The 142,331-nt window shown below is 50.6% G+C and overlaps 1 protein-coding gene, 2 long non-coding RNA genes and 1 pseudogene across 7 annotated transcripts; 2 read left to right on the top strand and 2 right to left on the bottom strand.

Moving 5' to 3' along the window:
• Positions 1–51,850: 51,850 nt before the first annotated feature.
• Positions 51,851–112,732, bottom strand: LOC136792769 (uncharacterized). Its single transcript, XR_010837133.1, has 3 exons — positions 112,025–112,732; positions 54,326–54,482; positions 51,851–53,455 (listed from the first exon to the last, which is right to left on the bottom strand). It is a non-coding gene; the product is annotated as an uncharacterized lncRNA (long non-coding RNA).
• A 1,535-nt stretch (positions 112,733–114,267) lies between these two features.
• Positions 114,268–115,271, top strand: LOC131743410 (glyceraldehyde-3-phosphate dehydrogenase pseudogene; annotated as a pseudogene).
• Positions 115,272–126,303: 11,032 nt separating this feature from the next.
• Positions 126,304–130,125, top strand: GPR12 (G protein-coupled receptor 12). Of its 2 annotated transcripts, none has more exons than XM_067016327.1 (2): positions 126,304–126,479; positions 127,168–130,125. In XM_067016327.1, exon 2 carries the CDS (start codon positions 127,183–127,185, stop codon positions 128,185–128,187), a length of 1,005 nt encoding a protein of 334 aa, XP_066872428.1. In that variant the 5' UTR covers positions 126,304–126,479; positions 127,168–127,182; the 3' UTR covers positions 128,188–130,125. The 2 variants fall into 2 exon arrangements, with proteins under 2 accessions (XP_066872428.1, XP_066872427.1); XM_067016326.1 differs by having other exon boundaries at positions 126,388–126,529.
• Positions 128,628–139,767, bottom strand: LOC136792773 (uncharacterized). 4 transcript variants are annotated; one of them, XR_010837152.1, is made up of 7 exons: positions 136,214–136,298; positions 135,513–135,782; positions 134,888–135,118; positions 134,670–134,769; positions 133,677–133,999; positions 131,752–131,876; positions 128,628–131,573 (listed from the first exon to the last, which is right to left on the bottom strand). It is a non-coding gene; the product is annotated as an uncharacterized lncRNA (long non-coding RNA). The 4 variants fall into 4 exon arrangements; XR_010837150.1 differs by having other exon boundaries at positions 135,513–139,767; XR_010837151.1 differs by lacking the exon at positions 135,513–135,782 and having other exon boundaries at positions 136,214–136,278.
• Positions 139,768–142,331: the final 2,564 nt, after the last annotated feature.

Raw genomic sequence — 142,331 nt, 5'->3', positions numbered from 1 at the left:
TGACTTTCCCCGGTAGCATCTCCCAGCTTTCTTGATGAACATAACTAAGTCCTCAGTAATTAAAGAACGTTGGGGTGAAGGGTCCATCCCAGGGTCATCTGCCCAAGTGACGCCCCCTGAACAAGTCAGGTTTTACAGCAACGCCTGGCCCTGACCAAGTACAAAACCTGCAGTGCCCCCGTCTCACCCATCATCTGGTGCCCGTTAGCCACAGGGGTGCTGCCCGTCTCTGCACCCCACTCCCCGTCTGCTTTCTCACCTCCTCCCCTCATCGGCCGCCTCCTAGACCCTGGCCCTCCAGCCAGTGGCCTTCCCTAGACGGCCCATCTTATTCAGGCCTAAAACACCTTCCCTTCCTCAGAGCTGTCGAGTGGCATCTGTTCCCATCTGCCGTCAGAGACGGGTCTGAACTGGAGTCCACGCTCTGTTCGATCGAGTTGATTGGGTGATCTCTCTGGAGTTCGTGCCCGAGGCTGGGCCTGGGCTCCCCTTTCCTCTGTATCATCCAGGGAGCACCGGGCCCTTCTCCAAACACAGGGACGTCACAGTGGGTGTGTGACACTGGGCTCCCAGCAGCCCTGGACCACATCTGTGTCCCTGGGAGATCTGGCTGGGATTGGGCTTGGTATTAGTGCAGTGCAAGAGGGGACTTGAGATTCAGGGGGAGCCTGGGGCTCGGGCCCTCTGAGACTCACAGCCCTTCCACCGCTGTCAGCCGGGGAGAGGGTGGTGGTGATGGCAGCAGCCTCCCCTAGAGAGGGGCTTAGACGTAGGCTTGAGCGGAAGACCCTTCCGCCTTGCACCCCCGAGGTCGTTTGCAGGCGGACCTCTGGTTTGCGCAGAGCACGGGTACCATTGCGAGGTGGTCACCTGGCCTGGTGAGTGGCCTTCTCTGATGCTGCCTTGTGCCCCCTTCCTCCTGGCCCTCATTTCTGAGTTTGGGCGACGGGAGGATTTCTCACTACGGACGAAGCCTGCTTCCTCCCTTCTGTTACATAGTTGGGAGCATTAGTTTCCTCTGTGATTTATTACCCTCAATTTTTATTAATCCTGTGGCTGCAGGTGATAACGATCTCATAAAATAATAACTGGGTGAACTATTGCTGGGAGGCCCGTTCTGATGAGTTAGATAACGTCTCTTCCCCCCACCACCACCCCCCGGAGTGAGGGGGCTGCTGGACACAGGGCAGAGGCTCATCAACGCGTTAGCATTGCTTCCAGGATTTACGATGATGGATCCTCTCCTGCGACTGGCTTGCCCCGTGCTGAGAGCAGAGAAGTCCTCTCTGAGACCCGTAAACCTCACAGTCGAGGGCTCTGATGCAGGTACAGCCGATGGGAAAGAAACAGAGGAGGTGCAGCCCCAAAGCTGCAGTGCATCCTGGTTTCCCAGGGGGGGAATCTGGACACATTCAGCTGAGGAACTGCGGGGGTCAGTTCGACTAATCGACCGCTCACGACGGCCCGAGAAGGGGAGACAGCGCCTCACTGCGAGGTTAGCTGTCCTACCTGGGAAGCCCCAGGTTTTCCTTAGAACCCACCTTATCCCGTCACTGTCCTTTTATGCGTACAGAACGGCCTTTGCTTTAGCATCCTGCCCGCCACCCCTGGCCTCACCGCCGCCTGCCCGGCAGCCCCAGCGTGTGTCCTTCAGAGGGAAAGAGCATATGAGGGGCACCCCCTGAGCACCGACACCTCATCCCAGCAGCCAGAGCAAGAGCTGAACCTTTTTTTTTTTTTTTTTTTTTTGCGGTACGCGGGCTTCTCACTGCTGAGGCTTCTCCCGTTGCGGAGCACAGGCTCCGGACGCGCAGGCTCGGCGGCCACGGCTCACGGTCCCAGCCGCTCCGCGGCATGTGGGATCTTCCCGGACCGGGGCACGAACCCGCGTCCCCTGCATTGGCAGGCGGACTCTCAACCCCTGCGCCACCAGGGAAGCCCAAGCGCTGAATCTTTCATGCTCCCGTGTAGCTGCTGAGAACAGCGGAGTGGCGGCCCCGGCTGGGGCCCACCTGGCTCTGGCTTCCTCATTGTTTGCGGTTTGATAGGGAGTGGGACTGAGGCATCGGAAACGTGTGGTCGTGGCCTTAGCTGCTTTGGCCGTACTCACAGGCAGCTGTCGCTGGGCCTCTGAACAAGCCGCCCTGGAAGGCCCTTCCGCCCGGCTGCCCTTCTTAAAGTGGCCCCGCAGGTCTCCACTGGGCAGGTGCCGTCAATGTTTCTTTTTTCCTTCCTCTAACCCCCAGCTAACTCCAGATATTACTCAAGGAGAAGTTTTGAAAAGGGGCGCCTTCCTACTGAAGACTTACTGCTTTTTCATTAACGAAGAGTGAGGAGGGCCTCTGGGGAACTTTGCATGGGCTGGGGCAGCCTCCAAGGACCCCACTTCACTCTGGGGATGGACCGATTTCATGCCCACTGGCCACATTCGGTGCTGCAGGGGAGGGAGCTGGCAGCCAGACTCCGTGCAGCTGGGGATCGCTTGGCTTGTCGCCTGGCGGTCAGAGGGCGGTCAGAGGGTGAGGTGGAGGCTCGGGTGGATGCCCGCAGTGGGGAGGTGGGCCTGGACGTGGGGACGTCACTGTCATGCAGCCATGCCCTCTCTGCACCCGGGACGGAGGTCCTAGGGAGGCGCGTGGCCCAGTCCAGCTCAGCAGCACCAGCGCCAGACCCGGACGCTCCTGCACTCACGCTGTTTCTGCCGTGTTTATGACCGACCTGCCGGGAGCTGTGTTATCTCTTTCTCTCCCGCTTTTATACCTACTTTCATTAAAAATCAATGCTCTACAAACATTCCCTTTTCATACTCACGCCTTGCTTGACTTGGACACGAAAAGGACTTGACAGATACCCCCGAGTCCAGCCCATCCCCCAGCTTGGTGTGCACCCAAGAGAAAGGCACGCACGTCCACTGAAAGTGCACGCACGTGTGTTCTCGTCCTGATGGCCCAAACCACGGACAGCCCTGACGTGCACTGACAGGAGGAGGGGCAAGTAGATGCGATACGGTCCACGGTGGGTCCCAGCCCGGGATGAGCGCGAACGAGCCACGGCTGCAGTGACCGCGCGCGGGATGAGCCGCACGTGCGTCGGGTTGACCCAGAGCGAGGCGGATGCGCGGAGGCGGATGCGCGGAGGGCTTGCAGTAAATTCAAGCCTGGGCAAAAGTCTCCCGGGGCGTCTGCAGTCAGGATGGCGGCTACCGCAGGAGGGAAGTGCCTGGCAGGGACCTGGGGGGTTTCCTGGAGCCGGTCGTGCCCTGTTCCTCAGTTTGGATGCAGGGTTACACAGGCAGCTCCCTTGGTGGGAATTCACTGAGCTGGATTCCTGCGACTGTGTGCTTTTCTCTATGTGTGTTTTATTTCAAGAAAAGGGCTTCTGGAAAAAACCTGCCCCCCAGACCTCAAGTTCACACTGGATTTGGTGCCTTGTAGGAGCATGTTATTTTAGCCAGTTATCTGTGGTCTCAGTGGCCCGTTGCCTCAACTCTTCCCGAGGATGAGCACAGGACCGCCGATGAGGTCCATGCCTGCGTCGTTACGTTCATACTTCTTGACATCTGATTCTAACCCAGAGCACTTTGCAGCCCTTATTGGTGTGATTAACAGGAAAGGCTCTGATTTTTATTGTTTGGGGCCGAGGGGCAGGGAACAGACAGCACATGTTGGATCTTCGTGCTGGGGGTGCCGTCCCAGCCAGCCCCTCTGCTGCATGAGGCCACCGCGCCTGACTCTGATGCCGCGTCCTCCCCCAGGGTCCGAGGTCATGCACAGGCCGCCGGGGGCTGGAGGAGCAGGGCCTCTGGGGCAGGCCGAGGGCTGGGACGCTCCCCGGCCTTCACTTTTCAGCGGGTTTGGCCTGAGCACAGGATGAGGCGGCCGGCCCGGAGGAGCTGGAAGAAAGGCGGCGTCACAGCCACATCCCCGCACCTGCCCCGAGGGGTGCTCAGTGGTTACACATTAACAGGGGGCCGGCCATGCGGCGGGCCCAGGGCCGCCGTCGAAAGCCGCGCAGGCATGTTTATAGCCAGCCGCCTTCCAATAAATGACCTCTCCTGCCACACACGCGCCCGCCCCCCTTTTCCTGTCAGCCTTGTCACCAAGCTGAGATGACAGGTGAGCAAACAGCAGGGGCGATGGGCCAGGAAAACCCCTGTGCCTCCGCAGGGCCACAAAGCTCCCTGCACCTGACCTGGGCCGCTTTATCGCCTGGGAACAGTCGGTGCAGATAACGGATCTGCTGGGGGTGGGCTGGTCCTGGAGATGGGGACCCAGGAGGGGACGGAGGAGGGGTGCACTTCATCTCTCCGCCAAGGAGCCTCTGAGTTTCTTTTTTGTTTGTTTTTAAATTTTTTATTGGAGAAGAGTCGATTTACAATGTTGTGTTAGTTTCAGGTGTAGAGCAGAGTGATACATATACAGTTATGAATATCCACACATCCACTCTTTTTTAGATTCTTTGACCACATAGGCCATTACAGAGTAAAGAGTAGAGTTCCCTGTGCTCTACAGTAGGTCCTTACCTGTTTTAGGTATAGTAGTGTGTGTATGTCAATCCTAATCTCCCAGTTCATCCCCCCGCCATCCCCCGGCAACCATAAGTTTGCTTCTACATCCGTGACTCTACTTCTGTTTTGTAACGAAGTTCATTTGTACCCTTTTTTTAGATTCCACATATAAGCGGTATCATACGATATTTGTCTTTCTGTGTATGACTTACTTCACTTAGTGTGACAATCTCTGAGTCCATCCATGTTGCTGCAGACGGCATTATTTTGTTCTTTTTTATGGCTGAGTAACATTCCATTGTATATATATGTACCACATCTTCTTTATCCATTCGTCTGTCGATGGGCATTTAGGTGGCTGCTGTGTCTTGGCTATTGTGAACAGTGCTGCGGTGAACATGGGGGTGCCTGTGTCCTTTTGAATTACGGTTTTCTCTGGGTGTACGTTTGCCCAGGAGTGGTTTCTTGCACTGAGATGCTGAGAGGCACTGGGGAGGAGCGTCCGTAAGGGCCCCGCCAGGGGGACTGTGCTGACAGGGGCCTTGGCGAATCTGAACCTCTGCGGTCGCGTGGATGTTTGCTGTGGACGCTGCCTGAGGGGCAGCTGAGACCGGAGGCTCGTGTCAGAGCATGTCTGGGCCCTCAGATGAACTCCCGGCCCGTCGCCCCAGCCCGCTGCAGTTTCAGAATTTTGGGCAGTGAGGTGAGGGAAGGGCACATATCAAGTCCTAAAACAAACCACGGCAAGTTTGGAGACCCCAGAAGAGCCGCCTTGGTTCTCGGCCATAAATACGCACGAGACACAGAGGTGGAGACGCATCCATGTTTGTCCACGTCTGCCCTCCGTCTGTCCCTTCTGCCTGCTCCTCTACTCCTCTCTCTCCCTCCCTCCTTCCCTGCTACCTTCTCTCGTCCTTTGCACATGTCTCTACTGAGCAGCAGCTGTGTGCAAGGCTTTGCGTGAACAGCAGGGAACTCGGAGAGGAGTGGCCACGGCCCCTGCCTTGGGCGGCTCCCAGCCCAGACGGGCTGCCCCGATCCGCAGGGGCCTGTGGGGTTTGGGGAAGGCGCCCCTCTGGGCAGACACAGCCTGTGGGCACAGGGCTGGGGGGACCAGTGGCACTTCATACCAACCAGGAAAGGACCCCCGCCCCCTTCCTCGGGGCAGCAGCTCCCCTGCCTCGGGCACAAGCAGGGTGCGGGCAGGTGGCTGGGAAAGGTGGCCGGGTGTCCCCTCAGGGAACAGGGAGAGCGTGCTGAGCTTCCTCCCCGGTGTGGACCTCGCAGCCCAGTGTGTCTGAAGGTGTCACGACACCACGTCCAAACTTAAAAGAAATTGTGATAAAATACACATAACGTCAAATTTGCCGTCCTGCCCATTTTAAAGCATACGGTTCAGCAGCGTTAAGTACGTTCACGTTGTTGCGCCACCACCTCCAGAGTCTGTCCGTCGTGTAAAACTGAACCTCTGTCCCCCCTGAACAAGAGCTCCCCACCCCCAGCCCAGCCCCCAGCCCCCAGCCCCCGGCCAGCGGCCCACCGGTCTGCCTTCCGTCTCCGTGAGTCTGACTGCCCAAGGGACCTCCTACCGGTGGAGTTGTCAGTGCTCGCCTTTGGGTCACTGGCTTATTGCACTGAGTATGATGTCACCGTCATCCGTGGTGTAGCCGATGTCGGGCTTCCCTGCCTTTTGCAGGCTGAATGACGTTCCACTGTATGGATGCAGCACGTCCTCTTTGCCCGTTTGTCTGGCGACGGGCACTCGGTCGCTTCTGCCGTTTGGCTACCGTGACTAGTGCTGCCCTGAACCCAGGGGTGCGGATACTCAACATCCAAACCTTTAAACGGTTTGGCAGCTCTCAACGTCTGCTGGGTGAGGGGCTCCCGCACTGGCCTGGAAGGAGGGCTGGGTGCCAGGAGGCTCGGAGGCCGCCCTGGGGTGGGTGACGTCTGGGGGAAGAGGAGAGACAGCACACAGGCGAGCGTGGCCAGCCCTCGCCTGCACCCCGCCGATCTGCACAGAGGAACGTGCCGTAACATCATGGCGAGTTTGCCCACCGTGACCTTGGCCTGGGATTGTTGGGCTGGGGGCTTCGTGGCCGTCAACTAGGATGTCCCTGTGCCCTGGTCTTCCTGGTCTTATAACAGACCCTCCCTCAGTCTCATCCCATCCCTGCCTCTGACCTGCCATCCCCCTCTCTCGGCCTCCCCGCTTCAGCCCCTTCAGTCGGGTCCAAGCAGAGTCAGGCTGGGAGCCTTAGAGACGAGGTTCACACCCACTGGCTGTGCTTGGAAAACCCTGTGTGTTGCCAGACCTCGGTTGCCTTGCCAGTAAAATGGGGCTGATAATCACATCCACTTTATGTGGTTTTGTGTGTGTGTGTGTGTGTGTGAGATAACAAAATAGGCATTACTGTAAGAAAGAGAGTGGGCGGTTTACAAGGCGTTGAGGTGGGAGATGTCAGCGTGGATAAGGGGCAGGAAGTGCCAACCTTCAGGGCAAAACCCAGGCTTCACACAGAATCTCTCGTGGACGTGGAAAGTGCATGAAAATTACAGGCTATGTATGCTGAGCACTAATAGGGAAAAATGCTGGCAACGTCTCAAAATAATAATGACGGCAGCTAACAGTTGTTGAGGGTTTCCAAATGCCACTCTGGCGCCGTCTCATGTGTTCCTCACCGCAATCCAGCGAGAACCCCGATTTCGTCATCCTGATTTCATAGATGAGGAAACGGCACAGAGAGTTTGGTGCCCAAGGTCACAGGAGTCGGAAGTGTGAGAGCTGGGCGTGGAGTCTCAGCGTGTTGGTCGACACGGAGCTTGTACCCTTGACCAGCGTACCGCCCTGCCTCTTGACTTCCGGGAGAGGCTGGGGCCACCTCCCATCCCGGGGAAGCTGGGCCCTGTTCCACGGGGTGGGGCACAGAGCCCCCTCCATCTCTCTCCCACAGCCCTCCTGACGGCCAGCCCCCTCCTCTCCCCGAGGCCACGGTTCAGGGCCCTGGAACGCTGTGACCCGGAGACAGCACATCTGATGGGGTCTCCGGAAAGACTCCTTGGGCTGAACTCTCCATGAAAACCCAGCTCTGCCCTCTTGGTCCAGAAGCATTTGGGGACACTTCAGCTAGGATCCTAAATAACGTGGCCTGTTCACTAACGGGGTCCTGTGTCTTACGGGGCCATCGGTGCATTCTGCCTGCCTCCGTGGGTTTTGGCCAGACCACTGTTGACCGGTGCTGCTGACCAGCACGCTAGGACATCTCAGATGCTGCCGGCTGTGTATCCTTGGTCCCCAGTTACAGCTGAGCCCCATCTCTACTCCTTCTCGTCGCCTAGGCATCCCTAGCCCCAGTGCCTGGAACACTGAGGCCCCCCAGAGCCCACCTGCCTGTGGAGCCCCCCTGCTGGGCGCTGCTCTGGGCACAGAAGCAGGGCACGGGGGTGAGAGGGCCTCCCGGCCCCCGTCCTTTCACGGGACTCCGTGGACCACCACTGCCGTCAGTTCCCGGCGCTTTGTGCTGGGGCAGGTGCGTACAAGATTAGTCAAGGTGGCCTCCACCCTCTGAACACAGAAAACTTGAAAGGAAAACACAGTGGACACACACAACACACCGCTCAGGGGCCCATGTGTGAGGATTTACTTTGTGTTAAGCAATGAGGCAGGTGTGGACAATGAAGAGGTGAGCGCCGGGGAGGAGGATGCAGGGGAGCATCTCTCCCAGCTTGGGAACCTAGGGGAGAGAGGCTTCCGTGCAGGGGTGTGGCTCACCCCCGGGGGCTTTGTTCAGCAGCCCTCCCCGAGGGAGCCGCCTTCTCATTTCTCTTTAGTTGGTCGCCTGGTTGGCTGGGGCAGAAGAGATGAGAGACCTGGAGATCTTCCCCCAATCTGCTCAGTTATCCTTCGGCTGTGCTGCCTTTGGCCATCTTGAAGCAGGTGCTAGACGAAGCTGTTCCTGTTCTTGTCTCTCTCAGCTCACGTGTGCCGCTGGCACTCCTTGGATGCCTGTAGCATCTGCCAGCCTCGCTTCCGTGCACCTGCTCACCCTTCCACAGATGCTCGCGGTGCCTGGCGCCCTCCTGCAGCGCGCAGACAACGCCATGCCTCCTGCCCCGAAGCACATTCGTCTTCCCGGAAGCTTTTCCGGTCCCTCTCGGTGTATCTCCCTCTCTTGCTCTTGGCTGTTCTTTATTTCTAGATTCTTTGAAGACCTCTGGTTTGAGTCACTCACCTGACACCTGCCCAGAAAAGTCAACTAAGAGAATTCCTGGAGAGTGTGGGAGTCCTGAGGGCTCAGTCTACTTTTGCTCAACTCAGAGAACTCAATTTCCCGGAAGATAAAACAGAAGTTAAAATAAATATTAACAAAGTTATATTTTGTGATGTGCCATGAAAATGCTACTCTTCTCTTTTCCAAACTCAATCACAGGATATTAGTTTACTTTGTGGCATCAGATGACTCTCTATTTCTCAGTGACTGAATTTTTATGGTCACCCTGGCCGCTGCCCATATCAGCGCAGAGGATTTCGGGCAGGGGAGAGGAGGTGCTTTGTCCCTTATGGGTAAGGCTCCAAACAAATTCTGCTAATCTCAGGGTTTGGTGAAACTCTTTGCTCAGAAACTTTATGGCCAGTGGGAATTGATGGTTTGTGTTTGCTCTTCAAATAAAGGAACCTTGGAGGCAGAGAAGGGCATTTTCAGCAGAGCTGCTGAGTTTTGAAATCTTGAGCCCTCTCCCTTATCAGGCCTGTTTATTACAGGTTTCATAAATGTTTTATGAGGGGTGGTGAGGCCCTGCTGGCTTGGGGTGGTGGCAGCTGTCTCCAACTCTCTGCATTGTTGACAGGATCAAAGGACAGATCTACCACCTGATAAGATTGAACGGGTAAGATAGGGCAGAAGCCCAAACTGACTTCTTGCCTCCACGCACAAGGCAAACAAATGGGCTTGAAAGGGTACCTTTTTCCTTCCCTGCCTGGAGCCCTTTGCTTCCTGCATCATTTGTGGGACCCACTGTACCTCCCAAGCAATTCCTGCCCCAGTCACTGTTCAAGCCCGAAACTACTTCTCTTTAACATTTTTAGAATTTTTAATAATGTATATTTTAGAGATTGAAAATGATCTGAGTGCTTCCACCCCCACTCTGTGCATATGAGTGACACAAATGTAAAAACATGTACAGGGGAAAAGAGGAAAAATGTGTGCATGGAAGCAATTTGTGGCCAAATAAGTCATCTCTAGTATATTTATATTTTCATGTAGAGGAATTATATTGACTTTGTTTCCAGCCACTGTTGACATTTTACTACAGTTGCCTTGACGATCTTTGAGGATGGTCTTTTCATCTCATTATTCCTGGAAATTGGAAACTTCCTTTGATCACTAGAAATCTTTCTCTCTCTTTTTCTTGAGGCGTGGGGCGGGGGATGGGGGCGGGATTCTTTCCTGCATCAAAAGAAGTTTCTCTGAATTTGCAGAAATGTTCCTCGCCTTCTCTGCAGCTCACCTGGCCCTCTGCTCCTGGCTACGCTTTTGGTGTCGGGCCAGATGGATGGGCCTGAGGCCTCTGCCTATTTCAGGATTGACTCTGAGAACACCAGCAATGTTCCAGTGGTAACACACACCACATCCAGGTAATTCTTCACAGCTGCCAGAATCTGTCCACAGCAGAAGATGAAGGGGCTACTTTATAATCCACGTCGTTCTAGAAAGGTTGGAAAGCAGATCCTGAGATAACCTGTGAAGACAGCTCTGCTCCCCTGGATTGGTGTTTCCGTCCTTCCAAGCTCCCTTTTCCCCAGCCCGAGCGTCCCCCTTTGCCCTGAGCCCCCTGATTTTTCTCTGCCGGGGTGCCCTCCCCTCCCCCGCCCTGACTCCTCCATAGCGCTGCCTCTTCTCCTTTTCTCTCTCTTTCAAATGCACCTGCTGTGTGTCCCGAGGCCTCCTGGAAAGCAAGCCAATGAACGAACCCCCATTAAGGCGAGCTTGCTGGCCGGCCCTCTGGTCTGCCATGCACCGCCCCTCCCTCAGCGTGCAGTTTCGAAGAGCGCTGGGCGCGAGTCGTGACATTTGCTATTTGCACCGTTAGGCTCCGTCCACGTGCCCTCCCGCCCCGGCGCATTAACCCGGACCTTTGCTCCGTAAGCTGCGGCCCTCTTCTGAGCTTCCGAGCCCTGCGGCTCGCCCTCCCGCACCTGGATGCAGGCCCCGGTGCTCCTGCGGACGCCGCTCCAGTGTTGAGAGACGGGCCTTCCCCAGCTCTGGGCACGCGCTCGGCCCAGGGCTCCGTCGACTTCTGAGTTGCCTTTGGGGGGGGGTGGCAGTAAAAGCATACCCGTGTTCCGTAAATGCTTCTCAGGTGGCGTGGGACTGTCGTGGGGACTGAAGGGCCAGCCTTGGGTTGGGTCAGGCCTGAAAAGAGTGAGAGAAGACACCTGGGAAAGGATTTTGGAAAATAAAAAGGAAAGCTGGTTTTAAAAGACCCGTGTGTAAGTTCAGAAGCAGCAGTGTGTGCCTGGAGTAGATTTAATTCACTCTCATGGGGCAGCCTCTTCTCCACAGCCCTGCACTTAAAACTGACCCAGAAAGAAGCCCATCGGAGCCCAGCCCCTTCACCTGTAGCCCAAGCAGCAAAAGAGGCCTCCGGAGACAGTGCTGGGCGCCCCTCCTCTCCTTGGGAACAAGGAGGGGGCACGGCGTATGAGGGTATATATATCTATCTGTTCAAAATGCAGACTCCTGGTCAGCAGGATGCTGAGGTGGCCTTGGAGTCTACATTTGCGCCCCAGGGCCCCGCTGGGCGCTGCGGCAGAATGCGGCCCACCTGGCTCGGCGGACGAGCCCTGAGACGGGAGGGGAGAGAACCAAGACGCCTTCCAGTCACTCCTCCGCCGTGTGACCCTGGACGGGTCTCCCTGCCTGGATGGGTTACAGGGTCCTCCGGCTTCCTCAGCTCCCACCACACGCCGTCCACGCCAGCTGCAAAACTGCGCGAGTCTAGGTTAGCATCTAGGTATTTCGCTTGGCTCAGATCCGGGCGACTTCAGGGCTCTGAAGAGGATCGTATCTCTGTACTTGGACCCAGAAGGCCGTGTTGGCAGAGGGCTGGCTCTGCCCCGTCCCCGTGGTTTCAGATGCCCGTCTGAGCCCGGGGCCCTGCAGCCAGCAGGCCAGTCGGCCACCCTGACCACATGACCGTTACCCGAGCCGTGCAGCTCTACCCTCCCACTGCACGAGCGGCGCCGGGGTTCGGCCCCCTCTCATTCACTGTAGCTGTGGGACCTTCGGTCCCTTCGCCTCTCCTAGCCTCAGTTTCCGCTTCATTTAAATGGGGATAATGGTGACAGTACTTTCCTCGTAGGGTTTTGTCGGGGGGTTATTTAAAGGAGTTAACACGCATGAGATGCCTATCCTGGTGCCTGGCACATAGTGAGTAACTGTTAGGTGACATTGTTGCTGTTGCCATTGTTCTATCACTTTACAGTTTACAAAGAGCTTTCGGAAAAATTACATGTTCGTGTGATTTTCATGAAGACTCTTGCAGGAGGCAGGTGATTCCATGTCGCGACTAAGTTTCGGGAGTTCATTTCCTTGGCCACCACACCAGGGGTGGTCTCTGACTCACGAGGATAATATCGAATTTGTGGTTGGTAGAGGCTGCTGTTTTGAAAGGATTGGGGTTTGTGTTTGTGGAGTGCCGGCGTGGTGCGTCGGGCTGTCCTCGGCAGGCTGGCTGGCGGGGTTGCTGTGTGCTGGGCGACCAACGCCCTCTCCCCTCGCTCTGCCCTCACGTCCCCAGCCGCCATATTCCCCGTTTGCATCAGGACGCGGGCGGACAAGCAGAACCGAGGACCGCGAGGCCTGGCTGTGGGTCTGGAGCACAAACTCCACGCCGGGAACTCAGTGTCCAGAGTCCGGAGCCGGTGCGTCCCCGACCGGAGCTCCAGCCTGGGCCCAGCGGTCAGGGCGCGCCTGGGGCACGGCGTGGAGACCGCCTGGAGAAACAGGTGGCTTCTCAGCACGGTGCGGTGCGGGCGTGAGACAGCCCACCCGCTGCTTCAGGCAGGGGCGCGGGGCCCTGGGGAGGCTCTGGGGGCAGAGAGGTGGGCACAGGCCTTCCCTGCTTTCTGTCCAGAACTGGCCAGCACCTCTGATGCGTGCCATCCGTCCCGTAGAGAGCCTCTGCTTGAGAGCACTGCTGTGTTTGCCTGGTGGCCTCAATTCTCAGCAGGTCAGGCCGGGAAGCACCAAAGGGTGTGATGCCACGTTCTGGACAGAGAAAACCTAAACTGACCACCACTCAGAGGGCCCTGGGGAAACCTGAGCCCGACAGCAAAGCAAGTGAATAAGAATGAGTGACACCAGGCTGCTGGGTGTGGGCAGCCGTCCTTTTGGGGGTGTTGGGTGCATGGGCACCATACTGGCCCGAGAGCCCTCCGGTAGGGCTGTGTCATCGGCTCGAGACAATCCCGGGGGCAGTGTCCAAGGCCGGTGTGCCCGGCTGCTCCGTCCTTCTCGGCCCTGCAAAGTGCAGAGTGCAGGTTCCTGCAAGGGCCTCTAGAAGGCCGTCTCCTTGCCGGAGCCCAAGCGGATGCCGGGAGCCTGTGGGCAGAGCAGTACGGGCCATGGGCCACGGGCCTCCCAGACCTGCCCTCAGCCAAGGAGGCAGCAGTGCCTGCCGATGGCCGGATGGCCTCCACCTCGGCCCCTGTGGCCCCGGCTTTTTATGGTCAAGTCCGAGGAGGAGGCTGGGCTCGGACTGGGGCCGGGGGGGGCGGTTAGAGAGAAGGCAGCTTTTACTATCCGTGCAATTGTTTCCGAAACATCATCAACTCAGATTATTGGCCGCAAATTTTCACCCGAAATCAGAGAGTAATAGGCTTTTACGGTGCAGTAAAAAGCGTATTCGCCAGTTCTAGGGTTGTCTCACTAGCTGTTTACTCCACCGTTTTATCAATATTGCCATAATTTGACACTTGTGAATAGAGGAAGATTGTAAAGTGTCCATAGATCCTGTATACCGTGCTAAATAGAGATTAGTATTACTCCTAAGTTTAAGCCTAGTGAAAGATAATTAAATTGATGGATGTGGCTGTAAATCTCCCTTTTATCAACTGCTTGCTCTCGTGCGGGCCGTCTGGAGCCTTATTATTTTACAGCATCATTAATGCTCCGGCGGAATCAGCACTGGAAGTGGATGCTGCTGGCTGCAGAGTGGGGGGGCCGCTACGGTCCGTGAGATATGCCCCCAAATCTGCACGGCTTCTCCCTCCCTTCCCCTCTCGACGGCAGCCCTGGCCGGGACTCGCGTCCCCCTGCTGGGGCTGCCCGGTGCCAAGGGCCCAGCCCGCGCGCGCCTGGGCACCCCTCCGGACCCGCGCCCCTCTGCTCCTCCGGTTCTTTGGGGATAAGCCCTGGGCATCTCCAACGGCTGCCGTTTCTGGTCCTCTTCCATGCATCACTCTTCTAGAAGCTCCTCTGGGGCCTCTGCCTGCTGCACAGACGGTGTCACATGTGGCCAAACAATGCTGCTTCTGGGGAGGATGAAAACTGCCGAGCCCCGACCCAGCGGGGGCCGCCGAAAGGCAGACATACTGTCAGCGGGTGTCACGCCGAGAGGGGGCCCCTGGGCAGCCTGGGCCTGGACAGCAGCTCAGTCCTAGCCGGCAAGTTCTCTTCACAGAAGGGCCAGTAGAAGTCTTGTCGGCCTTTGTCGAGGCTGCGGTGGCACAGGGGCCGAGCCAAGTGGGTTTGCGCTGAGGCAGCAGGGCCGCAGGGCCGTCCCTCTTGGAAGATGTGTCTCTGGGGCTGCCACGCTAAGGGAGGACAAGCGGGGCTCCCCCATCTCCAGCCCACCCTCTCCCCACTTCCACCAGCTGTTCTGAGCCTCGGCCAAGGCCTGGGCCGAGCCTGTGGGCCCAGGACCTGCTCTGGTCGGGGGGCACGGCTCCCAAACGCGGAGCCTGTGTGTCCGTCGAAGCCGGCCCCTCCTCTGCAGGGCCACTGGGAAGAAGCGGCCCGCGCACCTGCCACCGCACCGCACGGACCGTTGTCGGGTGGGCGTTGTGTCTCTGGCCTCACCCTGGCCTGACTCCGGTCTGGCTGCCACCCTGGGGCTCCAGGTACCACCCAGAGTCACGTGATGGCTTCCTGCGGTGTTAGTCCCCTGGACCTCGCGGTGGCCCAGTCTGGCCTAAAAAGGGCTTTCTGTATATAATGGCGGTCGTTTTTCAGTCCCAGCTGACCAGCACCTCGTTGTTGGTGCAGCAGAGAGCCTGGAGACCAACCGTCTTCTGCGCACCTGCTCTCGACCTTGGCGGTGACCCCGAGTCGGGTAACTGGGTTCAAGGCCTTCCCTGGTGACGGAGCTGTGTTCTCAGGCCACTGGGCGAGCCTCGATCTTTGGCTGGCCTTGACCGGAGAGACTGGGACACAGAGAACAAGGAAATAGTTCTGCAGAAGACTCACCTGGGAGAGACTCTGGCTTGGCCACAGCAGATAAACACAATTTTTTTTTCCCTTTTTATTGCCTAAAGCTAAGATATGTGTACCTTTGTTGGAAGTAGCAGGCTAAAAGTTCAGGAGATAAGGAGCCTCTCCTTGGCATGAGTGATCGACACGACCAGCAGCTGGGGCTCGGTCCAGGGGCCTTGTTGCCTCATGAACCAGGGGCCCGGTTCCCCGTCTGTCTCACAGTCTCAGCAGCAGGCAGCGTGAGCACAGATGCTGGACCTTGTCACCCGGGCTCCACCGCAGTGTACGGTGCGGATGTGATTTTTGATGCCAAGACGGGCTGGGCCACCAGAGGGGTTGCAGGGTCCTGCGGGCTGCCGGGCCTCAGGCCTGCCTTCAGGGAGCTCAGAACCACAGTGAGGCCTAACAGCGACCTTGTAAAGCCCGCCTGCTCGCGTGCCACAGAAAAGTGGCCTCAGGGCAGAGGCATTCTGAGCACTTGGTATCTCCTGGGGCGCTTGTCAACATGCTCTTCCTGGGGCCCCTCCCAGGCGGCTGTGCGGGCGCTCAAGTCGGGGAACCACTGCCCTCGGCCCTGATAGCCCACCCTGGTCTCAGCGTAAAAAAATCACACTTCTCACCCTGCCCAGGGAGGCCGGTGAAGGCACAAGAGCTTATTTCTGTACACAAACAAATGACTGCAGTTGACGAGGGCACCATTGGGGTCCCGTGAAGGAGCAGCTGACCCTTCTCCCCGCCGCGGACGTGTGGGTGTGTTGCTGTGACGTAAGCACACGGCAGTGAAAACGTCCAGTAGAAACGGACACAGGAGCACCAAGTGCGTCGTGTTCACAGAGGTCCTGGACTAGGAAGGTGCGGCTGGGCCTCCTGGGGGAACCGGGCTGAGGCCCCAACCAACACGTGAAAGGATGCTCAGCATCACTAATCATTAGAGAAATGCAGATCAAAACTACACTGAGATACCATCTCACACTGGCCAGAATGGCCATCATCAAAAACTCTAGAAACAATCAATGCTGGAGAGGGTGTGGAGAAGGGGAACCCTGTTGCACTGCTGGTGGGAATGTAAATTGATACAGCCGCTATGGAGAACAGTATGGAGGTTCCTTAAAAAACTAAAAATAGAACTACCATATGACCCCGCAATCCCACTGCTGGGCACATACCCTGAGAAAACCGTAATTCAAAAAGAGTCATGTACCAAAATGTTCACTGCAGCTCTAGTTACGATAGCCAGGACATGGAAGCAACCGAAGTGTCCATTGAGAGATGAATGGATAAAGAAGATGTGGCACATATATACAATGGAATATTACTCAGCCATAAAAAGAAATGAAACTGAGTTATTTGTAGGGAGGTGGATGGACCTGGAGTCTGTCATACAGAGTGAAGTTAAGTCAGAAGGAGAAAAACAAATACCGTATGCTAACACATATATATGGAATCTAAGAAAAAAAAATGTCATGAAGAGCCTAGGGGTAGGACGGGAATAAAACAGACCTATTAGAGCATGGACTTGAGGATACGGGGAAGGGGAAGGGGAAGCTGGGACGAAGTGAGAGAGTGGCATGGACATATACACACTACCAAATGTAGAATAGATATAGCGAGTGGGAAGCTGCCGCATAGCACAGGGAGATCAGCTGGGTGCTTTGTGACCACCTAGAGGGGTGGGATAGGGAGGGTGGGAGGGAGGGAGACACAAGAGGGAGGGGATATGGGGATATATGTATACGTATAGCTGATTCACTTTGTTATACAGCAGAAACTAACAGACCATTGTAAAGCAATTATACTCCAATAAAGATGTTTAAAAAAAAAAGAAGTGGGTGCCACTCGCACAGCAAGTCTGTTCTCAAAATGATTTGTCTGGTTCGGAGTCCACTTATTTACCACGTCATTTTGTAAATGTTTACTAAGTGACTGTGTATCAAGCACTCCTGGGCTCCCAGAGGGTGGAGGAGACGTGGTAGCACGGCACTAAACGCGGCGACAGGCGGCACAGGGCCCCGACCCAGGCCTGCTGTGGTGGGGGTGTGTGTGTGCTGTGCGCGCGCGTATGTGAGCTGCCTGGACACACAAACCCACCAGACTGGCTCCCAGCTCTGGGCTTATCTCTGCACTCCCAGCCTCCTGACCTGAAAGTTCTCCCTTTGGGAAGCTACAACCTTTAATTAGCATCTGACAAACATTTTTTTCTCTTGAAGGCTGTTTTTCAGTTAAATTGAATATATGCCACATTTGATACGATATCTTTAAAAGTGTCACCTTATATTGGGGGACAGGAGAAAGAAAGAACAAAAGGGAACAAAAAAGAAAAAGAAAACAAGAATAATAACAGCAAACAAAAACACCCGTTGCTGTAACCCAAGGAAAACCCTAAGGAGATGAGGGCTGAGCTGCGAACGTTCTTGCTCTCTCTGCTTCTAATAAACCTGCCTATCTTGAAGAGTAAACACCATATTGTTTTGCCAACTATTAGATTTTTACTACTCGCCAATAAAGCGAGCAGTTATTCATTTCAAATAATATTCCACTTATTGTTTCCTAAAGATTAGCAATGGAAAGAGATGTCAACAGTTTTCACTCCTTAAATTAAGTGTGATAGGCTTTTATAGCACAGTATAAAGATATCGCAGGGAAAGGCTGCAAATCCTAGCAGCTCGATTTTTCTTTTATCTGTCGATACAGCCCCAATTTGACACTTGTGACCAGAGGAAGCTTGTAAAGAGCCCGCAGACCCCATAAAGCTGGCAGCACTCGGGTTAGCCTTACAGCTCTCTTAAGGCACCGTAAAGCGATAATTTAATTAACTAACGGGGCTGGAAGCACGGAGCTTTATCTAATTAGTTCTCTTCTCCTGGCCTCCTGGTAATTCCAGTGCTGCTGTGTACAGATTAGCAAGAGCCCGCGAGAAGCATTTTGTACAGGCATCCCCCTGGCCTCCCGTTGGCTTCTGTTCGAAGTGTTTCTGTAGAGTTGTGACATTGCTGTTGTTCCCAGAGAAAAATACAATAGTTTATCGGAGCTAGTTTTGAGTATTTTCATAGAAGCTGCAAACACTTCCTCCTCAGATGTTTAATAGGACGTCCACGCATCGTTTAATAATATAGATTCCCGCTGGCATTGTGTTTGTGTGTGCACGTCTGTGCGCGCGCGCGTGTGTGACGTGCGTGCGTGCGTGCATGTGTGCGCACGTGTGGGTCTTTTGACTCTGCATACGAGCATCACCGCCCCCCTGGCTCCCATGGCTGTGGACAGGCCAGGTGATGGTGGGAGCCCCGGGAACCACGGGGGCGCCTGGGCGGGTTCGGGCTGCTCTCCTGCTCTCGGGACAGCCCTTTGCTAGTAGCCCTGTCACCGGGATTTTAGACACTTGTTTGGAGCCTGTCCTCTGGATCAGCTGTCCTATAGGCCGCCCGTGCAGTGCTGAGCTGCCTCTGCTGGTGGGCAGCTCTGGGGGCTGGGGGTCTTCCAGCAGCTCTGCATTCCTGGGGGCCTCGCCCGGGGTAACTGTGATCACCGCAGAGAAATGTCACCCTGACCTCGGGCCCCAGGGGGCCACCAGGCCTGGAGGCGTCAGTTCACGCTTCTGGGGCTCAGAGGCCATGGGCGGTGAGCTCGGCGAGGGCCGTGGTGTTCAGATGGGTCCCAGGCCAGCCGGAACCATCAGCGTGCTTGGCTGAAGGTGTACCCTCTGAGCTGCCGTGTCACCCCTTGGGAGGTGACGCTGATCTTTATCCAGGGTGCCACTTGCAGTGGCTCATTTCCGGATTTCTGTCCGAGTGGAAGCTTTCACCACCTTTGGTCCCAAAGCCACTCCCCGACTTGGAATTTTGGTGACTCCGGTGCTCAGCCAGCTCTCAGCCTTCTGGCTGCCGGCCTCTGAGCCAGGGGAGGCTGGGCTGGGCCAGCAGAGGGCAGAGAGGAGCAGCGCTAGGAGCTCCAGCCCTCCCGAGCCTGCCCCCGGCTTCCCCTCCCACTCCCGGAGGGGCCCTCCCACTGGGGTCCCCTCTGCATCACTCTCAGGGCAGCTCTTGTTAAGAGACTGCTCCCTGGGCTCTGCTCTCGAAGTGTGACCTTCTGTTGTTCAGGTTCTTTCTTCTTTTTTAATGCTTTTGAAAATTGTAAAAGTAAGCTTTTAAAAAATCGTGGTGAACTCTACATGACATAAAGTTTACATTTTAATCACTTTTAAGTCGGGTGGCATTAAGTACACATACGCTGTTCTACAGCCGTCACCACCGTCCATCTCTTGAATTCTTCTGATCTCACAAAGCTGGATCTCTGTCCCCATTAGACAGTAACTCCCCTTTCCCCTTCCCCTAGCCTCTGGCACCCACCCTTCTCCTTTCAAGTCTCTATGAGTTGACTGCTGCAGGGGCCTCATGTCAGTGGAATCAAACAATATTTGTCCTTTAGTACCTGACTTATTTTGCCCAGCGTGTCTGCAGGGATCATCCGTGTTGTAGCATGTGTCTGAATTTCCTGCCTTTTTAAGGATGAATAATACTCCATTATCCGTCCGTCCCACATTTGTTTATCCATTTAGCTGTTGCTGGACATTTGGGTTGTTTCCATCTTTTGGCTGTTGTGGGTAACGCCGCGGTGAAGATGCGTGTGCAAATACCTCTTTGAGTCCCTGCTTTCAGTCCCGTGTGTGTGTACCTAGAAGTGGAATTGCTGGACCCTGCGGCTTTTCTGTGTGTGACTTAGAGGGACCCACCAGTCTGTCTTCCATGGCAGCTGCTCCGTTTTACGTTCCCACCAGCAACCCTCAAGGATTCCAGTTTCTCCACATCTCCCGCCAACACTTGTTATTTTCTGTTCGTGTGTTTTTTTTATTTGATAATGACCATCCTAATGGATGTGAGGGGATCTCATTAGCATTTTGATTTGCACTGGGAATTAAGAATTTTAAAAATTCTCCAGGAGGTGCCAGTGAGCGCCCAGAATGGAGAACCACCAACTACATGACCATCCGCTACTGAGGACACATTATCTGCCGGGCACTGTTCTAAGTACCCCTTTACACCCCCGCACACAGCGAGACGGGAACTGTTCTCCTTCCTACAGATGAGAAAATCAGGCACACAGAGGTGAGTGAAGACTGCTCAGCTAGTACGTGCTGGGGCCAGGATTCAAGTCCAGATCTGTGGGCCCCGGAGCCCCTGCCCCTTGGAGACTTCGCTGTTTAGCCCAAGGCTATGAGCTGTTCAGGGAGCCGTCCACTTCAGGAAGTGAAAGCATCAGGGGACACTAGGGTAGCTATGATTTGCATGGGGTCCGTCCTGTCTAAAGACAATATCAAAATGAAATCTTTCATTCTTGAAAGGAATATTTTTTTCTCACCACATTTTTCAGTAAGGAGGTTTGATAAAGAAGAATTGTTTAATTTAATTTAATTAAAATTTTTTTTCTTTTGACTGTGCCCCACTGCTTGTTGGATCTTAGTTCCCGGACTGGGGATCGAACCCGGGGCCCCAGCAGTGAAAACACCGAGTTGTAACCACTGGACTGCCAGGGAATTCCCGAGTTGTTTAACTTTAAATAATCATAGTTCTAGTAGTTTAATAGTTACCTGATATTTATTCAAACAAAACTCAAGCCTACGTGTTTTCAGAGGCAGAAATCCAGAATCCACTTCATTTCTATCTCCTGTGCTTATTTATTACCGAGGGCCTGGAACGGGGCCGAGTGTGAGAATTGGAGTGAGACAACACTGCCATCTCGTGGCAGGTTAAAGTTTGGCTGTGGACACCTGTAGCAACTTCAGCCTAAAGCCAGATTCCGAAAGGATTTCTGTACCCAGGACTGTCTAGATCCATTCCTGGTCAAGGAGAGGTAAAAAGCCCTGTGCTATCAAGAGCCGTTCATGCTATCGGGCGCCGAGGTCAGAATCGTGCCCCCGAGTGACAGAGACAACGGCAGATACTCCCGTTGTCACCCTGAGACCCTGCTGTGCAGAGGCGGAGCTGCGGCCGGAGCCGGGCGTTGGCGGGAGGGCTGTTTACCCCTCAGCGGCGCGCCCACCCGACCCACAAGGGCAGGCGGGGAAAGCCTGAGCCTGGGATTCGCGGCCTAGTGTCTAGAATCCAGAATGGGCAGGAGTCTTCCTCCCTCCTTGCACCCTCCTCCTCCTCCTTCATAACCACTTTACTGAAATATAATTCATATACCAAACAATTCACATCTTTCAGTATACAATTCGCTGGCTTTTCCTATATTCACAGAGTTGTGCAACCGTCACCACAGTCAATTTTCGAACATTCTCTAAACCTAACTGTGTATTTACCTTAACGATTGTATTGTATGTTTTCATATATTTTCATGTTATTAATGAGTGTCTTTTCATTTGAGCTTGAAGAACTCCTGTCAGTATTTTTTGCAAGGCAGGTCACAGTGCTGATGAACTGCCTCAGCTTTTGTCTGTCTGGGGAAGTCTTTATTTATCCTTCCTTCCCAAGGGATAACTTGGCCACATATTCTCGGCTGGCAGTTTCCTCTTTCAACACTTTGACTTTATCATTCCTCTTACTCCTGGGCTGTTAAGAATTCCACTGAGAAATCTACTCATAACCTAATGGGCGTTCCTTTGTGTTTACAGCCTTTTTTTCCCTTACTGCTTTTAGGATTCTCTTTGTCTTTGATTTGTGACAGTTTCTTTATAATGTGTCTTTTAAAATAATTAATATTTAATTTTGGCTGCATTGGGTCTTCGTTACTGCCCGCGGGCTTTCTCTAGTTGCGCCGAGCGGGGGCTACTCTTCATTGCGGTGCATGGGCTTCTCGTTGCGGTGGCTTCTCTTGTTGCAGAGCACGGGCTCTAGGTGCACAGGCTTCAGTAGTTGTGGCACGCGGGCTCAGTAGTTGTGGCTCGCAGACTCTGTAGTTGTGACACACAGGCTTAGTTGCTCTGTGGCATGTGGCATCTTCCCGGACCAGGGCTTGAACCTGTGTCACCTGCATTGGCAGGTGGATTCTTAACCACTGCGTCACCAGGGAAGCCCATAATGTGTCATTTTAAAAAAAATTATCTTTTTTTTTTTGGCCGCGTTGGGTCTTCGTTGCTGTGCACGGGCTTTCTTAGTTGCGGCGAGTGGGGGCTACTCTTTGTTGCGGTGTGCAAGCTTCTCATTGCGGTGGCCTCTTGGCACGTGAGCTCAGTAGTTGTGGCGAGTGGGCGCTAGAGCGCAGTCTCAGTAGTTGTGGCGCACAGGCTTAGTTGCTCCGCGGCATGTGGGATCTTCCCGGACCAGGGCTCAAACCCGCGTCCCCTGCATTGGCAGGCGGATTCTTAACCACTGCGTCACCAGGGAAGTCCCTATAATGTGTCTTGAAGAAGATTGTTTTGACTTGAAGTAATGTTGAATCTAGTAGGTTCATGATCGTGGGTGTTCAAATCTTTTCCCAGGTTTGGGATGTCCTCAGCTATTCTTTCTTTAAACAAACTTTTGCCCCCTCCCCCCTGCTCTTCTCCTTCAGAAGCTCCAATAATTCTGATATTTATTCTTCTCATGGTGTCCCATAGATCACTTAGGAGTTTTTCACGCTTTTTCATTCTTTTTCCTTTGTTCTCCTCTGACTCAGTTATTTCAAAGTTCCTATCCTCCAACTCACTGATTCTCTTCTCATGGAGCTGCAGGTGGAAAAAGACAGTAATAGGTTAAGGAGTGACTGGGAGATGAGGAAAAGGAGAAGATACTTCTGTGTTTCAAGGGTGGTGGAAGGCAGGGCCGCTGCAGGGAGTGGCGTGCGTGGTCCGGTAATAGTGCCCACACGTCTGGAACAGCTGCGGAGAGACTGGAGAGAGAGCGGGAGGGAGGGGCTGCTGAGCCGGAGCCCACTGGGAGCGTGGCCACGGGCTGGGGAAACCAAAGGTCTGGAAGGGCCGGCGCCTCGTGCAGTTGAGTGCTCCGTGCCCGCCCGACGGCCCGCTGGCTGGGTCCAGTGTGGCTCTGGCCTTATTATTTGAGGTCCTGTGTGCAGGCGGTGTCCACGAGGGCAGTGAGGGATAGAGGTTCCACATGGTCACTGCTTCTCTGCTTCTGGTGACACAGCCTGCCTCCGGAGCCTTGAGGATCTGTGTGGTGGCCCCCAGATGTGCTATGGCTCAAAAATGGTGCACGTTTACTTCTGACTCAAGAAGTCCAAAGCTGGTGATCCAGATCAGGGTGGATCTCCTCCAGATCAGCGTGATTCCAGGGTGCAGGGTCCTTCTGTCTTGTGGCACCTCCGTCTTCCGCCGTGGCTTCTGTGCTCCTGTGTGTCAGCTGGCCGACACAGTAAAGGCTCGCTGATTGATGCTGCTGCTGTTATTATTATTATTATGACCATAACCCTCTTCCGTGGGTGTCACCCCATCGCCGCTCAGCTCCAGGCTGCCTGTGTGGGCAGCCGATGCTCTGCGGTGACTTTGGTAGGATGGCCGGCTTACCAGTCTTCGGGGATGGAGACGTTGCCCTGAGCTGATGGCAGAGGTTCTAGAAATGGGCCAGCAACTGCCATCACTACCATGCTTCCAAATAATACAATTTCACTAGAAACCCTTGTAAGGTCCCACATGCCTACTGTCCACCCGGCAACACTGAGGCCTTTCTCCTCAACCGTGCGCTGCTCTCAGTTGTTTTACAAAATGGTGGTCAGCAGGGGGCTAGCAGGCCGCCCGTGGTTCTTGGGAAAGAGGCCCATCAGACCACAAAGCTGCACCACCAGCTCTGGAAAATGGCATCCTTGTGTTAAAACGTTCCTTCAGTAGATTCATTCCCCCCTCAAGGCTCAGCAGCTGGGCAGAGAACAGTTACCACGTGTCACCACTAGAGGGTGCTCCAGAGCCGCCTCGTAACGTTGCCCGTACCTGGCAGGGAGGGGACCAAGGCTGGAAGATCTTTCTCCTAGAAAAGTACTTATCCATCCCGATCCGGTTACGCACACTCTAACAGCCTGGAACTGTGTGGCCTCCTTTTCATTCCTTAATTGTTCATATTCTTGCTGTACTTTGCGAGGATTGGGAAATGCTCGAGAAACAATTATTAGGAACAATACTTAATGACTGTATGTCAGGCACTGAGGTAAGCACTTTTTATTCATTAGCTCTAATTCGCACAGTAACCCTGTTGGAGGGAGGCTGTGATGCTCTCCCCCCTTTGTTATTCCTAAGCTTAATTTTTTATTATGAAAAATGGTGAGTATACAGAGAAGTAAGAGAAGTGGTGGGTCTAATGACCATGGCCGTCACTAGAGTGAAACAACTGCTCACGTGTTGGCACATTTGCCATCTGCTGCTTTTTGGAGGAAGTATGTTAAAGTATGGTCTTTACTCACCCCTAAATACTTCAGTGGGTACCTCTAAAAACTACAGACATTTCCCACGTAATCGTGATACCGTGGCCAATGAAGTTAACCATGATTCTCCAATATCACCCAGTATGCAAGCCATATTCACATTTCCTGGTTGTCTCCAACATGTCTTCCACCCTTGCTTTGTTCTGGCAGCAGCCAAACAGGAATGTTCTTGGCCACATCTCTTGGGTCTGTTTTTTTAAAAATTTATTTTATTGAACTGTAGTTGATTTACAGTGTTGTGTTAATTTCTGCTGTACAGCAGAGTGATTCAGTTATATGTATAAATACATTCTTTTTCATATTCTTACAGGATATTGAATACGGTTCCCTGTGCTTTACAGTAGGACCTTGTTGTTTATCCATTCTATAAATAATAGTTTGCATCTGCTGATCCCAAACTCCCAATCCTTCCCTCCCCCACCCCCCTTCCCCTTGGCAACCACAAGTCTGTTCTCTATGACTGTGAGACTGTTTCTGTTTCGTAGGTAAGTTCATTTGTGTCATATTTTAGATTCCACATATAAGTGATATCATATGGTATTTGTCTTTCTCTTTCTGACCTACTCACAATCTCTGGGTCCATCCAGGTTGCTGCAAATGGCATTACTTCATTCTTTTTAATGGCTGAGTAATATTCCATTGTGTGTGTGTGTGTGTGTGTGTGTGTGTGTGTGTGTGTGTGTGTGTATACCACATCTTTTTTTTTTACATTTTTCCTTTTTTAAAAAGAATTATTGAAGTATAGTTGATTTACAATGTGTTAAATTTCTGCTGTACGGCAAAGTGATTCAGATATGTATATATATTCTTTTTCATGTTCTTTTCCATTATGGTTTATCACAGGATATTGAATATAGTTCCCTATGCTATACAATAGGATCTTGTTATTTATCCATTCTCTATATAATATTTTGTATCGGCTGATCCCAAACTCCCAGCTTTCCCTCCCCCACCTTCCTCCCTCTTGGCAACCACACTTCTGTTCTCTATGAGTCTGTTTCTGTTTCATAGATATGTTCGTTTGTGTCATATTAGATTCCACATATAAGTGATATCATATGGTATTTGTCTTTCTCTTTCTGACTTAATTTGCTTAGTATGATCATCTCCAGCTCCATCCATGTTGCTGCAAAGGGTGTTATTTCGTTCTTTTTATGGCTGAGTACTATTCCATCGTGCATATATACCACCTATTTATCCATCTGTCGTTGGACATTCAGGTTGCTTCCATGTCTTGGCTATTGTAAATAGTGCCACTATGAACATAAAGGTGCATTTATCTTTTCTTTTTTGTTTTGTTTTATTTTGTATTTTTATTTTTTTTATTGTGGCAAAATACAGGTAATATCAAATTTACCATTTGAACCATTTTTAAGGGTACAGTTCAGTGGCATTAAGTACATTCACATTGTTGTGCAGCCGTCACCACCATCCATCCCAAGAACTTTTTCATCTTCTCCAACTGAAACCTGTACCGCTCAGTACTAATTCTCCCCGAGCCCCTGGCAACCAACATTCTACTTTGTACCACATCTTCATTATCCGTTCATGTGTCGATGGACAGTTAGGTTGTTTCCATGCCCTGCCTATTGTGACTAGTGCTGCTGTGAAGATAGGGACCCATGTAGCTGCTTGAATTATCGTTTTGTCTGGGTGTATGCCCAGAAGTGGGACTGCTGGGTCATGTGGCACCTCTATTTTCAGTCTTTTGAGGACCCTCCATGCTGTTTTCCACGGTGGTGCACCACCTTACATTCTCTTAGGTCTCTTAATCTAGAGCTGTTCTTACACCTCCCGTCTTCCTCCTTTTTAAAAATGATGTTGACTTTTTTTTTTTTTTTTTCCGTACGTGGGCTTCTCACTGTTGTGGCCTCTCCCGTTGCGGAGCACAGGCTCCGGACGCGCAGGCTCAGTGGCCATGGCTCACGGGCCCAGCTGCTCTGCAGCATGTGGGATCTTCCTGGACCGGGGCACGAACCCATGTCCCCTGCATTGGCAGGTGGACTCTCAATCACTGCGCCACCAGGGAAGCCCAACGTTGACATTTTGAAGAAACTCAGTTGCTTCGTGCAAAGCTGCACGTCAGGTAGTCTGTTTCCTTGTTACGTAGTTAACCTGTCCCTCCATCCTTTGTATTTCCTGTAGGCTGTGTGTTAGATCGTAGACCTGACGAGGTTCAGGTGAATTAAGGTTCGGGGCGACGCTGTGTGTGTCCCATTGCGTCACATGATGTTGGCTGTCCGCTGTGGTGCTTGGTCTAATCACCGGATTAGGGGGACACGGTCAAGCGTCTCTGCTGTAAAGTGACGTTCCCCTTGTGCTAGCACGTAAGCTGGAGGCTGACACTGGGCTCCATGTGGAATCCAGCTCCCCGTCAGCTGTTCGCTGGATGGAGTTAGTACTCAGGACAGCCGTTGCAGTTTACTACAGTAGGGTTTGCAAAATGGCGATTTTTACGTTCTGTCAATCCTTCTGCACTTATCATTAGATGTCATCCGTCTTTAAAGTAGACCTTTTCTTTATTTCCTGGGGCTGTTTGCGTATTCTGAAGTATACAGCTCCTGCCAGAAAAGGCAGTAAGTGTTTAACTCTTTCCCTTTAATTACAAATGTTTAGAAGAAGAAGGTGGTGTAATAGCCACCTCCAATAGTGGCAAATAAGGTTTTGAGGGCTTTTTGGTCTTCATTTCTTTTTGTATCATTGTGAACTCACCTCAATTAATAATAGTCACTATTCTTTTGATATTCATATTGTGCCAACTTTGGCCAATAAGAGCGTCTTCAAACCAGCTCTTGTAAGAAAGGATTGTTTAAGGACTTGAACGTGGGGGGCCATCTATCTCAAGCTGGGAGCAAGCTAGAAGCTAAGAGAAGAGGACACACAGAAGATACATAGAGACTTTGGGATGCAAACTCAAGGAGAAATTAAAACTTAGTTAACTGAGGGTTCTGAGGTCAAGCCAAGGGAAAAGCACTATAGAATGGCCTGAAAGCACAGGACAGGAAAAGGGGGCAGGGAAGTGGACAGCAGGAGGGGGACACATGTACCCTGGGGAGGTCAGTACAGGTGTACTCATTGCTGGACCAGAAACTCAAGGGATAAACCATGGTCCAGACGGAACAGGATCAGCCTTGTCCACAGATTTAAGCAGTACTAATACCTGACCCAGGTTGGGTGGTAGAATAGTTAGAAAATTAAAAGGTCAAGGTTAGAAGGGTCAGGTGAGAGTGTCAGGGAGGGGAAAGTGCTATGACTGACCTCGAGGTGGGACTTTTCGGTGTGATATTTTCTCAATGAAATATCCTGGGGACACAGTACGCAAAGCCAGATGATCCGTGACTAATCGATATCCAGTAATGAAATTACCAATTTTTATTTAATGACCAGCCATGCTCTCTCTCTGGGCATATTGTAGAAACGTGGGAATGACGAGAGGGCTTGTCCTGAGGCTGCCTTATCCAGCTCTGTCCTTCTGGAAGGCTAACAAGGATCTTTTATTTTTAAATGCACCCCAAAAAACTTCCCCTCATAGCTCGTTCTGCTGTCCTATAGCGTTGGGGACGTCTCCCTTGTAACTTCACACTCCCATTTCTATTCCATTTATAGTCTATATTTTTTGCATACTTCTGCTTTCAGATTTTCTTCATCCTTATGTTTAAGCACTGTGTCTTACAAACAACAGTGATCTCTTAATTGGATTCTTTAGTCATTTACATTTATTGTATTTATGTTTAAATCCACCATTTGACTATTTGTTTACTGTCGTTTACATTTATTGTATTTATGTTTAAATCCACCATTTGACTCTTTGTTTACTCCTGTTCTTTGTTCCTGCTTTTTTCCTATCTTGTCTTCTTTTTTTAAAAATTGAGATGTAGGGCTTCCCTGGTGGCGCAGTGGTTGAGAATCCGCCTGCCGATGCAGGAGACACGGGTTCGTGCCCTGGTCCGGGAAGATCCCACATGCCGCGGAGCAACTAAGCCCGTGAGCCATGGCTGCTGAGCCTGTGCGTCCGGAGCCTGTGCTCTGCAACGGGAGAGGCCACAACAGTGAGAGGCCCGCATACCGCAAAAAAAAAAAAAAAAAAAAAAAAAAAAAAAAAAAAAAAAAAATTGAGATGTAATTGACATGTAACATATGACTTTCTGGTGTACAGCATCATGGTTTGACACTTGTATATATTGCAAAATGATCACCACTGATGTCTAGCTAACATCCATCACCACACATAGTTACAGTTTTTTTTTCTTGTGATGAGGGCTTTCAGGGTCTACTCTCAGCAACTCTCAAATACGTGATACAGTGTTATTAACTACAGTCACCACACAGTACACTATCTCCCAGGACTTACTTATTTTGTAACTGGAAGGTTGCACCTTTTGACCCCCGCCCCTTGCCTATCTTGTCTTCTTATTGTTTTTTATTTTACTCCATTGGATACATTAGATGCTTTCTTCCTATATTTTTAGTGGTTCCCTAGAGATCACAGTATGCATTCCTGACTTTTTAACATCTAATATGAATTACTACTTTTGTCACTTCCCAGGACATTTCAGTACCTTAGGACATTTAACATCCTTTCTTCCTGCATTTAGTACTAGTGCTATTATTGCCAAGGAAGTTCTCTGTATATATTTAAAATCTGCAAGACGTTAATACAGTTACTGTTTATATGGTCAGCGTTCATTTAGGTTTTTCTATTGTTCTATTTACTCTTCCCAGGGCACCTCATTCCTTCTTGCATTTCTGTGCTTCTATCTGAGATAATTTTCTTTCTGTCTAAAGATTATTCTTCAGTTTGTATGTGCTGGTTTTGTTGTCTGGAAATATTTTCAGTTCACCTTAATTTCTGAAGAATATTTTTGGTGGATATAGGTTGCTAGGTTGTCAGCTATTTTCTGTCAGCGCTTTGAAGATATGATTTTGTGTCTTTTGGTTTCTAGTGTTTCCGATGAAGGTTAGTGGTCAGTCTTATTGTTGATCCTCTGAAGGCAACATACTTTTCTTCCCCTTCTGGTTTCTTTTAAGATTTTCTCTTTGTCTCTTTGTTTTTTAGTACTTTTACTGTAATATGCCTAAATTTGGTTTTCTTAGTATTTGTACTGCTTGGAGTTCCTAATTCATGGCTCTGTGTCTTTAGTCAGTTTTAAGTATATCTTGAAATATTGCTTTTTTGCGATTAATTCTCCCCTCTTCCTTCTGGGATTCCAGTTACACATATTTTAAATCTTTTTTTTTTCATGTTTAATGTGTCTCTTACGCTCCTTTCTGTGTTTCTTTTTCGATCTCCACGCTTTAGTCTGGCTATTTTATTCTAATCTTCTTGACTGATTTTCTCTTAAAGCTATTTAATCGCTCCTAAACTATCTGCTGAAGTTTTAGTTACAGTTACTGAAAACCGTGCAGTTTACACAACTGTACCGTAAGCTGTATAGATACAGTCATCCTTTTGGTTTTTCTTTTTTATACTTTCCAGTTTCCTGCTAGAACTTACTATCCTAATCATTCAACTCCTTGAACATTTCATCGTGGTTATTTTAGAATGTGTGTCTGATAACCCAGCGTGTGGCTGGCTCTCCAGTGGGTCCATGTCTGTGGTCTGGTTGTGGAGGAGCTCAGCCCGTCCATCTCAGGTTGAGAGCTGCCCTCCAGCCCAGGGCACTAGGCAGCCTTTCTGCTTGTGCTACTTCAGGTCATTTAGGGCTGCACTGATTTCTTCTAATATTATAATCAGATTATTTCCTATTGATTTATAGCTTCGAAACTTTCAGTGTAATGTGTCTTTGCTAAGGACCAAACTGAAGCCCAGAGCATTGGAAGCTTTTTCCCGACAGCACAGAGCAGTCAGTGGCTACAGTGAACATCCATTTCTCCTACAGCGTCTCACAGCCCTTCTTATGTCTGGGAACGGGAGTCAGGGTCTGGGATACAACCCCAGGACAAACACACTCCTGGCAGCAGACGTTGCCACCGGGACTTCGCTTCTGCAGTGAGTGAGGCAGAGATGAAGGGGCTTCAGGCCCCTGTTGGTAGTGGCGGCTGTGATGTAGATTCTGATCCGGCAGCAGCTGCAGTGTCCCTGCCGGCCTGGCCCCGTGGGTGAGCTCGGCTGTCCTCGTCGCCGCCTGGACCTCCTGGTTCGGGCTGCTCTCTGAGACTTCCTTTCCGTTCTGAGTTATCCGATACCCTTTCAATGCAGGCCTGTTCTGCACAGGTGAACCAGAGTGGGATTTCGTTGTTTGCAGCTGCAACTCATGACTATTACACGACCAAGCCGCCGAGAACTCAAGCGGGCTGAGGCTGCTCCGTTCTCTGCAGGAGACCCAGCTGGGAGATGATGGCGTTTCAGACCCGGCAACCCGGGGTGATGCAAGGCTCCTGCCTGCCTGGGAGGTTACAAGGGAAGGCTGCACACGCCCCCATGCACTGAACTAAATGACATGCAGTTTTCCTGGAGAACTAAAATAATAATTTAGGCCCTTTTACAGGCTGCGAAGGACCATGAGGGAGAGAACAATGAGGAACAAATTAGGAGAGAAGGCTGCCCGGCATGTGGTTGACGTGGGTGGAGGCCAGGCTGCCTGCTGGGCCGTGAGCCATGGCCTGAGCAGCCCTGGAGGGAGACCCTTTCTCATCAGGGCCCTCCTCTTGGGAGGCTCCGTGCGCCTTCTCTGATCCCTTTGTGGAGGTCGGTGTTCTCGGGGCAGCCAGGCTCGGGCAGCTCCTCCAGTCAGGGCCCCCCAGCTCCTGACCCTGACCCTGACCCTCAGCTGCATTGCACCGGCCTGGCTGCCCCATAAAGGGTGCTGACCTCAGCCTCCGTTGCTTGGAGGGTCAAGGACCATAGGAGCCTGTGACACGCCTCTAGGACCCGCCTCTCCATCCAGACGTCGAGTTCCAGGAGCAGAGGGCCAAGTCCTGAGCTCTCTTTGTACGCTGTGCACATGGGAGGTTTCAGTACATGCTCTTTGCAAACGATGTGCCTGGCTGGTCTCCCCTTCTCCTGTTGGCTATTAGCTCTTTCTCCCAAATTGCCATGTTGCTGGGTAGGTGGATTCAAGTGGTGAAGTGCAGGGGGGCTCAGAATGTTACCTCCCATCTGAAGTCCTGGGCTTGGGGACAAGAGGGGAGGAGAACTTTGCAGGTAGATGGGTAAATCTTGCCTTTTTCATTTCTAGAAGGCCAGTTCCTGGCTTAAGGCTCCTGCATACACGGCTGCAGTCTACTTGATGGTCTGAAGGTTGATGTATTGGGTTTGAAGATTCTGGCACGTCTTTTCGTCCATTTCTAGGACGTCTCTGCTCCAGTGTCTTCCAGATGGATGCTGGGGGAGTTCTCCCACCTGTGCCCCCATATTTACTTAAGCCTGGGCTTCTCATTCACCTTTTCCATCCAGGTCCCTTTAATGCCGGAGGAGAGTTCACACAGACCAATGTTAGCGTTCTAACTGGTGCCCCGCCTTCGCTTTTGCCCAGGTTGCTTTTTAAAGCATAAATCAGACAAAATAGCTCCACTGTTGAAAGCCGTCCCAAGGCCTCCTATCACATGGGGGCTTTTCCACATGGTCCTTTATAAAAGCCTGCAGAGGTGGCCTCTTTCTACCTCTCTGCTGCCATTTCTTGCCTCTTACCTGCTGGCTTATGACTCTCCAGCCACACTGGCCTCCTTACTACCCTTTGAACACTCCAGACCTCAGGGCCTTTGCACTTGCTGTCCTGTTTGCCTGGGACACCACCCCCGGATCATCCATGTTTTGTTGCTTCTCCTTGTCATTCAGGTCTAAGCTCAAATGTCACCTCCTCTCTGCATCCATCCAGTTAGCCAGCCCTCATCCAATCACTGTCTGTCCCTGGGCTCAGTCTTGTTTTCTTTATAATACTTATCTTCCGAAAACGATCTTCTTTTATTTGTATACCTAGAAGCTCGCCTGGTGCATAGCTGTTGCTTGGCAACATTTTGTGCAATAAATGAGTGAGGGAAATGTTTTCAGTATCTCTAGGCATATTTTTAAAAGTTAACATGAATTTTTCATCCTACTTGAAAATATTTGTTAGTTTATTACCATAAAGCCCCCAAAACCCCCAAAACAAAAAAAAAGCAATAATTTGAATTACCTATGGAGTGAAAATGCTTAGCAGATGACAAATTGAGTCAATTCATTATTCAACATACGAACAAATTCATTACTGAATAAACGAATGAACGAATGAATAAGAAGTTGAGCCCCATTTCTATCCTGTGGCATCTTGTACGGCCTGGTGCAGCGCTGGGTGTACAGACTGGAGAAAGATGCAGTCCTGAGCCTAGGAGGGAATGGGCTGCTCCTTTGGTTTCTCTCCTCCTTCTGCAGCAGGAATAATTTCCAGAATCACAGAGCGCTTCCCAAGCCAAGAGAAGCAAGACCGTCAGATTGTTTTCTCCCCGGGGTGTCGCACCTCTCTGTGGGTTCAGATGGCTGAGAACTGGGGTCCTGATGCTTCTCATCACCAAGCAGACTCCCCACAGGACAAAGCGAGCAGAGCTGGCACCCTGGCAAGGGCATTTCTTGGCTGATCACCCCCTCCCTCCCTGGGCTCTGCCCCCACGGGGCTTCCTGCCAGCTCTCCATCCCCTGCTCTGAATAAGCCTCTTTTTAAACCACTTTCAAGAAAATTACCTTTCACTCAGCAGCCTTTGGGCCGTCCCTGCCCCCCGGGCATGTGCTCCAGACACGCTCTGGATTCTGGGCAGAACGTTAAACAGAGTCAGGCAGAGAAAATGCTGGGAGAAAATCCCAGCTTGTGTCCTCAGTCAGCTGCAAATGCCCCTTATCCTTTTAGTCAGATGCCATCTTCCTCAGTTTACAACTTCTCGTGGATAGGTTTTTATAGCTTCTTGCGAGACAGTTTTCCACGGGTGTCCTGGCATTTCTCTGAGTCTTGTGAGCGGAGGCGACGGTGTTTGTTCTGCATGAGTTTTCGAGGATGTTTGTACATCAGACAACCCTGAAAGATAGAAAAAATGTCTCCCTCTGGGACACGAGGCGGATTTGTTTCCTGGCCAGTGTAATAATGATAATGCCTCCCTCCAGGGCAGAGGCTGGGCAGGTCTGCCGCAGAGGATCGAGGATCGGGGGTTCCAAGCACAGGGCTCCTGAGTTGCGCCTGCTCGCCCCCTAGCGGGGCCGCTCCGCGTCGCCCGTGAGCTGGGGGCAGGGGAACAGGCTTCTCACTGTGCGGGTCGCCATAGAAGTCCCTTGCCTCTGACCCAGGAGTCATCCATGGAACCGTGGTGGCTCACGCTAACTGGGAGCAGGGTGGACTCTCAGACTCTTCTAGACACTCCTCTGGTCTACGTCCTGTAACTCAACTGTAAGCATATAGCGCTAGTATACACGTTATTACACGAAAATGTGTCGAATTTCAAGTAAAGGAGTCTTGTCTCCTCAAGGCCAAGCAGGATGCACTGTCAAATTATCTAATGACAATGGGACACATGGCAAGTCCCCCCCAGCTTCTTGCTGTCATTTCATCCTCTGGGTGGCCTGCAGTCGGGGATGTGCCTCTACTGTGTCCACAAGAACCACCCCTGGCTGTTGACTCGCCGGTGGTGCTGGGCGTCAGTTTACAGGGGTCTCCGCTTTAACCTTAGGCCATTTCCTCCACTGCCAAAAAACAGGATGGTGGTGGCGCCGTTCCTCGCCGCCCGGTGAGCCAGAAAGTGCCGGGAGGCATATGCTCATGAGAGCGCACCCAGAGGAGTCACCTGGGAGCCGGGGGCCTGAGTCCCAGAGGCCTAAATGCTTAGGCACGATGTGCTGGAGAGAAAGCATCACATCGTCCGGGCTTCGCTGGCCGTCCGGTGGTTAAGACTCCGCGCTGCCACTGAAGGGGGCGCGGGTTCGATCCCTGGTCGGGGAATTGCGATCCCACATGCCGCAGGGCGTGTCCAAAACATAAAACAACAGCAACGGCAAATATATATATATAAGGAACAAATTGGGAAGAAATATTTGTAACACATATAATAAAAACTTAAGAAAACAGAAAACCAAACATCAAATGCCAGCCCCAGTCAAAGGGCTCAGTGCCCAGATGCCTGGGAGGCTCTGCTCTGCCTGGGAAGCGGAAGCCCTTCGCCCTGGCTATCGAGAATATCAAGAATAGGAGAACCGGTATCTAAGGCCAAGTCTGCATCAGTTCCAGAGTATCCCTCGGCAGGAGACTCAGTGCTGCAGTGAAACAGAAATGAACCAGCACAAGGAAATCACCAAAACCCGTCTCTGAATAAGGATTTGACAGCTTCTCCCTTTCCGTTGTGTTAGACTCTGTGATGCTATAGATAGAAGACCCCATAATCATGATTTTATTAAAAAAACAAAACCAAAAGCCAACTGCTACCGAGCGCAACTCCTGCGAACAGGGAGAGCCAGGATGGGCCTTGAACTTGGAGCCGGAAGTTACTGAGTGCGGGTCTTGGCTCTGCCCCCTGTGAACAGAGGGAGCCCCATTTCCTCGCCTATAAGAAGGGGGAGCGCAACATGATGCTGATCACTGTGTGTGTGAGAGCGGCTCAGGCACTGGGGCTGCAGAGGCGGGCGTGCTCCCGGGGCTCAGGTGCAGTGGCGGGAGGGGGACGTTACCCTCAGGGGCCACCAGGGGGGCACTGATGGGGTCCCCGCCTGAAAATCCTTCCCCCACGATGAGAGCCATGCTTCAGGCTGTTGAGTCACCGTAATATTAATAGCAAAAGCCATGATTTCCTAGGTGGGTTTGACGAGCCAGTTGTTTCACACATACATGATGTTATTTCTAATCTTGAGTCACTATGACATAATATTTACAGCTCTGAACTGTCCCAAATTCCAAAAGAAGAAATTGGTTCTCAACAGATGGGACGCACGGCCGAGGTCGCGAGAGGGTTCTGGAAGGACGCGGGTCCTGCCCTCAGCAGAGGCGCACCCGACACGGGCGCCACTTTTCCTTAGACTGGAAAGTCCTTTCCACACGTTGTCTGCTTAATCCTTCCGCCACCCTCCGCGGTGGTTTCTTATTTGCACCGTCTACCAGAAGACAGCGTGGCTCACGGTGCACGAGGTGGCACCAGATTCTGCAGCCCAGCAGCTCTGCCACGGGTGGGGAGTCCCTTTATATAACATTCTTGAAACAACAAACTACGGGGATGGAGAGCAGGTTGGAAGAAATCTGTACGGAGCCGGACCGCGAGGGAGCCGGACCGCGAGGGGGCCGGACCGCGAGGGGGCCGTGCGGGGATTGGACAGCCCTGGATGGGGGAGGGCTCACGTGAAGCTGCGCACGTGGTTTCGTTGCAGAGAACCACGCACACGCCCCGGAAGCGCCCGTATAGGGAGAAATCTGAGTAAACTCTGTGAACGGTCCCCACGTCACTTTCCTGGTTTTCACCTTGAGCTGTGGTTGTGCTGGATGTGGTCACTTTAGTGGGGGGCTGGGGAAAAGGTGCGTGGGACATTTCTTTGCCGTTTCCTGTGAATCTGTGATTGTTTCCAAATAAAAAGTTGGAAGACGTCTTGCAGAGTCAGAAAGCAAGGAGGTGCAGAAAAAAAAAAAGCACGTTGATGGGGCATGTCAAAAGCACACGAAACCAACAGAAAGCGCTCCCAGTGGCCAAAGCTGGAACCTCTTGGGCAACAAAATAAACAAAGTCGTGTTGGATTATGACCTGAAGTGTAAAATAAATACCCATGAGTTTATAGTAATATAAGTAAATGAATGAAAACAGTAAGTAAATGGGGGAGAAGAGACAAGTATCCTTTGTAGGAAAATGCTAAATAATTTGTGGAGATCCTCCCCCCTCAGGGAGTTGGAGGGTAATTCTCCACTCCTTTGCTTAGCGTCTTCCTTCCAAAAAGTACAGTGTGGAAAGGGAGAGAAGAGTAACTCGGCAGTGGGGAAACCTGACAAGCACGACCTCAGCCAGGTGGTCGAGGTCCCCGTGGACAGTGAAACCGCATGGATGTAGCCCCGCCTTGATGTGTGGTGAGCGTGTCCCCGGTGGCCTTCACACCGCCACAGCCATAACCCCAGTCTCATTGTGAGAGAAAGCAGACAAATTCTGATAGAGGGACATCTTACAAGACACTGATGCGTACCCCAAAACTGTCAAGGTCGTTGAAAACAAGAAGAGTCTGAGAAACTGTCGCAGCCCAGAGGAACCCAAGGAGACAGGCCAACCAGATGAAATGTGGGATCTTGGAAGAGAAAAAGGACGTTCGGTAAAAACAAAGGAAATCTGAATGAATTCTGGACTTTGGTTAATAATAATATATCCATATTGGTTCGTTAGTTATAACAGATGCGGCGCGCCAGTGTAAGATGTTAATAATAGGGAAAACTCCGAGCTGGGTATACAGGAGCTCTCTGAACTATCTTCTCAGTGTTTTTGTAAATCTAAAGCTGTTCTGAAGAAGAAAGTCTGTTACCAAATAAAAGTCGAAAGCAAGGAGAGTTTTGATGTGAAATATCTGAGCCACTTCTGTGACTCAGGAAGGGTTTTATGGTCGCCGTCGTCCTGACGGTGAGCACGGTGTTACTGGCTGTGTTTTGCTGACGCTTATTCGGCTCGGCTGGGGTGTGGACCCAGGTCTCCTGACGGTTACCCCATAGTTCTTCCCATTACGCGCTCGCAGGGACCCAGAGAAAAGAGGTTATTCGGTTCCAGTGGGGAGACCGGTTAACCAGAGTGCTGCATCCTCAGCCGTTCGTGGCTTCGTCCCCCCTCTAGGGCTCAGCGCAATTCCCTGAACTTTGCATCCACGAGTTCTCTTTGTCACAGCCTTTCAAGGGGGTAGGAATTGTTTGCTTCATGTTAGGGAGGGAGGAACTGAGACTCAGAGAGGTAAAGTAATCTGCTCAAGGTCACTCAGTGGCCAGCGGCGGGTTGGGATTCAAATGCCAAGCTTCCCCCCTACCCCACTGCATCGTGCGCCCCCCCCCCCCCCAATGGCCTGCACGGTCCCACTGAGGAATTTCACATAGTCACAGACGTAGCCATGATCCCTGGTTTTTTTTTTTTTTTTTTTTTCCTCTGGCTGCTCTTTGCTTTGTGGGGACAGTTAGTGAGCAAGGATTCAGTTTCGTCTCCCGAGGAAAGTCTTTGGAATATTTTCATTAAAGGGATGGGGGTTGGTTGCTGCCATCACAGGACACATGATAGAATCTCTACTTATAAACCGGGTCGGCACAATATTATTACCCATCAGCCCCCATGTCCCCATGCCTGCTCCCAGGGCAGACATGACTAATCAGTCTTGAGCTCTTGGCTGCTGAGCCTGGACTCAGCCTCACAGTTGTTCTTGTGAGCTCTCCAGGCAGCCACCATGAATCCTCAAGAGCTGTCGCCGAGATGAAACCCCTCTGCCATCCCAGCTATAGCACAGCCACCCTTTACATTTTTCAGCGTTTGAAACACAGGAGGAGAGCAGGCGTAGGCTGGTTACTGCATTTGCAGCTGGTGCTCTAGTCACAACACAAAATTATTCCTCCGGTCTTTAATTAGGAGGTGCTGTCACGACCACGTTCCTGACGGCTGGGGAGGGGGCAGACGCCATCGAGCTGCTGAGTGTCAGGGTGGCAGTGATGCCATCCCTGTGCTGCCTGGGCAGCGCCACGTGGCAGGGTGCAGGGGGCTGTGCGGGCCAGCCACCGTGGGAAGTGACATTAAGGCTTGTCTTTGGAAGAAGTCCTGGGCAGTTGCCGGAAGGGATGCCTGTGGGATGAGGCTTTATGTTTTGTTCCAGAAAGCAACAGCCTGCCGGCTCAGGAACAAGCTGGAAAATTACCTTGTGACCCCTGTCCACTTGCTGACCATTTCAGGCCCCGGGATCAATAACAGTAAGAAGTCCACGGTGTTAATTGCAGACAGTACACATTATTCTGAAATACGAAGCCAGTTTACCCAAGACTGGCGTTCTTGGGGAGTTGCCATCCCTGATGAAGGCTGAAACAAATCATTAGGTCATAACACTTCTAAGTAGCTCACAAACTGTGCGTTAGCTTACCTCATGTTTACTAACATTTTGGTTTTCGTTTGTAGCCATGTTTCTTCCTTCTGTGAGTTCCCACAGCTCAAAATGGAGGGACCACATGGTCCCACGTAACACAAACACAGGGGCATGCTCTCTGACGAGTTTCACGGACAGACTGGACCAGTTCTGCAGGTGCTAAGCTCAGCTTGTTAATGTTCTAAGAAAGTGAGCATCTCGGGTCACCTTTGACGCTGGGGGTTCAGTGAAAGATACCAGGAACCTGGATGGCAGAGGACATCAGCTCCTGAGCTGTGTGGTCCCTCTGGGCTCCTGCATGTCCCAGAGTGGGGCGCACAGCAGGGAAAGGATGCCACCTGCACTCACCAGGCCTGCCCTCTCGGAGCACACCTGACTTCCACACTTGCCAGAGGTCCGATGTTGCCAGTCTGTCGTCTTCCGACGTGGATCACCCGTTAGGTACCGTTTTGTGCTGGTCTGCCTCAGAGGCCTCATGCTTTTACCACCCAGACATGATTGCCATAGGCTTGGGCACCAATTTCTGATCCATCCATTTATTTATTTCTCCATTCAACAAGTATTTATTGAGCATCTACTATGTGCCGGGTCCTGGAGCTTCACCAACACTGAGACACTGTTTTGCTTGTGCAGAGCTTGGTGTCCCAGTTGGTTGTTGTCGGGGTAGCAGAGGCTACATGTGGTTGACACACGGTGCATACGTATAACTTGGGGTAGAGAGACCACCTGGGCCCACTTTCCTCAAAGGAGACCATGGGCAAGGCAGGGGTTTCAGGTTCATGCATATCTCACCTGCATACCAGGAGGAGTGCTCCGTGCTCCTCTCTCCACCCACTCCAGAAAGCCAGGTGCCGCAGGGGATGGGCTTGGAGTCAGAAAGCCTTGGCCCAAATCCCAGCCCCCCGCTTCCTATCACGGTGCCCCAGGACAAGTCACCTGGCCTCTGGAAGCCTCAGTTTCCTTGTCTGAAAAATGGGGTGATAAGTACAGCTGCCTCATACGGTTGAGGGTTAAATGAATTAATGAAGGCACTGGCAGATAGTAAGAACCCTGTAAATATTAGCTATTGCTCCTCCAGTCAGGGCAAGGGTCCTATGCTCACCCGTTCCTGGACGTGAGCCGTAGGCGCCGTGGAGGAGGGCGGATGGATGTCACAGGAGACGCCTGGAGCGGTTTCCTTCTGTAGAACAGCGTAGGGCTCAGCACGGCCTGGTGCCCTTTCTTGTAGGCAGCTCGATGCCCCCAGGAGACCAGCAGCCAGGGGGCCTCGCACTGTAACTGTGATAACAGCAGAGGAAGTGGACGCAGGAGAAAACACAGATGCTCGGCCTGCGCATATGGGCGCCCAGGCAGGACCCGATGCGTATAAGGAAATGCACAGCCGTCAGCCCACAGGAGCTTGGGGGTTGTGTTTGCTGACGGGTACACTGATTTAATGAACAGCCCTTCCTTAATATTTAGATTTTATTTCTAGATACAGAAATGAAAATAATCAGAATAGCATTTTATAATGGGGGCACAAACAACTCATTTTTATTTTTTGGAAACACCCCACATGCAAAATTAAGACAATTTCCAAGGGATCTTGCGGCCTCTGCTTGTGAGACAGCTCTTCCCGGGCCACACCACAGTGGTCACAGGACATTTTCACACCGTGACACTGAGCCCACACCTGTAGGTCATCGGAAGCCACAAGGGTGGATGCGGCGCGTTTTTCTCTGGCTCTTGGAGCTGTGGCCTGTAGAGTTTTGCCTTTGCTGCCATCTGCCCGTCTGCTGGCGTGTTTGCGTCCCCCTGCTCAGCTCTGAGCCAGGACCCGCGCCCTTGATCTGGTCCAGCGCCCTGAGGACGTTCGCAGGGGCCAGCCACCTCTCTCCCCTCCCCCCTGTCTACTGGCCTGCCCGTGGCTCTCCCTGCACACAGGAGACGGAAGCAGCCACGTCCATGTCGGGGCCTCGTCAGAGAAGGGACGGGCCAGGAGGAGAGCCGAGAAGAAACAGAGTTCCGAAGAACTGGGTCTCTCTCGCCAGCTCTCGCCCTCCTGCGCTATTTCCGCAGCTGGCAAACACAAGAGCACAGTGTGTGAAGTTCAAATGTGTGTCTGCACCGTCAGATCAAGCCTGGGAAGCAGACAGATGAAAGTGCTCTTTTGAGATCCAAGATCAGGCTGAGGAGGAGAGGCCAGGCCACAGCATCACCAGACCCAGGCCCTCTCGGCCAGAGCCTCTGCAGCCTGACTTGTGCCCAGGCAGGCGAGCTGCTTTGGGGCCTGTGCCTGCTCCGCACCCCCGTGCCTGGGAGCACACTTTGAAGTGCAGGCTGCTCTACAAAGCGTCAGGCAAACGCCCCCGGGCTCTCGGGGGGTAACAGCTGGTGTCAGTGTCTACTTACATGACACTGAGGCCAGGCAGGAGGGAGGAGAGCCGGGGCCTAGGAGACCTGGCCAGACACCTGCCCTCAGAAAAGTGGCCCGGGGGGCAGGGGAAGCTCTTACACGTGCTGTGAGATGGCGGCAGGGTTTGTGCCACATCATGTGCCACGTGACGAGCAGGAGGAGGTGCTGAGCTGTGACCATTAAATCCGTGCGATCTTAGACGCCTTTCCGAGATGGGGCTTTCTTCTCTCCGTCTGAGACAGCACGTGAACTTTGCACATGGACTTAAACAGCCCTGACGGGGCTTCCCTGGCGGCGCAATGGTTAAGAATCCGCCTGCCAATGCAGGGGACGTGGGTTCCAGCCCTGGTCCGGGAAGATCCCACATGCCGTGGAGTAACTAAGCGCGTGCACCACAACTACTGAGCCTGCGCTCTAGAGCCCGCGAGCCACAACTACTGAGCCCACGAGCCACAACTACTGAGCCCGCACACGTAGAGCTCGTGCCCCACAATGAGAAGCCACTGCAATGAGAAGCCTGCGCACCGCAATGAAGAGTAGCCCCTGCTCGCTGCAACTAGAGGAAGCCCACGCGCAGCAATGAAGACCCCATGCAGCCAAACATAAATAAATAAATATATTAAAACAACAACAACAAAAAACAGCCGTGATTATCCTGTGACATCACTCCCCGTACTGGATGCCATGCTCTAGACAGGGGACAGTTGCCGGCTGCCCATGTGACAGCCTCAGATACTTTTGCAAGCTGTTTCTTTCTTGGGCACTGACTCAGGGCCCCAAACTGCAGACCAGCGTTTAAATCCCTCCAGCTGAGTCTTTCCCCTCCCCTGAAACACGCAGGCCCGTCCTCCATCTGTTGTCACCCGTCTGCAGGTATAAAGCAGGACCGATCCCCCCTTGGTATTAAAAAGGCTGCCTTGGCTTAGGAGGAGGGAGTAACCAGGTAGTAAAGAAGGTCTTTACCACAGAGAGTGAATAATGAATGTTAGTGCGAAAATGACGGTAATTCTTCACCTGTCAGACGAAAAGGGCCCAGGAAAGAGCAGTTTAAAAATAGGGACGATGCTCAGGGTGTGGTGGGGACAGCTGGCAGCCTGGAAGCCACCGTCTGGCAGGGAGGCGGGAGGGGGGCGGCCAGGGCGTCCTCGGAGGAGCTCCGGAGCTCTTGGCCAGGAGCACCCTGTTAGGATGGGAGAACCGGGCAGGGTGTCTCCTTGACCATGACCTTGGACAAGGTCGTTCTCCCTGACTCCATGGAACCCCGGCCTGCGGCCCATCTCCATTCGCATCCTGTGCAGACACACGCAGAGCGGGCTTCCCCACCCCTGCACTGTGGGGTCTCCGGGTGTCGGCTTCCCTCCAGCTCCGCAGGGACCGTCTGTACGAGGAAGGGGCTGGACGAAGGCGTCGTGAGGCAGCACGAGGAAGACAGCACAGGCTGTGGAGTCGGACGGCCTGGAATCGAGCAACTGTACCAGTTACTTCCTGCGCAGCCCGGACAGTGGGCCAGCCTCTCGGAGCCTCAGCTTCGCTGTGTGTGTCTGAGGATGTGATTCCTTCCCCAAGAGATTTAATGAGATCGTCCACCTGAGTCACCTCTTTGAGGATCGCAGTAAACACAGCTTCTTCCCCCCCTGGCCACAGCTCCGCCCCTGCCTCTGCCCTCCTATCCCTGGTCCTCTGCACACAGGTCCCGTGTTCATGTCCAGCTTTGCTGTCTTCTGCCTTAGACAAATGCCGACCCAAGAGGGTGGTGGATGTTTCTGTTATTTACCACCGTTACCCAGTGAATGGTACTCAGTGTCTAGCTCTCTATTTATTGAATAATCCAGTCCTTCCTAAGTAACTATTGGTTTTATGCATGTTTTTTAAAAGAATTAATTCACTCAGTGCTCAGGTTAGTGGTTGACAGCTGAAAGGGCTTAATTAAAATTCCCGGGGCTTCCCTGGTGGCGCAGTGGTTAAGATCCCGCAGGCCAATGCAGGGGACACGGGTTCGAGCCCTGGTCTGGGAAGATCCCACGTGCCGCGGAGCAACTAAGCCCGTGCGCCTCAACTACCGAGCCTGCACTCTAGAGCCCCTGAGCCACAACTACTGAGCCTGTGAGCCACAACTACTGAAGCTTGTGTGCCTAGAGTGCGCGCTCCACAAGAGAAGCCACCGCAATGAGGCTGCGCGCCACAACGAAGAGTAGCCCCAGCTCGCCGCAACTAGAGAAAGCCCGCGCGCAGCAACGAAGACCCAACGCAGCCAAAAATAAATAAATTAATTAATTTTTTAAAAAAGAAAGAAGCCAAAGGGCGCAACTTCACTAACTGACTGTACAAATGTACTGTTAGTAGAATTGGTCCTAAAGTTTAAAAATAAATAAATAAATTTCTGCCTTAGAATATCCAAAATATACAAAGAACTCATACAACTCAACATCAAAACAAACAACCTGATTAAAAAATGGGCAGAAGGGGAATTCCCTGGGGGTCTAGTGGTTAGGACTCTGCGTTTTCACTGCCGAGGGCCTGGGTTCAATTCCTCGTCGGGGAATTAAGATCCTGCAAGCCATGTGGTGCAGCCCAAAAAAAAAAGTAGAAAAAAATGGGCAGAGTACCTGAATAGACATTTCTCCAAAGAAGACATACAGGTGGCCATACAGATGGCATTCAGACACATGAAAATATATTCAGCATCACCAATCACCAGGGAAATGCAAAGCAAAATCACAAAGATGTACCACCTCACACCTGTCGAACGGCTGTCATCAAAAAGACAACAAATGAGTGTTGGCGAGATTACAGAGAAAAGGGAACCCTTGTGTACTGCCGGTGGGATTATAAGTTGGTGCAGTCACTATGGAAAATAATATAGCCTCCTCAAAAAAATTAAAATTAGAACAGCCATGTGATCCAGCAGTTTCACTTCTGGGTATTTATCGGAAGAAAAGAAAAACACTAATTTGAAAAACAATATGTACCCCCGCCCGTGCTCACTGCGGCTCTATTTACAACAGCTGAGACATGGAAACACCCTAAGTGTCCATCAGTGGATGAACAGATAAGGAAGACGTGGTATGTTATGCAACGGAATAGTAGCCACAGAAAGATGAAATCTTGTCATTTGTGACAACGTGGATGGATCTAGAGGGCACCGTGCGAAGTAAAGTAAGTCAGACAGAGAAAGACCAGTACGGTATGATCTCATTTATATGTGGAATCCAAAAAACAAAACCAACCAACCAACGAACCAACCAACCAAACAAACAAAACAGAAACAGACTCTTGAATACAGGGAGCAAACAGGTGGCTGCCAGAGGGCAGCAGGGTGGGTGGCTGGTAAAATAGGTGTAGGGAATTAAGAGGGAAAAACCCCAGCTGTATAATAAGTCCGTCACAGGGGTGTAATCAGGGAGTATAGTCAATAATATTTTAATAACCCTGTATGGGGACAGGTGGATACTAGACTTTCCATGGTGATAATTTCATAATGTATGCAAACGTCCAGTCATTGTGTAGTACACCTGAAATGAACATAATATTGTACATCGACTATATTTCAGTTTACAGCATCCTACTTTAGTGGACTTTCATAGTTATTCCCTGTCAACAATGACCCTGCTTCCCATACCTGGTCGGACACCTACCCACCCAAGGCCTGCAAACTGCAGGGGCTCTGGACTTCCTTTACAGGTCAGTCCTGTGCCTCCTTTGACACTGCAGTTGAGCTGCGTGGGGAGAACTGACGTGGCTCAGAGGAAGCCACACCCAAACTTCTGACCCTCGAGCCTCCACTGACCCGTCCAGCCTTTCTTCCTTGGTTCTGCTGTTGAGAGCATCCTGTGTCGTATAAATCACCTTGTTGACAACATACCTGGTCACTGTGATGGATTCGAACATTTGAAAATTCTCAAGGGGCTGTTTGTGACTAGATCGCAAATATCCACCTTGGATTGAACAGAACCGGAGCAGAACCCAGAATGTTTATAAAGAGGCCCTGGCTCTGGTCCCCGAGAGGCTCTGCCTGCTTCCAGCTGAAGACCTCGGACATGGGCATCCAGCGCATCATGGATCCCCCACCTCAGAGCCTGCTTGCCAAGCCCTCAGGGGGCCCGGGAGGCAGCGGGATGAGGTTTCTCTCTGACAGGAAGCATCACTGGGGGGCTGCCTGGCTGAGGGGTCAGAGGATCAAGGGCACCCAGCAGAGCCAGGGTGAGAAGTTCCCATCCTGAGAATTCCGGTGTGCTCTCTTTGGGGGAGGGAAGCGTGCAGGGAGGAGAGGTCAGTGCCTGGGAGCTGACGTTGGCAGGTCCCGACGAAAACCAACGCCTCCTGGTGGGGTTAGTGACTGTGACTTCTGCAAATTAAAGCAAATTTGCACCTGCTGTGTCTCAGAGCCGTGTTCCGCTGAGGTGCAGGGAAGAACAGAGGGTGTCTCCCTCCTCCGTGTGCCAGCTACAGCTACCCCTGGGCCTACCCTAGTGCAGTTATGAGATGGACGCATGCCCTTGACCTCCGTGGAGTTGCCGCCACACTCCAGTGGCTGCCATCTCGTCCGGGGCCGATGAGCTTTCAGGGAAAGCAGTTTTCTCCTTGGAACCACAAACACTGACCTGTAACAGAGTAGGAGAAAAAAGTAAAGCAGACGGCCACATTTCCGTCTTTGACATTGTCCTATCAGGACGCCATCAATTCCCTGTTATCAACCATGACGATGACCAGAACATGTCCATTATAAACCAGCTTTCTGTAGCAACCAGCACCGTACAGGCACGGACGGGAACTAAAGACACACACGCGCACACGCACACACACACACACACACACACACACACACACACACAACTGTGGAGATGATGAAAAGGCTGAAGATTTTCAAATCATCTTTCTAAATTTCTTTAAAAAATTGGAGCACAATCTGCTTTCTTTACCCAGTGATGCCTTTATTGCTTTTTCAGCGTCACAACCTGAATTTAGATGGAAAGAAAATTGTAGCTGTGTCCTTCCTTGAGGATAGTCAGTGACATGATGAATCTGTGTATTAAATGAATCTGTTGGAGCTGGGGTGCTGAGACTTCATATTGCTAAAATGGCAATGTTCTCCACATTGATCTACAGACTCAAAATCCCAGATGGGTTTTCTTATAGAGACTCACAAAGCATCCTGAAATTCCTACGGGACCCCAATGAGCAGAAGAACTAATTCCTACACTTCCTAATTTCAAAACCTACTATAAAACAGTAATCACGACAGTGTTGTGCTGGCACAAGGGTAGGCATGTCAATAGACTAGAATTAAGAGTCCAGAAATAAGACCTTCCGTTTATGGCCAACTTATTGATGTCAAGACTATTTATTGGGGAGAAAGAATAGACTTTTCCACAAATTGTGCTGGAACAACTGGATTTAAGAAATTGGGTGGTTTCTTAAAAAGCGTAAGCAACAAAAGAAGAGGTAGATAAATTGGACTTTATCAAAATTGAAAACATTTACACTTCAGACTGTACATTAAGAAAGTGAAAAGACAATCAATAGACTAGGAGAAAATACTTGCAGGTCACCTATCTGATAAGGGACTTGTATCCAAACTATGTAAAGAACACTTATAAGTCAATAACAAGAAGATTAATTTGTGTCTTTGAAAACACACTCCGCTTTAAAAATGGGCAGAGGATATGAACAGACATTTCTCCAAGGATGATACATAAAGAAGGCCCCCAGTACACACATGAAAAGATACATAACGTTATTGATCATCAGAGAAATGCTAATCAAAACCACCGCGAGATACCACTTCACACACACTAGGATGGCTAGAGTCAAAAAGAGACCATGACAAGGGTGTGGAGAGCTTAGAACCCTCATACGTTGCTGGCGGGAATGTAAAGTTGTGCGGCCACTTTGGAAAACAGCAGTTCCCCCAAAAGGTGAACTCCTGTGATGTCATTTTGGGGGTTTCTCAAGTATTCAGCTATTGAATTATTTTAAAATTATGTTATCCTGTGATGTCATTTGGGGGGTTTCTCATGTATTCAGCTATTGATTTTAAAATTGTATTTTAGTAAGAATCAAGCCTATCTCCATTTATTACACATTTTCAGAAACCATCTTTTTAGAGTGTCATTTGACGGTGTGTTATACATAATCTAAAGGTAGTGAGTGGTGGGCTGATTGAGATAGTGATTTCCCGTTATATTCTATTAATTAATTAATTGACTAAGTAGGCCAGCCCCGGGAGTCTTTTGGCACACCGAGTTACAGAAGTTTCCAGAGTTCCTCAGGCCCAGGTCACTTGGCAAAAATTGACAAAGACTGACGCTTAACCAAAATTGTACTTTCTTACGCACCATCCTCCATGAGGCTAAAACATGCATCTTGAGTTTGAAAGATTTCTCTCAAATCTTTGATCTCCTGTTCAAGTTGAATTTTTTTTTTTTTTTTTTTTTTTTTTTGTGTGGTACTCGGGCCTCTCACTGCTGTGGCCCCTCCCATTGCGGAGCACAGGCTCCGGACGCACAGGCTCAGCGGCCATGGCTCACGGGCTTAGTTGCTCCGCGGCATGTGGGATCCTCCCGGACCAGGGCACGAACCCGTGTCTCCTGCATCATCAGGCGGACTCTCAACCACTGCGCCACCAGGGAAGCCCTCAAGTTGAATTTTTTTTCCCCAATTTCATGCAGCCCATTTGTTCACCAGGCTCGTGGCTTCCCTCATTACTGCTGCCATTTCGGTTATCCGGTCAACAGGGGCTTGTCAGACCGTGGAGTGCTGCTCACCGAGCTTTGTCATTGTCCCGAGGTCGCCGTTTTAGGTGTAGCCGTCAGCAGCGCAGGCGTTAGCTCTCAGTTCTGGCTCATATGCCGCAGGGTCTCTAGTGTTCCCCCAGGGATGTGTGAAGCTCTGCGCTCTGGCCAGCCTTCTCGGCTGCTCTCCTGCTGTGCCTTGGCCAATAGCTTGTCTTCGTACGGCTCTTGAATTTCTTCCTGACGCCGCGTCATCACTTGCACTCGCCTGGAAAGCCCTGGTTTGCTCATAAAGAGATTTTGCTGCTTTGTCGTGGTCTCTTGATCTTCCTTTCTTTCCTTTTTTTTTTTTTTTTTTCTTTTTTAATATTGAAGTATAGTTGACGTATAATGTTGTGTTAATTTGTGCTACACAGACAGTGACTCTGTTATACACACATCTACATTCTTTTCAATATTCTTTTGCATTATGGTTTATCCCGGGAGGTTGCATATAGTTCCCTGTGCTGTGCGGTCGGACTTGGTTGTTTAGTGATCTCTCAGCAAGAGTTTTAGGATCGACGCTGCGCTTCTCCACGTACAACCCGTTCTCTGATCCCCGGTCTTCACAGCTGAAATGGCTGGTTGGAGGCCGGCATCCTCTCCTTAACCCTCGACGGAGGGGAGGCCCGCAGCATGGGTCCTTTCAACGAGGGAAAGCGAGGTGCCAAGGGGAGCCGGCTCCCGGGCTCTCACTGGGGTTGGGGACTGGCCACCCGGGCCCCTCCGTTAGCGCTCTCTTCCGCCTCCCTTTAGCCCGACAGACTTGGGTTCAGGAGCGTGCACACCGGGGGCTCTCTCCTGATGCTTAGGGTTCAGTGATTCCCCAGTGAAACAGTGAGAAGAAGCTCTCATCCCTAACTGAAGACAGGAAGACACGGGGACTGTGCTCCCTCCCAGGAGCAGGTGTGTCACCGCGTTTACCTTGGCGTAGACCTGCTCTTCCGTGCGCACACTGGAGCATGAGGACACCCCCCGCTTGGGAGCCTCGGCCCTGATGAGGGAGTGTTCACGGCGTGTCCCCCCGTCATGCAGTGTGCCCCTCAGCTGGGACTTCTGGGCCTTCCCTCTCAGACCACCAGGGCCCCAGGCGAGGCGAGCACAGCCAGCTGCCCCGTGCTCCCCCACCTCCGGTGGAAGGATCTGGAAAGCTCTCGGCAGCTCCCATACGGGGCTGCCTTGAGCCTCGGAGTGTGAAATGCCTCTCGCCAGGCTTAAGCTATGCGTGCGCCGCATCGGTTTGTAACACGTGAGGACGGAGCTGATGGGACGTCCTCAACTCACGGTCAGCACGCGCTTAGCTTGCAGCGCTAGGAATCAATTTCCCCTGTGCCGCTTCCATCGAACCGTGGCTGCTCTTCACAGCGGCTGCTGGCAGGGCGGGTTAGAGAACAGAACACGTTTACCCTCATCCACAGCTCTCCGGTCGGCGTTTCTCAACGTGCGGCCACAGATCGTCTCTGTCGTGCAATTACCTGGGGTCCTTAGTTTGGTAGACACACCTTTTCCAGGCCCCAGCCCAGACTTGCTGCCTTCAGATATCTGGACACGGGGCGGGGTGTGTGTGTGTGTGTGTGGAGTCTGCATTTCAGACAAACTTATTTTGCACTTGAGTTTGAGACCTGTAAGTGCTGGGCTGAATGGAGTCTGATCCCACCATTCCACACCCTGCGGATCCGGCTGTCTGTCGGGTTCCAAGGGAAAGAATGGCAGAGGAATGCAAATCTCGGTACTAAATAAGCCCATCAGGTGATCTTCCACCGCAGGGCTGCCTTAAGGTGTCTGAGGGGCATTTCGATAGGATTTAGTTTGCAAAATCCGACTCCTGTTCTGCGAGCCCGCAGATCGCATCAGGGCAGGCGCTCCTTCCTTGCACGGCTACCATCCATCTTTCCCTTCCTCTCCTGCCCCCAGGCCCCCATCTGAGGCAGACTTAATTACTTTCCTCCTCTCCACCAGCACCAGGGGAGCTGTAGAACACAGCCACGCCCGAGTCACAACACAAACCAACTGCGTGTGAATTTCTGGGGGCAGGGCCCAATATCTGTAAAGCGGTTCAGGTGACTCCAAGGTGCCACCAAAGTTGAAACCGTGGCTCTGCGGGCACATTTAACCCGTTTCTGGTGACTCCCAGCCCATCCGCATTTAGGGCCGCAGTTCTGCCTCTGCGTTCTTCCCCATCTGCTGGGTACACTGTCCCGTGACTCTGTCCGTGCCCTGGGCTCCGACACCCCAGGAAGACCCCGTGCTGCCCCCGAGGGCGGCCTTGCAGACCCCTCCACCAGCCGTGAAGTTGTGCCACGTGGCTCTTTGCGAGGACCTGCCCTTTCTAATGCCCGGCCCGCACAGTCGAGCTGCCCGTTCGCTGCCTGGGCCACCTTCCCTCTCTCTCAGCCTCGCTTCCTGCCCAGCGCAGCTGAGCCACACGGCTCCCCCTGCGAGCCTTGAACGTGAAAACCCACCGCATCATCTGCAGTAGCCACTACGTCAGCTCACCTCGCCGGCCAGCGGCCGAAGTACTGCGGGAAAGGAGTGAGAGGCACGGGGGCCCAGGCTGACGTTCCGTGCTAGAAATGAAGCAACCTGTGCGCAGCCGCCCAGATCCTCTGAGAGGCGGTGACCCCCGGGAGCCCAGAGAAACAAGGGGCTGGTCTTAGCTCCTTGGCGAGCGGCCGGCAAGAGCTCCGCTCCTGTGTATCTTGACCCTGGGAGGCACTTCCAGAACCTTGTTCTTGGCACTTTATAGCTACTGTCCCTATTTTATAGGCAGGAAACTGAGGCCGGCTCACCGGAAGGGGCTGTGCGAGGCTTGGAAGCCAGGCCGGTGGGCCCCCCCCGCGTCCCTCACGCTAACCATCCTGGTCACAAGCCCCCCCACCTCCCCATCCTCACGCCCCCCCCCCCCCCCCCCCGCCCCCGAGCTGCTGGATCCAGGTGGGCATTGCGCTGGCGGCTCCTGGCCGGTTACTCCTGTCCAGAGCGGGGCTCCGTAAGGCTTTGTGGATGGACGACGGGGTCAAGGGACTTGATTTTCCGAGAAGGTGTCTGATTTACAGAAGTGTCGTCTGAACAGAAGAGGCCCAGGGAGAGTTGCGTTGTCCGTGGAAAACTGTGCTCCCGGGAGCCGGGGGCCCACTCTTCACCCTCCACCCTCGGACCCCATCTCTGCCAGGACCTCAGGGCTCGAGCCTGCTGAGCTCACTCTCTTCTTCTCTGCCCATCGTGGGGCATTACGGGCGGAAGAATGTGTTTCTGCCTTTCCTCCTGAGGGGCCATTTAAACGCATTTCTAAGGAGCCCTAGATTCCAGCTCAGCTGACCTACTTCTGTTGCCTTAGCTCTTTGTCTGAGGGCTCCTCAGGCAGAAGAGATGTGGTCTGTCTTCCCTCCTTCCCGAAATAATTCATGAATATACTTAAGATAATTAACATACAGGAGGACATAAACAAATAAAATGTAAATATCCCTGTTCTTACAGTTCTATCTCTGGACTCGTTCTCGGGAAGCTAACACTTTCCCTTTTTATTTTTAAAGCTCTTATGGTGATTACTTATAATTCCGTTTCTTATCTTTCAGAGCAGATTGTCCATAGATGAAGAAGTCGTGACTATGGACAATCTAGGGAATTTGCCTTATACTGCTGCTCTCACCATCTACTCCTCTGCCTTCCCTTTCCCAATTTTTGTTGTAGTATTGTTTTTATTTCTTCTAATAGCTAGTTGCCTTTAGGACTTTAAATAATATACATAAACTCCAATTTTTGGTTCATTCACCTTGGACTGTATCTATGGACTCCCAGCCAAAAGATTAAGAAATGTGTATGCTTCCTTACCCCTACTTTCAGCTAGTTATATCAATTTGACATTGCCTTGGCTTGTAAACTTTACATTCAGTTTTGTGACTAAATATGTCTTTCATACTTCATACTTTGGTTGATTTTCAACATTGAACTTGCATAAACAGATCTATAATATTTTTACAGAAATTATTTTAAGTGAATTATATAAAAATTTTAATATAATTATAAAATTGCATAAATGAGCATGTTATTGAATCTCTAGAAAAGAAAACATAATTTTTGTCCTCAGAATCTTGCCTCTCAAAGGAGAATCATCCAAGCGTAAAGTTAAAATGGTTGTCTTTGATCTATAGCCAACTCAGTGACTGCTTATCTTTCCCACATCCTTCTCCTCCTTTGATTCTTTTTCTGTATTTTGCTGGCGTGGATTCAGGAATAATTTTGTTTGTATAAAGTTTGTGAAAATGCACACCTTTTTCTGAGTCTTTGCAGTCCCTCAAATGTCTTTCTTCCATTTGTGTGACAATTTTTTGTTTTTATTTATTTTGCTAGTTGATGTATAATTTGCATTTGTAAAGAAAACAGATCTTAAGTGTACAGCAGGTTGAATTTTCGTATGTAACCACCACCCATCTTAAGATAAAGAACATCATTTCCATCACCCAGAAAATTCCCTTGTGCCCTTTCTGGGGCAATGGCATGGACACAGAACTACGCGGGCAACTGTTGTGGTCTCTACACCACAGATTCGTTTTGCCTGTTCTAGAACTTCATATAAGTTGAATCACTCAGTTTCTACTCCATATTTGCCTTCTTGTTAACGACAAGATTCTGAGTCATTGTGTGTATCCGTAGTTTGTGCTTTTAAAATTGCTGTGTAGTAAGGCGTTTCTCCACTCTTCTGTTGGTAGGCATTTGGATTGTTTCCAAGTTTTGGCTATTACAGATAAGGTGCTATGAGCATCTTGTACTTGTCTTCTTGTGAACATCTCTTGGATATAGAGGAGACACTGTCACAGAGTCTTCCAAAGAGATCGAGCCATTCACACTCCGACCAGCAAAGGATGAGAGTCGCAGTCAATCGTCAACACTTGTAATTGTCAGCCCTTTGAATTTAGCCATCCTAGTGGGTATCTCACTGTGGGTTTAGTTTGCATTTCTCTGATAAGTAATCATGTTGAATACCTATTCAAGTGTTTATTGACCATTCAGATATCCTTTGGTTGACAGTTTGACGGGAGATACAATTCCAGGTTCAAAATAACTTCCCAGACTTTGAAGGAATTGCTTTGTTGTCATTGACAGGATGGCTGTGGACAGTTTTATTCTTGTCTTTACGGAAGCCACTTGCTTTCCTCCCTCTGACAGTTTTCAAACTCTGTCTCCATTGTTGGAGTCCTGTAGTTTTACCAGGATGAGGTTAGATGTGTGGTTGGTTGGTTGGTTGGTTTCCGTAAAACTGCCTGGTTCTCCCTAGATACGTCATCTGGTCGTGACGGGTTGCCTGCAGAAACCTCCTGCCAGCAGCTTCCTCTTCCCACGTCACTACGTAAGCACTCTGTTAACTCATACATGCTGTAACCTAACTAGCGGGCTATCGGGTGTCAATTTGTTCCTGGACCTTCCTGCCTGGATGGCTCCTCTTCCCAACCAACGCTCCTTGAAGGCAGGGACTCTCGCATTCCTTTTCGGGTTCCTCCGAAGCACAGTGCTGCCTCTACCAAGGGGATGCCAGATATATTTGGGTCTCCCTGGGCTCCTGCAGGTGGGAACGTACCTTATTCTTCTCTGAAACACATACCAACCCGGCCTGGGTCCTAGCAGGCACCCTGTGTGTATCTTGACTGATGGAGAGAATTTTCCATCCAGCTGGACCAGAAGTTCATGCACATACTGTTTTTCTTAAGACCATCTTTCCAACTCTGGGACTCCGTATGGCATAGTTAGTTCAGAGCTAAATTGGCTTTGGGGACAGGAAGGTCGTCCTTCTCTTAATACCTCTGGATCTTCACGCAGCTTTGCCGGCTTGTCTGATCCTCGTGTGGAGCAGATCATTTCCAGTGGAGCCGGGGTGGGGAGGGGGGGTGAGGGGAGTTGAGAGGGTGGGGTTCGGACTGCAGGTGGCCCTTGCTCGGGTAAAAGGAGCTAGAGAAATAGAAGGTCTGTCAGCTGTAGGTCACAGAAGAAAGCCCAGTTCCCTGCCCTCTCCCTTTTCCCCAGCCACAAAAGTCATTGGCCATCAGCGCAGCTACCTTCTCCCTCAGCCCCCTGCACGTGGGTCAGAGGAAAGGGCTTGCTAATAAATTAAATGGAAATGTCTTTAGTGATCAATCTGCAGGGCTTTGCGAAGGAAAGGTTGTTAAAATTTAGAACCTTTCATTCTCTTGTTAATGAGCTCCTTGGGACTGGAGGGGGGTGATCTCCCACCTCTGAATCAACCAGCCACAAAAGAGTTTTTAAAGCTCCTCTCAGTAAGCATTTACGCAGGCTGTACTCTGTGTTCATTCAGGGCTTTCCGTCTCTCATAAGCTACAGTTTTCGTTGCTGCCGGACAGAAGGCTCCAGGGACCAGATGCTGGTCTCCGCCCCACTCGGGACCCGTGTCTAGCCCCCGTCCCCGTGTCAGGGACCAGTGCTGGCCTGTCGTCCACGAGCTCAGCTCCCTCACCCTCTCTGTTCCCTCCCTGCGGGGGACGGAGCCTAAAAGGCAGCCGGAACTGCCGGCCAGGGCTGCACAGCCACCGTTTATATTTCTAACAAGAGCAGGAGCTCCTGTCATTTCAGCTTCTGAGGGAGGCTGGCGGCAGGTGGGAAGGGGGCCTTTTTATTTTTAATTCCCTTCAGTTACAGTGCAGGTGGGAGTTTCCCAAGTGACACATGCAGAGCCACGCAAGCAAGATTTTCCGAGCACGGCCACTGCCAGCTCACTCTCGCGTGCTCCCCACGAATGTTCCACGCTTTCCCCACTCCCTGCCCCCCATCCCCGGCCCCCTCCTTCTCCCCTGCCATCCTCACCTCCCGGTTCACCGAGAAGAGGTGGGGACTCAGAGCCCAGCCTTTCTCTCTCTCCTCCTTCCAGCAGAGGACGCGGACGTTCTCCCAGGAAGGCTGAGACGTAGAAAAGAATGAAAGTTTGCCATTTGCAGCAACGTGCATGGCCTTGGAGGACGTTCTGCAAAGTGAATTAAGTGAAACAGACAAAGACAAATACTGTATGATATTACTTATATATGCAGTCTAAAAAAATACGACAAACTGGTGAACGTAACAGAAAAAGAAGCAGACTCACAGATATAGAGAACAAACTAGTGGCTACCAGCCAGGGGTAGGGAGAAAAAAAAAAAGGTCATGATTGGATTATATGAAATCATGTGTGTGAAACTTTCGAAAACGGTAAAGCACTGTAGAATTTAAAGAATCTTTCACTCAATTAAACAAATAATAAAGTAAAAGAGGGTTGCTTCCCTCGCTGGCTCTGGTTCCCAGCGCCTTGCACTTTCTCAGGGCCCTGGGGTCCTTGACTGAGAGCCCTCCCTTCTGTCTTCTTCCAGAACGTCCTCTCCACCGTTGCCCTCCCCCTGCACTTCCGAAGGCCCAGCCCAGCCTTGAACTGGTGGAGCCCAGTAGTGGCCCTCTGGCTGCCAGCCTAGCCCTTGGCCTGCCCTCTGCAGGCCAGCTGCTCAAAGGAGCCGTCCCTCCCCCAGCTGCGTGCTCGCTGGCCTGGCGGGGGGCGTGGCTAGGGTGGGCTTCCAACCTGTGAAGGTGACTTCACAGATTTCTTGAGTAACATGATCAAGTTCCATAGCTCGGCCAGTTGGCGTACAGGCATTGAAAACGGAACCTGTGAAGTCCTTTTCCTACCTCGAATTATGTTGCATTGATATTATATTTACTTATCGTCTGTCTGTCTTCCCTGCTAGATGCAGCTGAGCCTCACCAGGGCAGGGATTTTGTGTGTCCCCATCACCCACGTGTCTCTGGGACTGGCCCCTGTGGGTTCCTTCTCAATAAACATTTGTTTTAAATTGTTTAAATTACAAATGAACACCAAAATTGCCAGCATTGTCAAGAAACACACAGATTAAACAACGATTTTCTGGATAGCACAGGGAACTATATTCAATATCTTGTAGTAAACTATAATGGAAAAGAATCGAAAAAAAAAGAGTGTAGATATATACATATATATGTACAACTGAATCACTTTGCTGTACACCTGAGACACAATCTTGTAAATCAACTACACTTCAAAAAAAAAAAAAACATAAAAATAAATAAAGTTTTAGGCGATTTAAAAAAAAGAAAGAAAAAGGAACAAGAATTAAAAACCCAGTCCCGGGCTTCCCTGGTGGCGCAGCGGTTGAGAGTCCGCCTGCCGATGCAGGGGACACGGGTTCGTGCCCCGGTCCGGGAAGATCCCACGTGCCGTGGAGCGGCTGGGCCCGTGAGCCGTGACCGCTGAGCCTGCGCGTCCGGAGCCTGTGCTCCACAATGGGAGAGGCCACGGCGGTGAGAGGCCCGCGTACCACAAAAAAAAAAAAAAAAAAAAAAAAAAATTTAAAAAAATTTAAAAAAACAACCCAGTCCCCCATAAAATGCAAAAAATTGGTGAAATTAGGTGAAGGGGATCCAGTTGTTCATCAAACAATTCTATTCATTTTTCTGTAAGCTTGAAATTTTTTTAAAAAGCCAGTGGGAAAAAACCATACTGCCTAAAATAGTGCCTTTCCATTTCGGAGCTATTTTTCATATTGAAATTAATATTCCAGTAAGAGAATTCCACATTCTTCCCTAATTAAAAAAAATCACCTTCATCTTTTTATCCACACTCAAGAACCAAAAAGTGAGCAGCAAAATTAATTTTTCACATCTTATTTCTATTGCGGGAACTCCTTTCTTTTCACAAAGTCGGGGAGCACATGTTCACCATCTTTAGAACTAAAAATCAGGCAGAGCTTCCCCTGCCTGGCACCTTTGGTGGGTGGACAGAGACCCCAAAAGCTGAAGTTCCCAGACGATCCTTGGATAATCTCCAGGAGAGATAGCTTGTCCGTGTCTGATATATTAGGATTCACGTCTGCCCAGATTCCTTTAGAATCCCTCCTCATTGGGCTCACACACTGCAGGGTTCGATCTTGATTTGTTTTAGTCGATTCAGAGAGCTTTGTTAAGTCCAGGTTGGATTACCTCTTTATCAATAAGAATGCGTCCAGCCTGTTTATCATAGCCTACGGTGTGAGATCAGTGTCCCAGAAGGCATGTTCTGATGCGGGGTCTGGGTTTCCTGTGGCTTTCTTGGTTGTATAAAAAGGTGGAATTAAAGTGGGATCCATTAACCACTGGCAAAGCATATTGAATGAGTATAGTTAACAAAGATTACAAAACCCTATGATCTCAGCCACTAAGGAGCCTATAATTTAGAGACCTCTTTCACTCCCCACAATCCGATCCAGGGTCTACAGATGAGGAGGTGTATGCAGACATTCGAGAGAAGGTGCAGGGTAGGGCATAGGTCCAGACAAGTGATCAGGTCTGGAGGCAAGAACTCAGGAGTATGGGAATATAAATGTCAGGTTAAACCTACAGAGAAAGACAAAACATCATATGATATCCCTTGTGCGTGGAGTCTAAAAAAATGATACAACTGAACTTATTTACAGAACAGAAACAGGCTCATAGACATAGAAAGAAACTTAAGGTTACCGAAGGGGAAAGGAGGGGGGAGGAATAAATTAGGAGTTTGGGATTAACAGATACACACTACTATATATGAAATAGATAAACAGCAAGGACCTGCTGTATAGCACAGGGAACTATGTTCCATAGCTTGTAATAACCTATAATGGGAAAAAATATATATACGTATCAGTGTATTGATACGTATATATATATATATATATATATATATATATATATATATATGTAACGGAATCACTTTGCGGTACCCCTGAAACTGTCACTACGTTGTAAATCAACTGTATGTCAAGAAAAAAGAAAGAAAAGAAGCTAAACATAAAAAAAAGAATATAAATGTTAGCTAGAACTCGGTCACCGCATGAAAGTACACAGAGTAAGGAAGCTAAAGGGCCAAAGAAAACATTAGATATTTGCTATTTAAGAGGTAAACAGAGAAAGAGAAACCCATGAGTACTTTCAAGAAGTGGACAGAGAGGTAGCAGGAAAGCTCTAGAAGGGAGAGGCGTCTTGGAAGCCGAGGGGAGAACGACTTTCCAATCGAGGATCTACCCTTGGTGCCAAGTGCAAGGCAAGGGTGTAAAATACCCAGTAAGGAAAGGGGAGGAAGTGTATATGGAAGATGGAAAGCACTGGATAAATTTAGAGGGAGCAACTTCAGGAATGTGGTTTGCAGTGTTAAGAAGAAACTCACTCAAGAATGAATGGAAGCTGGAAGGGGGTTTGGGGACTGAGTGGTTGGGCTTTTCTGAAAGATGGAAGAGGCAGACTGTTTATAAGGCTTTGACAGAAGAGACTTTACGGAGAGAAGATTGCAGCCTCAGAAGACAGCCTAAGACAAGTGCCTTGAGCAGTGTCTTTGAGGAAGCACGAAGCGCGAGCCCCCAGCACAGCTGGGAAGGTGAACTTTAGAGGCAGAAGCACACGCCCACCTGACCCGGCCAGGAGCCAGAAGTGGGGTAAATCTGCCAGACTCCCTGGGCGGGGCTGCTCCGGTGGCCTTGTCTCGTGACAGTCATTTTCTCAACAAAATTGGAGGCCAAAGTTATCTGCCAGAAGTGCAGAGAGGAAGGGCTTGTGGGGGGCGGGGAGGCTGCACCGGAGCCCGGCTGGGCGGCGGCAGCCGTGTGCACGGGGCAACTTCCTCTCCAGCGGCACTCTCCTTTGCCTGCGCAAAGGGCTGAAGGAGCAAATGGCTGGGGGTCCTTAGGTCAGGCGTGATGGGAGGGGGCTGGGGAGAGGAACATCGCAGTGGTGGACATGGGCTCGGGGGGTGACGGGGAAGGGACGGAAGCCAGAACGCCGTGGCTCGTCTAGGATGGCGCGTTGCGATGAGATGGAGGAAGCAGGGTGTCGGCAGCAAGAATGAGAAAAGGCTGGGGAGAGGGGCCGGTGAGAGGATGGGACGCCGGCGAGGCCCGGGGAGCAGGGAACACCGTGGGTGGGGGGCTGGCGTGCAGCCGAAACGTCCGGGGTGGATGACCGAATGGACGAAGAGCCCTCCGAGGGGAGGGCGGACTTGAGGGCAGAGACGGGAGCGAAGAGCAGAGATGTGTGTGGAGGCGAACAGCAAGGCAGCCATGCTCACCTCCCCGTTGTCCGGGATGCTGAGTATCTGTGGGTCCCGGTGAATGACGCGCTCCCTTGAGGTCAGGGGCATTTTTCCTCTCTGTGTCGCTCACAGCATCAGAGGCAGTACTGTCCAAACGTGAACAAAGCGGGAGGTGGGAACGCCGGGCCCAGCCCACCAGGCTGTGCCCTGGACCTCCTGACACCGACCAGAGTGAAACTGCGTCTACATCCCGCTGAGTCTGAGATGAGGATCTGAGCCTGTTTTCTAGGACTGCCTCCCCATCTGTCAGATTTTCTCCCCAGGATGAACGTGCCATGTCCCTGGCCAACCTCCAGGGACGTCTCTGGCTTCCCACTGTCTCCAATTCCCCGGTCCAAGCTCACCTGAGCGCCCACAGGACAGATGTTGTGCACCACTGTACCCGGGTGCTGTAACAGGATCGCCCTTCGGAAACAAAGGCAGAGCCTCCAAGACGTGATGGATCTGCCCTCTTTTCCCAAGACACAATCCTCCTGCCACCACTTGCTCCCAGGAATGAATTTCTTAACTATTTCAGTTGTCCAAAGAGAACATTCTCTGCAGGACTTGGAATTCTCTTTTGGTCCCTTGTTTGAGAAAAGGTTAGAGAGAACCCAGAGGCTCCTGTGACATCAGGGACAGACAGATCTCAGGGAACTGGGACCCCATCACAGAAACCCTCTATTAAAACCAGTCGAGGCTTCCCTGGTGGCGCAGTGGTCGGGCGTCCGCCTGCCGATGCGGGGGACGCGGGTTCGTGCCCCGGTCCGGGAGGATCCCACGTGCCGCGGAGCGGCTGGGCCCGTGAGCCGTGGCCGCTGGGCCTGCGCGTCCGGAGCCTGTGCTCCGCGGCGGGAGAGGCCACGGCGGTGAGGCCCGCGTACCGCAAAGAAAAAAATAATAATAAATAAAATCAGTCGAATGCAGCGGGTGTGTTTGAGACAAAGAGCAGCTAGGATTTATGATGGTGTGGGGTGGGCATATTGGGGCTGGCGAGCGCAGTGGTCTGGTCCCGGCACAGCTGAGCGGGTCTGGGAGTGTGTGATGAGTGTGAAGGGAGCCCCCCCCCCAGCCTGCCTTTTAATGTCAGGGGAGCAGAGGAAACCATCAGTTGGAAAGCCAAGTGCCCCTCGTCGTGGTTTCACCTGCGCTCGCCCGATTTGGAGGCTCCTGTGCACGTCTCCATGACAACAGAGGATTAAAGAAATTCACTCAGTCAGAATTCTGGGCTGACAAGTGCCAGGCAAACATTTCATTCCTGTTTTTTTGTCACGGGGGGGGGGGGGGGTTGGGGAGTGTCGATTTCTGTGCCAAGAGCCAGATTTTGTTCTGGCGAGCTGGGAAGCAGTGGCTGTTTCGTCAGGCAAAAGGCACAGCCCGTTACCCAAGGGGAGTGGAGAATGGTCCTCCTGGGGAGAAGGAAAGATCCAGAAAACCCCATCCCTCTGTCGGGGGAAGCTAAAACGGGAAAGCAGCTTGGTTGGATACATCCGAGGGTATTGTCTGTCTCCGCCGAGCTCAGCTGTGTTTCTGCAAAAGGCACATTCTCCTTCCAGGACCTCACACTGCATCTGCCAGCTGACTTCCTCACCAGCATCCTCCTTCTTTCCCTTCCTGCTCAGCCCCGGCCCCCATAAAAGGGGCCCCTCGTTCCTCCTTGACGTGCAGCGGTGAGTCACAGCAAATAATGTCACATAACGTTTTCCCTGGGAGACTGAAGCTCTGAGGCCTGATTTTATGTGGATGGAGTCATTATGAGTCACACTTCAAAATGTTTCTAAGTCTAATCTCCTCAAGATAAAACAATAAAAGAAAGATGCATATTGGGGAAGAATCCCATCCTTAGGGCCACCAAGTGTTCCCAGGATCTGGGACGCTTGTCACTTGGTCCCCTCACCTCCGGCTACATCGCGCTCAGGAGACTAATTCCTCAGATGTCCCTCCTTTGCCAAAGAATGTCACTGTCGCACCCTGTGCAGAAACTGCACTCACCGGCCTGGAGTGTGCTTGCTGGAAGTTAGCTTATTCCACAGGCTTAGAATTGGGTCATCGGGAGAGCGGCACGGCAAGTCATGTCAATTAACATGCACCAAGATGCGGAAATGTGAGAATACGTTTTTCCACATTTCCTGAAACATAATATCTTGTAAGCGTCTCAGTACGGCCGTTCATGAGTTTGGCAGGTATATTTAGATGGTAACAGCTAAAGTGTACTAAATACCCAGTACGCGCTAGATGTTGTCTCCATACCTAATTTCATTCCATCCGTGCAAAGACCGGTGTTGTCCTCGCTTTTCAGATGATGCACGAGGCTAAGTGGCTGGTCTGAGGTCGGTGGAGGTGGCGGTCTCGGGCTCCCCACCCTGTGCTCTCCCACCTCTGCCCGTCTCAACACAGATGCCCCCCTGACTAGCAAGGGAGACGCTCCAGCAGAAGCTTTGTTTGGCCATGGAAAGGTTTCCCTCGGTGACCCTGCTCTAGAAGCCCAGTAGATGAAAGAGACTGAAAGAGACTCATGGCTGAGTCGTGAGGTTTGACAAAGCCTTTTCATTGTGCTCACGCATTCCTCCCTCTTCAGTGCTCCCTGGGCGCTGTGGACTCTGCTTAAAAACCACCTCCCTACAGCATCCTCTAGGCTGTTTGTTTGGGGTCTGTTGAGATTCCTTCATCGTTCTAGCCCTGACTTTGGTCTTTCAGGACGTACAGAAGTGCAAAGCCCAGCGCGGAATCTGCCAGCCTCCCACCAGGTGGATTGCAACTCTGGTAGTTCTCAGGGCTGCCCCTTCTGCGGTCCTGGGGGAAGGGGTGATGTCAGATGAATGGGCCTGGGCTCCCAGTTGCCCCCCGACTGTTCAAATGCACAGGGCCTCCCACTCACCTCTCTGTAGGGTGAGTCCTCAAACAGCACTGTTAACTATTGCTAACTTTTTAGGTATGATGATCGTGTTGTGGTTATGCTAAATAAAAGAGTATGTCTTTTAGAGTTATGTACCAAAGTACCTACAGACGGAGGGATAAAACTGTTATTTCAGCATTATCCAAGGAGGGTGTATAGGTGGGGTATTAGGTGAAACATTCATTTTCTTGAAGTTGGGTAATGAGTACATTGTTATATCATTCTTTCTACTTTGGACAGGTTTGAAATTTTCCAGAAGTTTAAAATACATAGAGACAGATGGATAGATAGATAGATAGATGGATAGATAGATAGATAAAGGTACAGGCAAAAAAAATTCAGTGTTAGGCCCTTGCTGCAGGACTACCTACTTTCCCTCTCTCAGTTTGTCCATTTGCTGCTCTCTGGCAGAGTCTTGTCCTTTTCCTGGAGTAGGTGAAGCCTTTGGACCTGCTTCCCTGACTTGTCATCCAGGATTCCACCCCTACTTGCAGCTTTGCCTGCACCTTTGATTTTGGCCTCTCCCACAGCTTAGAGTGCAATATATTTCTCCATGAAGGTTTGTGGTAGAAACTTTACCACCCAGTTCACCCTGGGAGATGTGAACCATTACAAATATTTTCCAAAGCTCACATAATTTCATGATCTCCCATTTTACAGATGAGAAAACAGAGGCTTAAGTAAACCACCAAATTCACACAGCCAGAAGGTGGGAGAACCAGGCATGTGAACTCAGGCAGTTTGAGTCCAGAGATGGCCTTTTCACCACTGCCTATTATAGATGCTGTATTTGACAGTTATAAACAAGCCCAGCAGGAGGCAACTCCCAAAACCAGTGGAGCAATTGTCACCGTTTTTTTTAGTATTAAAAAATCAGAAAATAGAGAAAGTAATCCAAAACCCTACCATTCTAACAAAATAGCTAGTCGTTTTTTCTTTCTGCATATATTTTAGATAATTATATTCATGATGACAAAATAATATACATTTTAATGTTCTGATTTTAAAACATTATATCACAAACAATTCTTTGTAATGATTTTCTTCATAATATCATTCCAAATGTGCTATAGTTTTATTACAAATCCTGCTCTTTTAGGAACTCTTTGTTGTTTCCAGTTTTATGCTGTTTGAAATGTCTGAGAACAAATATCTTGAGCTGTTTCTTCTTCTTTATTTTTTCCTTCATGTAAATGCCCAGAGATAAGATTATTGGATCAAAGGCTAAGTAATCTATGGCGCTTGAATCTTACTGCCAATTGAATTTCAAATTAATGGTATTATTTCATATCCTATGGTAGTATTTTTGTTATATCCTCTGAAGCACTGTGTGTCAACAAATAATTTCTACTTTATATACAAAAACGATGAGGTTGGCTTAATTTAAATTTATTTTATTTCTAGTAAGTGGAATATTACGGTGGAGGGTTGTAATTCTTTTGGCACTCAGTGTAGCCCGGTGCTACACATCACTTACACACACGCACACACACACACACAGAAACCACGCTCCACTCATTACAGAGCAGATATTGTTTGCAGAAAGAAGGGATGGGAGGAAACATAGGAGCACCTGGTGTGGACTTGTCTTCTTCACTTTTGCTAAAGTTTTGCCATTTAATAATTCGACAGCAGTTATGCAAATAGCTCTCTAGCTTCCACGAATTTCTTCATAATCCTCTGTAATCGCCGTCTCTCAGTCTGAGAAAAAGTTCTTTCAAGTGACTGAGGCTTGATTATATCTTTTCTCTTAAAAAATCACAAGTTTAGGGCTTCCTTGGTGGCACAGTGGTGGAGAGTCCGCCTGCCGATGCAGGGGACACGGGTTCGTGCCCTGGTCTGGGAAGATCCCACGTGCCGCGGAGCGGCTGGGCCCGTGAGCCATGGCCGCTGAGCCTGCGCGTCCGGAGCCTGTGCTCCGCAACAGGAGAGGCCACAGCGGGAAAAAAAAAAAAAGTAAAGAAAGAAACCACTGATGTGATTTCTTTTCACTGTTGGGCCATTCTTCTCCCTTCTACCTCCCAGCAAAAGGCTTTTCTGCTGCTCACCTGAGAAGGTAGCCGCCTGTGTGCACAGAGGAAGTGGTGATCAGAACCTTGGCAGGTCACTTTTGAAAAGCCCTCGCTGATGTGTTCTCATAGTGATAATAACACCCAGTGCTATCCGGCCCGGCCGCGGCTCCAGCCTTCTTGGGGGCAAAGGAGGTGACCAGATATTGGCCCCTTATTTTCCTTTCCTTAAGCGTATAGTCGTAAGTAAGGGTAGAACATGTAGAATTCTAGATTTGCAATATTACACCCTAAAAGGAAATAACACAAATGAAGCTCATATGTATTCTTCCCTTTTTCTTAGCTTTGATGTTTTTCTTTCTTTTTCAAAAATTTTATTTTATATTGGAGTATCATTGAGAAATAACAGCTTGATATTCCCCAGATCAAGGTGTATACGTAAAAGGCGTATTCTTTTGCCTGTGTGTAGTACAGGTCGAGCTTCTTCCTCAGAGCCCAGCACAGACCAGCTCGTTAGTGCCATTAAAGGCAAGGGCTCCACACTGACAGCTGAGCAGACGTGACCCCCCCAGCCTGGGATTCAGTTAGGAATAGCTTAGTGCTCAGCACTGACTACCTGGGTGTTAATTCTGCCTCCACTGCTTCCTAGAGTGGGGGCCCTTGGAGGGGTTACTAACACCGCTGTGCCTCAGTTTTTTCATCTGTGAAGTGGGGACAATAGTCATGCCGCCTTCTAGGGTTGTTGTGGGGATTAGGTGAGTAAAATCCATGGAAAAAGTTCAGAATCCTCCCTGACACGTAGTCGGCATTGCTAGCCTGTGTGAATGTGCTCGTTCAAGGCAACACTTGCACACAGTTCTTACTTTCCTTTAGGGGTTCACTGGTTTCTCTATTTGGGGTTGTAGCTTCTCCCTTGTTAACACTAACGATTTGGATGAGACAGCAAAATTTTATTTTCCTGAGGAGTAGCTATGCCCCTGGATCAACCTCTCTCTCTCTCTCTCTCTCTCCCTCTCTCTCTCCCTCTCTCTCTCCCTCTCCCTCTCCCTCTCCCTCTCCCTCTCCCTCTCCCTCTCCCTCTCCCTCTCCCTCTCTCCCTCTCTCCCTCTCTCCCTCTCTCCCTCTCTCCCTCTCTCCCTCTCTCCCTCTCTCCCTCTCTCCCTCTCTCCCTTCACTCCTGTATCCTGTATCTTATATCCTCTCTCTCTCAACATAACATATCGTATAAGCTGTGCAGTGGTTAATTTTATGTGTCACCTTGGCTGGGCCACGGTCCCCAGATGATTGGTCAAACAGTATTCTGGATGTTTCTGTGACTGTGGTTTTGGGATGAGATTAACGTTTAAATTGGTGCACTCTGAGTAAAGCAGATTATAATGTAGGTGGGCTTTATCCAGCCTGTGTAAGTCCTTAATAGACAAAAGACTGACCTCCCCCAAGCAAGAAGGAATTCTTCCAGTAGACTGCCTTTGGACTCAAACTGCAACTCCAGCCTGGGTCTCCAGCTTGCCAACCTACCTTGCAGATTTTGGACTCATCACACCTCCACAATCATCTAAGTCAGTTCCTTATTCTTTCTCTCTCTCTCTCTCTCTCTCCTTCTCTCTCTCTCTCTCTCTCTCTCTCTCTCACTTACTCTCACTCTCTCTCCCTCCCTCCCTCCTTTTCTCCCCATGTCTGTTTCTTTCTCTCTCCTGTCATCTATATCTTAACTGCTCTCTCCTCTCCCCATAACATCCTATAGCCTGGTTTCTACTTTGCCAGAGAGTTTGGATGTACAGCAATCCACACACTACCCAGCTGTGCTGTTTCAGGACCCTGGACAGCAGCTCCACAATTTCTCTCCCCACAACATCCCGACAGGAGTATTTTGGTCATATTCAGGTCATGTTACTATGTGACAGACACTGTGATAGATGCTTGAATAACAACCAGTCCTTGTCCTCAAAGAGATTTAAAGTACAGAGGGGGAAATAGGCTACAAACACACGTTCATTGGAGAGAACTAGGGTGTGTAAATATAGGACACTATGAGAGTACTTACGAAGGAAAGGTCCTAATTTGGTTTTGGGGTGGGAGATGGCATAAGGGAAGAGACATCTAAGTTTAAATCTGAAGGCATTAGTTGGCCAGGGGAGAGGGGTAGGAAAGAGTGCTTTAGGCAGCAGTGACAGCGTATGCCAAGGCCTAGAGGCAAGAGGTCAAGGCTCACCTAGAGAAATGCAGTTAGTACTGTACAGCAAAGTGTGAGAGCAATAAGGTGCCAGGAAGGAGGGGGAGAGGCCCTGTGCTGTGTGATAGATAAAGGCACGTGTGAAATGCTGGAGGAACGTAGCTGAGGGAGTGATTAGGTCTCAGGGGATGAGGACCAGGTGACAGAAAGCTGTACTGAGGCAGCACATCTAAATTTGTCCTGATGACCCTCAGGGGTTTCCTGGACCCCTTGTGGGAGTAAGGGGAGGAGAGAACAATAGAGAACGTTTTGGCGAGAGCTGTGCTGTCCAGTATAGCAGCTGCTAGCCACGTGTGACTGCTGATATTTAAATTTCATCAATGAAACTTAAGTAACATTAGAAATCCAGTTCCTCAGTCACTGGTGGAACACTGGTCACATTTCAAGTGGTCAGTACCCACCTATGGCTAGTGGCTACCATATTGGACAGTGTAGATATAGAATTTCCATCATGGCACAAAGTTCTGTTGGGTGGGAGGGAACAGCACATGCAAATGCTCAGAAGCTTGCGTGTATGTGGTTTGTTCAGGAATTGGTGGCCCATCGTGGGAGCTGTATCAAAAGGCAGGTGGATGGAAGTGTCTGGAGATGACACTAGAGATTTTAGCTGGAGCTGGGTGGCAAAAGGCATTTTTAAAAATCAGTTAATTTATTTATATTTTATTTTTGGCTGCGTCGGGTCTTCGTTGCTGCGTGCGGGCTTTCCCTGGTTGCAGCGAGCAGGGGCTACTCTTTGTTGTGGTGCGTGGGCTTCTTACTGCAGTGGCTTCTCTTGTTGCAGAGCACAGGCTTCAGTATTTGTGGCACGTGGGCTCAGTAGTTGTGGCACATGGGCTCTAGAGCGCAGGCTCAGTAGTAGTGGCGCACGGGCTCAGTTGCTCCGCAGCATGTGAGATCTTCCCAGACAAGGGCTTGAACCCTTATCCCCTGCATCGGCAGGCAGGTTCTTAACCACTGCGCCACCAGGGAAGCCCCAGAAGGCATTTTAAGTCATTCCAAAGGAAGGTGGACTTACGCATTTTGGCATTGGCAGACAGTAGCAGGTCCAGACTTATAAAATGAATTCAAGTAGCAGTTAGAAGGTCTGAAAGGAATATTGGGCAAAGACAAGGCAAGGAGAATGAGACAGTTAGCTTTGGTCAAATCCAGTTTGATGAAGCAGCACTTTTTGTCATGTCACCTTACATTCGCCAGTTTCCTTGGTCCTAATTAAACTCAGTTTTCTCTGCCTGGTTGCAAAGGCCCTTACCTTGTCGCTCACTACTGTCCAGCACTTTAGCTCTACCCCAGTGGTGGCAGTGGTTTCACTCTCCCCCTCACGTGATTGCACTGAAAACTCCTTGAGAACAGAACCCTGTGTTAGAGTAGGTAGGCCCATAGGAGATGCTTACACAGCTCGTAGGACAGTCAACAGTCATAACTGGGGTGGTCCTCGTGGGTGACAGGGTAAAAGTCCGTGTAAAGTAAACTAGTAAAATGCTATTTGTCGATCGGCCATGAAGGTGCTGACTAGGAAGATAAGATATTCTCCCATTGGTCCTTGGTCTATCAGGCAAGGTCCTAGAAGAAAACAGGATTCTACTAAAATGTATAACTAGAGGCAAATTAATGAGAGGACAATTTCAGAGGTGTGGGCACGATCAAGGCTAACCCACAAAGGTTGTTGAGCATCCCAGAGGTTAGCAATATTCAGAAGCCATTACTACCCCAGGTCTAAAGGGAAAAGAGGAAAAAGAGTGTTGCCAGAGCCCAGTGAAAACTGGAGATAAGGAGGAGAAGGCCCCCTGGCAGGAACTGTAGGGTAAGAAAGAGCAAACCCTGCTGTATCAAGGCACTAAAGCATGGAGGAAGCAAGGAAGAAACAATATCCTTCTCTCTCTCAACTCTCACCCTCCGTTCTCTTGCCAGTGCCTCCTGTTGCCTAAATCTAATAAAAAATCAGAGGACGAGGGAGACAAGTGATAAAGCCCATAGCATATGGGTAGAAGTAGACATTAAAAAAAACCCACCACAATTAGGATTACGATTGGCTGCCATGACAGACAATCAGGATAACAGTAGCTTAAATAATTTAGAAGTTTGTCTCTTTTAAATGAAGCCCAGGGTTGATATGTCAGCTCCCAATAATTGGGGACCCAGGCTCCTTCTATCTAGCTACAGTCCACTTTCTCAGCATATTACCTCATAGTCCAAGATGGCTGCTTGAGCTCCAAACATCATGCTGGCATCCCAACATGCAGAAAGATGAAAGAAAAGCAAAGAAGGAAGGGCACACTTTCTTACTTTAAAGGCACTTATTTGAAGTCACACATGACACTTTCATTTATTGGCCGGAACTTAGTCACACGAGCACACCTAGCTCCAAAGGGGCCGGAAATGTGATATCTATGTCAAGAAATCTTGTGTCCAGCTAAAAATCAAGCATTCTCCTACTAAGTAAAATGGGGAGATTGGATACTGGAGGACAACAAGCTCTTTGTTACGATCTCAAAGGAAAAACCCTAGTGCGTATGATCTGCTGGAGAAATTCCAGGACTAAGCCAGAGTCTTCTCGATTTTCAGTAACCAACAGAGTGAACACATGAATAATAATGACATTGTGTATTATGACACATCACGTGTCCTGTCACTACGTGGTAGTTACTTGTACGCCAACTTCTAAAGGAAAATCAATTCTGCTGTGTGTAAGGATAATGCACGTTCGATGGGGAAATGCCCGTAGGAGACATTTGCCAGAGGAGATTTAAAGACTCGTTCCTGGAAAATAGGCTGTCCATAGATGTGATGAAGCCAGCTGGTTTGATAGCAGAAGCAACAGATCGTGTTTTCAGAGTTGAGGGATAAATCTGCATTTAACAAGATATTCCAAAATATATGGTTCACTGATTCTTACGGAGAAGAGCCCCAGTGGCTGCTACAGTTACGGCATGCATGCCACTGGCTTGGTCCCAGAGCCCTTCCTTGGGGGCACTAGTCTCTTTCTCAGCAGCCAACCGTGTCCGCAGCCTCTGCAGCCTGCTCCGGCACTCACAGGGAGCTGCTCCGGTGAGGAGTGACAGTACCTGGGAGTTGCCTCTACCTGCTTCAGCCCAGGGCAGCCCCAGTCACCCTGTCACCCTGGGCTGTGCCCAAGGTCCACAGACAGAGGACGTCTCTCCACTCCTCCCTGCTAACAGCCTTTGCAGGCTTTGGTCAGCTAGTCCAGAGAAGGAGGGGAAGAAGTCTTGGCCCTTCAGTCATTCACTCAACCAGCTCTCGGGAGGCAGCTACTGTGTGTGCTGCTGTAGGCACGCTGAGGGCATAGAGAGATGGAGCACGAAGGCTGACGGTCTAGTTAACACGGGCAGGAGTCCCACACATGCGGTTAGATCATGCATGGCAACAACACAGATGACATCGCAAGAGTGCAGTGTCCCGTGCGGACGCTGTCAGTCCCATAGGCCCGTGGGTGGACAGAGTTGATGTGAGTTGGAATACTCAAGGAGGACTCATGGACAAAGGAGCCGGTGGGTGGGGCCTCGGCGTATGGGTAGGAGTTGGCTTACGGGGAGGGACTGGGAGGGAAGAGGGTGCCGTGACAGATGAGTGGAGGCACTGGCCTGAGCGTTTGTGCTCGGGGCAGCCAGCAGCACAGGGTAGCTGCGATGGAGGTTGTGCGGCGTGATGGTGGAAGAGGAAGGGAGAGGTGGGCTTGTGCGGGGTCCTGGCTGCCGGGCGAAGGAGGGCGGCGATCAGAGAGGAGCCACTGAGCTTCTGAGCCGGGAACCGCATAACGAAAAGTGTGTGGGAAAGGCTGTCCGGCCGTGCGTAGAATGCGTTGACTTTGTAACGAAGGAGCTGTCTCACGTTTGAGGACATAGATGATTCTCTGGGCCAGATAACAGTAATCCATTTGCCTAGTCTGTCCATGACTTCCAAGAACAGCTCCCACTAGGCAAATGCTCTCCCTTTATTCAGCGATGTGTGCAGGGTGCTGCTCTTCGACAGGTACTGGGGTTTCAGGTGACCTCAGCGACCTGCACAGGCATGGTCCCTGCCCTGGGATGGCAAAGCACCCTCCACCCCAGCCCGAGAGCTCTCTGGGGGTGAGGGGCATGAGGCCGGGCTAGGAGGGCACGGGAAGGAGACGCATCTGGGGAGAGGGCTTACAGTCACAAGTCAAGCCCCAAATGCAGCCAGACTCCAGGGCAGGAGCGAGACGGGTAGGGCTGCCGAGACCCCAGGAGGTGGTGGGGTCCTGATGCTGAGCTGGATCGTGTGCAGGGAAGTCTGTCCAAGGGGACGTGAGGTGGAGGGGCCGCGGGCCCAGCTTCTGGAAACGGAAGTGGAAAATCCAGCTCCAGCCTGGAAGGTAGGGGCTCCCAGCATCCCTCGCAGCCCCCTCCAGGCAGTGGTCTGGAGATCCACGTAGACCCTCCCTGAGCTTCCTCCGCCCACACAAGCCCACGCTGTAACCTCCCTTACCCCCTGCCGGTCCCCTTCTCTCTGGGGAGCAGGCACGTGCTCTGGAGCCACCCGCCAGGCTGCCAGGGCTTTCTGTTTCTGTCTGGACCCCAGGCAGAAGAGAGATTCGTATTCAAGCTTGGGGTGGCCAACGGGGACAGGGAATAGAGAAGGAGCAAAGCCTTTCCAGGCCAGGAAATCAGGGATCAAGACCATTTCTGCCACCAAAGAAACCCACTGATTTGTCTGATCAGTGAAGAATGACTTAGTTGTTCAGCTTTTTAAAAGCTAGTGATTTGATTAAACAGGCAAACCCGTCAACATTGAAGCTTTGACATCCGCGAAGTCAAATAGATTCTGCTACGGGCAGAGGGGACGTGGGGCAAGCTCGCCTCCCTCCGCAGCGCCTCGGGATGGAAGCGGCTATTTCAGGCTCACTGCTTGTTCTTTTTTGTCCTGTTTTAGAAAGCAGGGAGGCCATTCGGAAGCCACCTGAGTGTGGACTTCCTTCAGGGTCATATAATTTCAATCGCCTGGGAAAAGACAGGGCAATGAAGGTCCATTTATTTCCACTTCAAGTAAGGCATGATGTTAGCAGGTGAGAAATCCACTTTTGAAACAGTAAGCAGCCAGAGCAGGTGCTGCCCCTGGGAAAGGACTTGAGTTTTCTGGCTACATCCTCACGTGTTGGCACTAACTGAGCCCTTAGGTGTCCGGAGAGCAAATGTGGTCCCTGTTCCTGCCCTCCAGGGACCTGTCATCCAAAATGAGCAACGGTGACAGAGACGCAGGAGGGGAGACAGGAACCAGCCCCGGGCGTGTGGAGTTTCCGCCGTAGGTGCTGTGATGGGTTGTGTACGCTTCTCACCCATTTGGCCCTGGCACGTTGGTTGCACACGGGGCATACACCCAATGCCCAGCTCAAGGGACACTGAGGTTGGGGGCCAGCCTGTCCCCTCTGCCACCACGCTGGTCAGACTGGATGACATGGAAGTCCCGAGGTCCCTGCCTGCCCTGGGAGGTAGGACCTCGGCCTCTGGCTGGCACAGCTGTCGCCAGTACCAAGTGTCCCTTTTCTACGTGGATAACTGAGAGATGGCTGGTTGTCATGTGTCAATAAAACTCACCTTATATGCATGAGAAGTGAGAGCAAGCAGACGATAGGAACACACCAGCATTTCTTAGCAAAATTCTTAGAATTGTGGCATTTCTGAGCCCCCTGGAATCTTTTTTTATAAGTACAGTATGATGTAGATACAGCAGAACTGAGATGGGAACGATTTGAGTGACAAGTGACCCTGTCCATCCAGTTTAAACTATATGTCCAAAGCAAAGAAGTAAGCAAGGAGAACACATTTACTAAGTTGACAGCATGATACACACACTGAGAAACTTTAACTAGAAGGAGCGTGGAGGGTCCAAGTCCACTGAATATGGTTTCTCAAGAGGGGAAGCTCGTTGAGGTGCTGGCCAGGCAGACGTGCCAAGCCCAGCCCTCATCCGCCTGCCGTCGCCTTAGGCAAGGAGGTGAGAGGGCTCCCCGGTGTGTCTGCCTCACGATGGGACAGGTGTTGAGTAGCAACGATGACAGCCCTCCCCAAAGGGCCACGTCGCGGGGTGTCAGCCTGGCCTTCAGGATCCTGAGGGCAGCCTTTCCCACCACCAAGCGTGCTCTGCGTGACCCAACACTGGACCATGCGGCAGGTGTGTTTTTCTGGGGGGCAATCTCTAAAATTCCCCCTTTACTCTATGATTGTATATTCTGGAGGTGTTCTAACGAGAGGTCATCAATAACCAGTGAAATTTTACTTCTGTGTAGAAATATCATTGATTTCACGGTTTGGACGAAGAGTTTAAGTAAGTTGGCTTTTTAGTATCTTCTGAGAGAGGGTGTGGCTTGGGAGGGCCAGAGACAACTTTTAGCTTTTACTGGCTAACAGACTGTATCAGTGAGGAATTCAGCTGCTTTCATTCAATATTCAGCAGATTACTGTGAAGTGCTTATTATATTCCAGGCATAATATACAGCAATGAGCCAAGTTGACACCCTTGTGGAATTATATTCTAGTGAGGAGACACATATAAACAAATAAACGTGTGCATGTTTGTCAATCAAATGGCCGATGACTTAAGCCACACAGGGATTTATTTTTCACTCAAAATGAAAAGGCTGGAGGCCAGCAGGTGCTGGGGTTGGTTTACTGGTTTAAGGACATCAGGGCTGAGACCTCCAAAATTCTCTTGGCTTTCCCTCACGGTCGCTGGAGGTTGCCTCGACTCCAGTAATCAAGTCCTTTTTCTAGGAAGAAAGAAGGAAGACATGCCAAAGACACACCCCCAGCTGAGTCTACTTTTCTTATGAGAATCTTTTACAGAAGCCCCGGCTAACTTCTACTTATGTCTCATTGGCCAGTTTTGGTCACTTGACCATCCTTCTCTGCAAGGGAGCCTGGGATATGTAGTTCTTGAGCCCAGTACCTTCCACCCACAATTCAGTCACAGGCTATTGGATATTGTATAAGCCACGAGCAGCCTCAGCCTCTCAGATATTCAATATCATCAAATGTAGGACAGACTGCTAAGGAAAGCTGGTTCATTCTCCTTTTGGGTCTTTAGCTGCAAAGCTGTGATTAAAGTGTTTGATTAATATTGGCTGATGTACTGCTGTCTTTCTAAGAAAAAAAATGCTCCAGACATCTTATACCCGAAAAGCTGTTTCTTGGACTAATCTATCAGTTCTTTAGGTCAGTGAGCAAAACCATTGCTCAAAACAAATGGAGAGTAAGTGGACATGACTACCTTTCCTTGTCTTGCTCAACTAATTTTGAAAATGGGAAAAGAAATATTTTCTATTTATGGCTAAATAGCTGCTGCCAGAAGAAGCTTAATTATGGAATGATAAAATTAGACCATTAGAATTAGGTAATTGGATGAATCATAATTAGTCTGAGGCAGTGGCTATAGAATGTCAAGTAGAAAGACAGAATGGCGCTTGGTCCTGGAATAATGGAACCTCTAAAAATGGTGAGTTTGCCTTGCAGTTTGTAGCTCAGTCATCATTTCTCCTTTGCAGTGCCCCCATGTAATCATAACTACTATCACAGCATGATAAAATGGCATCTTATCCCACGAAGACTTGCAGGGCGAAAAAGAACTTAACCGTAATCGTGTGCTCTGCCTCTACAAAAGGACATTAAAGGCTGAACGTTCCCCTGTGCGGTGTCTGTGGAGTGTGGAGGGGGGGATGGTGCCGGGGGACGGGCTGCATTTTTCGGGGAGCGAAGGGTGACTCCGGTAACCCACGGCCTCTAAACACGCACACCACAGACAGCTCAGGGCGCACGGGCCTGTCACCCACCTGCTGTCTTCCGCAGCCTCTCTCTAGGACGGCCGGTCTCCTTTCAGTCCCACCATCGTGTTAGAGGTCACATTGAACCTGGGAGATGAGGCCATACCAAGAAGTCCCAAAGGAGCCTTATAAACCTGCAACTTGCTGTGGGTTCGTAGGGGGCGACCAGGAGTCTCTCGGGGGACGAGTTGTTGTAGGTGCTTGGAGGAGGAGGGCAGTGATTTTGGTTGTCCGTTACGGTACGTTTGAGGGCTCGGGGTTGCGGGCTGGGACTGTGACAGATGTCCGTCCCCCGGTGACTCGCGCGGGTCATCGAGCCCAAGCGACGGGGAGTTGAAGGCCTGAGGAATCCCAGCCAGCCGGCCCAGCCCCTTCACTCTGCGCACAAGAAAGCCGGTGCCCGTCTACTCCGCACATGGCGGGCTTCTCTGCGAGGAGGAGGCCGCGGCCTGGGGGGAGGTCGGGGTGCCTCTCCTGGTGCTGGGGGTGAGTGCGGACCGCTGCTCACATCGTACCCGGGACCCCCGGGACGCTGGCCCACCAGACTGCTGAGAAAGAGGGGTCAACACGGAGGTGTCCGAGCTGGCGAGACAAACGCCAGTAACAACAGCAATAAAACCCTGCTCTAGCCTATGTTAAAAAACAAATCGGTTAGACTCAGGATGATTCCGGAAATATATGCAGACGAGGTGGCATCTGGGTGGAGCCTTGAAAACTTGACATTCAGTCAGGGAATAAAGGGAGGGCAGCTCTGTAGGCCGCCGTCGCAAAGCACGGGGTGCCTCGGAGCATTTGGAGAACTGCCTGTGTGTCCGGTGAGGCTGGAACGGGGCGGGGGAGGGGAGGCATGGCAGCCGACAGGGCATTACTGGGATTCACAGAAGACTTTTGGAAGGAATTCATTCTTTAATTTCCTCCATTTTGGTTTTTTATTTACTACTTTTCGTACTACTTTTCATTTCATTCACTTATTCAGCAAATTTTTATTAAGGCCATAGGTGTACAGAGCAATGATAGCGCACATTTTGGGACATCTTACGATAAGCCAGGCACTGTGCTGAGTGCTTTCTATGCACCATTCTGTTTCAATCTCACTAAGCCCTAGGAAGTAGGTACCATTAGAATCACGATTGTACAGGAGAAGAAACAGCCCAGAACAGTTAGGTATCTTGCCCAAAGCCACACAACCAAGAAGTGGCGGAACCAGAACACAAACTCAGAAGTTTTGACTCTCCATCCTGCCTCTCCACTTCCTGGGGCCAGAGGTCTTCCCATTTGCCCTCTCCCCCTCCCCTACTCCTTTTAGGAAAAAAAAAATTTTCTTTTAAATCACCAAACATGATACGGTCCAATCATCCTATAACAGGTATCATCACTTGTAAAAGGAGAAGGGAGCTGAAGTGTCGTGTAGAAAACCCTGAGTCTTCAGAGACAGAGGCCCCAGATGGAAGCAGTAGTAACCGCATAGGAGTCAACAGTGTGCTGTGCTTACAGAGTCCCCTGCTTTCTATATCATATGCCACCTCATTTAATCTCCTCTCCCACCCTGAGGGGGGTGTTCTGCCCACTGCAGACGGGAGTGTGGAGCCCTGGAGAGATGCTCAGTGATTTGTCTAAGTTCACAGACGGGAAAGGCCGAGAGGGGACGAGCACGCCGGGCCCTGGACTGTGCCCTCGCGGGGTCTCGCCTTCACCCTCTGCGTTTCCCACGGACCAGCCGGATAGGCTCCGAGGACAGAGGGTCCTGTGGCTGGTGTCCATCTCGGAATGCAGAAAACCAGCCTGCTACTTGCTTTGCCCAGCAGACTGCTTCACGTATCGAGCCTTTAAGGAAAACTGAGTTCTTCATTTCCTTCTTGAGTTCTGAGAAATGGTGAGATACAAATTTCCTGTATTTCTTAGAAAGTAAAAACATTCATGGATTTGTTCCATGATTTCCTTGTTTCAGAACTCTATTAAAACTCTCAGTATTTTACAATATTTTTTATCAGCTCCTTGTAGGTTTGAGCCACACTAATCAGCAGCTGGTGTCCTGTGACTAAAATGCAGACTTCAATCTCCTTTTCGTTTTTTTTTTTTTTTTTTTTGCGGTACGCGGGCCTCTCACTGCTGTGGCCTCTCCCGTCGCGGAGCACAGGCTCCGGACGCGCAGGCTCAGCGGCCACGGCTCACGGGCCCAGCCGCTCCGCGGCACGTGGGATCCTCCCGGACCGGGGCACGAACCCGCGTCCCCTGCATCGGCGGGCGGACTCTCGACCACTGTGCCACCAGGGAAGCCCCCCCTTTCTTTTAGAATACAGAAATCCCTTTCTGCTGCTTCTTCAGGCAGGGTTTGTCAACAAGCCTGTCCTCCCGTTAATAATTCTCCAGGGCACAAAGAAGCGTCCCTGGTTCCTCTTGGGGAAAATACACCAGAGTCAAGGCAAAAAGACTGAATCTATTTTGGGACCTCGTATTAGGAGGAATTGAATGAGCGAATAAATTATGGAGGCTGATCGCAGAGTTGAGGGCAGCCTGCCAAAAATGGAAGACAGAAACGACATCAGATTTTAAGAGATTTTACATCACTTGGAGGTATTTCTTCATCCATCACGTGTCACTTTACCCCTCCACCTGCAAGGGCGACATGAGTGATCTCGTCCATGTTCACAATTGCAAGATAACCACAGCGTCGGCCACAAAAAGCGGATGACGAGGGAGCTCAGGGCCTCTTCTGCGTGAATTTTCTTGGAGCGATAAAGATAAATGACAGAAGGGAGGTAGGGGCGGGTTTATTTTGTGGGCTCTCGCTGCTGGGGTTGTCATCGTTAGGGGAGCCGGCCGCAGCTCTGCCCTTTCTCCGGAAGCCGTGATCCAGCGCCAACGCGTAGCCGGGCCGTACAGCACGAGATGTTTAAGGCTGAATGAGCTGACAGTTAAAAGCAGGGCCCTCCAAGACGCTGTAATCAGTTACCCATCTGGAGGGAACTGAGAGCAACTTGCTTAAAGGAGAAAGCGGCCTGGCTGCAGATCGGATTCCGTTCAAAACCAGATGATACCCTTTTGCTGGAAGAGCACGGAACGACTCAAAACAGGAAAAAATTGTGTTCCACCCCGCAGCTTCTCGCATCCTGAGGCTTGTTCGCTGGTGGTCAGCCTCAGGTGTGCCCAGCCGTTCTGGGAAAGGTGTGCCCAGACCATCAATTACCGGAAGGAAAACCGGTCACCCCCCTGGCCACACAAAGGCGTCCAGCGGATGGTGCAAAACACCTCTCTTTACTTTCGCCCCCAGGTCACCTTGCTCAGAACAAGTCTCAGGTGGGTTTCGGAGGCCCCTGGGTGCCCTCCCTCCCGGCCCACCACTGATACCCTTAGCCACTTAGCCTGTTGCTAGACCCCTCCACCCCAGGGCCTGGTCCCATCCTGGGGGCTGGAGTGGATCTCAGTTCTGGGAGGAACCCGTGGTCAGTCCTCCCGGATTCTTCGGCCCGGAGCCTTTCTAAGGCGGGCAGACCTTTCTCTCGGGTTTGTGCACTTCCCACTGGGATCTACACGACCAGAAGCCTGGTACTCGACAACCCAAACCGCCAGAGGAATGCCACGCAGAAAGCTTCATGCCCTTTACTACTGGACGGCAGGTTTTTGTTAAGATTAGCAGAGGTTTATTATGTAGATGAGTGCAAAATTAGCGTTCATTTTTCAGCTTAGAATGAAAGGTCACAAAGAATACACTCTCGTTTTAACCTTGGACTCCTGGGGGGTTTGAGCAGACCGGGTGATGCCAGGATGGTGGGCTCGTATGGAGCAGTGGTGCCCGTGGGACCCTTTCCTCAGCAGGGACTGTGGCCAGGGCAGCACAAGGAGCCTCCGGCCTGCTGGGCACCAGGGTCGGCGGGTTGTTACCAGTGGCTCTCGGGGCACCCAGCACCCCATTAGGTCTGTTGAGACGGCAGCAGAGGCTGGACCAGGGTGCTGGCCCGGGAGTTACAGCCTACAGGGGACACAGACGCAGACATCCCAGGGTCTTAGGAGGTGTGTTCATCGGCACTGGAACTGGAAGGGGTCTGGTGCTCCCCCAGAAGGGCTTTGTGACGACACGGTCCTTCGAGGAGAGACAAGGAGGATGGCCAGAATTTCGTCAGATATGTTTTTGGTCCCGTCGTTCTTTCCTCTCCTCCTTGGACTTAAGTGAAACGTGTGTTAGGACTATGGATGTGGTCCTGCAGAGCCCTGAGTGTTCCTTCGTTCATTTTCAGTCTTCACATTGGATACGATTTTATTGACTTCATCCTCCACCATCTCTATTACGCTACTGAGCCTACCCAGTGAATCTTTTACGTCGTATGTTTTTCAATTTTCCACTTAACTCTTTTCTGTAGTTTTAATTTCTCTGATCAGAATGCCTAAATTTTCGTGCATTTCAAGTGCATTTTTCTTTACCTCGTGGAGTATAGTTTTAATGCGGCTCTAAAGTCTTTGATGGTCCCAGCATCTGGCTCACCTTGGGGTTGGCATCGGTTCCTTGTCTGTTCCCTTGAGAACTGGTCACACTTCCTGCTTCTTTGTATATCAGGTAATTTTGGATTGTATCCTGGACATTGGGAGTGTTGTGTTGTATACATTCTGAGTCCCACTGTGATACTGTAGAGATACCGATGTTTTTGTTTTAGCGGGCAATCAACTCGGTTAGATTCAGACCACAAGTTCTGTCTCACCTTCTGTGGGCAGTGGTTCGTGACCCAGTTCAGTTCTCAAAGACTTTTGGTCTTGTTTGGGTCTTTCGTGCGCATGTGTACTGCTCAGGGGTCATGCTGGGGCTTGGGAAGGTTTGTATACTGAATTGGGAGACTCCCTCTTTCTAGCTCTTTCTACTCTGGGCTTTTCCCCTCACTCTCCAGCCCTCAGGAGATGCCTCTTCCTAGTTTTTCTGACCATAAGGATGTAATTTCTATTGGAGTGTTAGCTGCTTATGCGACCACGCCTGCCACGCTGCTCAGCGGCTAGAGGCCATCCTCAGAGCAAAGCTATGAGAGATGGAAACTCGCCTTGTGTGGTCCTACCTCAAAGTTTAACTCCCCCTAAAATCCACCTGGTTTTATTCACTTTTCAGAGTCAGAGTCCTCGGGTGTTATTTTATTTTTGTAGTCTTTCCAGTCAGAACTTTCAGTTGGATCTGTTGGGAAAGGCAGTCACCCGCAGCCTGTTGACTCCTGCCGGGCTGCATAAGAATGAGCCTCGGTCCTGGAACATTCCTCACCGAGAGATAAGGAGTGCTCACTTGTCTCCCTGGGGGGGAATGTTCTGCCCTGTTCCAGGCTCAGTGGTGCTTCTTCTTCGGCTTAAGGGCATGTGTCCATGGCCTCCAGACACATGCTCATCTTTGTGCATTTCAGGACCCACGGAGAAGGGGTCGGGGCCCTCCCATGGCAGCACAGAGAGGGGTTCATGAGGAACGGGTCCTCCGGCCACGGGGACCCAGACACCGCAAGGGGCTGGATCTGTGCTCTCTGTCTCCTCTTGCTGTAAGTAAGCCCTGCACCGCTGAGCCTGGGGTGTGTGTTGGCCGCTCTGAGCGAACCCGAATCATGCACTTACCTGCCTGTTTACCCGGTCCACACTCACGCTGTAGTCCATCCTGCATCGTGGCCGACCCCCCAGTGAACGGTTGGACCTATAACCAGACGGCAGAATGGCCTGCAGTGGGTTCGTGCTGCTCTAGTGAAACCAGAACCTCAGAGGTGACTTTAGAATACTGAAGGCTCTGAGAAGTCTTGTGATGGTTACCTTGACATACTATCATCTTCTCCAAGTTCAAATGAAGCTTTGCCATGTGTTAATATACAGTAAATATTCGATACAATGGACTCTGCCATGGTGCCTTACATATAGTAAATATTCAGTACAGGTGTATTGAATTGAGTTTTATGTATTCATTGCTTTAGGACCATCTCTTAAAATAAATACAAAAGTTGATCTTTTTTATTGAAATGTAGTTGATTTACACTGTTGTGTTGATTTCTGCTGTACAGCAGAGGGACTCAGTTATACATATTAGACGTTCTTTTTCATATTCGTTTCCATGATGGTTTATCACAGGATACCGAATATAGTTCCCCGTGCTATCCAGTGGGACCTTGCTGCTTATCCATTCTACATGTAAGAGTTTGCACCTGCTCATGCCAACCTCCCGGTCCATCCCTCCCCCACGCCACCTCCCCCTTGGCAACCGCAAGTCTGTCCTCTATGTCCGTGAGTCTGTTTCTGTTTCATAGATAGGTTCATTTGTGTCATATTTTAGATTCCACATATAAGTGATATCATATGATATTTGTCTTTCTCTTGCTGGTTTACTTCACTTAGTGTGATATTCTCTAGTTGCATCCATGTTGCTGCAAATGGCATTATTTCATTCTTTTTTATGGCTGAGTAGTATTCCACTGTATATATGTACCACATCTTCTTTATCCATTCCTCTGTCAATGGACATTTAGGTTGCTTCCATGTCTTGGCTGTTGTGAATAGTGGTGCTATGAACATAGGGGTGCCTGTATCTTTTTGAATTAGAGTTTTGTCCTGATGTATCCCAGGAGTGGGATTGCTGGATCATATGGTAATTTTATTTTTAGTTTAGAAAAGTATATCTTAAACCAATAGCCAGTAAAGACAGCAGCATTCTCCTTTCCCTTCCTCTTCCTGCCCTGGTCTATAACATGGGTATGTGCCCAACAATCCTTGCCTCAGTGGGGAAGAATTAGGGAATAAGTCTTTTGTTCGTTTGTTTCCACTCCGCTCCGCGCTCTCTCCTCCCCATGAGAGAATGGTGAAAACCTGGCGTTCTTTGGCCTCTGTTTCTCAGTGATTGGATGTAAGGTGTTGAATATAACCCGTGGCTTGGCTCTCTGAGTCTTAGTTACTCCGAATCCCTGGGATCAGAGGAGCCGCAGGTCTCCACGGCTGGGGGAGGGTCTGCTGACCCCGCTGCCTGGACACGTACGTCACGAGGTCTGGACTGCAAGGGGGAGGCCAGACAGAAGGAGAATCCACTCTAGCAGCGGGTGCGCTCTGCGTTCTCCAGTGTAACACGACAGCAATTAAGCGGATATTGTGTATTTTTTCCTCTGGGATTTGTGTCTGCTTCTCAATTAGCTTGAAATCTGGAGAAAAGGGGGAGGAATGATGAGGCTCGCGCAGAACCCCTGACAGCCTGCAGCATGCTTAGTGTGAAATCGTAGAGGTTGTCAGAGGGGAGTGGCCAGGAGAAGGGGCGGTACGGTCACCATGAAGAGAACAGTGACTGTTACCGGGTACTGAGCCCCGCTCCACGCCCGATAGTGTGTCTGTGCCCCGGGACAGACCTACCAGGAAAGCATCCTTGTCTCCACTTCGCACGGAAGAGAGAGGGGCTCTGAGCGGTGCACGAGTGGGAAGGCTCAGAGCTGGGGCTTGAACTCGGGCTCCGGGACTCAAAACCGTAGGCTTTGTCTATGGAGTTTCCCTCATAGCACCTCTCTTGCTGAATGTCGGCTGCTCAAAGCAGCATATCAGGAAACAGAAATATTGGGTATAAATATTAGCAAAGCATAGGGAAAATATTTGTGGACAACTTATTTATATGAGAGCAAATCCACAATAGTAAAGTGAAGAATAGTGAGAAATGATATTTAAATCCTTCTTTGCCTTCATCGTGAGAGTCCAAATGGCAAGAAATGATGGGTCATAAAAGACCTCTTCCAGTTTGCCCAGGAGTGAAAACATGCTCATCGCAGACCTTACAGGTTTAACTTATATCCTCAGAAAATCAAATTCAGATTCCATCTCTTTATGGGAAGCATGCAGTTGTATATAGCGATATGCATAATAAAAATGCTCATTGACTCTTTTTTTCTTTCTGGAGAAGGAAGAGAATACATTTTATCTCACATATCTATATTCGTGGTTTGGCTTTGTTGTATCTAGCGTAATGCTCAGGAAGTCTTCAAATAACAAGAGTCGAGTGAATTAAATTGCTAGAATCATAGGTTATTTCATAAGTCTCCGTAAGGGAAGCAAAGGATCGTTTCCTGGACCCTTCGGTTCACGTTTTGGAGACTGGCAGTCTGTGCCCAAGTTCCTGGCTCAATTAAAATGCCAGCAGAATAAAGGGGAGATACCGCTTTTTTGGGGATAAATTTGGGCTTTCATTTCGGCTTTTACTACCTCCTTATGTTTGTGGCTCCAAAAAGCAGGCCCTGGACTTCTGGGTTCGAATAAATCTGAAGATAGGAACGAAGTAGGAGGGATTCTTGCCGAGAAGTGAATGAAAATGGGAGAAGATCATTCTAGCGAACTCTGTTGACATCGCAGGGGCTTCCTTGTCTGATCTCACTGGCGTGGTCACCATCACGTGGCTTTTTATTCCAACGCAGATTCTGCAGAACTGGGATGAGGCTGTGATTTCATAGAAAGTTCATAAACATCACCTGGATATATCCGCTCCTTCCTCAGTGAAATTGGAAAAAAAAAAAAAAAAATCAAGCTGCACAGAAGCTTGTAGGAAGCCCAGGGGTGGATGCCAGAGCCTCTGGGTTTCAGTCTGTCTGAGGTGAAGGTTTTGGTCTCTGTGTCGGTGGCGCGAGACCAGTGAGCTTTTGCGACGCGCGGGGTTCCCGCTTCAGAGGAGAGCTGTAACCGTTGTCTTAAGAAGCTGCCTAGGGCCCCGTGCTCCTTATTTTGCCCCTGAATATGCAGAAGGGGTTGCTCGGCCTAGGTCTGAAAGCCAGGGGCAGCGATCTGGGTGCCGGCCGCGTTCAACCCGGAGGAACTCAAGCTTCCTTAGCGAACTCCTCCACTGCTTTTCACTTCGCCGCTGACCCTTTTTATTGCAGACGCGTGTATCGACGGCCCGCTGGGCGGCAGCGCCCGGCACTGGGGATGAAGGGGTGGCAGGCACATAGTTTTGGGCCCCGGGTCCGGCGGGAGAGAGAGTGTGTGAAGAGGGCAGGAAGCTGCGGCGTAGCAAGCAGGGGGCGCACGGTGCTGGGCCCACAGCTGAGGGGGGCCTCCTTGCCTCGGGGAGAGTCACGCTGAGCCCTCAAGGGGGGCGGGGCTTCAGCAGGCATGTCCAGGAACAGAACAGAACATCCACAGGGGCTGGTTTTCAGGGGGCTCCCCTTGTTTACGTGGCCTCTAACCCTTTCAGCAACCCCGTACCTCCAGCAAGTGCCGGCGTGGAAACCTCCCCCATGAAGTGTTTACGCCTCCATATCCTGGGCTGGCCGAGCTCCGTCCTCTGTCCCGCTCCCCTCCATGGCTCCACTGCTGTGTTTTAGTGAAACCCTCTGCTGTGCGGCTCTCTCTCCCCCTAACCTGTAAGCCCCTGAGGGTTTTGGATCCCTAGTATTCAGTAAAGTGTTGACATACGTAAGGCATCTGATCACTTTTTGCAGACCTGCTCATTGAAGTGATGATGGTACAGTAATAGCAGAATAATAGTATCAACTATTCTATTAAGCTACCATTATTTAATTTTATATATTATAATCCACTTATGATTTAACTCATATGTTAATCGTATAGTAGTGTAATATATTAGTCTGCTGCTATATTGTTGTTGTTATTATTATTATGATTCAGAGACCCAACTCCTGAGGACCCTTGCAAACCTTCAGGCCCCCATCATATTTCTTGGCTCCCTGGGTGAGGCTGAGTCCTTTTCATCTGTTCTGTTTTTGGATGGAACAGAGGAAAGCGTATTCCCTTTGGCCAGGGGAAGGTGAGAAATGCCACCAGCGTTCTTGGGCGACTGCAGGCGATAAGTGCGCTGCAGGAGGAGAGTGGACAGTGCCGTCCCACCAGCAAAACCCACTCCCTCTTCCTGGGAGGGGCTGGGGGTGCCTTCCTGCCTTCAGGAGCCCCACCCCCCGTCCCCATCAGGATCCCCGGGTCTCCGGAGGAGCGTGTTTCCTGAGGATGGTCGTTCTCAAGACAGGGCAGCCAGTTGCCCCCCTTGACCCCAAGGAGGTGTCACAGCTGCTCCCTGTCCCCTTTGCCAGTACGGGAACAGACGACATCTGCTATTTGCCTAACGTGTGTGCTCTTGGCTTTCTCTATTTCTACAAATAAATGCTTTTATAATAAAACTGAAATGCCAGAAAAGGAGACAACCTACTTTAAGGTCACTGCTGCCTCCCAGCAAGGGTGTCTAAAAATAACCCCCAATCTGTCATGTGCTCACAACTCTCACCGCACCCGCTCAGTGGCGGGCCCGGTGCTAGCCAGGACGGCGGGGTGGAAGGTTCCAGGATGTGCGCGTGCGTGTATGGGCGTGAGCGTGTGTGTGCCTGAGAAGTGAGGCGCGCTGTCCTCAAGCAGTGGGGCTGGCACCTGGCTGCAGAACCACCCTGTTGGTCTCTGCCTAAGGGCAAGTCGTCGCCCCGGTTCTGGACCGGAACAATAATCAAAAATCAATAATTTTAAAACATAAATTTATTTATTTATTTTTGGCTGCGTTGGGTCTTCGTTGCTGCGCACGGGCTTTCTCTAGTTGCGGCGAGCGGGGGCTACTCTTCGTTGCGGTGCGCGGGCTTCTCACTGCGGTGGCTTCTCTTGTTGCGGAGCACGGGCTCTAGGCTCACGGGCTTCAGTAGTTGCAGCGTGTGGGCTAGGGTTCACAAGCTTCAGGAGTTGTGGCACACGGCCTCAGGAGTTGTGGCTCACGGGCTCTAGAGCGCAGGCTCAGTAGTTGTGGCGCACGGGCTTAGTTGCTCTGTGGCATGTGGGATCTTCCCGGACCAGGGATCGAACCCATGTCCCCTGCATTGGCAGGTGGATTCTTAACCACTGCGCCACAAGGGAAATCCCAGTGTTTCTACTTTTTAAGCCACTGAGTTTTGGGGTGGTTTGTTATGCTGCAGTAGGTAACTGGTACAGCTGTGTACACAGCAAGTGTCCCCTACCTTACAGACATCGTACAAAGCTTATTTCCTCTACTATCAGCCCTACTGGGAAAAAAAAAAAAAAAGTATTATTTTAGCCAGTTCAAACCAGACCCGTCATAAAGTGGATTTGTAACTTAACTTTTCACTGCATAGTAAACTATTACTTGGATTTTGTGAGAGCCATGGTTGTATTGCATATAATTCAGATCTATTTAACCTGCATTTCACTTATTAAAGAGAAGAAACTAAAATCAAGAGTCAATCTGATGTGGTTGGCAAAAGAAGTACTCACTAAAAATGGATTTTACTTTCACCATAATTGCTTTAAAATGTCAGGGTCAAATTTTGAAAAGTGGTTCCTGGAAAGTCTTGGTTGCATTCTAGGAAAGACACTGCCCACAGTTATTTGGGGGAAGGCCGTGCTCTGCGTCTCGGCTGGCTTTAGCAAGTTAGGGCTCAGGCCTCTCCTTTCAGTGTGTCCGTGTGAATCCAGAAATGGCTTTCTCCTGTGAGGAGCCGTACAGGATGTGCTGTAATGTTTTGTTGTTGTGTTTAGCTTCCAATCCCAGACCTACTGCTGGCTTTGTGATGTTATTATGTGCTGAAGCACCTTCATTATCGATTTTAAAACATTGTTTAAAGTGTAGCGACCTGTCGCAGAAGATCCAAGGTAGTTCGGGTAGCAGTTTCAACCAAGAGCAGCGCTATGGTCGGAATGTCTGTGTCCTCAACAAGTTCATATAGTGAAATCCTAATGCCCAGTATAATGGTATTGGAGGTGGGACCTTTGGGGAGTGATTGGGTCATGAAGATGGAGCCCCCTGAGTGGGATTAGTGCCCGGACAAAAGAGGGTCCAGAGAAGCCCCTAGCCCCTTCCACCATGTGAGGACACAGCAAGAAGGCGCTGTGAACCAGGAAAGGGGCTCTCACTAGAATGCACCTTGAACTTGGACTTCAGCCTCCAAAACTGTGAGCAGTAAGTTTCTGTAGTTTATAGCACCTCCCTTCCCTGCACAGCCCGCCACCCCACCGGGGTAGAAGCCCGAACGGACTAAGATAAGCAGTTTAGTCAGGTTGCAGGCTTTTAAAGAGTTTCCAAGGGAAAAGTCATTGCTGGAAGAAAAACAAGCTATGGGTCAGAAGAGAGTTTTCTCAACCGAAACATTTTGTCGTCTTCCCTTAGAATTATTTAATTAATAAAACGTTGCAGATGTGGAGAATGTCTCCTGTGTCCTTGCCCCTGATCTGTTGGGCTCCCTGCCTCCATGGGGGGTAATCACTGTCCAAATTCCCATCACAAGCACAAGGAAGTTCCTAGGGATCTTTGTCAAAAATCTCTGCCCAAATCCCGGTCTACCGTGGTTATAGCTATGACACCAAAGTAAAAATTAAATTAGTCTAACGTTCTAAGTGGACCCAAATTCTTTCCTAATTATTCACCATACTGTATTATAAATGATATATACTGTACATAATATATACTGTGTTACAAACTATATAATAGCACATTATATGGAATATTTACTCTGTGCTGGACACGGGGCAAAGTGCTTTTCACATTTTCAGTTAATTCTCATAATGACTACTTGAGAAAAACATTTTAATCCCCCGTCTACAGACAATAAAACTTAGGTTCAAAAAGTTGTTCATGGACGCAGAACCAAAAAGATTTTATGCCCACCCGGGTCCATCTGACTTTAAAGCCTCTGCATTCCATCCCAGTCAGCATTTTAAAATTTTCTAGATTTTAAAATGAAGCTAGGTATTAGGCTAATTGGCGTATAGTTTGAAAACATGGTCTTTGAAAACTGGAATAATAACCCTTGATTTTTAAATTCCTGATGGCTACCCTCCTCCCCTTCCTCGTCACTTCAGAGCGAGTGGCTCTGAGATCTGATCTAGAAGCCGTAACCAAAAGAGACAGAAAACCTGCTCGTGATTGAAGGTTCGGCTCACACATCGCCACCCACTGCAGTCCCCCGAGAGCTGTCCCTGCTCTTTCCGGCTGCCGTCACGTCCTGAGCTTACATCGCACACAAGAGTTCACGTTTTTAAGCCTGACGGATGAATGAATAAATGAGTAGACACCTACTTACCAGACAGATGAGTTGAAGAGGACTCATTGGGTGGAAAAGCATTTAAAAAACAGCATCAAAGAATAAAGATCTGCCCTGAGGTTCTGGAAATAGGGTCTAATCTTGACTCTGCCCCTAAGTGGCTGTGGGGAAGTTCAGCCTTAGTTTCTCATCTGTAAAACGACACTATTAGAAATTTTTAAAGATTCCTTCCAGCTCCAGTGTATGGTTCACAGGAATAGCACACTATTTTGTTTTAGAGGCCAGGGTAGTTCTGGAGCAATTCTGAGACCATAGGGCAGCCATTCAAATTCTGTTTGCTGCAGTGCGTGGGGGCAGCCGAGGCTGGAGGTGTGACACAAGCAAGGTGTGATGGCCCCGGGCCTCGGGGAAAACCGTCCTATGTCTGCTGTCCTGACCAGCTCTGAGCAGTGCCCCATCTCACCGTCGGCGTGCCCTGCCTGGGCGGTAAGCTATGTGGTCACCCCAGTCACGAAGCTCTAAAGACCAGCGTGGCACGTCAGCCTCCACGCTCGCTTATGTTCAGAGAGGCATGGACAGCCCAAGGTGACAGCACGTCTTCATGCTCTGGGCACCGAGGCTTCTAAAACCCTTGTCAGAAGCCGTTTGGGAGGGGAGTTTTGTGCATGTGCAAAAGTCTGAAGGGGGGGGTCCTGAGAGACGCGCACACCTCGGCCTGGGAGGGAAGTCCCTGCCCTCGGGGAACTCAAACCACATACAGTGCGGTAGTAAACACTTCAAAAGCATAAACATAACCAAAAAGCAAAATTTAAAAAGTGCCACCCAAGAGGTGCAGTAGATAAGCTCGGGCCCCTCATGGAGGAACGATGAGGTCAGAGAGTGCATGCAGGTGCCTGGGTGCGCCGGGCAGGCTGCATACTAGCATCGCAGCCGAGTGTAAAGCTGACTTGTGCTGCGCCGCCCTTACAGGGGCTCAGACCTGCGTTCCTGCTCACTAGGCACTGTGGCCCCCTCCTTGCAGCAGGATGAGGGGACACCAGGGGCCGCCCAGAGAACACAGGGAAGGAGGCGTGTCCTCCCTGGCCATGCAGCGGCCAAGGGGCGGCATCCAGCCGGCTGGGAGCCGGAGCCCCGGTGGCACCAGGCAGGGAAATGGGATGAAGAGACTCCATCTTTCTTATGGTGAAAATGCCCATGGCACCATTTATGGAGCACGGACTCTGTGCCGGGTTCTGTGTGTGTCACTAGTCAGTAGCTGCAGCCATATACATGCAATGTGGTCTTTTGCTCCGTGCCAGCCTCAGCACAGACCTTGGCAATTCTTGGAGTGCCCTGATCAAATCCCATCCCCCGCGTGGCAGAGTGGTAGGGTAAGTTTGCTGAAGATTTCTTAGGGAAGACAGAGGAGGAAGTTGGCTCAGATGTCCTGAAACAAACCATGTAAGATTCCGCTAAAGGCGTGTCCAACCCCCAGAGGCCCTTCTGGGCTGCAACCGACCAGGGCGAGTCCTGGGAGCCGGGCTGGGGAGGGGGCCTTGGACCCGCCCGGCCCGATTTTTTCCTCCGTCCGAAAATACAACATGTCTCGAGCATTGACACCTCACCACTCGCCGGCTTCCCCAGACAGCTGGGCTTCCCGGTGACAAGACTCTCTCCCTTTAGAAGTCCATCTCCTTGGGCAGGTTTTTTGAGGTTTCACGCCTGACCACAATGTGTTTTTTTCTGCACAGATCTAGTGTGCTCTCCCCCAAAAGAATTTTGGTGAATGTGATTTTTCTCCATCTCGTGATGTGGGTCACCCGAGGCTCAGGGAGATTGAATACTTTCCCGAGGCTTCACAACTCCACATCAGAACTGGGTTTGAGCTCAGGCCTGGCGCACGTACCCTTGGTCTTAGTGTCCTGCTCCCGTTCTCCTCCTAAGGAGACAGGTCCTGCGCTGGCCCGGGGGGTCACCCAGGCAACGGCAGGCTTATTCCAAGGCCTCCTGTGAGCGGGGCACTGCGGTGATGTCCCAAATCCGTATCAGTGAAGCCTTTGTCGGTCTTCACCGGGGTTAAAAGACCCTCCAGAAGTGTCTCAGGGTCGCCAGGGCAGTCACGACAGCTCCGCGGATTGGTGGAAGCGAGGTGGCCGCAGCCCCTGCCGTGTGTTGCCCGCGTTCCTCTGGCCACGTTCTCTAGCGCTCCGGCAGCGCGTCGGGAAAGCAGTCTCGCGCTAAAAGACATTCAGTACGAAGCAAGGACGTGGAAAGTCTCCCGCCCCTCTGGGCCAAGCTGTGACTCGGCCTCGGAAGAGAAGAGTCCGTGGGGTCAGAAATTGCCATGGCAGAAGCAACGTCGGCTGCATGCCTGCTGTTTTCTCTTCCTCATCTTCTTTCTTCCATCTGTGACCCTGTCCTCTGACAGGAGCCAGATTTCCTGGCTCCGTCCTGACGATGAGGCTCAGAGGCCGCCCCGGACCCCAAGATGCCCCGAGCCCGCCCTCGGCATGATCTCCCGCCTTTCAGTGGTGACAGCATTCTTACTGGCTGACCTCGACTTATCACCCCCAGAGCACAGGCGGATGCTAGTTTCTTCAGCCTGTCTCTGGCCTTTTATCTTTGCCTCCTAGTTTCCTGCCTGGAGCGAAGGCCGTGCAGCCCTGCCTTCAGGAGGACCCCAGGCTGTGGGCAGGGGCGGGAAGAAGGCAGGGATTCTCCAGAGGCCGGCAGGCGCCAGGGCGTCTTGTCTCCCCAAGGCGGAGTCATGCTTTGGGGCCACCCCAGTGGTGGGGTGCTGGGCCGTGTGCGGAAGTGACTGAGAACGTAATTACTTTATAAACACAAGGTATTGTCATGACCAGAAGGTCATTGGTCTTCTTCTTCTTCTTCTTCTTTTAAAGTGCACTGATCTCTTTTTTTTTTTTTTTTTCCAATTTTTAAAAAAAATTTTGTTTATTTTGGCCGCACTGTGAGGCCCGTGGGATCTTAGTTCCCCGACCAGGGATGGAACCCCCACCCCCTGCAGTGGAAGCGCCGGAGTCTTAACCACTGGACCGCCAGGGAGGTCTTGGTCATTGGTCTTCTTGATTGAGACTCTTGAATTTCAACTTTATTGAAATATTTACTTGCTGATTGATAAATTATCAAGACCTGGGCCTGGGCTCCCTTGTGTGACTGTAGCTCTCTTCTCAGAGAAGAGAGATGAATCAAATGAAATAAAAAGGCTCCAGGGTCTCTGGACTTCCATAGGAATGTGACAACACGTCATGAAGGAAGAAACCAAGAACTCTGCCCACAGGACTCCCCTGGTGGTCGGTCCCCTTCCAATGCAAGGGATGAGGGTTTGATCCCTGGTCAGAGAACTAAGATCCCATGTGCCACGGGCCACGAAGCTGCACTGAGCCCACGTGGGAGCCTGCGTGCCACAACTAGAGAGCTCACACACCGCAACTGCTGAGCCTGCACGCTCTGGAGCCTGTGCACCACAACTAGAGAGAAAGCCTGCGCGTCACAACTAGAGAAGCCCGAGCGCCTCAACGAAAAGATCCCGCGTGCCGCAACTAAGACCCAGTGCAGCCAAATAAAAAAATAAATAAATAAAATTTAAAATTAGTTTAAAAAAAGAGAGTTTTGCCCAGACAAGTACCAACAACAGGATGACTCTGAGGTCAAAGGCCAGGCTGCGAGGACACCCAGGGTCGCTCCTGCCGGCCCACGTGTGGGCCCTGGGAAGCGGCCATCGTCACAGTTACCGAGGCCAGAACCGGGATTGAGTCTTTGAGGAAGCTGCAAACATGATAGACTTCTCCAAACAGAAACTGAATCAGCAGTGGGGAATATAGATAGTAAATCAAGCCCACATCCGTGATTATTTTTATGCCAAGCTAATTTTAAATGCTCTATTTCTATAGGAATCAGTGAGACTTCCACCCATCTGCAGCTCCAGCTTCCTATTTTCTCCCAACCCTCATCTCACAGCCTGGTTTTTTTTTAAACAGCACCAGCTAACATCTCAGGAAACCACGTTTACACCCCCAGATGCCTGAGGCGGCCATTTCTCATTCACTGCAGTACAAGCTCATTCCTCCGAGGAAAGGATACATTCATCGTGATGATGATTTTTTTAAAACAAAAACTTCAGCGACGCTGTCTCCCTTCTCTGAATTTCCGTGCGTTTGCATGCTGCTGCTTCCTAATAAGAATTTCACGTGTTATCCCAGCTAAAACCACAGGGGCTACTTAGAGGGAGGGAGAGAGGAAGGCGGCCCCAGGACCAGGGGGAGAACTACCGAGAAGGATGCTTGGCCAGGGCGGCAGGAAGGTGCTCCGGCACCTGGGAGACCCCCCTCCAGATGGCTCTCTGTGACCCGCAGCCGTATCTTCTTGGGGGGTGGCCGTGCCTGACTCTGAATCACACCGTCTTCCCCACTAGACTCCAAGTTCCACGAAGCCCGGGTCCTTGTCTTCACCTCCAGTTCGTCTCAGCACTGACGCTCAGCGTATATTTATGTAAAGAGTAGGTGATCCCTCCTGCTCAGGGGAGAGAGTGTGAGCTTGTTGAAGCTTTTCAAGTACATTTAAAAATCATCATTAAAGTCTATTCTGTGCGAACCCCTGTACTAGGAACTTTGAGATTACATATTATTCCTTGTTTCTATCAGATGGTGCTGTTGGCTAACTGATGCCCTGTAAGCCTTGACTTGAAATTTTCCAAGAGGAAAGATCTGATCCAATGAGCTGTGGCCTGGTGGCCAGTGCGGGGTTCAGAGCACAGGAGTCTATGCCCACGGGCCCCGCAGGGCAGGCTTCGTAACGAGAATCTCGATGGCCCAGGGCTCTCCTGGCGTGCCTGGAACCCCAGCCAGAGCAGAAAGAAGGCCCACTTACATTACCACTGTTTCCATTCAATTAGAATGGTTTTCTTTCTTATTTCCATCGCCATTGTTTTGATTAAATGTTCGTTAAATAAAGAATGGGCTGCATTCTCATTTAGGAGACCAGAGGTCTCCTAAATTTCGTTGTTCCCCATTTAAAAAAAATTTAAGCAGACTCACCCTTTGGAGATTTCTATTTTTTTCATTTTTTTTTTCATTTTTTGAGCCCCATTTTTATATTTCTTATGCCTGTCACAATTTCAACTGCATTCACGCTCAGTGATTCAAAGGATTGAAAAAAATATATGTAATTGTATTCAAAGGGTATAGAATTGAATGTATTCTTATAAAAAATGTAAAGTTAGTTTGTGTTTTCAAAACACTTGTTTTTCCTGCAAAAATCCTACACTCTCTCCACACTGACATCTTCCAGTTGACAACCCATTAACCCTCGAATTGCAGGCTGTGTCTGGGTCCAACATCTAACTTCCAGACCAACGGGCAGACGGCGGGGAGACTGTCACAGCTGTCTCTGTTGAGGTGCTCCACACCTCGGGAGGGGACACCTCTGGTCCAGACGAGAGGCCCACGCTCAGACCTCAGCCCGTTGGGCAGTGGGCAAATGCATGCGCAGACTGGAGGCTGAATTATGTCCCAGTTCAGGACAAATCTCCAAGCAGATTTTTTAAACTTAAACTTTAAATGCTACTTCCATGAAATTACAAATAAAACCCTGAGTCCAAATAAAGCTAAGTTTAAAAATAGTCTCAATCTTCTAAATTCAATGAAAATATTTTTAATCTCTATTCAGTTGGCAGGTCAATCCGTTCCACTCCGAGGGATAGAAGTGTTACCGCCATCTGGTGGAATCCACCACTCTGACGGTTTAGGACGAGTGACTAGAACAGGTCATTAGGTTATTAGAACAGCTGGATATTCTTGTTTCTTCCTACGGATCGATCACACACACCACCCTTCTCCACTCCGCTTGGAGCCCACAGGGCTGTGACCCCACGGACTGGGCTCCTTGTCCTCCACCGCCCACAGGGTTGATTTGGCTGATGGAGGCCCAGATGGGGGAGGGAGGACCCCGGCGGGCAGTGGCGGCGTTCCTCTCTCCAGGGGCTGCAGCTCACGCCCGGCAGCCTCTCCTCCGGCTGCGACCCCCTCCTCCTTTTGTCTGGTCAGGCCGAGGGCAGTGGTGGCCTCGCCCATCCTTAGCCCCAGAGCAGGCGCCTTGCCCTCCCTTGGTGGATGGCCTTGACCCTGTCTCTACCTTTGTAGAAAGGCCCTTGGTCCCAGGCTCCTGATAATCCCAGCTGACTGAGCCATGTGTTTCCTGCTGGAACCCTGACTGACACAGGTGGGACAAACGTAAGGGAGCTGCCGGGTGAACGATCCCAGTTATCTGCCAACTGAGCCTGCACAGCGCCTGCCAGGTAGATCTGTTCGGTCAGCAGACGTTTACTGAGTGTCACTGTATGCCAGCTACCGTGTGAGGTGCCTCTAAGCAAAAAATAAAGTCAATGATCCGTTACTTCTCCTGACCTGAAATTGGTGGCAGCTCTTTTGTTGAAAAGTGACATTTCATAAGATGCCGAGTATGAAAGCATCACGGATGGTAAAAGGTTTTCTCCCGGTCCCAACACGTGACTATTATGAAAGGAATTGTGGAGTTTAATACTGTATTTAAAGCCAGTAATGAAAATTTAATGTCAGTTCTGTCTCTACCATTAATGGTTTTATTTTTCCACTCAAAAAATGTAAACCCCTTCTCTTTGTGGGGTTTTTTGTTTTGACACTTGTCACACTTGCAGAAATAGACACAAAAACAGATAGGCAGCAGTTCTAGATCAAGGCATATAATGCTGTTCGAAGCACAGTCGTAACCGACAGGGTTAGCTGGCAGCCCGGAGCACCGGCGGGCCGCGGTTGTGTCCAGGCTTTGAGACTGCAGAGGACTCACTAACCTCTCCCACCCTCAGCAAAGTCTCAGCTGGGGATGGGGAGAAATAGTAGTGATCGCTTATTATACCATGTTATCTGCAACGTGCAATAAACCCCTTACCATTTGTGGTTAGAAAAACAGGACGTCATTTCAGAATGCAGCCCCCCAGGGCCTCACTCAAGCCCCCAAGGAAAGGGTTTGGTTTCCCTTTCAGTTGCAGAAACTGGACTCTGTTCAGTCTCTTAGGGAGAACCTCCACCAGCCGAGCTCGGGAAGGGCTGTCAAGGCGACCCTCGGAGCAACGGCCTCCGTGGGGCCCAAGGACCCCGACACCTTCACGGGATGTATTTTATTGCTCGTGGTGTGTCTGTCCGTCGGGATGCAGCTGTAGACAACTGAAAGCACTCTTGCTATTTAGTGCACGTTTAATCTTCGGAAGGTCAGGGAGTCGTGGCTATACGTCGCCCCCAGCTCAGTTTCTGCCCTTAGGAGGTAAATTAAAGGGGCTCAGAAGAGCTTCCTCTCCCTGTACCTGCACCTGATGGCTGAGGCCTGGCTGTGAGTCGCAGGTCACCCCTCTAGGGTCCCCTGAGCGGTTTCTCTGCCCCGCTCCCCCCTGCTGTAAACAGGATGTGCTTTGCACCGGGGGCCATCCAGGGAGATGAAGCATCTCCTCAGCTTGGGGGCCAAGCAGGGGCAGAGGGGGTAAAATCTGCATGTTACCTGCACCGTCTTTGGTCAGTACAGGGGGAGTGACCCTGCTTCATGTCGTCTTTGTCTATTGGGGGCCTGAGTGGTCATCTCCTTGCAAACAAAGAGAAGCAAAGCTGACTTCTGAGAGTGGAGGCAGCTCCTAGAACGCCGACAGAGAGCGGATGGTAAATGAGTCACTTACCGTGAGACGCACGGCCGCCCAGAGGACTCGAGGACTCGGACCAGGTGGGACCATGGCATTCCCTCCGCAGGAGAGCGCAGGTGCCTCTCCCCGGACAGCACTGGGCTTTCTCCTCCCGTTCCGTCCGCGGCCTTCCTTCCCTCATCCTGCGCCGCCATCAGTTACAACTGGCTTGGCCTCCTCCAGCCACTTGAGGTCAGCGCCCTTTCCCGAGGAGCCCCTTCCCCTGTCAAGAACCATTCCTTAGGAAGTGTCGTTTCTGTAGAAGCCCGGTTCCATCCTTTCCATCCGTTTAGTTCTCCCCGATTGTGCTCCTCGAGGGAAGCCCCATTTGGACGTTCAGCGGGCACCTAGCACGCACTCTCAGTCTTTCCGCACGGCCGTGGCGGTTCACTTAGAACCGCCGTCAGCTCTATGATTACTCCATTCTGAGGAGGACCCAGGGCTCCCACCACATAGGCACCGACATACAACATTATATTCGTTTCAGGTATCCAGTGTAAATGATTTGATATCTGTATATACTGCAAAATGATCATCATTATAAGTCTAGTGAACATCTGTCACCATACGTAGTTACCCATTTTTTTCTTTCATGAGAACTTTTAAGAATTACTCTTCGGCAGGTCTCTCAAATATGCAATACAGTATTCTTAGCTGTAGGCACCACGCTGTACTTTACATCCCCAGGACTTATTTATTTCGTAACCGGAGGTTTGTACCTTTTAACTTCCTTCATCCATTTCGCTGAGCTCCCACCCGCCAATCTATATTCTTTGTGTCTGTGAGCTTGGTTTGTTTAGATTTCCCACGTAAGTAAGATCGTTCGGTGTTTGTCTTTCTCTGTCTGACTTATTTCACTAAACATAATGCCCTCAGGGTCGATCCATGTTGTCACAAATGGCAAGATTTCATTCTTTTGCTGGAGAATATTCCATTGTGCGTTTCCCATAGTAGCTGCACCAGTTTACATTCCCGTCAACAGCATGCAAGGGTTCCCTTTTCTCCACATCCTCGCCAATACTTGGCTATGTTTTGTCTTTTTGATAATAGCCGTTCTTACAGATATAAAGTGGTATCTCACTGCGGTTTTTTTTTTTTTTTTTTTTTTTTTTGCGGTACGCGGGCCTCTCACTGTTGTGGCCTCTCCCGTTGCGGAGCACAGGCTCCGGACGCACAGGCCCAGCGGCCATGGCTCACGGGCCCAGCCGCTCCGCGGCATGTGGGATCTTCCCGGACCGGGGCACGAACCCGCGTCTCCTGCATCGGCAGGCGGATTCTCAACCACTGCGCCACCAGGGAAGCCCCTCACTGCGGTTTTGATTTGCATTTCCCTGATGGTTACTGACGTTGAGCATCTTACAATGTACTTGGTGGTCATCTGTATGTCTTCTTTGGAAAAACGTCTCTTCAGATCCTCTGCCCATTTTAAAATCAGATTGTTTGCTTCTTTGCTATTGAGTTGTATGAGCTTTTTACATACTTTGAATGTTAACTTCTTTTTTTTTTTTTTTTTTTTTGTGGTACGCGGGCCTCTCACTGTTGTGGCCTCTCCCGTTGCGGAGCACAGGCTCCGGACGCGCAGGCTCAGCGGCCACGGCTCACGGGCCCAGCCGCTCCGCGGCACGTGGGATCTTCCCGGACCGGGGCACGAACCCGCGTCCCCCGCATCGGCAGGCGGGCTCCCAACCACTGCGCCACCGGGGAAGCCCGCACAAGTCTTTTAGTTTGATGCAGTCCCACTTGTGGATTTCTGTTGTTCCTTTCGCCTTTGCTGTCAAATGAAAGAAAGTCATCAGGAAGACCAGTGTCAGGTAGCTTACTGCCTATGTTTTCTTCTAGGAGTTTTATAGTTTCAGATCTTACATTCAAGTCTTTAATCCACTTTGAGTTAACGTTTGCATATGGTGTAAGACAGCGGTCCAGTTTCATTCCTTTGCATGTCGCTGTCCGGTTTTCCCAACTGCATTTATTGAGTAGACTGTCTTTTCCTCACTGTGTCATAAATTAATTGCTTCCTTTGTCATAAATTAATTGACCGTTTATACATGAGTTTATTTCTGGGCTCTCTCTTCTGCCGCATTGATCTGTGTGTCATTTTTTGTGCTATTTTGATGACTATAGCTTTGTAACATGGCTTGAGATCAGGAGCTTTGTTCTTCTTTCTCAAGATTGCTTTGGCTATTCAGGGTCTTTAGCGGTTCCATGCAAATTTTAGGATTGTTTGCTCTATTTCTGTGAAAAATGTCACTGGAATTTTGATAGGGATTGCGTTGAATCTGTATGTCGCTTTGGGTAGTGTGAACATTTTAACAATACTATTTCTTCCAATCTATGAACACAAAATATCTTTCCGTTTATTTGTGTCGTCTTTAATTTCTCTCCTCGGTGTCATAGTTGTCAGTGTACAGCTCTTTCACCTCCTTGGTTAAATGTACAGCGTGGTGACCATACTATAAAACTGTATGTTTTAACGTTCAAAATTGTCTCAAAGTTATTTTGTAGGAGAGTAAGACAACAGGGTAGAAGTGACAAACAGCTAAATATTTCTTCGATGGTTTTTTTTTACATAGGTACTCTGCTGCTATTATATGGTATTTGGTAAAGCAGCTATAATGATTCCTAACAGAGGTGTTAGTAACCACAAATGTGTATTGAGTTGGCCAAAAAGTTCCTTTGGTTTTAAGTTGAAAGACACATTTTTCATTATTTCCACCAAGAACTTTATTGAACAACATATCCACTAACCGAATGAACTTTTGGGCCAGCCCAATATATTAAGCATCTACTCTGTGCCAGCACCATTCTAGGTGTGAGGGATACAAAGAAGAATATAGCATTAATTGTGTCCTGTAAGAGTTTTGGTTTTTTTTATGGCCACGCTGCACAGCACGTGGGCTCTTAGTTCCCTGACCAGGCAGCGAACCCGCGCCCCCTGCAGTGGAAGCGTGCAGTCTTAACCCCTGGACCGCCAGGGGAGTCCCAAGAGCTTTCTGTCTTGACTGATGTTTCCTAAGCTGTAGTCCCGAGACCAGCGTCAGCGTCGTCTGGAAACTTGTTAAAAATGTAAATTCCTGCGCCCCACCCCAGACTTACTGAATCAGAAACTCTGGGGGTGGAGAGGAGGGGGCAGTACTCCACATTTTAACAAGCCCTGCAGGTGACTGTAACGCGTGTGAAGTTTGAGAACTACCGGTCTGGAGGGAGACAGGAAAATATAATTCTGTGGCTAAGTGCTGAGCTAGAGCTGGGCTCTGGTTGCTGTGGGAGCCCTGTGGCGATCACCTGGGAATGGCAGGCAGCGCATCACCAAAGAGGCGATGCATTAACTGAACCTTACAGGTGGGTTGGGACCTTGCCAGGGAGACAAGATAGGGAAGGACATTGCACGCAGAGGAGAGAACAGAACATACGAGTGAACGTGTTGACTTGGGTAACTTCAAGTAGTCCATGGTAGATAGGTTTTTTTTTTTTTTTAAAAAAAAAGAATACTCAAAATGGAATTGGGTTGATCTAGATTGAGTCCTCAGCTGAAGGGGAAAAGGTGGAGTTGCTATTTTAAGCCTGTCTCACCAACTTGGCATGAACTTCTCTCCCTCTCTGTGTCCTTGGATGTAGCGCCTCTTGTGACGGTTAATACCTCTTCTAACAACATGTGTGTCTTTCAGGTTGGCGGTGCCAGGGACGTCTCGCATTAGCTTTTATCTTAGAGTACCTTGTTGTTGTGTTTCGAGACCAGGCTGCAGTTAGACAGGCAGACATAGATCCTTCCCCGTGTTTGCTCTGTCGTTTCGTGTTTGCTTCCCTTTGACGTATGCATGTTAGGTATTGAGGGCCTCGAGCACGTCCCTGTCCTAATCCATTTCAGGTCTATTATTGGCTTCTTAGCTGTAAGTCATTGTTTTGTCTTAGTGGTGGCTCTAAGATTTACCATATGCATCTTTAACTTATAGCAGTCCACCTTCAGATGATGTTACACCGCTTTGTGTGTCACTTAAGAACCTTCCGCTTTCCCCCTCCTGGCCTTTGTGTCATTATTACCAAACATTTAAATTCTGCATATGTTATAAATTCCACTCTGCATTGTTATTACTTTGCTTGAAACAGTCAGTTATCTTTAAAAGGTATTTGAAAAATGAAGAGAAAACAGATTTTCCATTTACCTACATGTTTACCATTCCTACTTTTCTTCATTCTTTTGTATAATATCAACTCTCCATCAGCCGTCATTTTCTTTCTGCCTAAAAAGACTTCCTTTAACATTTCTAATACTGCTAGTCTGCTGATGATAACTTCTGTCAACCTCTGGTTGTCCAGAAAAGTCTTTATTTTGCTTTCATTCTTTGAGGATGTCTTTGTTGAATATAGAATTTTGTGCTGACAATGTTCCTTTCAGTGTTCTCATGATGTCACTTTGTGGTCTTCTGGTCTGCATGATTTCTGATGAAGTTTCAGTCTTCATTCCCTCTGTGTGATATGTTTTTTTCCTCTGGCTGCTTTTAAGATTTTCTCATTATCATTTGTTTTAAGCAATTTGATTATGATGTACCTTGATGTCATTTCCTTCATGTTTCTTGTGCTTGGGTTTTGTTGAGATTCTTGGATCTGTGAGTTTATAGTTTTCATCACATTTAGACGTTTTTTAGTCATCATTTCTTCAGGTAGTTTTTCTGTCTCCCCTGCTCTACTACAGAAACTCCAGCTATATATATGTTAGATTGCGTGATATTATCTCACAGCTCATTGATACTTTTCTCAATTTTTTACAATCTTTTTACTCTCTGTTTTATTTTAGATCTTTCTTCTCCTATGTCTTCAAGTTCATTGATCTTTCCTTTGCAGTGTTTAACCAGCTGTTACTCTCATCCAGTGTATTTCTCATTTAATATATAGTATTTTTTCATCTCTGAAAAATTGATTTGGGCTTTTATATATCTTCCATGTCTTTCATCATGTTTGTTTTCCTTTATCTTCTTGAAGACAAAGAGTATATTTATAGTAGATGATTTAACATCCTTGTGTGCTAATTCTATCATTTGCATCTTTAAAAAATGTATTTATATTATTGATGTTTCCTCCTAGTTATAGGTCAGATATTCCTGCTTCTTCGCATTTCTGGTAATTTTTGATTGGCTTCTGAACAGTATACGTTTATGGATTGTGTTTTATTCCTTTGTAGATTGTTGGGACAAGTTAATTATTTCAAGGCTTGCATTTATGTTTTGTTAGGGCAAATCTAGGGCCAAATTTGTCTCAGCACTAAGGCAATGTCCTCGGAAATCTCTACTCAATACCCAGTGTGTTATACGGTCTTTCTACCCTGGCTGATGGGAACACAGATTATTTCCAGCCCTGTGTGACCTCCGTTGATTTTTCTGCTTGCTCCTTTCGCATGGTTCTTTCCCGGCCTCAGGTAGTTGCTTTGCCCATACAGGCCAGTCCTCACCCACACGCTCCATAGGACCCCTCTGCAGATTTCTGGACCTCTTGCTCCCTGAAGCTCCTTCCTCTCTGGTGTCTTGCCCTGGAAATTCTAGCCAATTTGGCCTTCGTAAACTCTGAACTCTGTCTATTCGACTGAGCCAAACTACCAAGCTCTGTTTAGATCCTTGCACCCTTCCTGAACGTCAGCCTGAAAACCCTACAGGCAGCTGTAGGACTCATCTCAATATTTCCCTTCTCTGAGATTAGTGTCCTGTGCTGCCTGCTGTCCAGTGAATGAAAATTCTCATGCCATGTATTTCCCCCAGTTTTCTAGTTGTTGCTGGGGGCTGGGGGACGTTCTGTGATTCCGTCGTGGGCCTCCTGAGGCAGATGGGGCTTTCAAGGACTGTGCATCGTAGCATATCAAGGGGCTGAGGAGAGGGAAATGAGATAACAGCACGAGACCCTAGAGGACGAACACTAACGTTTAATGCCGTCATTCATTCCCTTGTCTCGGGGGTCCTTGCTTTTTATTTTGAGTGTGGGCTGCTGTGGTCACATAAGGGAGTGAGGAGTAAGGAGACTGGAGGGTTTGGACTGTGTGCTTGGTTTGATGCACGTTGCATCTTTTCAGTCCTACGAGTTGAGCTGGAGATATCACAGCACGTTGTGTTTTCCCAGATGTATCAGGAAGTCCGTACAGTGTCCTGGGAGTCTGCTGGACATGGGGTGTCTGTCTCTGGGAGGCTTTATCTTTTGTGGTCCTGAAAAAGCTACTGCTATGCTTACCTTCTTCAGCGTGGGTACAGCATGAAGGGCGTGAGGGGCTCTCTTGGAGAGGACGGTAGAAAAGAAGGTGAGGCTTGATCATGAAAGGCCTGCGTATCAAGACTCTTACCACACAGGTGTGTCACGGAGCCAGTGGAGGAGGGTACGCATTGAGAGCAATGTGAGCTGGTGTTCATTTTAGAAACATGCTTTCAGAATCTGTTGGTGGAGTGGGTGTGGCAAAAATAGGTATCAAATGAGTATGCTCTTCTCTAAAAGCACACAATCAGTGGCTTCACTGATCTGAGCTTTGAGTGAACTATTTTATACATACTTGATAGATGGACTTGAAGTTTGATTAATTGAAGGGAGGAAGAAAATGAGAACGAGGGGTAAAGAGATGACATTTAAAATGCACTGCTCTTCAGAAAGAGTGAGTTTGATCCTCAACCAGAAACTGAGTAAGCGGCTCTGGATTCACAACTCAGCAAAGCAGGATGAAGGTGAGCAGAAAGTTAACCACAAAACCCTTTCTGGCTGATGGGGCAGCGTCACCCCAAGAGCTGGATGAAAGGGTGGAGTAGCCGGGCATCCAGGTGCGATGGGGCTGCAGCCAATGTAGTGAGGTGGAGAATATTTTACTTTCCAGAACCTCTCTCGAGTTGAGCCCGTCCTCGATGTGGCCGAAAGGAGTGTTCTGATAAGTCACTTGGAGAGGCTGAGACCCCCAGAAGGTGTGCCCTGGACACCGTCAGATGTTTGAGAGGCTTGGTCGTAAGGAGGTAGGTCTGGCTGGCTGCAGAGGTTCTGCTTCGCTCAGCAACGTCTGCCTCTGGTCCTCGGCAAGGCGGCGCTGCCTCCCCAGCGGCCTTTGGGACCGGAGACCGGGGGCAGCCGCTAGCATTTAGGGGACAGTGGCCGGGGATGCTGGGACGTCTGCAAAGTTCAGGAGAGTCCGCACGATGGAGAGTTGTCCCACCCGAATGCCGATGGTAGTGAGGGGACATTGACTCCTGCCAGCAGTGGTCTCTGCTCGCTCCTTGATCTCTCTCCTCACAGAACAGTGACATGTATTTAAAGAGTACCGTCCGGAAGGGGTGATAACTTACCCTGCCCGAGTATGCTACGTTACCACCTTGCCCGGGGCACCTACACGTCTTGGTCTTGCCGTGATTATCCTAGGAGGGGCGACCGAGGGGAATTTCATCACCCTTTGCAGCTCCGTGTTATGAGGGTTTCTGCTCTTGCTTGGAGCCAGGGGAGAAAGAATGTTCCTTCAGCCTGTGGATTTAGACCACTGTAGCACATGGGTTCCCCCAAGCCTGGGGTAAAAATCAAGATCACAAAAATAGCACAGATAGCGCACCCTGGCGTCTCCCCCGGCCCCTGCCATTTTCCCGCTTGCAGGGCGGTCCTTGCAGTGAGTGGGTGCCCCACACGTGCCGCCTGCCTCTGACGCTGCCTACGTGCCCCAAAGCCAACGAGCGCCCCACAGTGTCATGGAAAACCCCGCCCCGTCGCGGCCGAAGCTGCTGCCGCCTGCGCCCGTCGGTGCCCTGGGCCCCTGGGCCCGCGCCAGGCTGCCCGCTGAGCCTCCGCTGTGAGCCCAAACCCTCTGGTGTTAACTGAGGCTGCTGTAGAATGTCCTGGAGACCTCGGTGCCTCAAACCCAAGTGGGATCTCTGCTAATTCAAGGAGACTCCTTCTCCCGGTGTCGGTGCCCCCGAGCCACCGTGGTTTGAGGGAAGGCTGTTCTTCCTGGTTTTGCCCACACCCCCTGCTGCACCAGGGCTCAGAGCGGAACAAGTTCACGGGGCCAGACAGGAGAACAAAACGAGGCCAGGGCCCTGCTGAGCCGGCGACAACTCGCGGTGTTCATCCTTGTGCACGGAACTCCTTCCCTTGGGTTTGCTCTGTCCCACGAGGGCCCTTGCTCTGTGGCGCAGATAGGCTCCCACAGCCTGCTCTGTAAACGGCCACACATGCCCAGACTTGCCCGAAACTCCTGGAAAACACAGGCTGTGTCAGGCAGACCCCCGCACGCCCAGCCCAAGGAGCCATTAGAAGGCGCTAAACAGCGTTCTCCCCAAGACCTGAATCGCTCTCTGAATTGCTCCGAGATAGAAAACGAGAGTTTTAGAGGAAGGCAATACCTTCCAGGCCCAGCAGACCTTCGTGTTCTCTGCTCGGGGACACTCTTTATCCCGGCCTAGGACCACCCGAGAGCTTCCTGGCCCCCGTGGGAAGATGTGTGCAGGACACAGAGCGAGGGGCTTAGGGTCCAGAGACCCTGCTCCTGGCTGTGAAAGTCCTGTTACGGTCTCTTCAGGGGTAGGGGAAACAACTAAAATGCTTACTAAATTCTGTGTAAAATAACGTTGAGTTTACCATCGTTCGGTGCATTGGTCGGGAAAGTTGCTCTTGAAATTCACCAGGCCGGGACCCCCGCCGCAGATACTCTTGTTTCCTGGTTGGGATTGTTTTCTTCTTGTTGTGTTGTTTGTTTGACTTGTTCATCAGTTATAATTCTCCGTTATCTCCAAACTCTCCGACCGTTTAATACAATTTTGCCACCCCAGTGAGCCATCATCTGTTAAGGGGACGTTGTTAAATGCAGGAGTTCAAGCGAATTTCACATTTTAGGGCAACGTGGGTGGAGAAAACGGGGCATGCCAGCTCAGCAGCAGGATTAGAGGCAAGATGTGTCTGGACCTAGAGCCAAGCACTGAGCTCCTGCAGTCAGGGACGGGGCAGCAAGTTATGTTGTTTGGCTGTGAAAGGAAAAGGTGAACCCAGAAAACTCACATTTAAGAAGATCTATCCGATCATGTAACCACAGCGACATGATAGCTTGGGCAGCCTTTGTCAAAGGGCTAGGAAACCCATGTCTGAAAATTTTTGTTCCAATATAAAAATTCAACCCTCCAGAATTTTAAAATAAATTATATCAGACACACTAGAGCTGGGAAAATAAAACAAACCAAAATACAGCAGGCAGGAAAAGCACAGAAAATAGTCTAAAACCTAAGGCCAGCCCAGAGCACACGCTTTCTGCCTGAAGCAGCACAGGTGAAGAGCAGGTTTGCGGAGCTGACGCCGCCTCGCCTGTCACGGAAAGACCAGCGTTTACAAGGAACTCCGTACAAGCTTCCATTTAGAATAGTCTCTAAGTGTGTACTTTCTGTTTTTTTAAGAGAAATAGTTGTCTAAAGCCAGGGGGAGTGTTCTGGATGTCCACAAACGTGTTTTAAAAGCATGACAGTTATTCAGTGACGACCTCGAGAGGCCTGTTTTAATCCCTCTGAATAACATCTAAACGTGACAAACGGTGGCCACAAAAGAGTATTTATGTGCATCTTGAAGCTCTCGAAGGGTAATGGGGAGTCAGCCAGGTTGTGGGGGGGCTGGTGGAGGGCACCCCGGGCGGTGAATTCCTGAGACAGGATGAGAGCACCGCACACGTGAGGACAAATTGAAAGATGCCAGTGATGTTACAGGAGGAGCGACACCAGTGGCAGTGCCCCCCTCCCCGCCCTCGGAACGCGGCAGCAACTCTGAGGGAGGCGGGCCCTGGGAGGGACCATCGGGACCTCGTTTTAGGTCTGGGGGTTTGTCACCAGGAAGGCGTCTCTGAGGCGGCCTTTTTGCTGACACCTGCCCTTGGGCGGGAGTTTGTTGGCAGGGAGAGCATCCAAGCAGAGGGGCGCGTGGAGGAAGGCCTGGCTTTGGACGGAGCCGAGGCCGAGAGGCCCTGCCCCACGCCCTGGTGCCTGCGGCCAGAGCTTCCGCCTGTACACTTTGCAGTCCCTCCCCGTTTCCCTGCAGTATTTGTGTACGTGTCCTGCCCTGGAGGGCAGAGGCGGGCTTTCCGGATCTTGCTAACCCGGCGCCTGGCCGTGGCTCGCGCAGAGGCCTGGGCTCAGCGCCCGCCCTCCAGTGAGCGGTGAGGCTCGTTTCCTGCAGCCCCGTCACAGCCGTGGGCCTGACATGTAAGTGGAGCCTCCGAAGAAGCACAGGCTCCCTTCTGGTGACGCAGAGGCTCCTCCTTCCCTTGTTTCTTCTCGGGTCAGATTTGCTTAAGGGCAGTGAGGCCGTAGCGACACGCCCTAGGCTGGGAGTGAGCTTTGAATCTGTCTGCCCTAGAAGCTCTACCTGTTACACTGCAGACCACGCATCCCTCAGAGGGAACAGGGCTTGAATGGCGGGAAGCAGCACGGGGGGGGGGTGCCCCCCTGCCTGTACTCGTGGGCAGGGCACCCTCAGGTGTTCCAAAGTGTTCACAGATGACACAGAATATAGACTTTATGTGAAGGAAGCCCAAAGGCGTACTGTCGCCATCAGCTGACATTAAGAGGGTGAGGACAGTGTTACCAACACTGTATATCCCTGTGTCCTGAAAACCAGGAGGCTGCTGGCGCCAGACCAGGGCCCGAGCACGGCCTTCTCTGGAGCGCAGTCCGGGGCCGGTCAGCGCCGCCTGCAGAACGGCTCTGAGACCCGGCTTCCCGCTGAAAGCTGAGCGCCTCATCAGAGTATGTGAGGAACAGAAATCCCTTTCCCTTTCCAATTATGCAGATGGTCGTCTGCAGCCTCCCGGCAAGCTGTTTGCATTGTACAACACCGGGAGGCTGTGATGAGCCCAAAAGATGGCGGACTCAGCCGCTAAGAGGTTTTGCTTAAACGCTGAACGTGGATGGAGAACGTTTGAAAAAGACACACAGACTCTGACATATATTATCCCCAGAAAGGTATTTAAATTAAGTGGCAACGGTGAGAGTTACTCTCCTTGGAAAAATCTAGGTTACAGCTAATAAGAAATGCTGTCTCAGTATAGGGCAACATTAATCAAACTGATATGACATTTCACCACTGACTTTATTTGTTATTTTTATTATGATTAATGGGAATAGGCATTTAGATTGTCATCAAGGTATACGGCAAAATTAAAACATTGTTATACAGGAGGCTTCTCATGAAATCATGAACAGAGCGTCGCTTTTTACCTAACCGATCGTGGACACACTGGTAGGGAGAATGCCAGGCCAGCCTTCGACTCCAGGCCAGTCCCGAACCTCTGGCCCTGAGGGACCAGCCCGGCTCTGTCCATGTGCTGTGTCTCAGGAGCTTTATTCCCACGGACGGTGAACCCAGCTCACTGGATAGTCAGCAAATATCTATTAAGTCCCTACTGTGTGCCAGTAGGGACTCAATGTCTTAGGTGCTGGGACCTTGGCAGTAGCCAGACACAGCCCCTGCCCTCACTCAGCTTTAGGGACTGATGGGGGAGAGAAATAGATAAATAAGGTATCTTGAAAACTGGTTTCGGGGGGACCCACAGGTGCTGGGAGCTCAGCGGGGCAGCGCCTCAGTCAGGCTCAGAGGGTCCGAGGAGAAGGCTTCCGGAAGCCGAGAATCCAAGGAAGAGCTTCACTTCTCCAGACAGAGAATATCCGGCCCACGAATGTTTAGATTCAGACCCCTTGCTGGGTCTCTGGGTAACAAGTCAGTTAAATAAGTTCTCCTGAAGCTCTTTTAAAGCACCATCCAGAAAGTAGTGACCTTTCTTTTATTTTTAATTTAATTTTATTTTTCTTGGCCTCGCCGCGTAGCGTGTGGGATCTTAGGTCCCCGACCAAGGGTGGAGCCCGTGCCCCCTCCAGTGGAAGCGCGGAGTCTTAACCACTGGACCGCCAGGGGAGTCCCCGTAGTGACCTTTCTAAACAAAATGGATCGAACTGAGTTGAGAGAAACCCTTAAGTTGAATAAATATATTTTCACAGAAGCAGAGCTGGTAGCCTCCAAAGTTTCTATGTGCTTCTCTCCTGAAGTGGTTGTTGGTCGTGACTTAGCGGGGGACAGGAGCTGAGCTGGGGGGAGTCCTGAGGAAGGTGCAGGAAGACCCACTGCCCAGAAGGGAGCAAACCTAGCCTCCGGGGACCGCAGACAATCCAGTCGAGGGCACGGGCCCCCCCTGACCTCGTCGTCACAAACCCTTTCAAGCCATTACGTTCAATTACACGAAAGGGGCCGGGAGGTTAACATAAGCACATGGATTGCTGAACAGTTAATGAAATCACAATAAAAGAATTCAGTGACCACAATCAATTATGAATGTAAAATCTGATTTGATGGTGGAGAATAATATCACTTGTGTTCATCTCTTTCTGGGTGATGTATCACTCTCTCCGTTCAACTAGCATTTATTGAGTACTTATTATTTGCCACACACAAGAGGCTGAACGTTGGGGACATAAAGATAAATAGGGACACGGCCCTAGACCTCAGCAGATGAGGCAGAAATCATTGCAAAGAGCTTGGGGAGAAAAGAATACCTTTTGACCATGTGCCCTGTTTCCTTCGCTGCTTCTTTTTTTTTTTTAATTGAAGTATAGTTGATCTATCATGTGTTAATTTCTGCTGTACGGGAAAGTGAGTCAGTTACACATATATACAATTTTTAATATTCTTTTCGGTTACGGTTTATCTCAGGATATTGACTGTAGTTACCTGTACTCCCTCCTACAATGTAAGTTGGTGCAGCCACTACGGAAAACAGTATGGCTGGCCTGTTTCCTACATGCTCTGTTCCATCAGTCACTTGCCTAGAAATCCTCCCTCACTGTCACACAATTTTATGGCCTCACAGGTCCTTTAGGGAATCTCCGAGCCATTTTGTTTTCAGACGGCCTGGACCCTAAGTTTCTTGGCAGTGCCTGTGGGCCATCTGTTGATAAATGCCCCATGGTCCTAAGCTCATGAAGACCTACTTATTCTAGCCACAGCGTGAGGCGTTGAAGGTATGAGCCCGAGCAAAAAGGCGGAGGTCCCCGACCACCTGGTGTTCAGCGTCTCTGGGGAAGGACATTCATGAAATCGTATCACGAATGTACACGTCTAACTGTGACCCACGCACGAAGCAGAGGTGCACCCCCCGTGAGGGGGTAGAATAAATATGGAATCTGACCAGCCAGGAGGTTCTGGAAAGGCTGCCTGGGGAAGTGGGGTAGGCAGAGGCCTAAGAACAAACATGCCTTAGTTGGAGGGCAGGGCGTTCGTGGGAGGGCGGTGTGTGCAAAAGGCTCAAGATGTTTTCAAGAGAAAGGAAGAAAGTCACGGGGTGGAGCTCAGAGTGAGGTGGATTGTGGAGCAACTGAAGCCACGTATGCAGGTCCTGGAAACGCATTGTAGATTCAGGTCTTTGCGCTCAGAGCCACCCAAGAGGGTTTTAGTGGAAAGGAGCGCAGGCTGGTGAGCTGATCACACCTCAACTTGAAAACTCTCTGGCTAGTGTGGGAAGGCGCCGCAGCCGCGTGAGTGCCAGGCTGGCACGGGCTGTTGGACGTGGTTCAGGCCCCAGGCAGTGCTGTGTGGACTCGAGCGGGCAGTGGAGAAGCAGGGGTGACAGACACGAATCGCCCCTGACTCTCAAGGGGCAGCAGAGGCTCCATTTCTCTCTTTCAAAATCAAACCGGGGGCTTCCCTGGTGGCGCAGTGGTTGAGAATCTGCCTGCCAATGCAGGGGACACGGGTTCATGCCCCGGTCCGGGAGGATCCCACGTGCCGCGGAGCGGCTGGGCCCGTGAGCCATGGCCACTGAGCCTGCATATCTGGAGCCTGTGCTCCGCAACGGGAGAGGCCACAACAGTGAGAGGCCCAAGTACCGAAAAAAAAAAAAAAAAAAAATATCAAACCGGATTTAGCTCCAAAAGACCGCTCATCGTTGAAAGCAAGTGACGCGGCTCCCACCCTGTCCCCATCCCTGGTGTCCCTTCGGGGATTACACAGGAAAAATGAAGCAGGGCTGTCATCGAATCTTCTCACTGCTTCCAATCGACTTCCATCTAGAGAGGCTTAGATTGACCTCTGTTGCCTGATTCTAAAATGAATTTGGATCTACATGGCCCAAAATACTAGCCGTCTGTCCTTGTCTGAAAGTCAGAACCGTGGCAAGGGGCACTGCCACCTGGAGACATTTATTTTAAACCCCAACACCTACCCCACAGCCCAGTGCCGCCCCTCTCCTGCGGCAGAGCTGCCGCTCAGAGGTTCCTGGTGACCCGTGCCCCTCGTCTAGCCCTTCAGAGACCACTTGGAGGGGGGAAAGCTCTGCTGCCGGGATCCGCTCCCCCAGCCCAGCCTGGCGGTGCAGAGAGGGAGCTTCACTATGGCTCCCAGGGGGAAGGCGCCCGCCGGGTCTGAGCCCCCGTCTCTGCAGCCTTCCTCACCCTGGTCCTGCATCCAGAGCTTTGCCATAAGCAGTGGACCACACAATCCTGTCTTCTTTCCTGAACGCCCTCAGCTCTTTTGTCTCCCAGCCTCCACCTCCTCTCCCTCTCGGCTATGTCATCTTTATCAGCCTAGATGTTTCAAACAAAGAGCTGTCCATTTGGGGCCGGGGGTGACTTGGGGGGTTACCTACCCGCACCTTGCCTGAAACAGAAAAAGGCTGTCTACCTTCTGCTAGGGCAAGAGAGCCCACAAGTCTGGGAGCCGAAGGCCCAGGGGAAGCGGAAAGCACACCTTGTCCCATTTCTGGTGACTGCAGTCCCGGTGCAGCACTAATTAATGTATCAGTGAGCCGCGCTGTGCCCCGTGCTGCCAGGCTCCATATTTTGCCAGCCTCCCTGCCCTCGAGGAGGATGCCCTGGAGCTCAGGTGGTTCCCGCGATCACAGAGCCTGCAGCGCAGGCTGGGAAGCCCCAGGTGCCAGCCCAGAGGGCATGCTTACATCACCCAGCCACTCCTTCGGAGCACGCAGGTCGGACCAGGGATGCGCTGGTCACGGCGGGGCCGCTGCAGTGACCCTGTAGGTTGTGCCTTGGACAGGACGCTTGGGCCAGAGGGTGCTGGGGACTGAAACCCACGCTCCATTGGAGAAAGTAAGTGCTGGCCATGGGCGCAAGAGCCTAGAAAAGGGCTCCTTCTCCATTTTGTCTGCCTGGAGACAGGCTCTCTTATAACCACCTGCCTTGAAGGGGAGTCTTTTTCCAGTTTGCATAAAGGTGGTAGCAGGGGCCCCGGAGTCAGAGAATCAGGCAGTTGCCCAGGGATTAGCCTGACGCCCAAAAGCTCCGCTCGAGACGCCCCTCTGTACAGGACGGGGACTGACGCAGCTGAGCAGAGGCTCTCGGAGAGCTAGAATCTTATAAGATAGGATCTCAAGGGGGTGTGGAGGGACTGAGAGGGTGGCACGGGGGCAGGACACAGAGCAGGACAGCAGTCAATCAGGGCAGTGAGGAGGAGGGATGCTGGCTTGTGGAGCATCCGCGTGGCCAAGTCACGCTGGAGAGGGGGCCTGGGTCGGGGGCACCGGGCACCTGCTCCTGGGGCCCAGGCCCGGGGCGCCTGCACCCCCAGAGCTGCAGTGGCCACCAGGCTCTGGCCGCCTGCTGAGCGGCACGTGCCAACTCCAGGCCCCGCACGCCTGTTGAGGCTCCTCGCTCTCGCTGGGACAGAGTGGGTGTGCAGCATTGGGCGCGGACGGAGGGGGGGGGGTGGCACTGCCGTTAGCAAGCTCTGCTCTGCAGACTCTCCCTCCTGACGCAGTTCCTGCGCGGCCCAAGCTGCAGTTTACTTACCTGCTGTATGTCCCCGTCCCCCTCCGCCGAGACGGGTGACGCGCTGTGAGAGGACAGGGAGCCTCTGAATTGCATCCCGCATTCCAGGGGCTTAATGTACCCTCCCCGAGCCCAGTGGAACCTGCCGCATACGTGTCTGAAGGAGCACTGTTCTCTACTGAATAATCACCTGGTGGGCATCTTCCCCTATACATTTTGGAACAGGGCTTTTAGAACTGTCTTCAGAAAATGAGTTTGGAGGCTTCGTGAGAAAGGACGCCTTAATGCTTTATGCAACCAACAGTCAATAGAAAACAGGACTATATTAATAATCACAAAATCAGCTACAATCCAGCTGCTTCAAGAAGTGCTTTTTAGCGACTGCCTCTGGCATTTTTACTGACCAAGATTCCTACTTTTCCGGCTTCTGTGCATCTGAGTTTGTTAAAGCCAGAGAGCTGACCCTGTTTTTAAGAGCGGGAGGCTCACCGATGTCACGATGCAAGAAAACGATATTTCCACATATTTCACACATTTTCTGTCTGACGGAAGAATTTGCTAGCGATGCTTAAAATCCATATTATGCTTTTATCCTCACTTCTGTCCTCAATATTCATACTTTAATTCTGGGGCCAAGATTTTGTCCGTACTTGGTGTGGACGTACCTCGGGTGGAGAAGTGAGTCCGCCGGCCCCGGAGTCTCTGAGTCCTGTCACCTCCCACTGTCACGTGCAACACTGACCATGGCGTCTGCCCCGCTTGTAGGGGAATGTAAATTCCACGGTGGGATTGAATCACAGCGAATCCAAGACCACCCAGATCACCCCACAGCCCAGCCCTCCTCAGGGCTCGCAAGACCCCCAGGCTCTCCATGGGCTCCCGTGGTCTCTTCCTACTCAGGACACGGCTACAGGAGCCCTGACACTCAAGGGGCTCCTGGCTTCCCCGCGGAATTAATTAATGGGCTCCAGGTCAGAATAATAAAGCACCTCGACATTGAACTGAAGGCCTTGAACTCCTCTGGGGCAATTCAGGACTTTTCCTAGCACCGGCTTTGCCCAGTGTCAGAAGGGCACAGAAAGCCCCGGCCTGCCACGGGGCCAGTTCGCAGGACCCCAGGTGCAGGTGCCCGTGAGGCCAGCATAGCAGGAAATTACCAGATCATGTGGGGCTGGTCCAAGAGGGGTGTTAAGCATGCACATCTCAACACACACACACACACACACACATGCAACACAACACACACAACACACAACATACCACACCACACACAAACACACCACACACACCACACATACCCATGCAACACCACACACACACGCAACACAACATACCACACCACACACACACACACACACACACACACACACACACACACACACACGTGGGGTGTGGGAGGCTGGGAGGACCTGTTTGCTCCTGTTGGCCGCGCACAAGAACTCCTGGACCAGCTCTGTTTCTTTTATCAGTCACTTAACCCAGCATTTTTGCTCAGAACTCAGTGCCACGGGAAAATAGCACACATGTGAAGCCTTTTCATCCAGAAAACAAGTGCGGAAGTGTGTCTAATTATCGCTAGGTTACTGCATCTCCCAAAGAGAGAACCACACAGATAAAACGGCACGCCCAGAGCAGTGGGGGCTGCTCCTTTACTTGTCATTTTGTAGCTCTTTTTCTCTGCCTCTTGGGTGTGCTGAATGGATCCACAATCTCTCATTCAAAACCTTTGAGGCCAGATGGGTTTCACATTTCAGAAATGTTCAGACTTCAGGAAGGTGATATGGTACCGATATCATACTTTATGTAACAGCCCTGGGGTCTAGGACAGCACCTCCTAATTAAACTCATTCACATTTCTGTAGCAAAGGGTATGAATTAAGATCCTAAGTTATAATGAATTAAGATGCTAATTTGCCTCCCATTGTTTTAGGTCAGGTTTTGCCTCTAAATATCAAAGACAAAAACAAACAAAAAACCCCCACAAACCCTCTCGGTTTTTGGACATTGGAATTAGAGGTAATGGATTATGGGCCTGTCTCCCCAATTTCTTGGCTCACCCATAAAAGTCAGCCTGTACATCGTTTCTCCTTCTACTCACCTATCTTCCTTCCTTTGTTCAGGGTGTCGGTCTCATGGTGGAGCCTTTTCCGTCCTCCCCTGATCTTAACCGTTCTTAAGTAGCTCAGGCATAACCGTCCATCTGGTTTTTGCTTTCTACTGCTGTCCTTGCAGCCCGCTTCGTGCACAGACAACATTTCAAGCACAAAGAGAAGTGGTCTCGACTCGGATTTTAGGCTTCTTAAAATAGTTGTGTATCTTACGCAGCTTTGCAGACTCCACAACCTGGGAAACTTACAGAAAAATACAGGGCCCCTGGTGTTCGAGGAGCTAACATTGAAAAGAACATTTAGGCACTGAGCAGTTCTCCCATCGCTCAGTCACTGGTTAAATCAGTGAGGGCTATCCGATGCTTCCTGAGGAACCGCTCTTACAAGACTCCGCTAGAACTACTTTCCGGTTGCAGATGGCTCTGAAGTCGCCCAGAGTTACATTCGCCTGCCAACGCCAAGAAAGACAATCTCCAAACCAGATATCTTCGACAGGGGGGTGAAGCTTTACCCACTGGAGATGCTGATTCCACGTCTCCCGGGCAGCCTCGGTTGGGGGTCGTGTCTTCACGTCTCACACAACTCACTCAAGAATTGCTGATCTCATCTGTGCACCCGAACCAGCGGCATTATCTGTAACAGCCAAAGGGTGGAAAGCAGCCCAAGTGTCCACTGACGTATGAATGGATAAATAAAAAGGAGCATCTGTATACGAGCGACTGTGATTCAGACACTGAGAAGGAAGGAAATTCAGACACATTCTGTGGCATGGATGAATCTTGAGGACATGATGCTACGTGAAATAAGCCAATCATAAAAAGACGAATACTGCATGATTCCACTCGAGGTACCGAGAGCAGTCAAATTCATGGAGACGGAAAGTAGGCTGGTGGTTGCCAGGGGCTGGGGGAGGGCAAATGGGGAGTTGCTATTTGATGGGAACAGGGTTTCAGTGCCGCAAGATGAAAAGATCCTGGAGGTGGATGGAGGTGACGGTCGCACAACAGTGGCAGTGGACATAGTGCCACCGAACTGCACACTTAAGAATTATTTAGATGGTACATTTTATATTCTGTATCTTTACCACAATGAAAAAGAGAATCGCTAGTGCTAACGAAGATAACTTCGGTTTTGCAGAAATGCTTTCTCCTTGAAGTACTAACGTGAGCCCAAAAGGCAGTAACATACACCTAAAACTAAAAGGCAAGGCAAGCAAATGGAATCGATTACCTCCACTAAGAAACTCTTCTACTCGGCCTCGTACAATTTGTCTGTGTGTGTTAACATTCTGAATTTACAGCAGTTATGACTCCGAAAAGGGGGAACGAAGAGAATCTCAGCTTTAAGAAAACTGGGACACAGACGCATTTATAGAAACAGGTGCAACTGATCTTATTTGGAATTTTTTCAACTATCTTCATGACAAATAAAAGCAGACGCCATGTCACATGAACCAGGGAACTTTGCTCCCAGCGGCTGGAAAACTGCTAAATTCCGTGAAGATCAAGTTCACCTCCGATGTCCGTACGCCCCGACTCCCCGGCCCTGTGGACACAGCTGGCTGCAGAATCTGCATCCACGTTCGGTCAGACTGAGGCGGGATACTGGCCCGTGCACGGGATTTCCCGGATGGTCTCCGCTGAGTCCAATGCCATTGCCGTGCCCTTCTCCCCTCTGTAGCACTGGTTCTGAACCTTGGCCATGCGTAGAAACATCTGGAAGAGTTTTTAAATACCAGTGCTCAGTCCACACCCCAGTTGAACAAAATCAGAATCTGTGAGGTGGGAACCCACCGTTGAGACCACTGTTTTATGTCCCTATAAACATGACATGTATGGTCCTAAAAGCTTTTTGAAAAATCAATAAAGATTTTGAAATAGGAATTCCTTCTGACAAAAGGAAAAAAATTTCCTTACACTTTGAACATCTAAAAGGCGAGGCCACTCTTTTAAATTAACTCTATAATCCTTTCCATGTTATCTGCGAGAGTAGTAACAACTATCAACATTTTCTCCTAAAAAGTTCATCAACTTTCTGTCCTCCCTTATGCTCCTTCCCTTAAAAATCTCACCAGCAGGCTCTCTGCTCCTCCCTGTTCGACAGACAGCTGTGTCTCGTGTGCAGTGCCAGCCGTGTCCCGGAGACAAGCTGGTGAAGGTCGGAGAGAACAGATTTGGCTGCACTGGGCGCCTGGTCACCAGGGCTGCTTTTAACCCTGGCAAAGTGGACGTTGTCGCCATCAGCGACCCCTTCATTGACCTTCACTACATGGTCTACACGCTGCAGTATGATTCCACCCACGGCAAGTTCCATGGCACAGTCAAGGCTGGGAACGGGAAGCCTGTCATCAACGGAAAGGCCATGACCATCTTCCAGGAGCGAGATCCCGCCAGCGTCACACGGGGTGATGCTGGTGCCGAGTAAGCGGTGGAGGCCGCTGGCGCCTTCCCCGCCACGGAGGAGGCCGGGGCTCGCTTGAAGGGTGGAGCCAAGAGGGTCATCATCTCTGCCCCTCCTGCCGACGCCCCCACGCTTGTCATGGGCGTGAACCGTGAGAAGTATGACAGCCACCTCAAGGTCGTCAGCAGTGCCTCCTGCCCCAGCGACTGCTTGGGCCCCCTGGCCAAGGTCACCCATGGCCACTGCGGCATCGTGGAGGGACTCACGACGACGGTCCATGCCATCACGGCCACCCAGAAGGCCGCGGACGGCCCCTCCGGGAAGCTGTGGCGCGATGGCCGAGGGGCGGCCCAGCACATCACCCCTGCTTCTGGCGCCGCCAAGGCTGTGGGCGAGGCCATCCCTGAGCTGAACGGGGAGGCTCACTGGCATGGCTTTCCGCCGTCCCCACCCCCAACGTGTCCGTCGTGGATCTGACCTGCCGCCTGGAGAAACCTGCCAGATACGAGGACGTCGAGAAGGTGGTGAAGCGGGCGGCGGACGGCCCCTCAAGGGCGTCCTGGGCTACACTGAGGACCGGGTTGTCTCTTGTGACTTCAGCAGTGACACCCACCCTTCTGCCTTCGATGCTGGGGCTGGCGTCGCCCTCAGCGACCACTTTGCCAAGCTCATTCCCTGGTACGACAATGAATTTGGCTACAGCAGCAGGGCGGTGATGGCATCCAAGGAGTAAGAGTCCCTGGACCGCCAGCCCCAGCAGGAGCACGAGAGGAAGAGAGAGGTCCTCCGCTGCTGGGGAGTCCTTGCCCCAGCTCCGTCCTCCACCACACTTGAGAATCTCCGAACCTCCGCGCGGTTTCTATCCCAGACCCCCCTGACCTAGGTTTGGAGCCTGGGTAACTAGGTAGCTGACACTATCTTCTGATATTCTTTAGGGAGAAACGCTGGTGGGAGAAATGTTGATGTGATCCAAAATAAGGGCTTCCAACTACAGTGTGTAAATTATTAAGCACCCCCCTCATAATAGCAATTAGTTTTTTGTGTTCTAAGCACTTTGGATGCATTAGGTACCTTAACTCATTTAATTCTGACAGCAGCGCCGGAGCATGGGTTTTCTTTTCCTGTTCCTGAAATCCCTCAGGCCCTCGTGTGGCACCCTTCTGTTCCTCCATCTCTGGTCAACAGGCTGCCCTGACCTTCTCTCCCTTGTTTGCATGCCTCATACGTTCTGTGACCTCAGGCCCTTTGCACGTGCTGCCCTCCACCTGGAGTGCTCTTCCTCCCCCGCTCTCATCATCCTCCTGGCTGTGACCTTCCTCAGGTATCACTTCCTCAGTGTGGCTTCTCTTGTCCTCCAAGGCTAATGGGGCCAGGTCGTCCTGGCCTCACGGCACCCTAACATATTCCTTTATTGATTAACCCTGTAGTATTCCATTACTGAATAGTCCTATGATATTTACTATTTCTGTCTGATTAACCCCATGGGATCTCCTCGATGAGTCACTACAGTTACAGTTAGGTGGCTGTTTGTGTGATGAACCTCTTCCCCAGCACACGGTGAGCTCCGTGAGAGCAGATGCTGCCTTGCTCTGACTTCGCCTTCCAGCACAGTGTGTGGCACATACTCGGCTCTCAAGAAATATTTGTTCAGTGAATCATGGAAATAGTGAGGCTAATGGGATTCTAGAACTTCCCATGAGTACATGTCATTTGGTTGTAGAGCTGGGATGTGAACCCAGGTCTGTTTGACTCCAAAAGTCAAAACACATCATAATTTGCGGACTGAAGTTGGGAGGGCTGCCCCGTCCAACCGATCAATAATATCTGGACTAATCCGACGAGAGCTCAAGAAGGCTTCCCAGAAACTGGATTAAAACTCGGGTTCCTATAGCTCTGCACTGGGCCACCTCCCAGAAAGGCAGGGAAATGATAATATGCCCTTTACCCAGGCAATTGTGAAACAGATTCACGTTGACATGTGTGCCCAGCACGGTGCTAGAGAACAGGGGTGGGATGGGGTCAGGAGACAGGAGGCTATGAAAATGTATAGTCTCCTGGACTCCTCGGAGAGCCAGGTGGGCTGGTTCTAGTGGATGAGGTCTTTTCTCATCGATGACGTATGTGCACCAGGAGACCCTTTTTATTTCAGCCCTCATGCTAAATCTTTCCAAAATGCATTAGTCCACTTGCTTGCAATAATAAATACTAGTTGCTAAATGAGATCTCATATGTTAGTAATGACAGAATCTCACGGGGCCACTGAGGTGACAGCTCTGACCATCTAGCACTGGCATGGTGAGATGGAGAGAGCCAGGTCCACAGAAGGGAACGCTCTGGGTCAGTGGGCTGAGGACGAGCCCAGCCTCTCCCCACCACGCAGCTGGGGAGCGAGAGCAGAGCAGTTAATCCGAGCGGATCTGTATTGTCTTCACCTGGAAGGTGGTGGGGGTGGACCACGCCGGTGTCCATCACGTTGTCCGACTGCATCCCGCAGTTGAGCTGATTGGTACTTGGAGTGTGTTTATATAGGCGTAACACAAAGTTTAATGAAAAACACCCACTCTTTTGGGACACGTTTTCATGTTTCCTTCTCTCTTATTTTCTAGGAAATTTTGCTCACTGACTTCAGGACCTGCTAATAAACTTCAGAAACAGTTTGAAAACCACCATCCCGGTTGTTTACGATTCTCAACACGAAGTGGCCGCGTCAAGGTAAGCCCAGCACACGCTGGGATGTATTTGCCGTTTTGAACGTTAAATGTCATCTTATCTTTGCCATTTGCCGCATTCTTATAAGAGGCCAGTGGGGAGGAAGAAGACACGTGCTTCCTGATTGAGAATTCTGGCAGGGCGGTCATTCTCGTTGACTGAGATTACTTTGACTCCCTGAGGACCCATAGGAAAATGAGAGGCGGGCACAGTGGTACATAATCAAGGTCACAGACATGGGCGGCGAAGAAGTGGAAGTGGGGAGGGCGGGGATGGGTCCTTTCCTCGGCTCCGTGTCGCTCGGCTGTAACTGGAAGGGCTGACGTGCGTGAATTTGCTGTTGTGAGTTTCTAGGGCCGCGACCCTTAGATTTGTGAATCCCTGAGCTCCTGCCTCGTTAAAGGCTCTGGGACCCCCAGGGTAGCGATCGAGGCAGATGGGAACGTTCTGCTCGTCCGGTGGGACCCCGGACCTTGCCCTGGACAGTGAATCCCGGCGTCGAAAAACCCAGCTCGGGACTGGGTTGAACCAGGAGGGTCGGCGTAGACCTTGCCTTTGAGACCTGGAAGCAGCTGCACGATTGAAAAATCTGCCGACCTGTTGTCCTCATTTCCTGGGGTCCTAAATGAGCTTCAGTTCGCTGAGGCTGGGAAACCACAGCCCCAGAGGCTCATCTGCAGCCACGCCCAGCATGTCCTCCGACCTGGAAGGGCGTGGCTGCCTCCGTGGATCAGAAAATTGGAACAGAGGAAAAAACAAGGCCAGGTCACCCTCAAGCGAAGGACAAGAATCCGGGTCTCCTGGCTCCTGGCCCAACCCTCTGGTATGTAGTCCTTGTGTCTGAACGGAAGCAGGCTCACGGGAGTGATGACAACATCTTAGTACCTGAGCACGTCACGCGCGCCTGCTGTGTACCAGGCCCTGCGCCAAGGGCTTCGTGTGCCTCCATTAACGTCATCTCAGAAAGCAGACTCTATGGAACTGGTACCATCTGATCCCTGGTTCCAGCTAAACCGAGGAAGGCTGGCGGGAGGCGGCGGCGGGGAGTCTTCACTTCCTCCGTGCCCAGAGGGACTCTCGAACTCCAAGTTAGGGAGCGCGGAGCCGAACGCGTCTTACTGAAGGAAACCAAGATGGCCTTTGCCCGGAGTCCTCTGAGTCATGGATAAACACATTCGAGAAGGAAATGAATTCAATTGAGCTAATTCAAATTTCATGCCACTTAATTTTAATAGGACGAATATTAGCCCACCAAGAACACTTTGAAATGGTTGGAATATGAATGCGTGCAATTCGATGTTGAACTGAAGAGACTATCTCAGCATCACTGAATCCGATTCGTCTCAGGGGAAACGAAGGAGGCATTTTTAGTGGCCCCGGAGGTGGCTGACTGAAATTCTCATAAGCCTGGGAACGGAGGAACGAAACGCTTGTCCCGCAACCAGCAACCAGGGCTTCAGCATCTCTGAAGCACCTGGAGGCTCAGCCCAAGGCAGGTACATGGCCCTTTCTCTTCTTCCTCGTGGAAGCCCCCGGGGCCAGGCACGGAGCACGCACGACGGGGATCCCGTCGTAGGTCTCACGCCGCTGCAGTTGCGGCTCCCTCCCCTTTCTCCCTCGCTACCCTGTGATCCCCAGCGACGGCAGGAGTCCCGTCCCCATGTCTTCTGGGGCTTCGGATCGTGACCTCTAACCCAGTGCCTTTGGGTGAATTATTAGTGCTGATGGCCAGTGCTGCGGCGTGCAGACGCCGACCTCTGCCCTCCCGCACGTTCGTCCACCGAAGACCTCCTCAGCCCGCAGGTCCTCCCAGACCTCACCCTGCAGCCGTCATCCAGCAACAGTCCCAAAATAAACCAACCGCACGCACATCTGCCGTTCGCCAGCCGTGTCGCGGCATTTCCAAATGAATTCTGGGACGTGTTCAAGGGCATTCCAAGGGGGTGAAGAAAGAGATCCCAGGCTAAGAAAGCTTGTGAAGCCTTGGGTGAAACTCAGTGAAATGCTTCTTCAGGGAAGGCTCCTCGGAGCCTCGAAGGTGCTACCGAGTGCTGTAATTTTCCTAGAAGGACTTAACGGCGTTCAGCTTTTCTGTGTTGGTTTGGATTCCCCAGAGGCAGACCCTGCGACAAAGGTTTAGTACAGTAATCTATTTTGGGTGTGATCCCAGGAAACGTTGGTAGGGATAGAGAAGTGAGACAGGCGAGAGACTAGAGCAGTGAGCAGGGTTTTAAAGCAGGTTACCTGTAATGAATGGACTGCATGTCTGTGTCCCCTCCGTGCGTATCTTGGAGCCCTAGCCCCCGTGTGGCTGTATTTGGAGATGGGGCCTTTATGGAAGTCATTAAGGTTAAATGGGGTCCTAAGTGTGGGCCTGACCCGATAGGGTTACTGTCCTTATAAGAAGAGGAAGGGGCTTTGCCTGCTGTCCCCACCTGCACACGTGCACTCAGCGAGGAAAGCTATGGGGGGCCTAGTGAAAAGGCCAGAAAGAGGATCCTCACCAGAAACTGCGTGCCGCCAGGACCTTGATCTCCCGGCCTCCAGAGCTGTGAGGAAATGAACTTTCACCGTTTCAGCCCCCGGTCCGCGCCGCCCAAGCTGACGAGTACATTCCCATCGTGAGTCAGGAGCTTAAGCCTGCTCAGAGCCAGAGGCAGACGTGCACCGGGGACTTGGTTAAACCCCACGGAAACAATCCGGGGAGGTTGAGGCCAACATCTCCGAGCAGGAACAGGATATAAAGGGAGCTTCGCGTGCTGCGGGCATTGGCGTCCCTGGAACCGAGTGGGCAGCGTAACCGGAGCAGTTCCCACGTCCTTCGGGCTGCGGTGGCTTCTTCAGTCTGAAAGAATTATGCCACTTGTTAGCCCAGTAAGCTGAGACTCAGAGAGGAGAGAGGGGGGCGGGGTACTTCCACAATTCCCATCCGTCACTGACAGCTGGCTGCTCCGGAGCGTGAACTTCCTGGCACTTCTGACCTGCAGCTCAGGTGGCAAAGCAGCCTCTAGACCAGAGAAGGTCCTCAGGCTGGAGATGCACGTGCCAGGTTCTGGAAGCTGCCCGGTGGGCCCTGAGGGGCCAGGGGACGTGTGTGTGTGTGTGAGGGGCGGGGGGGTCGACAGCACCTGGTACACTTTTCGGCCTTGGACTAGCATCTTGTGGACAGTGATGTTCCTTGATGCAGTTTGGAAAGCTCTGCTCTACACCCATTTCAGGCCGTCCAGAAGAGTTTGATTTCTTGTCGGAATCTGTCCATCCACTTATACCCATCTGTGTTAGTTTGCAAAGGCTGCCACAACAAAGTGCCGCAGACTGGGTGGCTGAAAAAAAAAAAACGAAATTCATTTTCTCTCAGTTCTGGAGGCTCTAACTCTGAGAGCAAGGTATGGGCAGGGTGGGCTCCTTCTGAAGCCTCTCTCCTTGCTTTGCAGACGGCCACCTGCTCCCTGTTTTCATATGGTTTTCCCTCTTCCTGTGTGAGCCTGTGTCCTAATCTCCTCTTCTTATAAGGACACTAATTATATTGGGCTAGGGCCCACCCTCACTTTAACGGAATCATCACCTTAAAGGCTTTCTCTCCAAATTCAGAGACACCGTGAGGTACTGGGGGCTAGGCCTTCAACATACCAGTTTTGGGGGAACACAGCTCAGCCCCTAAACCATTTCTCCCTCCACTGGCCTCAAGGCGAGTCATCTGAAAAACACCAGAGGACTGTGAAGCGAGCAGGACCTGCCTCAGACCCAACCCTGTAGACGGGCGTGTCTCAAAGAGCATGTCACTCTGAAGGGAGTTCTTGGGTCGCGGTGGAGACACCGACTGAGGCCCATCCAACCACCAACATCCCCAACAGAGTGGAGCATGTGTTACAACTGATGAAGCTACGCTGACACGTCATATAAAGTCCACAGTGCACATCAGCACTCACTCTGGTGTCACACGCTCTGCAGGTTCTGACAAATGGATAATGACGTGCATCCACGATCGCCGTATCAACGAGAGTAGTTTCACTGCCCTTAAGGATCCTCTGTGCTCCTCCTGTTCCTCCTCCCCCCAGCCCCCGACAACCACTGATCTTGTCACTGTCTCCATAGTTTTGTCTTTCCCTGAGTGGTTGGAAGTAGCCTTTTCACACTGGTTTCGTGACTTCATGAAATGCACTAATGTCATGTCTTGAGAGCTCATTGCTTTGTAGCACTGACAGTGTATTCCATTGTGTGGATGGACCACAGTTTACTTTTCTATTCACATACTGAAGGGCGTCTTGGCTGCTTCCAAGTTTGGGCAGTTATGGATTCTGAGTGTATTTTGATGGTAAAGTCAACAGAATTTCCTGATGGTTTGGGTATTTTGTGAGTAATGGCCCCAAAGAGGATGCCAAGGCATTTGGCCAGTGCAGCTGAGAGAACAGGATTCCCGCGGATCCCCGCGCGCACGGGAGGACAGGGAGGCGGTGGGCTGACGGTGGCCACACCAGTAACCGTAACTCCCATCGGCAGGGCTTAGCCTTCTGCCAGGCTGGGTGGGTGCACCGTGCCCCTCATCCCGTGTCACGCTCACCCCGGTCCTAGGAGTAGATGCTGTTAACATCCTCGTTTTACAAACAGGGAACAGAGGCAAGTTGTTTCCTTGCTCCAGGGCGCGCAGGTCTGCTCACACCTGGCTTCTGAGGCCGTAAATATTTATTATATGATAGTTGGCGTTTTTAACGCAAACACCTCAGCCTGGTTAATATAACGCTCCCTGAACCGGGGTGAATCCTCAGGGAAATGCGTGTCACTGTGTGAGGATTCTTGGGAGGAAGCCGGCTGACCGTTTCCCGTGGTGACGACATCCAGCATGCTGGCAGCAGTCTCTTCTAATTCTGGTGGAGTGAAGAGTTCGTGGCTCAGAGCCTGGCACACAGTGGGTGCTCCATAAACACAGGCCATCAGCTGGGAGAGGCGGGTGACAAAACTTGGGTAACCTGGGTGCCTAAGTGAACACTTGTACAGTCTGAAACTTGACTTGTACATTTCCCCTGTTGCTTTGACCAAAAGTATCAAATCTCTTCTAGGCTCCCTTCGAGTGGCTACAAAATCATTGTACCTATCAGTGGTTCTCAAGAGCCATCCCCCAACCAATCTGGGCTCTGGCAGTTTCCACCCAGCTGGGGCAGAATGAAAAAAGTCAGAACACTGGAGTGAATTTTCATAAAACAAGATGTATTTCATTTAAAGCCCAATCCTTTCGTTTGAGATATGTCCTTTTTTTAAAGCCTAAAAATGGCTTCTTTTTTCTGTGAAATAATAATGAAAGTAGTTAGAAGTTTGCTTGCCTACATGAATTTATGGAGCAAAGTAAAAGTCCCTAGGTCAGTCTCTCCTTTTTGTTGTTGCTACTGCTGGTGAGGAAACTTACCAACCCGTGAAATCCAAATTTCTGAGTGTCACTGACCTTACATAATCGACATAAACTCAGTTAATTATAAAAGCAGTCAGAAATGTGAGCTCAAATGTAGAATGATCAAGAGTTAGGACAGGTCAGCTCTACTGCCAAGGAAAGTATGCGTCGATTACCCGCCCCCATATCACCCTGGGTTAGGCAGGCATCATCCAGAGATGAAAACACAGAGCTAGTCGTTCTCCTTCACTGTTCACAAGCCCACTGCTCGAGCGCGTCTAGCCACATGTTGTCACACCCCGAGTACACACCTTGCAGAATTTGGGGTGTAAATTTCCCACCCCCCCACCTCTTTGTCTTGCTAAAGGAGTCAAGGAGAGGGAAGATGCTTTACCTCCTACACAGTTTCTTGCCAAATTTATAGAAAAAAATGACCAAGAACATAAGCCATTAAAAGGCAATAGACGGCGCTTCCCTGGTGGCGCAGTGGTTGAGAGTCCGCCCGCCGATGCAGGGGACGCGGGTTCGTGCCCCGGTCCGGGAGGATCCCATGTGCCGCGGAGCGGCTGGGCCCGTGAGCCGTGGCCGCTGAGCCTGCGCGTCCGGAGCCCGTGCTCCGCAACGGGAGGGGCCACAGCAGTGAGAGAGAGGCCCGCGTGCCGTAAAAACAAACAAAAAAACACAAAACAAAAAGGCAGTAAACGTTGCACACTGATGGTGTCTGCTGCAGTGTCCTGTAATGGGGGGGTGTGGTGGTGAATGAATTGAGAACACAGCCTTGCTCATTACTGAAGGCCGAGTAAAACCTCCTGATGCGCTGAATTCCAAGCCGTGGAGGACATGCTTTGGGATCTCACTGCCTGGCGTCCCCCCTCTCTTTTCCTCTGGGGAAATGCTCATGCGGCCAAGTTCAGATGGAATCTTCCCTGCAGAACTCCACACGGGACTTACCCCATCCGGTTGGAGCGCACGACTGGCTCAGAGCTGGGCACACGCCCGGCTGGGCCGGAGTCCTCCGGGGGAATTCCTCTCTGCGGCTGGGAACGTGGTCTCGGCGTGCCAGCCTGGGGCGGCCGGGGGCACTTGCATGGCTTCACAGGAGACGCTGGCCTAGGAAAGGACCGTTTGAGTTTGGCCAAGTCAGGGGAGGGCTGACCGAGGGCCTCAGCGCACGGGCTGGACTCCGTTCCTGAAGCGCCTCCGCCTCCGCCTTGAGCCCCTCCGGGACCTTTCCCAGCCGTGCCAGACGGCAGCATCCGCTTTCAATGAAGTCGGTCTGAGTTGCGTTTCTGCCCCTTGGCAACAAAAGTCCGAACAGATAACACCGGTAAACACAGAAATTTGGAGTGAAGTTTAAATCCTCCTTTTTGTCACAAGCAATCATCCAAGGCGAAGGGGTAACAGCAGGACTGTGAATGCATGGATGACCTTGGCAGTCGGAGGAGCTGCCCTGGCCCCTGGCTTCCAGGTTCCTGCCATTTAACCGCATCCAAGCCCCCCAGTGAGTTTTCTCAGTCTCTTCCTTTAACTCTTCCCGGGTCTCAAAACTGCAAAAACCTACATATCTCTGCCATCCACCTAGTACCCTTTCTCTTCCCAAGTCTCATTCTTTTCTCTTGTTCCCCAAACACGTTAAAAAGGGAAGAAATCCCACTCCTGTAAGCTCTGTAGGTCAGGGCCCATCTCCGTGTTCTTGACAACGGTGACGTCTGGTTGGTGCTGTCATTCACTTTCCCTAAACTGCTTTGCTGATGTGAGGCTCCTAAAATTTCGGCAGGTGGTTTGAACTGTGTCATACTGAAAAGCCTATGTGTATTTTTTAAAAATTAATTAATTTATCTTTGGCTGCGTTGGGTCTTCGTTGCCGCGTGCGGGCTCTCTCTAGTTGCGGCGAGCGGGGGCTGCTCTTCGTTGCGGTGCGTGGGCTTCTCGTTGTCGTGGCTTCTCTTGTTGCGGAGCACGGGCTCTAGGCGTACGGGCTTCAGTAGTTGTGGCACGTGGGCTCAGTAGTTGTGGCTCGCGGGCTCTAGAGCGCAGGCTCGGTAGTTGTGGTGCACGGGCTTTGTTGTTCTGCGGCACGTGGGATCTTCCCGGGCCAGGGCTCGAACCCGTGTCCCTTTCATTGGCAGGCAGATTCTTAACCACTGCGCCACCAGGGAAGCCCTATGGGTTTGTTCAAATGATGGTTTTTCATCGCTTTATTCTAAAAATGCTTTGAATCATCACAGAAATTGAGAGGAAGATGTACATCTCTTCATTACAGCATTTGCTGCCTGGAATTACTGTTGCTTTTTATGTGTCTGTCACCACCAGACTGTACATGCTGGTGAGGAGAGACAGCACGTCTTACTGAATTTGTACGCCCAGCCCTTAGCACGGTTCTTTGGCAGTCACGGTGTCCGATGCCTCTCCATGAGGTACAAGCGATTCTAACAACCCCATAGAACCTTGCTTCTCAAAGTGTGGTCTGTGGACCAGCAGCATTGGAATCACTAGGAGAGAGGGCTGCAAATGCAGAGTCTGGGCCCCACCCCGGAACTGCTGATTCGGAGTTGCGACCTGGCGTGCAGAGAGAGCTGGGGTGATCTTGCAGAGTCAGGGGCTGATTGATGGGGGAAGGGAGAAGGAGGATAGAGGGGGAGTCGGGGGTGGATGAGCCTGCAGGGCTGGAGTGAGGAATGACAGTGAGCCCCAGGGTAAGACCGTCCAGCCAGAGGATGATGCCGCTGTAGGAAGGAGCTAGTTCTAGGGTCCTGAGCCCTGCAGACCGTCTTTATTCATACAGGACCCCCGTCCCGCACTGTGGAGAAAGGCAGTAGAGAAAACCTTCACTGCTGACGGGAAAAGACCAGAAGATCATGCCTTTTCCTTCTCCCATCTTTAAACTTAAGATCTAGGTGCTCTGGGTTTTGTATCCAGAGGAGACAGGCTCATAAAAGCAGACAGCGATCAGGTTCTTAATCTTAGAAACTATTGATGCGTTAAAATGAAAACATACACTTCAGTCCCTAAATGAATTGGGTTTTGGCTCTCTGCTTCTGTAGGAGCTCAGTAAATGATTTCCATTTGAAAACACAGCTCAAGGAGCACTTAATAAGTGCAGTTTGATGATGCTAATGATGATTCACACAGCAGCACCCTATAAATCCAGTCAAGCAAATGTTCCCGGGGAATAGTAATTAGAAAACCGAGTCCAGGACACACCTACGGACGGGGGCCTCTTGGGGATCAGGATGCAGTGTGGCCAAGGGCAATTCTGAAACAGCTGGCTGAGCATTTCCCTGCTTCGAAGATCCGCTTCCCTAACCTGCTCGCCTGGCGTCCATCCCCGCTGCTGATCCTGAAAAGCCACCCTAAGCAATTCTTTTGACCATGGAGGTAGCAGTTTAGGGAAAGGCGTGGAGAAGCAGGCCGCTGGAGACCGGGACTCCGCAGGGGGACCTCAGGAACGAAATAGGTCACCGGGCTCCCGGGCAGCGCTGCCCCGCCCCCGCGCGGTGCAAGCCCCGACCGCCAGCCAGCCGGGGTGGGATGCGGGGCCGCGGCAGCGAGGGTGACAGTGCACTTCCCCGCCTCCGGGTCGTCTCGCTCCCGCAGGGCGCTGGGGGGCTCTCGCCGCCCCGCGCAACCCCGACCCCTGGGGCGCGCGCCGGCCTCTCGGGGCTCCGGCGGCGGCGGCGGCGGCGCGCGCGGGCGGGCACGGGGCGGGGGCGCGCGCGCGGGCCGCGAGCGGGCGGCCGGGCGGCCGTGCGGGGAGAGCCGGGCGCGCGAGCCGAGCGCGCAGCTCACCTGCCGCCGCCGCTCACCTGGCGCGGAGCGCGCCCCCGCCCTCCCGGCCGAGCACCGAGCGCGGCAGCCGCCCCTCGCCCCGCGGGCCCGGCGCCGACAGGCCACACGGGTCGCCCGCGCGCCTCGGGAGCAGCGGAGGAGCCCCCCGGCCTGGGCGCGCCAAGGTGACCCTCGCGATGCCTCCGTCCCCGCGGGCAGCCTGTCCCGGCGCCCCGTGAGTCCCCTCGCGTCCGCCGGGCCCCCGCCGCCAGCGCAGCGGCCGTGGTGCATGGACGCCTGTCTGTCTGTCTGTGTCCACACCTCTATCGCGCGCGCCCGCTCGCCTTTCGTGGCCCTGCAGCGACTGCCCCGTGCGCACGAGGGAGGCCGGACCCCTCTTTGTTCTGGCCGGGGTGTGAGTGTGCACGCGCGCCAGGCGGCTGGCGGGTGGGAGTTTTGAACGTTCCACCGAGGAGGGCGGGCCCGGCTCGCGACCTGTCGCCGTGGCGCGGTCCCCCAGCGGCAGCCCCGGTGCCAGGCTCCTTTTGCAGCACGCGAGACGGATTTTCACGTGTGTCCCCAGCGCTCTAGCAAACCGGCCGCCGCGGTCCCGCGTGTGCCTGCCCCGCTCACGCTCGTGTGTGCAAATCCCATCCTGTGTTTCCCCCGGCGGCAAAGGGCATTTTTTCTGTTGTGGTGGTGGAGACTTTGGCTTTTGTTTTATTCCCTCTCGGTTCGTAATTCAGGAAGCTTGCGGCACTTGGGGGTAGCGTCTGAGTAGGGGCCGGCTTTCTGTTCGTGTGGGTTTTGGCGTGATGTTGGATCGTCACCCTGCTGTATCTCAACATTAAACAGCCTGTCTTTTCGTTGAAGAGGACGGGGGTTAAAATGAATGAAGACCTGAAGGTCAATGTAAGCGGGCTGCCTCGGGATTATTTAGATGCCGGAGCTGCGGGGAACGTCTCGGCTGCTGTCTCTTCCCAGGTTCCTGGCGTGGAGCCGGAGCCAGAGCTGGTTGTCAACCCGTGGGACATTGTCTTGTGTACCTCGGGAACCCTTATCTCCTGCGAAAATGCCATCGTGGTCCTTATCATCTTCCATAACCCCGGCCTGCGGGCACCCATGTTCCTGCTGATAGGCAGCCTGGCGCTTGCAGACCTGCTGGCGGGCATTGGACTCATCGTCCATTTCCTTTTCGCCTGCCTGCTGCAGTCAGAAGCCACCAAGCTGGTCACCGTCGGGCTGATTGTCGCCTCTTTCTCTGCCTCTGTCTGCAGCCTGCTGGCTATCACTGTTGACCGCTACCTCTCCCTGTATTACGCTCTGACCTACCACTCGGAGAGGACGGTCACGTTTACCTATGTCATGCTTATCACGCTCTGGGGGACGTCCGTCTGCCTGGGACTGCTGCCCGTCCTGGGCTGGAACTGCCTCCAAGACGAGTCCACCTGCAGCGTGGTCAGACCCCTCACCAAGAACAACGCCGCCATCCTCTCCATCTCCTTCTTCTTTATGTTTGCACTCATGCTTCAGCTCTACATCCAGATCTGTAAGATCGTGATGAGGCACGCCCACCAGATAGCCCTGCAGCACCACTTCCTGGCCACCTCGCACTACGTGACCACCCGGAAGGGGGTCTCGACCCTGGCCATCATCCTGGGGACCTTTGCTGCCTGCTGGATGCCTTTCACCCTCTACTCCCTGATAGCTGATTACACCTACCCCTCCATCTACACCTATGCCACCCTCCTGCCCGCCACCTACAACTCCATCATCAATCCCGTCATATATGCTTTCAGAAACCAGGAGATCCAGAAAGGCCTCTGCCTCATCTGCTGCGGCTGCATCCCGTCCAGCCTCTCGCAGAGAGCGCCGTCCCCCAGCGACGTGTAGCAGCACTCCACTTCGGAGCCTGCGTTACCAAGCACCCCCACGGCCTGGCCAGGCCGTTGCGATGCTCTCCTTAAATTCTTTCTGTTGGATTCTCTCTTGAGCCACAGGAGCACTTTGAAGCGTTTATTTAGATAAGTTAAGTGATTGAAGTAAAAATAACGTTACACGTGTTTTCACCCTTTAAAAACAACTGAGCTCTTTGCTCAATACAATTTCGTTTTGTTTGGGGTGGTTTGTTTTTTCTTAAGTATTTTATTTGGAGGCAGGGCTTTTGTTTTATATTGTTTGGAGGCTTGGTGGGGGGTGGGGTGGGAAAGGAAAGGGGGGGGGTATGCCATGGCCGTGAAATTATAAAAAGTAAATTGGTCCCAGAGTATTTACCTGGACTTTAAACTAAAACTGAGTTATTGAGGAGAGTGGAGACATTATTTTTTCCAGACCTTTTTTATTTTTTAACATCAAGGTAGATTTTCAGTGCTGCATGTATCTAACAATACAATCACTCTGAAGCCAATGGAAATAGTTTACATGATCTGTTTGGAAGGGACATGATTTTATTAACATGAACTCAAGTAATAAGTTACCAACACGGAAACCATGAACCCATTCTTTCTTTACTTTCAGCAGTTACTGTTCACAAAAATTATTTTGGTACTTCTGTGACGGTTGTTATTCTTTCTGCATGGCTGCCTGTGTCAGCTAGACCACTAGTTTCAAATGTTGCCATGTAAATCCAGAATCAAAGGAGTCACTTTTCAATATGGTTTTTCCATGTGTCCTTCTAAAATGAAATATGAAATTTGTTGTGGTTTACATATGCATTAGGTACACCACAGTAGTTTTTTAAGCCACAGTCTGTGTTCAGGAAACAGAAGAAAAAAATTAATAACATTATTCAAAGTGGATTAACATTCCAAAAAAATAATTAATGTAAAGCTATATCACAAAATATGAAAAGCATCACTTTTCTCATTCCTCTATATCTAAGAATGTATTAATAGTTATTCTTGTTTGAGACAGATAGTATTACATATTGTAGATCAGGTATTTCTGGTTCATACTATACTGTCTGTGGTGTCAGTGCATTTGAAACGAGTGGTCTCCTCCTTTACTGATTAAGTTGTGAGTAAATAACATACTTATCTGACTGTGATGTATATCAGCTACGTGATGTACGTTTACAAGCACAATGACCACGTGGCTGGTCATGAAAAGTGAAATTTGAACCCCTTTTCTTTCTTTTCACCAGAAAGCAGCTTAAATACAATAAAAACTATATTGCCTGTTTTCAGAGAGCAGGGAAATGACACAGAATTAATTTTAAACATACTGTATAATAATTGTGTCTGATTGTCACTTCTGTTAGCACAGACAGATGTTTTGGACACAGATACCCTCCCTGCACTTATAGCTGTGTCTATACAACCAGTGGGAGAATTTCTGGACAGCCCATCAACTTGACCCATTCAGATGTTGGAAGACCAGTATTTCAGCGTCCTTGGGGAAACACCTGTAATCAGTTAAGCTCGTTGGTCTGTCTCAGACGTTATGCCCACAGTGGTCTGAGGTCCATTCTGGCAGCCTGCATGCTGAAGCCATCTCGCCAGAGCACCTCCTAGTGCAGCACAAGTGTGACTCGATCCTACCCTTGAATCCGTGGCCCCTCTCTTACGTCACTTACGGTAGGGGAGAAGGGTTGAAACATGTTAGACGTGGGAAAGGATTTTCAGTCCACAGAACTGGATGACCAATCTCAGCCTTTAAAAAGTTCTTCAACGTGTAATGGAGTTGGTAGGTTGGCTATGATGAGTCTGTTTTTAATCACTTGAAGGTTAATAGCGTCTCCGCGGGAGAAATGACTAAGGTCAGTTGGCTTTGACGAGAGCTGGGAAATATCCATAATGAGGTTTGAAAGCAATAAATGTGTTTTTGTAGAAATGGTGGTTGCCATTTGCATATCTCTCTAATAGTAATTATAATGACCATAATAAGTACTGTCTTTCACCACGGGTTGTGTGCCGGGCCCCATGCTGGGCGCTTTACCTGCTCTGTTGCTGTATTCACAAAAACACACATTTATAGTTAAGAAAACCGAGGCTCAGAGAGGCTAGAAATTCATCCGAGGCCACAGAGCTTCAAGGGTGAAGCCAGGATGTGAATCCAGGGTTTCCAGAGTCTATGCCTGTCTCCTTCCCTGCACTGGACTAACTTTGATGCCTTCCTGGATATGAGGGAAATGATATGTGATATGTTAATGTCACTAAGGTTCTAGTCCTACAATTAGGACATAAAGCTTCCTGTTTAAAATTCCGTGGGGGACTTCCCTGGTGGTTCAGTGGTTAAGACTGCGTGCTTCCAGCGCAGGGGCACAGGTTCGATCCCTGATCAGGGAACTAAGATCCGACATGCCACGTGGTGCAGACAAAAAGTAAAAAAATAAAGTAAAATAAAAGGACACGCTATTAGACAACAGTAAATGTTTTAAAAAAATAAGATCACGTGGGTTGTGACTATCAACGTGGTCCTACCTACAGGAACGAGGCCTGTTTTTATTATATTTAGTTCTCTTCTTCCCTAAGCATTTCCCCCGTCTGGCGGCCAAGAGGTGAGGGCACCCTTATAATGTAGAGATTTTCCCTTCACGTACTATTTTAAACTTCCTGTTATATGCTTACACCAGTCTATAATGGTCTTATAAATATTAGCTAAATGGCTGCTTTTGCCTCCTGTTTTTCAAACATCTGATTTCAGCTAAGATTTTTTCAATCAACTGTAACGTGTTCTTACTGTTTACTTTCAATTGTGAAGATTTCTGGATGTTTATGTGATTTCCTCAAAGCTTCTTTGTTTCTGTGGGGTTAAGGATTAAGAAACGTGCACATGTCCTGATATACATGTGTACGTCTCTGTATGTGTGCGTGTATACATCTACATATGCATATATACGTTCAAGAATGTGAACTCTGCAACAGGACTAAAAACATCAAGAAAACAATCATATCTCCAACAGTCCTAAGGTTAGCAGGTAATCTTTTACGCCATTTGATTAAAACTTTCAGCTACCAAGGTATGTGTATTATTTCCAGTAGAAAGAGTTATCCTTGTAACAATGACAGCTCAGTTACTTTACCAGAATCCTTCGTCGAGGCTGATTATCCAGGCAGTGGCTATCCTGGGTTTTGTGTCCTTTTATCCCTGTAACTCTGTCTCTTGGTCTCAGTCACGTTTGTTTCTTGGCGGTAAAGGGGGCTGTCTTCCCTCTTGGTACCCCGAGGCAGAGGGGGTGATGTGGAGAGCACCTCGTTTCCCAGAAGCCTAAATGGAACCGTCACGTTCAGTGGGAAAATTCCCCCACGGGCTCTGCGGGCAGGAGCGCTCTTGGAGTCCTCCAGAATTTAAAGCAGGATTTAAACACGTTTAAAAGAGAAAATGAGAAATAAATAAAAGTATTTTGGAGACGTCGTAAACTTTTTGTTTTTAGAGACCTGCTTACTCCATTATTAAAATAACGATTGACTTTATTTCAGGACAGTACATACATCATGTGAAATTAGGACGACTTACCATTTCAAATTTAAAATACAGATTAAATAAGTGACTGCGATGGTGTTGTAGTAAACGACGTTTATGTTTCCCCTTTGATTATAGACCTGGTGTAATGAAGGAACAGACTGCTGCCGCCTTGTCCCCTTTAAAAAATGGAACACTTATTGGATGGTGTTGATATCTGGTTGGAATCTTAAAATCTGGTTGGAACTTTTAGAATCATCAAACATAGTTTATATACATCAAGGAAGTAAAAACATGGTTGGAATTAGCAGACGGATCTACTGGCCTCTGGCAAACAATGCAGGAAAAATTACTGGTAATTTTGACTAGGGATCCTCAAAATTGAAATATTTAAAAGGCATACAGACCATTGACTAGGGATCCTCAAAATTGAAATATTTAAAAGGCATACAGACCATTGACTAGGGATCCTCAAAATTGAAATATTTAAAAGGCATACAGACCATCTGAGATTCTTATGAAAATGCAGATTCTGCTTCAGGAGGTCTGGGCACTGCTGAAGTTCTAGCAAGTTTCCAGGCGATGCTGATGGTGATGCTGACGGCGTGTAGCCAGTACGTTGAGTCACAAGGCTAACTGTCACGCCTTTAGCATTCTTTTAAAAAGTATATATATAAACCTCTGATAAGGATATATAATTTTTAAAATATATAATTATAATTATATCAATACATACTTGATTTATATAAATATAATTATATACAATATACATTTAAATTAAATGTGATATATTAAATATATATTATATATATATATTTAAAGTGTTTATTCTTGTCAGAAGTTAAGAGGTAACTAGTCTGTGTTTAATGGATATGAACTCTGAACCTTTCCTAGAATTTCTCAGGATCTAGTAAAGACTTTTTCCTTGTTAGCGTTCTCCCTTTTTGAAATTCGGATTAACATTACCTTAGGGTAATTCTTTCAGAACTTAATATAACAATGCAATGCGTTTATATATATATATACACACACACACACGAGTATACATAGTAACAAAGGTTTTCACCTCCATATTTTCAAGAAGGATAGTTTCCCCTATGACACGTGTGGTTTGTGTTTGGGGGCTGTGTGTGCTTGCATGATTTCATCTTGAAATAACTGAGATGAAAACTTTTGTTCTCTGTGTCCCAAAATTCAACTGAACTGATCCTAAAGCAACCCTTTTCTAGCCAGGCAAATCAGAGAAATTTTAAATATCTCACCTTGATTTTTGACATTTATCTGTAATCTTCTGTCATTTTCAGCATTAAAAATGCTATTAATGTTAACAGTTATGATGGTCATTACATCCACTGGGCTTCTTTTCAGCCCAAGGACGAAAGAGTATTTTTTTTTTTCCAATAGAAGTGTGTTAAAGGTCATAGTTAAAGTGGATTTTAATAGATAATTAAATATCTCCACAGTATAAAATATTTACAGAAGAAATCTAAGAATTTTTTAATCATAAAAATTCAAATAATAGCATCCAAGCACCAGGGAACAAATTTTCAACTGAAAATAAGTATGGAGCAGAAATGAAAACACTTCCTAGGGCACAGATTTCCCTGGTAATTGACTAGTTGAACAGACAATTACAAGTAGTGTATTTTAAAAGGAAAAAAGAACATCTTAATGGCATTCTCTGAAAGGTAACAGAAGTCTAGGTTACTGAGCTAAATTTACTAGGGGAAAATTGGTTCCATCCAACTCTATCCTTACTCCTTCCAGGATCCTTTTGAAATAGGAGCAAATTCATTCTTGGATGCTATAGAATCTGACAATCGGAAGAAAATTTACAGAGTGGAATCTTCTATATTGAATCTAAATCATCCAAGTCAAGGTATCTTTGGAAGCTACAGTCCCACACTTACGGTCAACGCTTTGCAGCATTTTAATATCCCTAATCACAGTGTTCCTTATGACACTCTAATTCTGCTTACCTTGGCGCAGCCCTGGAGATGCAGAGAAGGCCCCAGTCACAGTCAGCATTTATACCTTGAAAATATCCATGAAACAGTATTCTCTTCTTCTTCAAACAACGGTATCCCAATGACTTAAATCACTTTTCCGGATTGATTTCATTTTACATCCTTTTGATCCTTTTTTCCATGTCATCTACCATTTCTCTGCAGCCTCTTCGACGCTAGCAATCAAAACTGGGCTCCCGTGGCCCACTAAACGTGGAACTCCTTGAGGCAGAACGACTGGTAACCCTGTGCGTCTGCTGGCCGGGTGGCCCTGGGCCTTCAAGCAGGGGCATCTCCTGGGAACATGTCCAAATGCAGAGTCTCAGGCCTCAGCCCAGACCCACTGACTCAGAAGCTTGGGAATGTGAGGCCCTGCAGTCTGACTTCTCACAAGCCCCGCAGAGGATTCTGAGGCACACTTGAGTTTGAGAACCATGCCATGCAGCTCTGACCAAGTCCTGACATCGTTCTGACATAACTAGGGGCATTAAGATCTCATCAGGACTAGGACGCCGCTGGCTTTTCTGCTGCCTGTGCCCTGACAGATGATTCTGGTTTCTGGTGTGCTGCCTTGCACTAATTACTACGGCACTTGCCGCTGTTTTCGGGGTGATTTTCTAATTCGTCAAGGTCAACTGAACTTCTGCCCCTTCCAGCAGGGCCGTGCCCCTGTCATGCACCACGTGTGTCGTGCCGGATGACAGTTTAATGGATGTAGAGACAATTCAGTGAGAGGGGAAAAGTGCAGCCTGACCTCCTGCTTGGCATCACAGAGACTAGCCTGGTGCTTTTCCTGTACATGACCTATCTGTGAACCTTCCAGACTATTCCACAGGCAAGGCAGCGGTCCAGCCATGCATCACCTGTCTATCCATACCCACCACCTCCGGCCGTGGGATTCGCTACGCACACCCACACGGGCATGTACACGGCACACCCTCGCCCCTCCTCTCTCACTGTACGTACCTCCGCCTTCCTTCTCCGTTGCCCAGGTCTGAAGTCGTCGGTGGGGACGCCCAGAGGATGAGGGCCTCGAAGGTGGCTGGCTGTGTGTGAGACCCTCAGGCTAGTTCGGTGGTGCCAGGACGAGAACACGGACGTGATTACCCAGTGAGCGCGGTTCCTACCATATAGGCTGGCGGTCACCTCACCCCCCCGCCCCCGCCCCCAGTACACACACTAACCTCATCATCCCGTCGCTCACAGTCCAGAAAGGTCAGGAAAGAAGAGCAGTCGTCAGATACTGAGCGGGACTCCTGTGGGTTCTAGGGACCCGCCTGCAGGCTGGAGCCAAGCTGCATATGGTGCCTCAGCAGAGCAGGACGTCATTTTCACGGGCGCGCGTACCCTTCCACATCACTGCATTGATTTGGGTGACTTTCCTTTAGGAACGTGTGAAGCTATGAGAACATAACCTATTTTAAAGATGCAAAAACTGATGATTATTAAAGACGCTCTCTCTCCGTCAGTTCAAGATCCAGTTCAAGCACCTCCTGCAATAAAGGACACAGAGGTGCTTTTCCCCCTGAGGATGCTTTGGGACAAAGGCGGCTGCCCTCCCAGCCCAGTGACCAAATACTTCACAGATGTGGATGCACTGGAGAATTTGGCTTGTCTTCAAGTGAAAAGCTAGGTATTTTTGAAACATCTGAATCCAGAGTTTATGACTGAAGTTAAGTGAAAACACTGGTCTCGCAGCCCCCAGCGCTACCCCAGGGACCTCGCTCCCTCCTTAATGTTTCCACCCCGTGGGAAGGTTGTCCTGGGACAGGGGCTTCCTCTCAGCCCTCCCACCCCCAACAAACTAACCTTGTAAACAGGCTCCGCCCAGGGCGAGCAGCGGAGCCGGCCCTGGTTCAGGCTGTTCTCATTCAAAAGCCATCGCTCTGCGTTTAGGTCATTGTTGTAGTTCTGGGACAGGTGACAGATCCTGAGAGGTCTTTTCACTTTTGAAAAGCGAAGCTCATTTCACTCTACCCCGCCCTGCTGTTGGTGTGAAGATGGTTTCTTCCGTCTCTCAGACTTGGTTTCCCCTCTGGTTACCGGCCAGCTCTTACTGACTTCCTCCAGGAAGCCCCCCTGGGTTGAAGAGGTTTGGGAAAGAAAACCTATTGGCCTCAGTGTGCCTGCCTCTACCTGCAGGCCTACCAGAGTGACCATAGCTGCCATTTCTATTGGAATAAAAATAGGTTTATGATTGTAAGAGGGAAGATGTCAATCAATGGCTGCGTAGTCTTCATGAATAAAATGATTGGGAACACGGGCTCTGGACACAGACCACCTGGGTTCACATCATTTCCAATTGCTGGGTTTGGGGTGCATTACATAACCTCTCTGAACCTCCGTGTCCTGGTTTTATGAAACGAGCATGACCCAGGAACCCACCACACAGCCCGGTGATATGGGACACAGGAAGGGTTTAGCATGTAGCGCTTTGCACAGACCTACTTGAATGTTATTTTGCATCAGTATTATTATTAGTGCTGCTGCTAATGGGTGTATTGACTTACTCATTCTTTTTTTTGGCTGCGTTGGGTCTTCGCAGGCTGGCTTTCTCTAGTTGTGGCGAGTGGGGCTGCTCTTCGCTGCGGTGCGCGGGCTTCTCATTGCGGTGGCTTCTCTTGTTGAGGAGCACAGGCTCTAGGCGTGCAGGCTCAGTAGTTGTGGCACACGGGCTTAGTTGCTCCGCGGTGCGTGGGATCTTACCGGACCAGGGCTCAAACCCGCGTCCCCCGCATCGGCACGCGGACTCTTCAACCACTGCGCCACCAGGGAAGCCCCGACTTACTCATTCTTCACACCCTTGAAGGTAGCATTTGAAAACTAGCCTTCAAAGGGGGGATGCTTACTCACCACAGGCTGAGAGCCAGTCCTACAAGCCTCCTCCTCCTCCTGTGGACCCTGATGCTCTGCACGTCCTGGAGCTCAACACACTTCTGGGCCCAAATCATCCAACGATTCATTGGCTTAATAAGTGACGCTGCATTTCAGAAGTCATTGCATTTTCAACACAGGCGCTATGATGTTTGCATGCCCCAAACATCAGTACAAAACTTAACAGACGCACTAGTCAATGCCATTCTTTGTCACAGCAGGGCTGGCAAGCTCAGAAGAGGGTTTTGCAAATTTGAAATTACAGGAATATAGGTAACTTGAAGAAACTCTCAAAATATGCTAACCAGCAAAACCAGAAATTTTTTAAAAAGCAGGACAGCTGCTTTCTTAGTTCTCCTGAGGGAGAAAAGCACAGTTTGTCTATTTTCCAGTCTGCCAAGTTTACAGGCTTTCTAAGAAGATGGTCTATATATTTGATAAAAGATTTCACTGAAAATGATGGATTTGGCAGTTCATTTTCAGGATAGCAGTCAACTGACTCATAGAACTTGAGACCCAAGGATAATAATCCTTACATCAAGCAACATCTAGTAAGAGTATATTCAGCGGAGTGAGTGTGTGTGTGTGCGTGTGTGTAACCTATGTAGTCTCATTTTAGGTTTTGAAACAGTTTGAGAAACTGTTGAGGATATATAAAATCAAGCTTGATTTTTCTGCAAAAGGTATGAAATAAAATGGGAATAGGACAAAACTGAAGCATTCGAGAACACATACTCAGTTTTTCCAAATGTGTTTTTATATACTTTTAAAAGCATACAATTCCAGAATTAGTGACTTCTTCTTAATGTCAGTGTTTAATGTCAGTGTTACATATTTTGGGTTGTATAATTTTGTTTGGTAAATATTTAGAACTATCAAATCTAAACAGTTACTATTAAAAGCTGTATCAGTGGTTACTGAAGAGAAGTAAAATAACCATCAGCCCCATTTCTGTTTATTCCTATGTATGTCTGTCTACTTTGATCGCCTAGGAGAACTCCGGAGCGGGGCTGTCTGATGGAACTTTCTGTGGCAATGGGAAAGTTCTGTGTGTGCTATTCCGTACAGTAACTGCCAGCCTTGTGTGACTACTGAGCATTTGAAATGTGGCTAGTGAGACTGAGGCACTGAATTTTTAATTTTGTTTCATTTCAGTCGATTTAAGTGAAATTTTAGAAGCCATGTGGCTCTTAGCTACTTACTGCACAGCACATATCTAGACATACACTACCTCTCTCGTGGAGACAACTACAAGAGAGACTGGTTCCTTTGGGTTTGTTTGATTTAGGATTCAGCCAAGGCAGGGAACGCCCAGGATCCCGGGACGGATGTAGAGAAGGGTCACCCAGAGAGCTTCCTAGAGCGATGGGTCTCGGGGGCGTGGAGTCGGCTTTACTGAGAACCGTTCTCCACGGGGCAGTCCTGGGGGTTGATAGCGACTCACGGGGCCGTGAAGGATGCACACACGCCCCAAGCCAGCCCCCCGCTTCCCAGCCACACGATCTGCTAGCCGTGGGGTGGGGGGCAGCGCAGAGCCCTCCCCGTGGCTCCGCCTCCCTCCTTCCCGAGTGTGGACGCTGAGGTCTGGGGGTCACCTCCGAGCCTCCAGCTTTCCCGGCTGCCGCACCGTCTCGGGCCTGGTGTCCTGTGCTAAGGTGGCCGCTTTGTGCCTGCCGCTGGGGACGCGTGTCCGAGTGCTGGGCTCTCGCTTTCTGCCCGTGCCCCCTCGGGTGAGGCGTTTCACTTCTGTGAGCCCAGACGTCCTCCTCTGTGAGATGCTGCTCTTGGGATCACGGAGATGCAGCCGCGTCCCTGACGGACTCCCGGGGGGGCTGTTTTTATTATTGCGAACGAGAACCCTCCTGCGCGTCAGCATAAGCAAGCGTCCCCTAACCTAAGAAACGCCAGCTACTATTTCCCAAGCAGCTAAAGCAAGCCTAGAGAGGTGAAGGGGCAGGGTCCGCAATCACAGGAGCCGGAGCGGGTTGGTCCACCCCCCGCCCCCCGCCCCCAGCGCGGGGCTCTTCGTCTGAGGCGGGTCTGCAGTGACGGAGCGGAGGGAACCCAGCAGATTCCAGTGAGACTCCGCTCACTCGAAAGAAGTCGAAGTCCTGGTTCATCCCTGACACTTCAGAAAATTCAGAGGAGCGCAAAGGAGGACACGTACGTCTGTCATTCTCCTGCCCACTGACAGCCACTTGGAGTAGAGGTGTATTTCCCTCCATCATCCATGAATGCGTCCCTGAAACCTCAGCTCACACTGTCACAAGTGATGATCGCGAACGCTTACAGGGCCGGCACGGCGCGAGGCGCCTCACCTGCGTTCCGTCTTAGACCGTGACTTGTTACCATGCTGTTTCGTCACTTCACGTACGGTGGACACATTTCCACAGGCGTGGCCTGGTCTCTGACCACATACATACTCTTTAGTGACTCTACAGAATTATATCAGATGCAAATACTGTTGTTATTTAACCAGTCCTCTTTGTATTGATTATCTAGCCAATTTCCAATTTTATTACTGGAAACACACTTGAAGGAATAGCCCCCGAACGCACATTTGCCCACATCTATGAGTTTTCTCTAAAAATCCTAGAAGTGGGGGAGTTCCCTCGAGGTCCAGTGGTTAGGATTTCACAGCTTTCACTGCTGTGGCCCGGGGTTCAATCCCTGGTCAGGGAACTAAGATCCCACAAGATGTGGAGTGTGGCAAAAATATAAACAAACTCTACATAACTTAGTATTGTTTGTCTTTCATTTGTATAAAAAATAATATGATGCTATTTGCAGCCCTTAAAAAACAAATTAATTAATTGAAAAAATCCTAGAAGAGGAATTACTGAATCAAATTTCCAAACTGCCCCCCAGGTAACAATGCACATTCCTACCATCAATTCATGCAGACGTCCTCAGTAGATTCGATTTTATCCTAGGTATGTTTGCACACAGGATGAAGGCAGGATGATTCTGCTGAGTGAGTGACGGCCTGGTAGGTCGTACCTCAGTGGTACAGTGGGCTCCATCTCAACCCAGAAGCACAAAGAGCAGAGATGTGAGCCTCCAGGCAAAGGGGGAAGGAGGGCTGAGGACGACCTCCCCCCTCCCCTCGGCACCGGTTGCATTTCTGTTAGTCGATGTGCCCATTTGGGGACCCCATATTTGGAAATGGTTACAGATAAATCGGAAGAAATTCAGTTTAAAAAGTGATTAAAGGGTCAGGAAATAGAGTCAATGAGGAAAGATGAAAAGAATTGGATTATCTGTCCTGGAGGAAAGGAGGCCAATTAGTGACCTAATTACTACCTTAAAGTTATAAAGAACTTGAAAGAGTGTTTTCTTCAGTATGACTGGAGTATTGAATAAGAAGGATAGATCATAACTACAACTGGAGTTTTTCCAGTTGGATACAATGAAAAGGCTTTCAATGAAGTATCTCATTTAATCCTGATGACAACCTTTTTATGTGGGTCTGTCTCTGCAGGTATCATACGTATCATCTCTAGTTTACATCAAGGCACTTGAAGAAATTACTTAACTCGCTAAAGGCCCCATAGCTGCTATTCCAATCTCCACTGGATGCCCAAGCCCCTAGCACTGCGCCCGGAAAAGAGTTTGTCAGTAAACACGTATTTGTTGACTGTTGACTCGAGGACTTGAGCCCAGATCCGCTAGACTCCAAAGCCCGTGTTCTTAACCCCCGGGATACACTGTCCCCAGTGCACAAACATGTGATGCTCTTTAAAGCATCGGTGTAGCCCACACGTCAGCTGTTCCCTTGCAAACATAACCTCAGTCGTGGTCTTGTCATAAGCGATGATCTAAGCATTTGGTTTCCACAGCAGCCGGGGGGTCAAAGGAAGAATCCAGGACGTAGAGCATCGCCCCACCCCCACGTCCCCCTGGGGCACACCTCTTCTCCAAACCGAGTCTCAGCCCTCCCCGTCCCAACAAAGGAGGCTTCCCATGGCCCTCTCCCCCGTGCGGCAGTCAGCACAGGCAGCCTGCCCTCACCCTGTCTTGGCAGCTCTCAGCTCTGCCACCGTGGCGGCTTCTGGCCCACGGGCCAGTGTACGGAGCCTTCTACCCTCTGAACGCAGGTCTCACCCGGGGGACAGAGCCTCACAGCAGCTGCTGAGAAAGTGATCTCATTTAATAACACATACTACCTGGTATGAAGGTTTAAGGACATTTCCCTCGCAGGACCCCACACAAACCTCCTCTGGCCTCTCACGGCTGCTGGGACCCCCGCTCCACCTCTGCCCCCGCCCACCTCTTAACCACCAGCCCAGCACCGGCCAGTTGGTCCCCCGGACCCCCAGCCTCTGAAGATGAGCGGGTTCATCAAAGCAGCAGACGAGGCCGCCTGCCTGGAGCTAGGAGATCCGTCCAAGCTCAGGAGGCACCTCCTTGGCTAGAAATGGCCAGCGAGGTGCAGCGAGTTTCAGAAGAGCACGAAGCACGGGCGGGCAAGCAGACGGCACAGCACAGCTCGCCTCTGCGGCGGCGCGGACGGCAGTTCTGTTCGCTGAGGCCTCCTCTCCGCCTGAAGTTCAGTCGGAGGTGGGGGCTAGAACGTGCACACCTGGAAGCGTACGGGGGCGATTCTGCGCACGGTGTGTCCCTCCTAAAGCTTCGGAGCCCAGCCGCCCTAGCACACGCCGCTAGTGGAGATTTCCCTTGGGAGGGCACGCGTTCAGGTAGCTTCCTGCCACCAAATCACACGGGACCCGGGCACACAGGGTCCCATGTTCTCAGTTCACACTCGTTACTGGTTTTTCTTTCTTTAATTCCTCTGGCAAAACCTGGGCCGAGGTTGCCTGGGCCGAGGAGTAGTGTTTTCTGTGGTTTCTAGGGAGCACCGTAGGAGACTGTGTCTTGAGGTGAAAAAGAAATGAAGCCACGGTGGCTGGTACTCCTGGCAGGGCGCGCTCCTGAGCCCGGCCACCCGCTCAGAGGCTGTGACTCCTCCTGCATCAACTTCACGCAAGGAAACACGCCGGGTGCAAGTGAGGATGACAGCCGCCCTGGAGAGAAGCTTGACTCTGTTTTAAATGGGTCGGACAGAGTAAATAATTCAAGCCGTAGCTCTTTCTCGTCGGTAAGAGTTTGCCGAGGACGCACGATGGCCTGTTAACACCGTGACTGAGGACGTCGGAGGAGCCTCCGCTATCTGCAGGGACGGAATCCACGCTTCAGTGGAAACAAGCCCGTTTCACAGGACAAAATTTGGGCAGGGGCAGGGCTCCCGTGGGATCAGAGCCAGAGGCGGAAAAGCTGAACGCAGCTTTGGGAAAGGGCCGGGCTCATCTTGGTGATGGTCTACTCCCGTGCTGTCTCAGACCCCACGTCCAAGAGGATGGGAGCGGATGCTTTGGGGCTGAGGCCCTGTCGGTGAGACCGCGTGCACGTGAGAGGTGGCTTATCCTGACAGCCCCCCAAACCTCTTTGGGACAGGATCGGAGGTCTGGAGAGGAAGGGGGAGGGGAAAAGGGAGCATGAGCCGTGTGGGCCGGGGTGAGGGCTGCAGGGCCCAGGGCCGCCGGCCACGTGGGGTGAGTCTGTGGGTTTGTGCATTGGATCTGCTTTAACGTTCTTCAGAACAAGCAAGTAAACGTGAAATTGTCCGGGTCGGCGCACGGTGGAGGCTTTGTACTTGCGCTTTGCTTCCCGAGATGTGGTGAGTTCGTGGACCCAGAGGAAGGCAGCTGTGTCACACTGACGGCTCCCGCCCGGAGCGCGGACGGGGTCTCTGTT

This window comes from Kogia breviceps, chromosome 16 (assembly GCF_026419965.1).
Source record: "Kogia breviceps isolate mKogBre1 chromosome 16, mKogBre1 haplotype 1, whole genome shotgun sequence".
In the NCBI taxonomy this organism is placed as follows: Eukaryota; Metazoa; Chordata; class Mammalia; order Artiodactyla; family Physeteridae; genus Kogia; species Kogia breviceps.
Note: the sequence above shows the minus strand (reverse complement) of the source record. Positions and strands in the feature narration are given on the sequence as shown.

What these genes read in the sequence shown, in the direction of transcription:
- GPR12 (XM_067016327.1), top strand. Translation starts at nt 127,183, where the DNA reads ATGAATGAAGACCTGAAGGTCAATGTAAGCGGGCTGCCTCGGGATTAT.